The sequence below is a fragment of the Sceloporus occidentalis genome, unplaced genomic scaffold (assembly GCF_023333645.1).
Source record: "Sceloporus occidentalis isolate IW3139 unplaced genomic scaffold, rSceOcc1.0.p SCAF_86, whole genome shotgun sequence".
In the NCBI taxonomy this organism is placed as follows: Eukaryota; Metazoa; Chordata; class Lepidosauria; order Squamata; family Phrynosomatidae; genus Sceloporus; species Sceloporus occidentalis.
Genome location: NW_028317066.1, coordinates 1,659,402 through 1,780,745, shown reverse-complemented (window position 1 = coordinate 1,780,745; position 121,344 = coordinate 1,659,402). Strand labels below are relative to the sequence as shown.

The following is a 121,344-nucleotide window of genomic DNA, read 5'->3' as shown; positions in this document are numbered from 1 at the left end:
TAAGCAGCCATTTTGTGTTCTGGTGGCCATTTTGTCTTTAAGCAGCCAGTTTGTGTTCTGGCGACCATTTTGTCTTTAAGCAGCCATTTTGTGTTCTGGTGGCCATTTTGTCTTTAAGCAGCCATTTTGTGTTCTGGTGGCCATTTTGTCTTTAAGCAGCCATTTTGTGTTCTGGTGGCCATTTTGTCTTTAAGCAGCCATTTTGTGTTCTGGTGGCCATTTTGTTTTCCAGCGGCCATTTTGTTTTCCAGCAGCCATTTTGTGTTCTGGTGGCCATTTTGTTTCCCAGCAGCCATTTTGTGTTCGGGTGGCCATTTTGTTTTCCGGCAGCCATTTTGTGTTCCGGCAGCCATTTTGTGCTGCTTCTGACTGTGGGGAATGTTCCAGAACCTTCTCTGAGGCCTCCTCAGTTGAACTGAGAGGCTCCTCTTTCTCTCCTGAGACTTCAGAGCCAGAAGGAGGCCAGGCTCCTTTGGCCAAAAGGGAGTCAGTGTGTTTCTTGGTGTGTCTTTTGTGTCTCTTTCCTGAGAGGGTTTTCCTATACATAAATGGGGAGGATAGTTTTAATACAAGCCTTATTATTATTCTCCACAAATATCTGGCTTTGGCTTCTAATAGGAGGATTTCCCCCCAAAAAAAGGCCAAAAGTAGCTCCTTTTGGAGGTTTTAAAAGTCTCCCCAGTTTCCTTATTTAGAGACTTTCAGGGAAGAAGAAAGGAGGCAGACCAGAATAACTCATATTATTACCAAATAAACATAGAAACAAACAAGAACAACAAAAATAAGGATTAGACAGAAAAGCAAACTGCTTATTTCTTTTAAAGGAAAGCTATTATTAGGAAGTAAAAACAAGACTTTGGTGCTTCTGCCCTTTTACAACCAACTCAGGCTGTATCTGCACTGCACAAATAATCCACTTCAAAACCACTTTAACTCTCCTGGCTCCATCCTGTGGAATCCTGGGATTTGTAGTTTGTTGTGGCAGAGAAGGCAGAGAAGGCTAAGTGCTCAAAGGTAAAATCCCAGGATTCCATAGCACTGAGGGTTAAAGACAAACCTATTACTCACATTTACCATCCGCTGCTTCCAAACTACCAGACTAACTTTTATTTCTATCTGATTCATTTTTAATTATCTGTTAATAAGTAAAAAGTAAATATATATTGTTCTACTTAGACTTATCCTTACGAATCATTTATTTTCTCTTTCAGTCCTCATTTAAATTGTAAAACAGTTGATACAAAATCACTCTCATTAGATTAAAGTAAACATCATTGGGCTTTTAACCTCCCAACATACTTCTGTTTTACAGCTGTTATATTTCTTTGAATAAATTGAAACACTTCAACTTTAATTAGTTCTGTCTCTAAAGAAGCATTTTCCCTCCATGCTTCTGGAGATATTAAATTATATTATTCCTGTCTCCTTTATATAAATTTGACGCTCCTTTCTAATTCCTCTTGAGAGTTTGTCCATTTCCATCATGTCCAGAAGCTTAAATATCCAATCTTCTTTTGAAGGTATTTCTTTAGTTTTCCTTCTCTGAGCAAACACTATTCTTGCAGATGACAACATATAAAATAATATTTTACAATGTGTTTTGTCCTATGGATTGTTTTATTACATTAAGCAAAGAATTTCAGGTGAGGATTTAAAAGATATATTTACAATTTTCTTAATTTCAAATTAAATCAACTTCCAAAATTGTATTTCTTTCCTACAAGTCCAAAAACATTTGATAGATTGAGCCCTGCGCCTTTTTACACTTCAAACATGAATTACTGCAATTCTTATACATCTTGCTTATTCTCTCTGATGTTATTTTTTTTTCCTGAAGCACTTTTTGAGAAACACCAAAAGAGAGGGGCCTTGGGGATTGGGAGGCAGCCACGAACACAGATTTAATTATCTGTGTGCTATGACAGTGATGGTGAACCTATGCCACGTGTGCCAGAAGTGGCACTTTGCCCAGCCCCCTCATCCCCACTTGTCCTTCCTGTCCTCCAAGTATCCCAAATGAGGCACTTGGAGGGCCGGGAAAGGTCTGTGGGAGGGAGGCAGGGGGCCCCTGCTCCCTTCCTCTCCACTTACTCTTCCTGCCCTCCATGTGTCCCAATCGGGGCATTTGGTGGGCAGGGAAAGGTCCATGGGGAGGATGGCAGGGGGGCTGCCCAGCCACCTATCTCTCCAGGTACCCTTCCTGCCCTCCAGGTGTCGCAAATGGGGCACTTTGAGGGCAGGCAAAGGTCTGTGGAGAGGAAGAGAGGGGGCCTTCCCATTCCTCTTCTTCCCCTTTTGCCTTTCCTCACCCCCAAAGGGCTTCAGAGACCCCCTGGGGTGAAGAAAGGTCCAGGAAGAAGAGGACTGGGGCTGTGCTCATAGCTCCGCCCCCTCATGGGCCTTTGCTGACCCCAGCTGTCTCTGAGAGAGAGTTGGGGGCAGGGAAAAAGGTGGGGGAAGCCCCACCTAAAGGATGGAAGCTCTGCCCATGGAGGGTGGAAGCCACATCCCCTTGGACAGAAGCCCCGCCCCAACACGCAGCCCCATCCCGAGGGGCCAGAAGCCCCTCCCCCTGGCACATGAACATAAAAAGGTTTGCCATCATTGTGCTATGATTTTAGGGGAAATTCATACTTAGCTCAAAGGAGAGATTAGGGCAAGAGTGACCTCAGGATTCATCCCAACTATACCAGGCTGGGAAACACACAGAACTCCAGAGGCATTTCAAATAGGTTTTTGTGTTTTATTTAGAGGGAAAGTAAAACACACACACACATACATATATGTGTTCATGCACGCATACACACACACACACACACAAACTACGTAACAAAGGTAGGAGTGGTGAATAGTGTGAGGCTTTGCTAATGGTAATACATTACCTAGATCAGCGATGGTGAACCTTTTAGAGGCCGAGTGCCCAAACTTCAACCCAAAAGCCACTTATTTATTGCAAATTGCCGTGTCCCTCTGGCTTTCTAGTAACAAACTTTGGCAAAATCTGTGCTGGGGTGATGGCATACTTGCCCGCAGAGAGGGCTCTGAGTGCCACCTCTGGCATGTGTGCCATAGTTTCGCCATCACTGACCTAGATGGATAACGAATCCAATTGCTGCGGGTCCAGAATGGGGAGAGAAGACAGTAACTTCAATGGCAAGTGGGGCTGGCAAGTGTAGAGAGGTGTTTAGCAATGTAAATCAACAGAGGGTCTGTCTGCAACTGGACTGACGCTGAAGAACAGCCAGTTGGGGCTGATATTTATACTGAAATTGTTGCTTGGGGGCAGAAACTGAGCATTCACAAAGGTTTAAATTGCTTTAGAAAGTTTTTTGTGTGGAGAAAGAATTGTCTGAAACTGAATTAAATGAAATGGGTGTTTGGTGGAAATACTTCAGCCAAAATGGATTATCACACCGGTTCTCAGGTCCTTCTTGGCTCTGAATTCTGATCCCATTCAAAGCCAATGTATAGCACAGTCTGAAGGCGACAATCCCAGAGCTCAATAATAATCCAGCAAAAACAGAAGCAAATCTGCAGATTGGCAATGCAATAACCACTTTCCACACTTAAAGATAACTCACAGACACAGTTGATTTCTTCCAAGTCCTTGGAGGTTCTTTAGCTTGAGTTGCAATAGAAAACAAATATGTACCAGTTCTCCTCTCTGACTTCCATCAACTTCACAATCTCTTCTACACACAACTCCAACCCACATCAATCCGCATGTGAGCTGTATACTTTGTTGGTTGTGGAGCAGCCACTCCCGCCACAGACACAGGCGCCATTAACCATTATGGGGCACGTTGCCCCTTTTCCCAGTGTGGCTTTTAGTGTATGTTGAAATCCACGTAAGGCGTGCCCACGTATGAGACAGGTGCACTGTACACGCATGCACAGACATATAGGTGTTCACAAAAACACACAAGAACTAAGTAACAAAGGTAGGAGTGGTGAATAGATGTTAGGCTTTGCTAATGGTAATACATAACCTAGATGGAACTTGATTCGAATTGCTGAGGGTCCAGAATGGGGAGAGACGTCAGTAACTCCCATGGCAAGTGGAGATGGCGACTGTCTGTCTGCAACTGGACTGAAATGTTTATACTGAAATTGTTGCTAGTGGGCAGAACCTAAGTTTTCTATAAGGTTTATATCGTTTTAGAAAGTTTCCTTGGTGGGAAAAATATGGTCGAAAATCAAATTGAATGCAATAGGTGCTTGGTGCAAATACCTCAGACATAAGGGATTAGCACACCGGTCCTCAGGACCTTGTTGGCTATGAATTTCAGTTCCGTTCACAAACCAATGTACAGAGCAATGTGAACACGATGCTCCCAGATGCAGCTCAACAATAACATAGCACAGTATGGAAACAACTTTCCAGATACAGGTATTGGCAATGCACTGACCACTTTTCACACTTAAAAATAAGTCACAGACACAGTTGATTTCATCAGAATCTTTGGAGGTTCTCTATCTTGAGTTGCAATGTAATAAAAATATTTGCAAGCTCTCCTGTCTGACTTCCATCATGTTCACCATCTCTTCTATAAACAACTCCAATCCAATCCTATCCACAGCAATCCACATGTGACCTGTATACTATATTGGTTGTGAGTCATCTCCTGGTGCCACACAGCATGAAGCATCCTCTGCAGTTAGCTTGCATCATGCCATGTGCTCTGACTCAACACTCTATGGCAGTCTCACAGGAAATGATGCCACTTTTCAAGTATTTTTACATATATTTATTGGAATATTTTCCAACTGTCTGAGTATCTGCTTCCATTGATTTCCTTATGGCAGTTCACCTACAATCTCTTCTTTGCTAGCTCCTAGGAGTAAGGATACAATCATTATATGGATTTGAGGTATCCAGAACAGGGTTATGCTCGGGTCACTTGCACCAACTATGGCGCGTTACAGACCGCCTGAAAGCAGCGGTTTCCTGGCGCTGCCGGTTGCTGCGTCCGGGAACTACAGTGGCCAAACTGCGCGGTTCCTGGACGCAGCAAAAAAGAAGCTCGAAAATGGCGCTTCTTTTCTGAACCCTGGAAGTGGCACCACGAGGCGCTAGTCACACACTCACGTCGTCACTTCCGCCACGCGGCATCCGGACGCTATGCATCCGGTACAGCAAAATGGCGGCACCCGTGTGTACTAGGGTTCAAGGGCGTCTAGAATAGATGCCCTTTTCTAACCCTAGTATGCCCCTTCCTACACCTAGTACGTGCGGAGGGCGTACTTTCAGTGCGTGTGTAACGTGCCCAAATTAATTTACTTTCACATAGGGAAGGTTGAACATGGGGCTAAATCTTGGGGTAACACCTTCCTCTCTTAATGTTGAGATTCAGTCTTGTCTGTCATTATCCTTGTTTACAGAAGAATTTGTGAGCCATGAAAGAGTCCACACAAGAAAGAAGTCACAAAAATGTCAGCAATGTGGGAAACATTTTGCTTACAAGTCAATCCTTGTCAAATATCAGAGAGTCCACACAGGAGAGAAGCCACACAAATGCCAGCATTGTGGACAATGTTTTTCTCAGAAAACAAATCTAGTGAGACATCAGAGAGTCCACACAGGAGAGAAGCCATACAAATGCCAGCTTTGTGGGAAATGTTTTTATTGGAAGTCATACCTAGTGATACATCAGAGAGTCCACACAGGAGCGAAGCCACAGAAATGCCAGCATTGTGGACAATGTTTTGCTCAGAGGTCAGTCCTAGTGACACATCAGAGTGTCCACACAGGAGCGAAGCCATTCAAATGCCAGCATTGTGGGAAATGTTTTTCTTGGAAGTCATACCTAGTGACACATCAGAGAATCCACACGGGAGAGAAGCCATACAAATGCCAGCATTGTGGGAAATGTTTTTCAGTGAAGTCAGTCTTAGTGACACATCAGAGTGTCCACACAGGAGAGAAGCCATACAAATGCCAGCACTGTGGGAAATGTTTTTCTTTGAAGTCAAACCTAGTGACACATCATAGAATCCATACGGGAGAGAAGCCACACAAATGCCAGCATTGTGGACAATGTTTTGCTCAGAAGTCACACCTAGTAAGACATCAGAAAAGCCACACAGGAAAGAAGCCACAAAAATCCCAGAAATGAACTAACATTATTTTTGTGGAGAAGGAATACAAAGAATATATTTTTCTTCCTTTGGTGATAAGAAAATGCCCTTGTGATTTGTGTGTTAGGTTTGTCTGTCCTTATGTCTTTATGTTTTAAAGTTATATTTTCTTAATTTTAGCTTTTAATTGCTATTAGTGTAGATCATTGCTTTAGTTTATAAATTTGACTGGGGATGATGGGTTGTGGAGTGGGTTAGCTAGATAGAGGGTGGGATTTGTTGCAGCTGGCTAGAATAGTTATTTGATTGATAGCTTTTGGATTGTGTGGGATGTTAGCTGAAGAAAGTTGGGGGGAAGGTATTAACAGAAAGGGGACTAGTTTCTGGGAATGACAAAGGTAGCCTTGTTACCTGTGGGCCATTGTCTGTGGGAATTGGAGGTGGTGGCTAGGTTTGGAAGAGGGTGGCGTTTTAGGTTTTGGGGTTTTAATGTATTATTTGGCTTGGGGTGGGCAGTTCTGACTTAAATGCTGAATTTCTGACTCTGGCCTGATTTAAATGGGCCTTTGTGCAGCCCCCGTCATGTGCTAGGGGTTGGCCGAGAACGTAGCGTCCATACCAGCCTCACTCCTAGCACGTGATGGGGGCGTCAAAATGGCGGCGCCCTGTACACACGGGCGCTGCCATTTTGATGCGACGGGCGCGTAGCGTATGAATGTCCTGGCACCTTTGTGACACCACAAGTGCGCCATTGGCGCCTTGCGGCGTCACAAAGGCGCCACAAGAAGAAACTGGTTTCTGTGGGTTCTTTTTGTTCTGCAACAGAGCTGCGCGATTTGTTCACTTTAGCTCCCTTGCGGAGCAAACCGGAGTGGCGGGAGAGCGCCCTTTTTGGGCGGTCTGTATCCCGCCATTGTGTTCTTAATAAAGTTCTTTGTTATTTCAACACAATGGACTCATTGATGCATATAAGTTCCAAATTTGCAACGATTTGACCCTTTCTTCTCTTCTCAGTTCTCAGCTCCATTCCCAGCCATATGAGCAGCAGAGGCAAACACACACACACACATACACACACACACACACACATTCAGAGAGACAGATCTGTATGTACAAACCAGAGTTTTCACAGCCTTTCCCTCCTGAGTCCAGCTCCGCAGCTTGGGCTCCATTCTGGAAGGAAGGAAGGAAGGAAGGAAGGAAGGGTGTAGTCCTTCCCTTCTTCCAAATGCCGACAATGGAATAAGCAGCAGCAGCCAGGGCTTTGCGATCCCTGCGCATGCTCAAGAGGGGCCTTTGGTGGCAAATGTGCATGCACAGTCTCAGCCCCTGAATCTGCCGCCCTCACAGCCTGCTCTGAGGGAGGGAAGTGGGGAGAGCCCTCATTCATTCAGAATGGCTGGAGGATCTTCTGGGGGGGTGATGTATGAAGGACGGAAACCCCGATCTTCTCCCCCCCAAAGAAAGGCAGGGAGCCTGCCAGGCCTCCTCTCCCTTCTCTCCCTTCCCTGCCCCCTCCTCTGGGGATTCCTTGGGGCCGAGGTACTTGGGGGGTGATATTGAGAAAAGAGGAAAGGGGGGACCCTTGGAGAGAGGTGTGGCCATGGAGGGGAGGGGGATTCAAAGGTAAAAAGGACTTTGAGGAGCCCCCTCCCTCCTGGAAAGTGGGGCAGAGGAGAGACCCTTCCTTCTGATGACTCATTTGGGGAAGAGTTTTGTGCCAAATACAAAGCATCACACAGGATAGGGTTCAATAGCATTGGAAACAACATTTTTTTTGGGGGGGGGGAGGAGAGACATTTTCTCTGGGGGGAGGGGGCTTTGTCTAGGTGGGGGGAAAGAGCCAAAATCTAGGCCAAATCCAAGAGGAGGGAGATGGAGGGACCTCAAAGCCCCATCTGGGGAGACTGATACTTCCCTGGCAACCTCGGAACTAGGCTTAAAGGCCCACAGGATCCAAATTAGGCATCCCTCACACATACGTACTTTTCCCTTCACAACAACCCTGAGGAGGAGGACCAACAGAGAGACCCTCAGCCCCAAAAAGAACACCCTCCTTCCGGTTTTGGGAACATGCTGAACAGGCCTTGGACCCCCTTGAAAGGATGTAGGTAAAAGGAGTAGAAGGAAGGAATAAAGGAGTGAAAATGCCAAGGGAAGAGAAGCATGAAGTGACGGCTTAAGTGGGGGGGATCTGGAACCTGATCCTGGCACCTGCCCCCCAGAACCCATCATTAGAGCCTTCCACAGATCACTGTGATGCTTTAAATGACTATTTCACAGGTAATATCTCTCAGATAAGAGCTGACTTGGATGCCAGCATTATTGCAGAGGCTATAGGTGAGGTGTCCAGTGAGTCTGTGAATAAGATCATCCTGGATCAAATTGAATCTGTGAGTACTGAGGACGTAGGCAAGCTCCTTAGATGTGTAAAGATGACAACTTGCCCCCTCGACCCTTGCCCTTCATGGCTGGTCCTCCAAGGAGGAGATGCACTTAGGACTCACCTGAGCTTTATCATAGACGCATCTCTTAGGGAGGGCTATTTTCCATCTTGCTTAAAAGAAGCGGTGGTACGGCCGCTTCTGAAAAAGCCCTCCCTAGATCCCTTGGACATGAACAATTACAGACCGGTCCCCCGTCTTCCATTTCTAAGCAAGGTGATTGAGAGGGCAGTTGCTCTTCAAGTCCAAGTGGTCTTGGATGAAACAGATTATCTAGACCCTTTTCAAATTGGCTTCAGGACGGGATACAGAGTCAAGTTCGCTATGGTCTCCTTAGATGATCTCCACTTGAGCATCGACAGGGGAAGTATGACCCTGTTGGTGCTTTTGGACCTGTCAGTGGCTTTCGATACCGTCAACCATGGTATCCTTATGGAAAGCCTGAGGGAATTGGTGATTGGGGGCACTGCGTCGCGGTGGTTTTGGTCCTATCTCAGAAGCAGATTCCAGATGGTGATGCTTGGGGACAGTTGCTCCTCGAAAAGGGATCTTAAAATTGGCATCCTTCGTCGCATCATCCTGTTCTGAATGCTATTTAACATCTACATGAAACCGCCTGGAGAGATCATCCGGAGGTATGGGATGGGGTTTTATCAGTACGCTTATGACATCCAATATTTCTCCATGCCCCAGACTTCAGAATCAACTAAGGAAGGCATCTCCTCTCTGAATGAATGTCTTGAGGGAGTAATGGGCAAGATGAGGAAATCAGATTGAAAGTGAATCCATTTAAGACAGAAGTGCTTGTTGGAGCCTCTAACCCAGGTATGGAGGTTTGTCTACCGCTCCTGGACGGGGTCACAGTTCCCCTAAAGGACTCTGTTTGCAGTTTGGGGGTGCTCCTGGTTCCTTTGCTCCAGATGTCAGCTCAGATAGATGCGACGGCCAAGAGTGCCTGTTATCAGCTTCGGTTGATACGCCAGCTGCGCCCTTTCCTGGAACCTGAAGACCCAAAAACTATGGTTCATGCACTGGTAAGCTCACATCTTGACTTCTGCAATGCGCTCTACATAGGGCTACCCTTGCAGTAAGTCTGGAAACTTCAACTAATTTAAAATATGGCAGCTCACTGTGACAATTTATTTATTTACTTTTTTAGGTTCAGGTGAGCTTTAGTTATAAATTCACATACAGTTATACATTTGGCATTTTACTTTCCAGTTATTTATAACTTCTGTCAGCATCTTTTGAACATACACGATATTTACAGATTGATCATATTTACAACTTCCAATACCTTCCTATACATGTTCTATTTATTATCTTGGCATCACCTATATATTCTGTACTGATATTTTGCTCTTCCCTGTATTTTCCCCTTCCATAACACCTCCCTCCCTTCTCCCTTTTTAATTTTTTTTATTTTTTAAATCTGCACTATTTGTTTTTAAAAGACTAAATGTCCCAAATGCTATTATTAGTTTTGTAGCTATTATTACAGAAAGACGTAGAGTGCAAACTCCTCAAGTATCTCTGTTTTCTGGAGTGAGATGGGCTTTTCCAACTGACTCATGTATAATTACTATTAATTATTATGTTTATAGGGCGCTGCCATTTTGACGTCCCCAGTACATACTAGGGGTGAGGCCTGATTGGACGCTGTGTCCTTGGCCAACCCCTAGTATGTACTGGGGGCGGAGACAAGGTCCGTCTGGAACGGACCTTTGTTTCTTTCTGTTTTGGGAGAGGAGAGTGGAAAGAGCTTCAACACGAGAGATGGTCCTCTCTTTCCTGAAAAGAGGCAAATGTATATTCACACACAGAGACCCTTTGATTCCCCTCTGAAATATCATAGACCCACGGAGGCTCCCAAGAGAGAGAAGGAGGCCTGGCCGCCAGAGGAGCCTTTCTGCCTTGGCAGGGAAGGGAAGGGAAGGTGGGGGTCTCCATGGGGGACTCCCCATTTCGGTTCTTCTGTGAGAATAAGGACTGAAGGGGAAGAGGGAGGAGGAGGAGGAGGAGGAGGAGGAGGAGGAGGGGCAGCCAGAGGAGCCTTTCTGCCTTGGCAGGGAAGGGAAGGGAAGGTGGGGGCCTCCATGGGGGACTCCCCAATTGGGTTCTTCTGTGAGAAGAAGGACTGAAGGGGAAGAGGCCGGAGGAGGAGGAGGAGAAGGGCCTTACTTGCTCCAGCCCCCAAAGCTGCCTCCCTACAGGAGACCCTGCAGCCCCCATCATTGGCTCCAAAATGCCTTCATTGAATGCAAACTACATTGAACCTTAATAATACCAACATAATAATACAAACATATTTGTAATAAATTTATTTGTAATAAAATTTAATCGGTCATTGACCAGTATAAATACAAACATAATAACAATAATAATAACTAAAACCAGAATATTATTTATCAAGGATGTTTGAAGAAAATTTGGACAATAGATATGGGAAGGCGCTGTTTTATATGACAACCTTAGCTAGAATAACGTTTGCGCAAAACTGGAAGTCAAAATCTATCCCAGAAAAGGAGGTTGCCTGAAGGACTGAGACTGGTCCATTGCGACCTCCGACTGAGACTCCTTGCCTAAAGCATCCAGACTGCCCCATTGGGATCTCAGGCTGATGCTCCTTACCTGGAGCGTTGTGACTGGCCTATTGGGACTTTAGGCTGTGGCTTCTTTCCTGAAGTCTACAGACTGGCCCATTGTAACTTCTGGCTCATGCTCCTTACCTGAAGGATTGGGACGAGACTATTGTGACTCAAGTCCTGAGCTCCTTACCTTACCTGAAGGATTGACATTGGCCTCTTGCAACCTCAGGCTGATTCTCCTTGCCTGAAGGATTGAGACGGGACTATTACGAGTTCAGGCTGGTGCTCCTTACCTGAAGGATTGAGATGATACTGTTGTGACTTCAAGGTGGAGCTCTTTACCTGAACTATTTAAAGTGGCCCATTGCAACCTCAGGCTGATGCTCCTCACCTGAAGCATTGAGACTGTCTCATTGTGATCTCAGAATCATAGGCCTGTTACAGACTGCCAAAATAAAGCTGCTTCGGGTCTCTTTGGAGGTATGCTCTTTAAATGATGCATGGGTCCTAAGAGTCCGGAGGTCGTGCCAAAGCCACACTCTATTCCTAAGCACCGGAGTGCAGCTTTGGCACAGCTTCTGGATTCTTTGGATGCATGCATGCATGCAGCATATCTCCAAAGAGACACAAAGCAGCTTTATTTTGGCAGTCTGTAACAGGCCATAGACTCATAGAATCCTAGAGCTGGAAGAGACCACTAGGACCATCCAGTCCACCCCCTGCCATGCAGGAACTCTCAATCAAAGCATCGCTGACCAATGGCCATCCAGCTTCTGTTTAAAGTTGTCCAGGGAAGGAGAATCCTCCACACTCCTAGGAAGGAGTATGTTTCACTGTCCAACAGCTCTTATTGTCAGTTAATTCCTCCTAATGTTGAGGTGGAATCGCTTTTCCTGGAGCTTGCATCCATTGTTCCAGGTCCTATTCTCTGGAGCAGCAGGAAACAAGCTTGCTCCCTCCTCAATATGACATCCCTTCAAATATTTAAACAGGGCTGTCATATTACCTCTTAAATTTCTCTTTTCCAGGCTAAACATCCCCAGCTCCCTGAGTCTTTCCTCATAGCGCATGGTTTCCAGACCCTTCACCATTTCAGTCGGTCTCCTTTGGACATGCTCCAGTTTCTCAACATCCTTTTTGAACTGTGGGGCCCAGAACTGGCCACAATATTCCAGGTGGGGCCTGACCAGAGCAGAATAGAGTGGCACTATTACTTCCCTTGATCTAGACGCTATACCTCTACTGATGCAGCCAAAATTCGCATTGGCCTTTTTAGCTGCCGCATTGCACTGTTGTCTCATGTTCAGCTTGTGGTCTACTTGAACTCCTAGATCCATTTCATACGTATTTTCATTCAGCCAGGTGCCCCCCATCCTGTATCTGTGCATTTCATTTTTCTGCCCTTAATGCAGTGCCTTACATTTCTCCGTGTCGAATTTCATTTTGTTAGCTTTGGCCCAGTTTTCTAGTCTGTTTAGGTCATTTTGAATTTTGATCCTGTCCTCAGCAGTATTAGCTACTCCTTCTATTTTGGTCCCATCTGCAAATTTGATAAGTATGCCTCTATTTCTGTCAACCAAGTCCTTGATAAAGATGTTGAATAACACTGGGCCCAGCACAGAATCCCATTGAACACCCCACTGGTCACTTCTCTCCAGGATGAAAGGGAGCCACTGTTGAATATCCTTTGTGTTTGGCCAGTCAACCAATTACAAATCCATGTAACAGTTTCCTTGTCCAGCTTGTTTCATGTTTTTGTTTTATATACTCTTTATTTGGTTAACTGCTATTAAGGGACATAGCTATGAGATTCAATGATATAGGGTGCCCTATAAACCTTTTAATAAAGAAAAAGCAAAAAGGCTTCCAAAAGAAGTGAAGCCTTGGGCAAGTCACACTCTCTCAGCCTCAGAGGATGGCCATGGGAAACCCACTCTGAAGGAACCTGCCAAGAAAACCCCTTCAGAGACTCCCATAACGTCACCATAAGACCTGGAAACAACTGGAAGACAGACACCAAGAACAACATTGGGAAATAGGGGCAAGCCTTGCCTTGGGAAAGTGTAATGACTGGGCTCCAGTCAATGGAGGTCTCCTTCAGGCAGAAAAGGGAGATTTATGCAAATGCAGAATGACATCACTGCTACGGAAGGCTCTCTTGACCAATCAGAGAGCAAGATAAAGGTTCTTCTGGAAGCTTCCGTGAGAAGGAGATATAAGGCCTGAGAGACCAAGAGACAGTTGGGAGAATTGTGTCGGTTGGAGATCGAGAGAGAGAGTTAAAGAGCGGATCTTGGAAGTTAGTCTCAGAATTGGACGCTTAGGTCTATTTATTATTTTAATAGCTTTTATGAATTGAATATTATATACTTACAAATATTGTACCTGCAAGATTCTTAATATCTTGTAGGACTTACATTTTAGTTATATTTTGTTATTTATAATACATATCTCCTTGGAGTATCTACTACTCGACGCTCCTTTTACACGTCTTGGATGGGTTGATGCTTGGGAAGATCAGTAAAGAAGTAGAAATAAGGTTCCTTAACTGGTCCCAGTGTAGGTTAAGGGAAGTCCTTTTATAATTCACTGGATGATGGCAGCGAGATTTAAGGAATTCAAGGGTCTGCTGGGCTAAGAGCCATAATGTCTAAATGTCTCATTAACAATTTGTAAGACACTCTGATAGCCTTTTGGTTGAAGAGAGGGGTATAAAATTATTATTATTATTATTATTATTATTATTATTATTATTATTATTCCAGGGCCGCAGTTTGGCTGCTTGGACCACCGGAGATCATCACAGTGAGTCCGTTGGAAAATCACATCTCACTCCAGAAAATAAAGGTACTTGAGGAGTTTGCACTCTGCGTCTTTCTGTAATAATAGCTACAACACTGATAATAGCATTTGGGACATTTAGTCTTTTAAAAACAAATATGGCAGATTTAAATGCTGCTTTAAAACCTCTTTCCATCTGCCAGATTTGTGCTGGTTTTGGGGGGAAATGAGAAAGTGTTGGGAGGGAGGGACTGCCAACAGAATTAGGAGATGCATTGCAGGCTATGGACAGTTTGCGGCCAATTAAGGTCCAAAATACACTGCACCAATAGTCCAGTTTGAGAGCGCGTTAACTGCCCTGGCCCAGTACTAGGGAATCCTGGGAAATTGAGTTTATTGTGGCACCAGAGCTCTCTGACAGAGAACGCTCAATGTCTCGCAAAACTATATTTCCCAGAATTCCCTAGCACTGAGCCAGGGCAGTTAAAGCAGTCTCAGATTGGATTATTGCTGCAGTGTGTTTGGGACTTAGGTGACCCTTGGCAAGTCACACTCTCTCAGCCTCAGGGAAGGCAATGGCAAAGCTCCTCTGAACAACTCTTGCCAAGAAAACTCCAGGAGAGGCTCCCCAGAAGTCGGCAATGATTTGGAGCCACTCCAAAAAAACGACAAAGCCTCAAGAAAAAGACAGCGTGGTTTAGTGGATGGAGCATTGGACTATGACCCTGGAGCCCAGGGTTTAAATGCCCTCTTGGCCATGGAAACCCACTGAGTAACCTTAGGCAAGTCACCCTCTCTCAGCCTCAGAGGGAGGCACATGCAAAACCACTTCTGGACAAATCTTGCCAAGAAAAGCCTGCAAAGGGCTTCTCTTAGGGTTGCCATAAGTCAGAAACAACTTGGGAGGCACACAACATGACAACAAGAGGAGTAACACCACTAACAGGGCTTAATCACACCTCATAAGACAGCTAGGGAGAAAGAAAGAAAGAAAGAAAGAAAGAAAGAAAGAAAGAAAGACAGACAGACAGACAGACATGGGAGTTGTAGTCCTTGGTTCAGAGGGATTGGAGTAGCCTTACTGCAGGGCAGGACCCCTCCTCTTTCTGGCCATTTGGATGCTGGGAGATCAAGTCCATGAAAGGTACTTTAAATATCATTGACAAGAGAAAAGGCTTCTACTGTCTTTCAGATCCAGTTTGCCCCTTAATCATTTATGAGGCCAGAACCACTTTGTTGGGAAGCGAACCCAAATATCTCAGTAAGACTCTATGTCTCCCAAGGCCCCCTCCCTCTAGGACCTCCTTCCTCTCTTCCCCTCAGTCTCTCTCTCTCTCCCTGAAGGCCTCCAACTGACAACTGACAATCGCTGAGGAAGGGGCAGCCATTTTGCGTTGGGGTGGCCATTTTGTGCTGCTTGTGAGACTGTGGGGAATAATAATAATAATAATAATAATATGTTTTATTTATAGACCGCTATTCCGCGATGATCATAGCGGTGTACAGTAAAATCGTAATACAATGTTCTGGAACCTTCTCTGAGGCCTCCTCAGTTGAATTGAGAGGCTCCTGTTTCTCTCCCTGAGGCTCCAGAGTCAGGAGGAGGCCAGGTTCCTGGGGCCAAAAGGAAGGCAATGCCTCCCCTTGTGCCTCTGGCCCTCCATTTTGGGGCGAAGGAAGGAAGGAAGGAAGGAAGGAAGGAAGGAAGGAAGGAAGGAAGAAAATAAGGAAGGGGCCTGTGGGGGTTTGAGGAAGGGGAGACAGGGACTCAGGGCCAGTGGGGAGGCTGGGCTTTGGGGGCTGTGAGAGAGAGGTGGGAAAGAGACTCTACCTTTGGGCCCTAGATGGGGAGGGTCCATCAGTCCTTGTCTCCCCCTTTGGGAGAAGAGACCCCCCTCAGTCCCCTGGACTATTTACTACCAGGAGTTACTATGGCTGTGACTCAGAGGAGTTTCCTAGGTATCAACTTCTGCCCTCCATGGCCATTGGCACTGACCTTTCCCCATTGCCTTCCCTCCCTCAGCCCTTGGACCTCCTCCTCCTTCGCACTCAGAGCAACCCTTCTCTACGGCTGAGGAGACGGCCTCTGACCCAGGGAAGCTCCGGCCATAAAGGGCTGCAGAAGAGCCCTTTCTGGGGCCGCAGGAATCAGGGTCTTTGTACTGAAGGTAGACCTTTATTCCTGGAGATGGAAGAGGACCTTTGTTTAAATGTTTCAGTCCAGGATTGTGTGGAAGGGCTGCAGCTAAGAGACTGAGCCCATGCTTTGCAGGCATAAAGCCCCAAATTCAGTCTCTGGCAGCATTATCTTCCCAGAAGGTGGAAGTGAAATTTCCAGACCCCAAAGACACAGTACGCCAGTGAGTCCTTTGTGTGGGGACTGTATTTGTCTGTGTTGTTTACTAGAGCTTTGTGGGGTATTTGTTTCACTGGGTTTATAAAATAAATAATAATAATAATAATAATAATAATAACTTTATTTATATACCGCCCTTCGAAACATCAGGGCGGTTAACAACAATAACAACATACATCCAATATAGATTAAAAACAATGCAATTAAAACAATAAAAGAACTTGTGCCAAATCACAAACTACTAACAGAGGGGGAGAGAGGGGGCTCTCAGGGCAAAGAATCAGGGGTAAGCCTGCTTGAAGAAGAACGTTTTCAGCCCCTTCTTAAATTGGACCAGGGAGGTTGCTGAACGGAGCTCAATGGGCAGTGAGTTCCAGAGGTTGGGGGCCGAGGTGGAAAAGGCCCTTCTGGTAGTATTAACTAATCTAGCCTCCGGAACTCTTAACAAGTGCTGCCCGGTGGATCTGAGTGTGCGGGGCGGATTGTACGGAGAGAGGCGGTCCTTTAAGTACTCTGGGCCCAAGCCATTTAGGGCTTTATAGGTTATAACCAACACCTTGTATTGCGCCCGGAAGCGAATAGGCAGCCAATGTAGGTCTTTTAAGACCGGTGTTATATGACTGGTCCTAGATATGTTAGTGACCAGTCTTGCTGCCATATTTTGCACTAATTACAGCTTCCGGGTATGGTACAAGGGTTGCCCCATGTAGAGCGCATTGCAGAAATCCAACCGAGAGGTTACCAGAGCGTGTACCACTGTTTCTAGGTCCCCCCGGCTCAGGTAGGGACGCAGCTGGTGTATCAGCCGAAGCTGATAGCAGGTGCTCCTGACCGTCGCATCCACTTGAGATGTAAGGTGGAGCGACGAGTCAAGGAGCACCCCCAGACTGCGCACGGAGTCCTTCACAGGAAGCGTGATCCCGTTCAGGACAGGTGGAACCACCGCCATTCCCAGGCCAGGAGAACCTATCACAAGTACCTCCGTTTTTTCTGGATTCATGCTGAGTCTGTTTTCCCTCATCCAGCCCATTACCGACTCCAGACAGGCCACGAGAGGAGAGATGCCATCCCTGGTCACTGCATCAGTCGGAGACATAGAGAAAATTATTTGGGTGTCATCAGCGTACTGATAACCCCGCGCCCCATGACTCCGGATGATCTTTCTCAGCAGTTTCATGTAAATGTTAAAAAGCATGGGAGACAGAATGGCTCCTTGAGGGACCCCAGATGTTAGGGGTCTCTTGTCGGAGCACACGTCTCCCAGCTGAATTTCTATAGGTCTTCATATCCCAAAAATGAGCATAATCCAGGATGCAATCTTCGCTCATAAACCTATAAAGAAGAAGCAATGGAAATACAGAATAAACTTAGATATCTAAACAAAGGAATTTTGTACAACCTAACAAGCCAGGAAGATGGCTTGCCAATAAAATAAGAGAGTTAAAAGAAAAAAACATCATAATGGAAATTTAAAAAGATTCAACATTAACATCTGGCCAAAATAAAATTAAGAAGACCTTCCAAGAATTCTATGCTAAATTGTATAAAGGATCTCAAACGTCTAGAGCCAAAATAGAGGAGTTTTTGGAAATCAGTGGATTTATGAAAGAAAGTTAAATATCTAGGAATAAATTTAACAAATCAAACTCAGATCTGTTTCACAATAACTATGAGACACATGGAAGGAAATCACAAAAGACCTAGAAAAATGGGGGAAATTACACTTATTGCTATTAGGAAAAATATCACTGATCCAAATGAGTTTCCTTCCTGAAATGCTGTTTCTGTTCCAAGCGATACCCATCATCCAGAGTGAAAAACCCTTGAATCCATGGCAAAAGGAAATCTCAAAATTTATTTGGAATAAAAAAAGAGCCAGGATAAAAACGAAAATACTTTGTGATGACAAAAGTAGAGGAGGGCTGGGTTTACCAAACTTAAAACTTTATTATGCTTCTTGTTTGGATTAGAGAATGGGTTCTGTCAGAGAATGAACAGTTGTTATGTCTGGAGGGTGAACATTTAAGATTTGGGTGGAATGGATACCTAATTTACGGTAAAGAGAAAGGTCATAAATAAAGCTCAAATCATTTTGTAAGAAAAGCTCTATTGAAGATCTGGGGGAAAAACAAGTGTAGAATATGTCCAAAAATACCTTTCTGGTGTTTGCCGCATGAGGCTCTTTTCGGGAGGAACAGTATCCAGAAAACTAAATGGTTGAGATACAAGGATGTAATGAAAGAATCGCAAGGAAAACTAGAGATTAAAACACAAGAAGAACATAGATTGTCACTGGTATCTTTATCGTCAAATGAGGGAGAGGTTTAAAATAGATGTGAAATTAGAAGGAATACAAAATGCAAAATGGGAATTGTGGAAGCCATGCTCCATGTTCATTCCATGCCTGATGAGAGTCTTGGGTGCGAGGCATTGGAGAAGCATCCAGCTGTGTTTCTCTAGCCAGAAGCCAAAGGAAGGCATTCTCCTCTGAGGGCCACTGGGGAGGTCAGGAGGTTTCAGCAGATGATGCGCTCATTTCACATCTAGCTACAGGGACATAGCCAGGGTCCTCTCCAATTCCCCATCCCCTAACCCCCCTCCACTCTCACAAGGCATGGAGTGTCAGGACCATGGTGAACAGGTCTGAGGAAATGACAGGCATGTGGCCACTAGGGGGAGCTGTTGTGGAAGTCATTGACAGCTCTAGTGGCAGTTAGATGTGTCAGCATTTAAACAGTGCATCATTGGAATGTTGATGCAACTGTCAACTGTCATTCTCAGCTGTCACTGAGGAAGTGAGACAGTGTGTGCCTCAGAGTGGGTTGTTACTGGTGTGGATGGTGGATGGTATCGATGTATATTGTGTTGTACACAGTGGAACTTCTTATATGAATAAAAGCCTCATCTGAGAGAAGATTACAGTGTCTCTTTGCTCATTGAGAAAGCGAGAGGTGTTTCTTCAGCTCACAATCTACTGATTACAGTCAAGGTGGAGAATCTGATGCCATACGTTAACGTGTTGCCTCACGGGAGTTGCAGTGAATCTATGCTAGCTCCATGGGGCTTTCTTTGGTGCAAACAAACAAAGAGGGAGGAAAGAGATACACACCTCTGCATTGGCCCAAAGGAGGCATATGTCACCTGCGTATCTCACTAGCACCATGCTGTTCTCTGTGTCTTTGAGTGATGCAGGATTTCTTGACAAATCAAGCCTAACCCTAGTCTCTTTTCTCAGGAACTTCATCTTGGCCTCCTTCTACACAGTTTTGGGCCATATTTTGCTGGAAGTGACCCAAGTGCAAGACCACCAGGACCCCTTTCCACCTAATGGCCAACACAGAGGCCAAGCAGAGAAAATTGGGCTCCAAGAGAATGAGGCTGTCGAAGTACAACTCTTTGGTGAGTCGCCATCCTGACTATTAGTTTCATTTGTGTCACTGCTGGGGCAGCTCATGAAAGCAAGTGGAGAACATCTTGTCCCACTTTGGCAGAGAAAGTCCTGGTTAATCCTCTGTCACCCCACTTTTTCAGTGGCTTTCAAAAATGTCCCGGTTTCTCTCTCCTCCTCCCACTTTCCCCCTTCTCCTCATCTCTTTTGGGTTGCTGCAAAGTGACTTCCAAGGGGTTTGCACCCCATCAACTCAAAAAGGGGGAGAGGAGAGAAGTTGCCAGGGTCTTCCCTTGCCAGGAGGCTGAGGCAAAACCAAACTGCTGTGCCCTTCCTAGCTAGTGTGATCTTTCTCCTAAACAACCTTGGCCATACTCACCACCTTCTGGTGTTGCTTGTCCACATGTGCCTTGCTTTTCCATCTGTGAAATGTAGAGGATATGGGAGACCACTTCTGGATCTAAATTGGGGGTGGGCCCAGTGTCCCTCAAGTCCAGAGTGCTCCCCAGAACTGTATCCCAGCCATGGCCTAAATTATATTTTTTATTATATTGTATATTATATTGAAAGTATTCAAGACAATCTGATCTCAAAGGTAGTAGCTTTTTGTTTGCTAACAGAATTTAAAGTTTATTTCCTGGACTGAATTCTGAAATGATGAAATAATATTTGAAATGCAACATGTGTTTTCCTCCCCTTTTGTTTAGTCACTCTCTGGATGAGGGCTATTTTCTATTTCAGGTGACCTTTGCAGATGTGGCAGTATATTTCTCTGAGGATGAATGGAATCTGTTGACGAAGAAACAGAAACATTTGTACAATTATGTAATGATGGACAATTATGAGAATGTGGCTTCTGTAGGTAAGGAACCTGAATCCATTGCTCTTTCTACAAAGACTGAGGTCCCTTTCATACTATATTATCATGTCACTATGGCTCCACTAGAATTATAGAATCATAGAGTTGGAATAGACCACAAGGGCCATCTAGTTCAACCCCTACTGCCATGCAGGAATACACATTCAAATCACCCGCAAGAGATGGCCACCCAGCCTCTCTTTAAAGACCTCCACCAAAATCTAAGGGAGTATATTCCACTGTCAAAGAGCTCTCACTGTCATGAAGTTCCTCCTAATATTTAGGTGGAACCTCTTTCCCTGTGGATTGCATCCATTGTAGTGTCTCCTTTTCTCTGTAGCAGCAAAAAGCAAGGCTGCTCCTTGTACAACATGACAACCTTTCAAATATTTAAACATGGATATCATATCCACTCTTTATCTTCTTTTCTCCAGGCTAAACATAACCACCTCTCTAAGCTGCTCCTCATAGAGCTTGATGGTTTCCATACCCTTTACCACTTTGGTTGCCCTCCTTTGCACATGCTCCAATTTGTCAACATCCTTTTTGAATTGTGGGGCCCAGAACTGGACCCAGGATTATTCCAAGTGAGGCCTGACCAAAGCAGAATAGAGTGGCACTATTACTTCCCTTGATCTAGAAACTATTCTTGCATAGATGCAGCCTAGAATCACATTGGCCTGTGTAGCTGCTGCATCACACTGTTGGCCCATGTTCAACTTGCAGTCTACTAGGAGTCCTAGATCCCTTTCAAGCCTAGTTTAATTGTGATAGCAACATTCTGTAGAATATTTGAATCTGTAGTTCAGTGAAGCACTATTGCTCTCCAGTTTCTAAGGATTGTAAATACCCCATCTTAAACTGCCAATTCTAGGATTTTATGGGAAGTAGCCATGGAGATTAATGCATTTCACACCCAAATGGTACTCAGCACATTCCTGAGCAGGTTTCCTACCTTTTTTGGCCCCTCTTCAATCCTTTTAAGGGGGAAAGACCTCCCTTGGCCCTGCAATGGCACAGAGAGGGCCCAACAGTGGCAAAATGGCCTCCACTTCCCCAAAGGGATGCTGTTGGATGTTGGGGGCAAAATATTATTTCATTTCTCCCCCCCCCTTTCCAGGCAATACAATGGGGGGTTGCCCCTGAGATCTCCTCCAAACCCCATCAGTACTCCATGCCTGTCTTATAGATGTTTTAAGGTTGCTCCCTGGCACTTGACCCTCATCAAAATTGGAGTCCAGGTCCCAGCCCCATTATTCTGCCTTTGGCAATGAGTTATTGGGATCTGACTCCAACTTAATTTAATATCAAATAGGGGGGAATAAACATAGGGCTAAATCTTGGGCTAACACTTTTCTCTCTTTGATATTCAGTACTATCTGTCATTATCCTTCTTTACAGAAGAACTTGTCAGTCATGAGAGAGTCCATACAGGAGAGAAGCCATACAAATGCCAGCATTGTGGGAAAGGTTTTTCTTGGAAGTCAGACCTATTGAAACATCAGAGAATCCACACAGGAGAGAAGCCATACAAATGCCAGCATTGTGAGAAATGTTTTTCTTGGAAGTTAAGCCTAATGACACACCAGAGAATCCACACAGGAGAGAAGCCATACAAATGCCAGCATTGTGAGAAATGTTTTTCTTGGAAGTTAAGCCTAATGACACACCAGAGAATCCACACAGGAGAGAAGCCATACAAATGCCAGCATTGTGAGAAATGTTTTTCTTGGAAGTTAAGCCTAATGACACACCAGAGATTCCACACAGGAGAGAAGCCATATAAATGCCAGCATTGTGGGAAATGTTTTTCTCGGCAGTCAAACCTATTGAAACACCAGAGAACCCACACAGGAGAGAAGCCATACAAATGCCAGCATTGTGGGAAAGGTTTTTCTTGGAAGTCAGACCTATTGAAACATCAGAGTGTCCACACAGGAGAGAAGCCATACAAATGCCAGCATTGTGGGAAATGTTTTTCTCGGCAGTCAAGCCTAATGACACACCAGAGAATCCACACAGGAGAGAAGCCATACAAATGCCAGCATTGTGGGAAATGTTTTTCTCGGCAGTCAAGCCTAATGACACACCAGAGAATCCACACAGGAGAGAAGCCATACAAATGCCAGCATTGTGGGAAATGTTTTTCTTGGAGGTCAGGCCTATTCAGTCACCAGAGAGGCTACACAGGAGAGGAGCCACACACATCCAAGCAGTGAAGGAACATTATTTTTGTTTTTTAATAATCTTTATTAAATTTTACAATAAAAAGTACAGAAATCAAGAAGATTGACAAAATTTCAAATAAAGTTTTAAAGTTATGGTTTGTTAAGTTTAGGTTTTAATTGCTACTAGTACTGGTTTAAGTTAGTTAGAAGGGGGCTGGGATTTGTTGCAGCTATCTAGAATAGCAATGATAGCATTTGGAATTTGTGGGATTTTAGCCAAAGAAATTTGGGGACCGGTAGTAACAGAAAAGGAGCTAGTTTCTTCAAATGTCTGGGGCAGGGAGAGATTGTGTGTGTGAGAAGGATGGCAAAGTGGGGCTCATAGTGGGGGATAGATGATGGGAATTGTAGGTGGGGGCTAGGTTTGGTAGAAGGTGGAGTTTTAGGTTTTGAGGTTTCAATATATTCTGGCAGTTCTGGCTTAAACATATTTCTGATATGTGTTTTCAATAAAGGTCTTTGCTGTTTCAACACACTGGATTCTTTGATGCACAGAATTTGTGAATATGCACAAAACTGTCACTTTCTTCTCTCCTCAATCCTCAGCTCCATTCCCAGCTGTAAGAACAGCAGAGAGAAACACACATCTATCTATCTATCTATCTATCTATCTATCTATCTATCTATCTATGTGTGTATATACAGTATACACAGAGAGACTATTTCCAAAGCAAAGCCTTCCTTTCCTGGGCTCCATTGCAGCCTCTTCAAAATCTCCTCAAAAGAAGGGAGGGAGGGAGGGAGGGAGGGAGGGAGGGAGGGAGGGAGGGGAGGCTGCTGGACCCCAGTACACTCCTTCCTGTCACGGCAAGGAGACGCAGAGACAGGAATGGGGGTGCACAAGACTCCTCACAAGCTTGCCTCTCAGCCAGGCTTCTGGCTGGGCCTTTTATTGTCATCTTGCTTACTTCCGTCCATTGTCTTCCTTACAATCATTGATGATAGCCTTGCTCCTAGGTCATCTGACTGGCATGACAGGTGCGTGATCAGTGCATGCTTGGTGCGTGCTCTTGAGGCAAGGAAGCAGGATATGGAGACCAGCTAAGCCAGCCGAATCAACATGGGCTTATCTATCTAATGATGGATAAAGCATTGTCATCTTGAGAGAGGGTCGAAGTCGTATGGTTTGCCAGAAGAACTGCCACGTCTCAATCTTGATGAGCATTGCTATCCTGAGAGAGGGTCACGACCCCACGGTTTTACCCATGGGGTTGCCACATCTCCCTCTTTTTTGTTTTTTATGAGCTGGTATACATATCCTGCGAACCGCTGCTTTTCTGCTTTTACCTTTACGAAAACATAGCGCATAAGGCAGGGATACATTGGATGAGATGGCAAAATAGGATCATAATACAAAAGTGACAATGCCATATACAAGAAGTTGTTTCGGCCAATGAAAGTCTGGCAAACAGTAAATCAATCAGCTTCATAGTCCAGAATATCCAATGTTCTGGTGGACCTGAGTCAGGTAAATCATGTAGTTCTTCAATCAAATTATTAATGGAACAAGAGTTATCTGACAATTTGAGGCAACACATATTTTGACGTCTTCACACAGCAAAAGTATTCAGTTGGGCTATAGAGGTGTATTGTAGTGTCATAGTCAGAGGTGAGTGTTACTGCTCTTTGAACCCTGGAAACATCCAAGATAGAAGGGTGTTGGAGAACAGGAACAAGCCTACTCAGACAGCACTGTGTGCCATCAGACACATTGGCAGGTATAGAATTATAGGTTTGACAGTTACAGTTAAAAGACTACCCAGGTGGCAACAAAACATGGATATATATAAATGAAATCTCTTTTCCCAAACATTTTGATCTCCCATTTGATACCACTGGTCTGAAGGGGCTCCACTGGTCAAACATAATAAACCAAGTACAACAGTTAACATAGAATTATGGGTTAATGCAGCACATATTTTTGATTTCTTCACATAGCAAAAGTAAATAGTCTATGGCTGCTCCATTGTCCAGAGTGGCATTGCTAAGTTCATGTTGTTCATCGTTTAGCATCATGTGAAATTGTTGATTGGATTGAAATATTAGGTTCTGAAGGCCTCAATGCCGTGTGTAGGTTTAAGATACTTGGCTGATGTCCATACTGTGCCTATTGGGGTTGACACTGCTGCACAACCTCTTCCCCAAATGACGGGGGTTGCTGGTCCTTTCCGCTGTCTCTGGCAACTGTCAATATCACACCAAGGGCCACAGCAGCAGGGAAAATGAAGGAAAACGTTTCTGTGTTGGAAATAAATAATCAGACAATGCAATTAAATTATTCCAGGCAAATCAAATACAACAGATATGGCCCGGTTCACAACCTTTTTGTGTTGAGTGAGAGGTGCATTCCCCCTTTTTTGTTTTTATAGAAGAAGGCTATTGGGGTCATTAAAAAGGAGAAAGAGGGGATTTTATGTCCCTTTAACGTCTGGGCATAGGCAAAATTTAAGAAAGAAATTTGGGATATTTGCACCATTTTAATTGAGAAGGTGTATCACCTCTGAGATTGAAAGGAAAATGTAAGGCGTGTGCCTTTTACTTTGAGGACTGGAGAGCTCAGAAAAGACAGATGGCATTGCGAAAAAACTGAACTTGCATTGTTCTCTGAGCATGTGAAGAGTATGAAAAGACAGAAGCAGAGGAAGCAACACTTAGACGAGACAAAGGGCAATAGTGAGGCTGTATAGCCTTACCTTCTCACAGAAGAGAACAAAGAAAAATTCTTAGGAACATAGGAAAATAGTGGGTAGGAGAGAGCTTTAAACAGAACTTTAAACAGAGAGGGGTGTCCATAGGGAAGAACATAGAAGAATGGCAATAGCAGACTTTAGTAAAGAAGGTAGGATACCAATTTTAGCAAAAATGAGGAAATCTATTTTAGCAAATCCTTTTCTGCAAGCAGACCTATGGAGTACAGGATTAAACTCAACAACAAAAAGGACGAGGCAGAGGAGAAGGAGGGGTTCTCCCCCCCCCCCAGTAATCCCACTATAGCTAACCCAGATGAAGAGCAAGAGAGACAGAGAGACTGTGCTGGTAAAAGAAGTTCTCTCTCTAGGAAACGATGTATAAAAGAAGGAAGCAAAACAACACAAATGGAGGAAGAGTACAAGAAATTCAGACTTATGAGTTGCAAAAGTGTAGCACAAATCCAAACACATTAACAGACAGACAAATGAACAATTTCTAGGTGCAAGACGACTAGAATCTGTTTCTAAACATGTACCACAATTTAGGTAGATGGGATATGTAGTGCTTTAGCTATGAGAACACAAAGCAACCTAGACAAAACCTTTTTCCTACTTTAGCCAAGACAGTTTTTACAGATACACTATGCTGACCAAAGTGAGGCTTAACAGAAAGGAAAAAGACACTTGAGAACAGGAATTAATCCCTATCAAAAAACCAATGCAGCAAAGACCTTTGGACTAAAGGGAGGGAGCTGTCTTTAGATTTGCAATTCACAATCAGCCAAACAAACAAGGAAATTAACAAATACAAGCAACAATTGATAGGATCTATAACAACCATGCTGGCCTTTATCTGTTGCAATTCTCCAGCCGAGCCTGGGCAAATCAAACACATCAAGGAGAAAAAGGGCAGACTGAACTGACCACTAAAAGAATGAGACATAGAACTCTTGTTGACTGGGAAGTCTAGTTTTTCCAAGCACACTCTACTCTTTTATTCTACAAAATGTTATATTCTCTTTGTCTGCAAGACCTGTGTATCCATAGAGATTCCCAAAATATGGAAAGAGGAAGATAGATGGAATGGAGGATATTGAGTAACATCTATTTGTCACAAACTGTTGGTCTTAGTACCCCTTGAGCCACTTACAGCTTTGTTGAGATGTTTGTGGGCCAGCAATGGCACAGACTTGAGGCACAGAGTCAGCCTCCCAATTTATTGGCCACTTCTGTGTTCGCATCACAGTCACGTCCACTCCTGTGTGTAAAAGCCCTGTGAAACTTAAACCTGCAATCACAAGCGTACGGCTGAGCCGCTGATTAGCAACTGGCTGTTTTATCCACTGTACATCGACACCACCAGGTTCCATATCTGCTGGGTTTGGGGCTGCAGATGGTAACAAAACTAAGTGTGCCGCTGGCATATCTAAGAACAAAAATTGTGGCAGATTAACCCAAACCTGCATTTGAATTGTTCCTGCATAATCACTACCTATAGCACTAGGTATAACAAAAATTCCTCCTTTTGAACGAGATGATCTGGGTGAAACCAGTCCTATTAGTCCAGAATTAAAACATTTCACTTCCTTTTCATTACCCAATGACATGGCAGCTGCCGAGAGATTCATTTTATGTGATTGAGTGCCTATGTCCTGGCAAACTCTAAGCATATCTGCCAATGCAAGATTTCTAGATGCCATCAATGGTTGTAAAGCTTTCTGACAATCTTTGTTATCTTTTGCCAACTTGATCAACAAATCTTTGGCCATGTCAGGATTATCAGCCTGCTGTGCTAAGGCTGCTTGCAACTGATTAACAAAGTCACAGTTCGGTTCAACAGGCCCTTGTCTTAAGGTAGCAAAACCTTTTTTAGGCTGACCAGAGGGTGATATTTTCTGAAAGGCCAAGGATGCACAATCAGAAGATATTGCTAGGACCTCTCGAGGTAGCACTGTCTGTTGCTGAATTGTGTCAAAGTTATTTACTCCTGCCAGTTGTTCTGCAGTGTATTGTCCTTCACTATTGTTACCTTCTAACATACCCTTAACATCATTACTTTCTACTCCTGTATCCTTGATAGCTTGCTGTAGTTCTTTCGTTACTGCATATGGCAGTGGAGTCTTTTCATAAGCTGCTCCACTGTTGTGATCTTGTGTCTGAGAGATGGGATATGCAGTCGACAATTCTAGATCATCTAAATCAGTTGGGTCAGAGCTTCTACACTGCTGAACCATTTTTTGAAATGGAGACATAGCTGCCCCTGAAGGGCTTTGTAGGTTGTTGTTTGGCAATGGAGCTGAGGGATCTTTATCTATCTCCAGCTCCTTGGGAGGATGAATTACAGGAGCCACATATGAGGAAGGGGGTTCTGTATCTAATACTGCTTTTGCCTCAGCTATTCCTGCTTCTACCGCTCCCAGCCGGGGCTTTACAGGCGGCAAGGGTGGTGCAATCACTGGCATTGAATAACCTGGTGGATCTCCCGGAGGATGAACTAACGAGGCTAAAGGAGCGGAGGGTTGAAGGCAGGATTTGGGGATCTTGGATTGGCTTAACCGTCTCACGGCCGTGTTTACTACCTGCCAGGCAATCAGGTGGGGTGCCGCAGCACGAGGTTCAGCCTTTAAATGATTGCCTATCTTCTCCCATTCCTCTGCAGAGAGTCTTCCCTTCTCTGGGTACCAGGGACACTGGCATGAAATCTCTGCTATCAGATTTTCTATGTCTCTTTGGGTGATTTGCCTATCCCCTGACAGCCGCTTAACTATCTCATATAGCTCCCTAGCGTGAGACCTTTGTTTGGTGGACAATGTTCCTCCCATACTCACGGGATCCTGTAGAGGATGTGCGCGCAGACTGTTCCAGTCGAGTGAGCTGGGTCGTAGCCGCCTTCTCCGAATCACGTCAGGCCTTTTCTGGATCACGTCGGGGTCACCAGCTGTCGCGGCGAGGAGACGCAGAGACAGGAATGGGGGTGCACAAGACTCCTCACAAGCTTGCCTCTCAGCCAGGCTTCTGGCTGGGCCTTTTATTGTCATCTTGCTTACTTCCGTCCATTGTCTTCCTTACAATCATTGATGATAGCCTTGCTCCTAGGTCATCTGACTGGCATGACAGGTGCGTGATCAGTGCATGCTTGGTGCGTGCTCTTGAGGCAAGGAAGCAGGATATGGAGACCAGCTAAGCCAGCCGAATCAACATGGGCTTATCTATCTAATTATGGATAAAGCATTGTCATCTTGAGAGAGGGTCGAAGTCCTATGGTTTGCCAGTAGAACTGCCACGTCTCAATCTTGATGAGCATTGCTATCCTGAGAGAGGGTCACGACCCCACGGTTTTACCCATGGGGTTGCCACACCTTCCCTTCCCTCAAAGGCCGCCAGTGGAATAACAGCAGCAGCAGTAAGGCCCTGGTGATCCCTGCACGTGATCAGAAGGTCCTTTGGATGTATGTGCGCATGCGCAGTCTCAGACCTGAAGCCATTGCTGCCCTCACAGTCTGTTCTGAGGGATGGAAATGGGGGACAACCCTCGTTCCTTTAGAACAATGGCTTGAGGATCTTCGGGGGGGGGGGGGGTTGGGGATAACAAGAAGGAAGGAAGCCCCTTTTTCCTCAAAGAAAGGCAGGGGGGGTGCCAGGCCTCCTCGCTCTCTTTCCATCCCTGCCTCCTCGGAGGAGGACTCCTTGGTGCCCAGATACTTAGGGGGTTATTATGAGAAAAGAGGGCAGAGGTCCCTTAGAGAGAGACATGGCCATGGAGGGGATCATGATCCAAATATACAAAGGTCTTTGAGGAGCTCCCTCCCTCCTGGAAAGTGGAGCAGAGGAAAGACCCTGGAATAATGTGTCCAGTTCTGGGCACCATAATTTAAAAAGGATGTGGAGAAAGTGGAGCATGTCCAAAGGAGTGTAAATAAAATGATGAAGGGTCTGAAACCATGACCTATGAAGAACACCTTAGCAAACTGGGGGTGTTCAGCCTGGAGAAGAGACGGTTAAGAGGTGATATGATAGCCCTGTTTCTTGAAGGGATGTAATCTTGAGAAGGGAGGAAGCTTGTTTTCTAATGCTCCAGAGCCTTGGATCCGGAACAATGGATGCAAGCTCCAGGAAACGAGATTTCACCTCAACATTAGGAAGAAGGAACTGACAGTAAGAGCTGTTCAACACTGGAACGCACTCCTTCCTCAGAGTGCAGTCGAGTCTCCTTCCTCAGAGGTCTTTAAACAGAGGCTGGATGGCCATCTGTCGGGGATGCTTTGATTGAGATTTCCTGCATAGCATAATAGGGTTGGACTGGATGGCCGTTGTGGTCTCTTCCAACTCTATGATTCTATGATTCTATGAGTACATACATTATAGCCCCCAGAATTCCAAAGCATGGAGCCATCAATCTGCATTAATCCTACAGTGTAGGTGCCGCTTTATTATCTGTCTTTTATTGCCCTTTGTCCATATGAGTAAGAAGGGGAATGGCCTCTGCCTGCATTGAGATCCTTCACTATCATCTTAACTGAGAAGCTCTACAGACCACCCCTAAGGGACGGCCTGCAGTCGCCCCTTTTTGCGATGGATCAGGGCTGCGGCAGTCTCACCCTGTGGCCCTGATCTGGCCTTTCAAGGGTGCGAAAAGGAGCCGCAAAAAGCAGCTCCTTTTTGCGCCCTCAAAAGGGCACCATAGCCACATTGCCACAGCTATGCAGCACTTCTTTGGGGCTGCGTCATGTGGAGCAGCACATGGCATCAGAGCATCCTGGGAAGCAGAGTTGGGCATGCATCGTGAGGACACTATGCCCTGATACCGCCCCCATGCCGGCCTTAATGGCCGGTGTGTACAGGGCCTGAGTAGCATCAGAGGCAGCATGTAGGCCTGTGGCTCCATCACAGAGTGGTTTGAGCACTGGTTTATGACTCTGGGGACCAGGGTTCGAATTGTAGCCCAACCATGAAAGCCACTGAGTGGCCGTAGTCAGGCTACACTCTCTCAGCCTCAGAGGATGATCAAGGCAAAGCCCCTCTGAAGAAATGTGAAAAGAAACCCCCATGATAGGGTTGCCATAAGTCAGAAATGACTTGAAGGCACACAACAACTGTTATTTATTTGTTTATTGTAACCTAAAACATAACATAAACATGACATGACATACAAAATGACATAAAATATATAATAAGAATTCCTTTCATTCTTTCTCTCCTTCCTAAGATATCTATGCTTGGTGTTTATACATATTTTTGGTAATGTTCCTTCCTTATATACACATGATAATAGATAATAATAAAGGCTGCACCTACAATGTAGAATCAATGCTGTTACTTATATACAAATGATTTTTGGATCTATCTTAAATATATGGATCATCCCAAATTCTGAATAACTATACAAAACAGCTTCTCTTACTTAATCCTGAAAACCAAGAATTGACATTTCTCCCAACATGTTATTTAAATATTTTATTACCATTTCCCAAATACTGACAAGTTTTCCCAGGGTTTCGGGTTTCATGGCTTTTATATGGGGTAGATGTATTAGATAATGCGTTTTCACTTTTCTATGTTTTTAACCTTAATTTTATACTGTTTTAATGGTCTTATTTTAAATTGGTTTTTTAAAATTGTTTTAAAGGCGTTTTATCTTGAGAGCCGCCTTGGGAGAAAGGCGGTGTATAAATAAATAAACAAATGCATGAGACATATCCATTTGTCTCTTTCAGCCATTTCCAATAGTTTTAATGACCAATCTTGCACCAAAAGGATTGAACTCTCTTTCCAATTCGATGCTATTAAGATTCTGGCTACCAATGTCACATAATTCAATATCTTAGCATCTCTGCCGGACGAAGAAGCCAGTGAAGCTTTGAAAGTTTGCACGATGCAATTTTTTCCCCATTTTGGGTGGCCAATAAAGGTATACATTTTGTATTGTGGACAAGTCTTGGTTTCCAAATCTTTGATCATCTTCACTCATCCTTCCCTGGAGACATTATTCCAGCTTGCCCACATCCTCTTGAATCTTGGTGTCCAGAACTGGACACAGGATTCCAGGGGAGGCTTGACCAGAGCAGAATAAAATGGCGCTATTACTTCCTATGATCTAGAGTCCTGCTGATTCAGCCTGGAATCATTCTAGCTTTTCTGGCTGCTTCTCCACACTGTTGACACGTTTAGCTTGGTGTCTACTAAGACCCCAAGATCCGTTTCACATGTGCTCCTTTCAAGCGAGGTGTCACCCATCCTAAGCTGAGCGGGTCATAGTTTGGACATGCCACGAGAAGACCTGAATCACTAGAAAAAGACAATAAAGCTTGGCAAGGAAGACCACGGGAGCCAGGGTGCAGTAGTGGACTCCTCCTGCCCTTCCCCTGGCCTCCAGTTGTGGACGATGGATCTGGAGACCAGGGTTCAAATTCCCGCTTGGCCATGTAAACCCACTGGGTGATCTTGGGCAAGTCATACGCTCTCAGCCTCAAGGGAAAGCCATGGCAAACCTCCTCTAAACAAATCTCACAAGAAACCCCCATGATAGGTTCACCTTGGGGTCACCATAACATCCTGCATTTTGCATTGCCTAGGCCTCTTTTGCGGTGATGCTGAACATTTCTAGGTCCGCGTGCTGGGGGCGGGGCTTCTGCCCTCTGTGGGTGGGACTTCTGCCATCCATGGGCGGGGCTTCCACCATCGGAGGCGGGGCTTCCAGGGCAGGAAGAGACAGCTGGAAGCCGGGGGAAATTAGGGGGGTGATGGGCAGATGCTTTTGCTCCTGCTCCTCCTGCCCTTCCCCTGGCCTCCAGCTGTCTCTCAGCTGGGGGAGAGTAGGGGCCCGTGGTGGGGAGGAGCAATGGGCCCACGCCTCTGCTGCCCTCCGCGAGGCTTTGCCAGTCCTGAGGCGTCCTTCCAGGGACCATTGGATTTGATTCAAATTTCTGCATGTCTTTCGCTTCAAATTGCTTTAAAAGGCTGCTGGCTCTTCTCTTTTAATTTGCCATATTTTAAGATTGAGCCCACTTAAATCACTCTTGTCTTAAATTGCATTGCCATCTTGTGGCACCTGTGAGACTAACTGAGCAAAAGAAGCTGAAGCATAAACTTTTGTAGACTTGGTCTCCGTCCTCAGATGCATGGAGTCAACAGGTGCCCAGGAAAGACCTTAGATCCTTCCTGAGCACCCTCTCACTCCTTGCATCTGCCGAAGGAGATCAAGTCTACAAAAGCAGATGCTAAAACTTCTTTCCAAGGCAAAAGACCTGGTCCAGCTCCTCTTGGCTTCTCCACTGGGTTTTTGGCACAACTGGCCTCACTTTTATCTTTCACACAGTCCTTTCTCTTCTCCATTTCTGGACTAAATTTAGCAGGTAGTCAACTTGGGCTTGGAGCTGCTTCTCCTGTGGCCTTTTGTATCTCTCAACTAACATGACCTTTGGATGGGAAAATAAAGAACAAAAAGAAAATAAAATCTCACCTATTTTTTAATGAAAATTCCCTGCCGGAGCAGGAGAAGCAAGAGCTGGAATGTGAGATTCTGAACCTGATGTGAACATTGTTTTCCTGGGAGCAGGTTGTAGGTGGCATATCTGGTTCACATGGTCATCATGGTATTACTGGTTGCTCTTTTGTAATTGGAAAACAACAATGCATGCTCTTTGGTTGCAGTTTTTCTCCTTCTCATTCTGTATTAATAAACATAACACTGAGAAATAACAGACACGTAAAGCTAATGATGCAATAATCAAACAAATGAGTTTCGACAACAATTTCCAAATCATGTCAGATAGGAAAACCCAGCAAGACAAATCATTTGGACCTGTGTACCTTTCTACAAATAGATGCAGGAGGTTTAAAGGAAGATGTGTCTATTTTTGTTTTCATATGCAATGCAGATATCCCAAATCTCCAACAAAAATGTTGTATAGTGAAATATTCTCTTGTATCTGGGAAATGTCTAATTAACAATTTGTAAGCCACTCTGATAGCCTTGGTTGAAGAGCGGGGTATAAGTAAACTATTATTATTATTAGTTGTGTGTTTATTTTGGTAAGGAATTCACTTTATATACTTTTCCCCCCAGTAGTGATAGGCATTGATCTGCACCTTTTAATATATCTAAATGATAGGCTCTGACCTGCACCTTGATATCAAAAGTGCATCTTGATCTGAGTAGCTGTATGGCCTTAGCATGGGATCTAAATAACAGGTTCCCACTGAAACAAGGGGAAGCCATGGGTTTTGATATGTAAACGAATTTCCTTTCCCAGCTCTGAAGATGGGTGAGATCATGCCAGGAGCTGCTTAGCTGCTATCAGGCAGATGTCTTAAGGAAGTGTTTCTCTCTTGCGATTGAGGGGGAGCCATTTGAATCAAAGGAATGGCATTTGCATAGCCATTTGGGTCCCTACTCTAGCAGAAACATTTGGTAATATCAAAACATGGACCCAAGATGTGAAATACACTTCAAACAGTTTCAGACTGCTTGCCCTTTGTCTAGAGACCCTGTTAAACCCTTAAAAGGTCTCCTAAATTTAGGGATGTGCTGCTGCCAGCCACTCTCAGCTGCCTCCCTCACCCAGGTCAGTCACCGCCTGTCTCTGGTCATTTTGCAGCCAACATCTATGTCAGTTTGAAGTCAGAGTCACTCTGACCTGGTCTGCTAAGCCTTAAATATTAAGCAGACTTACAAACCCTCACACAAATTGGACTTCCCAAGAGAGAACCTCTACATCAGGTGAGTATTACCATGAGAAAAGCCTATTATCTATCCCACATCTACCAGGTTATTTCCTGAGCCTTGTATGAATGCATATGCGTATGTGCCTGTGCGTGTTTGAACTCCTGTTTCCAATAAAAGAGACATTGATTGTACTTAGAGCCTCTGCCTCATTTCTGGATTTCTAGTTCCTGGTATCCAGATCGAAGGGCCGATCCCTGAGGTGTAGCAACAGGCCTCCTCTTGTGACCCTGAGCTAATTAAATTCCCCATTGATAATATGGTCACTGTTCACTGTTACAGTAGAAAGGTGGTATGTAAATAAACCTGACTTGCCTCATAAAATTCATTGCATGGCTCTCACTAAAGACAAAGGTCTGTGTCCCATTATGTCTAAGCCCCTCAGTGGCTTCCATCTTAGTGGGACAGTGAATCCATGTTGGTTTTAATCTTGACTGTCCAAGACATTGAATTTATTGGGGGGAAGAGAGTTGAGTAAAAAGTTTGAGGCAGATTTAATGCCCTGACCTCCGTTACTTTAAGGATAAATTCTCAGTGGGGAGGAATAACTAACTCTCTTTGCAAGACAGCCAGATGCGAACCTGCTGCCCAACTCTAAAACACATGGAAAGTGCATAGGCTTCTTCTGCACCTTGTCAGCTAGTTCCAGGTCATCCTCTGATTCTATGAGATCCATGTTTCTGCAGCCATGCCAGTAAGATCCCAGCGGCAAATGTGAGTCATCCTCCAATTCGCATTCAACATCCAAATGGGCTGCTTTGACTCCGTAGGTCAGAGAAAACCTGTCCATTTGAACAAAGAGTAGAAAGATGAGCTGGTGCCCCTTTTCCATATTGCGGCTTTTCTCCTAAGGCCAAGAACCTATTGAATAAAAGTGTCCCAGACTCACTTGGCTCCCTTCCTCTGGGTCAGAAAGAATTGTCTAGTTCAGGATCGCCATCTCTTCTTCATTTCGCATGAGGCCTTTGTCATTCATCTTAAGGCCAGACAATTTTGTGGAGGGATCTTTCTTCTTTCCAAGTCCTTTGTCTGGAGAAGATTTTTTTAAAGTATAAGAACAGTCTAACAAATAAATACAATTTTACCTGAGCAAATTAAGTGAAACTCAGAAGAAGCATCATAGGATATATCAGGCAGAACTCTCTTCATCATGTAAACCTTTAACAGGTTCGCTAGTGGTCAAGTTGAAGGCAGTTCTTCATTTGTCTGTGTTCAAAGGAGGTTTGTCATAGGCCACCTCCACCATAAAACTGTGGATGAAAAAGCCCACCAGCCTATATGCCTAGAAAAGAAATTGAGGGCACCTTCCTGGTAGGATTTTTCTTGAACTGCCTCCCAAATAATATGTCTTCTGTGAAAGATTACAAGCCTTGTGTTTTTTAAGGAGCCAAACTGTCTCTAAGAATGGCCATGAAAGAGGTTCATACATTTCTAAATGGGGTTGAGAAAGTGGAAGGAGACACAGTTTTCTCCTTCTCTCTTCTTGCTTGATCTTGGGGTCATTTAGTGGAGATGGGAAATTCAGGACAGACAACAGCAAAACAAAAACCACATTTCACACAGTTCATGTAAACTTTGACAGACTGTGACTTCCATATTATTGGGGCATTGAATTTCAACAACAATTATGATAATTAGCTTCTTATTCCCCAAACCACAGAGTTTTCTGAAATCCGAAAGACTGTGTTTATCACACGGAGGTTTTTGCAGCTCTTTGCAGCTCAGATCCGAAGTCACTGCAGGTCAAACGATGCGAATCCACGCGAAAATGTGAGTGTCATCACACAGGATTCCTTTCTATGGGGGCTCCTTCCATGGGGCTTCCGCAGTGGTTCCAAAGTGAAAGGTTTGGTGAAATAGGTAACAAGCGAATGCTCAGAAATTGCTTCCAAGCACACTCCGATTCCACTCCGAATTGGTCTGGTGTGGAATGCAGCTCTGCTTCTGCTCTGTTTCAACACCGCAAACCCCCCAGTTGCAAATTTCCCATGATGCAGCGCTGCAATTCCCCCCACTTCCTTCCGGTGGTCCTTTCGCTTTCAGGGCAACCAAGGGGGGGGGGGGGAATAGGCAGCCAATGGGAGCAGAGGAAGGTCCAGGTAAAGGGAAGGAGGCCACGCCCCCTCAGGAATGGGGAGCCAATGGGAAAATCACATTAGTCCCCATAGACTTCGGTTTTATCAATAAAGAACATTTCTAATACAATGCCGCCCTCTTCTGGATACTCAGGGCACTGCAGCCTCCTTGGGCTTCTCACCAACTTCTATCCTGGAGCGCCATCTGGTGGCCACTCTGGGCAATTCACTAATAGCAATTAACCAAATTAAACGGTATATAAAACAAAAACATGAAACAAGCTAGACAAGGTAACTGTTACATGGAATTGTAATTGGTTGACCAGCCGAACCGAAAGGGTGCTCAACAATGACTCCTTTTCATCCTGGATAGAAGTGACCAGTGCTGTGTCCAGTGGGGTCCTTTCCTGGGCCCAGTGCTATTCAACATCTTTATCAATTATTTGGATGACAGAATTGGGGGCATACTTATCAAATTTGCAGATGACACCAAATTAGGAGGAGTAGCTAATACCCCAAAGGACAGGATCAAAATTCAAAAGGACCTGAATAGACTAGAAAGCTGGGTCAAAGCTAACAAAATGAAAATTAACATGGAGAAATTTAAGGTACTGCATTAAGGGCAGAAAAATGAAATGCACAGATATAGGATTATGGGGGACACCTTGATGAATGAAACTATGTGTGAAAGGGATCTAGGAGTCCAAGTAGACCACAAGTTGAACATGAGTCAACAGTGCGATGTGGCAACTAAGAAGGCCAATGCGATTTTAGGCTGCATCAATAGAAGTATAGAGCCTAGATCAAGGGAAGTAATAGTACTACTCTATTCTGCTCTGGTCAGGCCCCACATGGAATACTGTGTCCAGTTCTGGGCCCCACAATTCAAAAGGATGTTGAGAAACTGGAGGACACCCAAAGGAGGGCAACTAAAATGGTGAAGGATTTGGAAATCACAATGGGACATCCTCAGTGCTTCAGGCAATGAGCATCAGCTGCCCTCGGTTCGCCTCTGACATCTTCCTCCTCCATATCTTTAATTTCGACACCATCCACTTCATAAGGTCCTTTAATTCCTTTATGTCTTCCTCCATTCGATAAACGTCTACCTGGGGTTCTTCTGTCCTGGGACAGCTATCAAGGGACTCCCCCACTGCCAGGTCCCAGGCTGTCACTCTGCCCCTGACGGCCTTCCTTTCCCCATTCTGGTGCCGGAAACCCAAATCCTCCAGTGGTGGCCTGGATGGTGTGAGCTTCAGGAGGTTTCCCAGTCTTGGGCTTGGCCCTAGTTCCTCTGAAGAAGGCACCTGCTCCTCCACCACCGGGATCTCCAGAACCACTGGGTTCCCCAAGAACTCTTCTTGTTCCTGGGTCTCCATTGGAGGTAAAACTGTGAGACTTTGCAAACAGTGAGATCTGGAGTCAGTCCTGTGCTCAGAAAATAAAACTCATTTGAAACAAAAGAAGCTTTATTGATGAATCTAGGCAGAAACATCCATTAACACCTTTTTGCAAAGTCTGAAGTCCAAAGGTACTTGCTCAATCCCTCCCTAAGCCAGCCCCCAATTCCCAAGCTAAAGCAACACAAGCGGAGGTTGCATAGATACCAAGGTTGTGTATACTTCCCTTCCCTTCGCCCAGACAGCCTCACCTTGAAGAGCGATGTTCCCAAGCCAGCTTCACTCCGCCTTGATAGCCAGTCTACAGCTGCCACCCCAGCCCCTCTGCAAACGCCCTCCTTAATCTAAAAGCCACTCCATCTGCCCTTCTATCATTTTCCATTACGGGCTTTCTATAACCCATCACTCTACACTGCCTACTATGGACTGCAACTATAACTCCTACTTTAATAACCAAACCCTAATATTTTTACCCTTTATGACAGAACTCTGACACACAATGGGCCAGTCTCAATCCTTCAGGGACACAACACCAGTTTGAAGTGACAATTCTCCCATCTCAATCGTTCAGGCAAGGAGCATAAGCCTGAGGTTGCAATGGGTCAGTCTAAATCTTTCAGGTAAAGAGCACCACCCTGAAGTCACAATAGTACTCTCTCAATGCTTCAGCCAAGGAAACTCAGGCTGAGATCACAATGGGCCAGTCTGAGTGTTTCAGGCAAGCAGCATCAGCCTCAGGTTGCAATGGTCACATCTCAAACCTTCAGATAAGCAGTATTATCCTAAATTCACAATGGTCCCATCTCATTGCTGCAGGCAAGGAGCATCAGCCTGAGGTCGCAATGGGCCAGTCTCATTCAGGTAAGGAGCACCAGCCTGAGGTCACATTATCTCATTAATACCTTTATTTATGCATCTATTCATTTAGGGATTCATGTCATAAGGGTTATAGGTTTAGGTTTAGGTTAGAGTTAAGATAGATGGGATTTATGGTGGGTTAAAATAATATGTTTTAATATGTGCTTTAATAGAATATACTAGAAAGAGGTAGAGAGATCATGGCTAAAGAATGTGCTTCTTTGCTAGGATTGGAATGTGTGGGAATCACTCTTCTAACAGAGGCTTGAGTTTAAAAGACTGGTCTCTGGAAAAGGAGGGGAAACATAGAGAGTTATGGATATTTTTATATTATATTATGTTGCTATGGGTTTAGGCATATTATATTTTCATGTGGTATCATATTATGTGGAGATTGATAGGGTTTTATATTATAGATAGCTATATATGTTGCTAAGCCATAATGTAAATTAAAACCGTTGTGTGGCTGAGTTCTGTGGTCCAAGGCCACAGGTGCAGTGGTTGAGAAAAGGCACATGAGAGCTTCATTGCTTTTAGGAAAGCTGCCAGAATCCCGGATGGGAGGACACTGCACCTAAAAGGGCGGGAGAACGCTGTGCGGGAAAGGGCTACCCGATTAATTAGCTTCATTGGTAAATGGAGTGGGGTGGATTCATATGGTTATAAAAGGGATATGTTTATACCTTCTTTAATTCCTGACAAAAAAGTCACTTCCATTACTTCTTCTTCAATAAAAGCTATTCCTTTTTCAAAGTACTGCCTTTTGTGTTGCAAGATGGGCTGCAATTAGGACCCTGACAGATATCTCTCTCCCCTTCCATTCACCCTTCTATCCCAAAAGGGCTGGAGAGCATACCAAACCAACCATGTGTAATGCCAGGTCAGTCAAAAATACAACGCAGATAGTCTAGTATCTCCTACTGGACGAAGAGGCTGACCTGGCTTGTTTCATGGAGACCTGGCTGCGTGATGATAGCTCAGCCACCTGGGATCAGGCCTTACCAGCCGGGTTCTCCGTCAGTGAGCAGGTAAGGGGACATCATTTTGGTCCATAAAGACAATCTTGCCTTGAGCAGGATACCTATCCATATGATCGACCACATCAAATGTATTTGCCTCAGCTTAAAGACTAGGCGAAGTCTAGGGATTCTGTTGGTTTAATGTCCACCCCGTTCCTTAACAGACTCCCTAGCGGAGCTGACACAACTGGTCTCTGAGATGCTGCTGGAGTCACCTAGGCTTTTGGTCCTGGGCGACCTCAACATCCCCCTCGCCCTCCTCAACATGCGCAGGATTTGCAAGGGCCTCTCTGCTGCTGCTGCTTATTCCACTGGTGGCCTTTGCGGGAAAGGAAGGTATGCGCTGGGGATTCAGCAGTCTCCCCTTTCTTCCCTTCTTTCTTCCTTTGAGGAGACTCCAGGCGAGCCCAAGGTGCAGAGCTGGACTCAGGAGGAAAAGGCAGGAAAGGAAAGCTCTGCTTTGGAAATAAAGCTCTCTCTGTGTATCTTCTATGTTTGTGTTTGTGTGTGTTTGCCTCTGCTGTTCTTATGGCTGGGAATGGAACAGAAAACTGAGGAGGGAATAAAGGGTCAGTTTAGCACAAATTCACAACTTCTGTGCATTTAAGAGTCCAGTGTGTTGAAATAGTAAAGAACTTTATTGAGAACACAGAGTCAAAAATTCAGTGGTTAAGCCAGAACTGCCCATTCCAAGCAAACAATACATTAAAACCCCAAACACCTAAAACTGCTCCCTCTTCCAAGCCTAGCTCCCCCCTCCAATTCCTACAGTCTATGCCCCACAGGTAACAAGCCCCCCTTTGCCATCCCTAGAAACTAGCCCTTTCTGTTAATACCAGCCTCCGACTTTCTTCAGCCAACATCCCACACAATGCAAAAGCTATCATTCCCATAAATATTCTAGACAGCTGCAACAAATCCCAGCCCCTCATCTAGCTAACCTATACCATGACCCACAATCCCCAGCCAAATAGACAACCCATAGCAACTATCTATACTATTAGCAAATAAAACCTAAACTTAACAAAATACAACTTTAAAACAAACAGACATATGGACAGAGAAACCTTACAAACAAAATCACAAGGGCCTTTTCTTAGCACCATTGGATTGAAAATATTTTATATTCCTTACTGACAAAAATAATGTTAGTTTACTGCTGAGATTTGTGTGGCTTCGCTCCTGTGTGGACTCTCTGATGTGTCACTAGGTTTGACTTCAAAGAAAAACATTTCCCACAACGCTGGCATTTGTATGGCTTCTCTCCTGTGTGGACTCTCTGATGTGTCACTAGGTTTGACTTCGAAGTAAAACATTTCTCACAATGCTGGCATTTGTATGGCTTCTCTCCTGTGTGGACTCTCTGATGTCTCACTAGGTGTGACTTCATAGAAAAACATTTCCCACAATGCTGGCATTTGTATGGCTTCTCTCCTGTGTGAACTCTCTGATGTCTCACTAGGTGTGACTTCTCAGAAAAACATTTCCCACAATGCTGGCATTTGTATGGCTTCTCTCCTGTGTGAACTCTCTGATGTGTCACTAGGACTGACTTCTGAGAAAAACATTTGCCACAATGCTGGCATTTGTATGGCTTCTCTCCTGTGTGACCTCTCTGATGTATCACTAGGTGTGACTTCATAGAAAAACATTTCCCACAATGCTGGCATTTGTATGGCTTCTCTCCTGTGTGAACTCTCTGATGTGTCACTAGGTCTGACTTCTGAGAAAAACATTTCCCACAGTGCTGGCATTTGTATGGCTTCTCTCCTGTGTGGACTCTCTGATGTCTCACTAGGTCTGACTTCTGAGAAAAACATTTCCCACAATGCTGGCATTTGTATGGCTTCTCTCCTGTGTGGACTCTCTGATGTCTCACTAGGTGTGACCTCCGAGGAAAACATTTACCACAACGCTGGCATTTGTATGGCTTCTCTCCTGTGTGGAATGTCTGATGTGTCACTAGGTGTGACCTCCGAGGAAAACATTTACCACAACGCTGGCATTTGTATGGCTTCTCTCCTGTGTGGAATCTCTGATGTTTCACTAGGTCTGACTTCTGAGAAAAACATTTCCCACAATGCTGGCATTTGTATGGCTTCTCTCCTGTATGGACCCTTCGATGCATGACAAGGATTGACTTGTAAGCAAAATGTCTCCCACAATGCTGGCATTTATGTGACTTCTTTCCTATGTGGATTCTCTCATGACTCAAATATTTTTCTGTAAAGAAGCACAGTGACAGATAAGACTGAAAATCAATGTTAAGAGAGGAGGGTGTTACCCATGATTTAGCCCTCATTAACCCCTCCTTATTAGAGATTAAATTAAGAGAGTTTCTGTTAGTAACCCAAGGATGACTGTACTACTTATGCCCCTAAATCCATGGAACAATTGTATCCTTATTTATAGGAGTTAACAAAGAAGAGATTGGAGGGGGACTTAAGGGAATCACTGGAAGCAGATAGTCAGAAAAAGGAATGTTGCAAAAATATTCTATTAAACATGTGGAGAAATAGTTCGATTGGCAAGTGGCTTTATATCCTGTGAGACTGCCATAAAGTCCTGAGTCAGAGACCAAGGCATGATGGAAGCTAACTGCAGAGGTCCCTTCATGCTGTGTGGCACCAGGAGATGACTCACAACCAATACATTATGCAGCTCGCATGTGGATTGGTGTGGATTAGAGTTGTGTGTACAAGGGATGGTGAAGTTGATGGAAGTCGGAGAGGAGAGCTTGCAAATAAATGTATTATTAGGAGCAGGTAACTGTTAAAGTTGCCAGATATTGTGCATCTGCGATTATTTGTAGCAGATTTTTTTTTGGAACAGATGTAGAAACACCCATGTAATATCTTGAAATAATTATGACCCAGAGTCAGGCTATTACATTTTTATACAACTTCCATTTTGGAATTAATAGGATTGTATACGGTGTTTTCTGCACTATATCCATTTGACTGTTCTGTTTTATATGAATCATTTTAGAAGTTTGAAGTTAATGAGTGGGTTGCCACTATAAACACTATAAACACGCCATGTGCAGCTTGTATTCTGCTTGAAATGTTATATAACTCAGCTTGGGAGATACTCGATTAGGATACAACTTTCTAAGCAACCGTGCCAAAGCTACAATTTTAAGTCTATATTTCTCAAAGTTATTTGGGACAATTTTTACCTGCCAGGTTTAGGATTTCATTTTATGGATTGATGTTTACCCTTATTGCTACAATACAAATTACTTCTTGTGATGCTTTGTGTGTTTTTCAAGCTAGGCGATCCTGGCTTTGCTCCTGCCTTCCCCTCCTGGATCCCAGAGGCCTGATCCCCTTCCTTTTCTCCCTCCGCTCTCCAACCCTGCCTCTTGCCCATCTGCACTGCTTTACCATTTGACCTTCAGCATCTCTTCCCTGCCTTTCTGTTTTTCACATTGCCTCCATCTCTCTATCACAGACACCCACAGAGTGTGATGCACAGAAGGGACACTTTGAGGCTCATTTCTTGAGAAAGGCAAGACAATCATTATACAACTAATGCATTAGGAAAGGCAGAACAAGGAGTCTGGGATCTGGTTTCTGATATTAGTGAGGGTCAAGTGTGAGGGATGAGCCTTAAAACAACCTTAAGGCATCTCTAAGACAGAGATGGACTACTGTTCGGAAGTGGGGTGGTCACATTGGACCCCAGGGGATCTCAGGGGAAACCCCAAATTGTGTTGCCTAAAAATATGGTATAATGTTTTGCCCCTCAATATCCCACAGCATCCCTTTGTGGAAGTGGAGGCCATTTTGCCACTGTTGGGCCCTCTCTGATCCATTGAAGGGCCAAGGGAGGCCTTTTTTCCCATGAAGCCTCTCCAGAGCCTAAAAAGGCTGGAAGAGGGGCCACAAAAGCCAGGAAACCTGCTCAGGAAAGGGCTGAGGACCATTTAGGGGCAAAAAGCATTAATCTCCATGGCTCCTTACCACAAAATTCCAGAATTGGCAGTTTAGGATTGGATATTTAGAATCCTTACAAAGTGGAGAACAATAGTGCCTCACTAAAACTAGAAATTCCAAGATTCCACAGGAAGTTGATATGGCAATTAAATTACATGTGAAAGGGAACTAGGAATGGTAGTAGAGCACAAGTTGAACATGTGTCAACAGTGTGATGCAGCAGCTAAAAAGGCCAATGTGATCCTAGGCTGTATCAATAGGAATATAGTGTCAAGATCAAGGGAAGTAATAGTTCCACTCTATTCTGTTTTGGTCAGGGCTCACTTGCAATGATTCTGTGTCCAGTTCTGGGCACCACAATTCAAACAGATGTTGAGAAACTGGAGCATGTCCAGAGGAAGGAAACCCAAATGGTGAATGGTCTGGAAACCATGCTCTCTGAGGAATGACTTAGGGAGCTGGGTATGTTTAGCTTGGAGAAGAGAAGGTTAAGAGTGGATATGACAGCCCTGTTCAAGTATTTGAAGAGATACTGAGTATGGAGCAAGCTTGCTTTCTGCTGCTCTAGAACAAAGGACACAGAACAATGGACGCAAGTGTTAGGAAGGATCGAATCAGGGGAATTTAATTAGCTCAAATTTACAAGAGGTGTGTCCTAACAACGCACGCAGCGGATTGGGTCCCTATGTGTATACCAGAGGTCATATAGTCCAACCCCAAGAAACAGAGACTGCAATGTCAATGAGTTGCAAATAAAATATAAACATTTATTAAAGCCACACAACCAAAAAGGGATCACACACGCACACGCACATTCAATGCTAAAGCAAGGGAGGGGAAGAGTTGGGGGTAAAGGAGAAAGGATAGAGGCACCGTTGAAATATTTACCTTAGGAGTCTTCTCCAAGCGACAGATGTGAGGGATGTTGGTAAGTGAACACGGCAGCAGGGAACAGAAAGCAAGCGGCAACCGCGATGGCTAGGAGCTAAGTTCCAGCGGGCTAAGCTAACAAGAGGCTCGAAAGAGACAGTGGGCTTTGGCTTGCCCAAGTGATTTCAGCAGGGCACAGTGCCCAAGAGAGCTCCGGAGCGATTGCTCAACAGAGTTGAGGTTTGGAACTGTAGCTCAGAAAGCCCAAAGGAGGGCTGGAATCTGGGTCTTATTTATACTGCGAAATGTATCCTCAGGCTATAGCTACCTGCGGAACAAAGGTCTTCATGGCTTTCTACGTAGGGTCCCCGGGGCTAGGCTTGTCTCCACCACTAGGAAGACATTTTCCATCGCCGCCCCGACCCTTTGGAATACGCTGCCCATAGAGCTCCGCTCGGCCACCTCCCTGGCCCAATTTAGGAAGGAATTAAAGACCTTCCTTTTTAGTGTTGCATTCCCCGATTAAAATTCAATGGCCCTCCTTCCTCTTCACTGGCAAGGGGATAGGCTAACTCGGGGCTTTTCTGTTTGTTATTGGATGTGTATTGTTGTTTTATTGTATTGTTTTTAAACTGTGCTGTTAACCGCCCTGATCTGTTGGAAGGGTGGTATATAAATAAAAATTTTATTATTATTTATTATTATTTATCTATTGACTAAGACTAAAGTTAAACAATGGATACACAAAAGGGTCTGCCACTTCTTTGGGAGAAGACTACTATGTAGATGGCTGGGTACTTAATACCATCAATAGGTGAGGCAAACTTCCTTTGTCCTCATTCAGGTTGCCTGTGACAACGGCAACTCCCAGAACTGGTTTTAAAGGGTTAAATCTACCTTTCTGCTTTAGCCATGGCCTGCTAGGCTTGTCTGGCTACGTGGTCAGCTCGCTTTTGGGATAATGGCGGCTGTGATGGGGTCAGTCAGGGGTCATGATTTTTGATCGCTTGGTACCAAAAATTTATATAAATCCAAACTCGATCACACAAGCCACAGGAAAAAAGGTTCCACCAAAATATTAGGAGGAACTTCCTGACAATAAGAGCTATTCAACAGTGGAATATACTCCATCAGAGCATGGTGGCATCACATTATGGTTATTATTATTATTAATTTCAAATTAATGGACATGGAACAATGGATGCAAGCCACAGGGACAAGAGATTCCACTTAAGCTTTAGGAGGAACTTCCTGACAGTAAGAGCTCTTCAAAAGTGGAATATACTCCCTCAGAGTTTGGTGGAGTCTCTTTCTTTAGAGGTCTTTAAACAGAGGCTGGATGGCCATCCCTTGGGGGTGCTTTGAATGTCTATTCCTGCATGGCAGAAGATTGAACTGGATGCTCCTTGTGGTCTATTTCAACTCTTTGATTTTATAATTCTAAAGTGGAATCATAGCACTCTGCCAGTGAATTACGAAAGGGCCCTCAGTCTTCAAAGGAAGTGAAATGGATTCAGGTTCCTTACCCACAGAGGCTACATTTCCATAATTCTCCATCATCACATAACTGTACATCAGTCTCTGTTTCTTCGTTAACAGTTTCCATTCCTCCTCAGTGAAATATACAGCCACATCTGCAAAGGTCACCTGCAATAGAAAATAGCCCTGATCCAGAGAGTGACTAAACAAAAGGGGAGGAAAGCACATGGTGCATTGCAAATATTATTTCAACACTTCAGAATTCAGTCCAGGAAATAAACTTTAAATTCTGCAAGAAAGCAAAAAGCTACAGCCTTTGACATCCAGTTTGTCTCGAATCCTTTCAATATAATATACAATATGATAAACAATATAATTTCAGCCATTTCTGGAATATTATTGATTGATTAACATACTGGCTATTCCAACATGTATATTAGTTTTCATTTAGCCATATTTCACCTAATTTCAGAGGCAAATTTCATTTTTAATAAACAGTTCTGGGGAGTACTCTGAGCTTCAGGGCCACTGGGCCCACCCTCAATTTAAGTCCAGAGATATTCTTCCATATCATCCAGCATTTCACAGATGGGGAAAGCAACACACATGTGGACAAGCAACACCAGAAGTGGGTCAAGATGGCCAAAGTTGTTAATGATAAAGATCACACAAGCGAGAAAGGGTACAGCATTTTGCTTTTGGCTCAGACTCCTGGCAAGGGCAAGACCCTGCCCCCTTCTCTCCTCCCCTCTCCCCTCTTTTGCATTGATGGGCTGTATACTCTTTTGAACCTGGAATGCACTTTGCAGCAACTGAACTGACCTGAGGAGAAAGGAGGAAATGGGAGGAGGAGAGTGAAATAGGACATTTCCTAAGCCCCTGAAAAAATGAGGAGACAGAGGATTAACCAGGACTCTCTCTGCCAAACCGGGACAGTATCTTCTCCGCTTGCTTTCATGATCCAGCCCAGACACAGATGAAAATAACAGTCAGGATGGCAACTTACCAAAGAGCTGTTAACCCTCGGCAGCCTCTTTCTGTTGGAGCCCAGCTCCGTCTGCTTGGCCTTTGTGTTGGCCATCAGGTGGGCAGGGGGATCCTGGTGGTCCTGCACTTTGGTCACTTCCAGCAAACAATGTCCCAACGCTGTGTACAAGGGGATCGCGATGAAGTTCCTGAGAAAAGGGACCAGGGTAAGGCTTGGTTTAGCAAGAAACCCTGCAGCAGTCAAAGACACAGAGAACAGCATCCTGCTGATGTCATACGCAGGTAACATATGCCTCCTTTGGGCCGATGTAGAGGTGAGCATCCCCTTCCTCCCTCTGCACCAAACAAAACCCCCTGGACCTAGCACAGACTCACTGCAGCTCCCCTACACAACAGTTACTCCATGCCTCGTGAGAGTAGCTGGGGATCAGGGGATGGAGAATTGGAAAGGGTCCTGACTATGTCCTCATAGCTGGATGTGAAATGAGTGCATTATCTGCTGAAACCTGCAGAGGTCCACAATGCCCTCAGAGGAAGATTTCTTCATTTTGCTTCTGACTACAGAAACACAGCTGGATGCTTCTCTAATACCTCACACCAACACTCTCACCAGGCATGGAATGGCCATGCGGGATGCCTTCCACAACTGTATGGTAGGACCTGGGTCACTGAATGGCCAGTTGTAGTCTGATTCCACTCGGAGCAACACTGGAGCATAGAGGGTTTTGCTGGGTCAGGCTGTCTGGCCTGGTGGTGCCTCATTCTCCCAATGGCCAAACCGGCAGAACTCTCTATGCTCCAGTGTTGCTCTGGGTGGAAAGTGTCTACAAATGGTCCTTCCCCAGGGAGGCCCCCGGTCAAGAAGGGCAGGAAAGGAGCTCTCTCTTCTCAGGCTGCTCCCCTTCCATGGGATCCAGCCCTTCTCCCAGGATCAGGGGGCACCAGAGGATTGAGCTGATGGAAAGTGAGCACCCAATTCCCATGGCAGCCTTCTGCACGCAGAGAAGTCACAATTCTGATAGTGTCTTTGCCCATGTGGAGAGTGCCCATTTTCCACACTGTTGCCTGTCCATCTTGTCTTGGGAATATCCTGTTCCAGCCACATGCAGACCTAAATCCTAGCCTCTATCTTGTGCCTAGTCCTGATCAGAGTAGAATCACTGAATCATTTGGATTTATCTATATGTTAACTCACCAGTCACTTATGGTTTCAGTGGGTCTGCTCTCTAGGGTTAACCAACAGGATTCAGGACTCCTCAGATTTTTAAATGCAGGAATGCAAATTTTTCATGCTATGTCATCATGACTGATGAGAATTTGACTTCTCTTTCACACAGAGGAGGAGGGGAGGGCCTGCTTTATGTCCCAGGTGGAGAAGCTCTAGCTCTAGGGCTGGATGAGACATGAATTACTTTACAGATGTAATCCATGCCTTCCCATCATCATGGCCTCCTTCCCATTTAGACACTGGCCAAAATAATTATTTCATTTTTGCAGATGAGACTATTTCTCTAAGCTCAACTGCTGTGTTTGTCTATGTCAGTCATAGCAGGAGCATGAGGTATTTACCTCCTCCCTCTTCTTGCTGAAGCCACATAGAAATTGAGGCATGTACATTTGTGTGCATTGTTTCTGAATGGATCTATTGTTAAAATCACAATTTCTTCATTTTTCCTTGAATATTTTTAAAAAAGATGCACACTGCTGAATATGTTGCACTTGATATAACAAATATCTATAAATGTATAGGTTTATGACTTGAATATTGCACCCTGGATTATGCTCATTTGGGGTAAGTGAAGACGTATATAAATTCATTTTATAAACCCAGTGAAACTAATATCTCACAAAGTTCTAGTAAACAACACATACACACACAGTTCCCATAAAAAGGACTCACTTGCGCACTGTGTGTCTGAGGTCTGGAAATCTCCCTTCCACCTTCTGGGAAGACAATGCTGTTAGAGAGCGAATTTGGGGCTTTATGCCTGCAAAGCATGGGCTCAGTCTCTCAGCTGCAACCCTTCCACACAATCCTGGACTGAAACATTTAAACAAAGGTCCTCTTTCAGCTCCAGGAATAAAGGCCTACCTTCAGTTCAAAGACCCTGATTCCTGCAGCCCCAGAAAGGGCTCTTCTGTAGTCCTTTATGGCCGGAGCTTCCCTGGGTCAGAGGCCGTCTCCTCAGCCGTCGGGAAGGGCTGCTCTGAGTGCGAAGGAGGAGGAGGTCCAAGGGCTGAGGGAGGGAAGGCAATGGGAAAAGGTCAGTGCCAATGGCCATGGAGGGCAGAAGGTGACAATGCCTAGGAAACTCCTCTGAGTCCCAGCCCTAGGAATGAGTGGCAGGAGTGAGTCCACGGGGCTGAGGGGGTCCCCTTTCCCAAAGGGGGAGGCAAGGACCGGTGGGACCCCACCATCTAGGGCCCAAAGGGAGGGTCTCTGTCCCAACTCTCTCTCCCAGCCCCCAAAGCCCAGCCTCCCCACTGGCCCTGAGTCCCCAGAACATTATTCCCCAAAGTCACAAGCAGCACAAAATGGCCACCAGAACACAAAATGGCCGCCTCTGCCTCAGCGCTTGGCAGTTGGCAGTTTGAGGCCTTCTGGGAACCCAAAATGGAGGATGAAAGGGCCTCAAAGTTGGAAGGGCCCCAAACAGGATTTCTGATCCTAAAGAAAGGTTTTCCTGATCGCACCCGATGGCTGTGAGAACACAAAAGTCCCCAAACAGTCCCTTATCCTTGTTTGTTTGTTTATATGTTTGCTTGTTTGTTTCATTCTTGATAATATGAAATGGTCTGGTCTTCCTTCTTGCCTGAAAATCTATTAATAAGGAAACTGGGGAGACATTTAAAAACTCCCAAAGGAGCTCCTTTTGGCCTCTTTTGGGGAACAAGCCTCCTCTTAGAAGCCAAAGACCGATGTTTGTGAAGAAGAAGAATAAGGCTTGTATTAAAACTATCCTCCCCATTTCTCATCCCTTTTAAAACCCATGTTCCCCAGAAGGAGAAGAGCTCTGAAATAAGAAAACCCTCTCAGAAAAGAGACACACTTCCATCCTTTTGGCCCAAGGATCCTGGCCTCCTTCTGACTCTGGAGCCTCAGGAGAGAAAGAGAAGCCTCTGTTCAACTGAGGCCTCAGAGAAGGTTCTGGAACATTATTACCCACAGTCACAAGCAGCACAAAATGGCCGCCAGAACACAAAATGGCTGCCTCTGCCTCAGTGCTTGGCATTTGGCAGTTTGAGGCCTCCAGGGACCCCAAAATGGAGGGTGAAAGGGCCCCAAAGTCGGAAGGGATCCCAAACAGGATTTCCAAACCTTAACAATACCTAAAATGCCAAACAAAAAGAAGAGTCCCAGAGTTCCATGACACTGAGCCATGGCCATTACAGTGCTTCAGAGCAAGAAAGCCTAGCGACAGTGGCATTAATGATGATTAAGGTCTGGCGGCAGCTCCATCCCCCCCAGGCCTGATATCATCATCATCATCATCATCATCATCATCATCATCTTTGCTACAGCATGAGAGCAACCATTAAAATAATTGAAATCCCTTTTGGGGAGCCCCACTCTCCCACCTTCAGAGAGAGTGGGCCTTGCCTAGAAGGGCTGCTGGGCCTCCTTCCTCCCCTCCTTAATGGCAGTGGCCAAAGGAAAGCACCAGCAGCAGTAGGGCCAAGCCAGGCCCAGCCAGACCTCAGGGCAGCAGTGAAGCCTAGTGGTTCCAGGCCTTGTCTCTCTGCTGTCGCTTCACTCCACTCCCCCCTCTCTCTCCTTCCTTCCTCCCTTAATGTCTGTCTGTCTGTCTCTTTCTCCCTCTAAAACGCTGCTGCTCTCTCCTCATTCTCTCTTCCCCACCGAGAGCTAAATATAGAAGCTGAAGCTCCGCCTCTTCTTGAAGCTGGCCAATGGGGGCAGAGCAGCTGGAAGACCCCGCCCCCTGCCCCAGACTCACATTTTGCCTTCTGGCAGCCATTTTGTTTTCTGGCAGCCATTTTGTGTGCTGCTTGTGACTGTGGGGAATAATGTTCCAGAACCTTCTCTAAGGCCTCAGTTGAACTGACCATTGGCTTCTCTTTCTCTCCTGAGGCTCCAGAGAGAGAAGGAGGCCAGGCTCCTTGGGCCAAAAGGGAGGAAGTGTGTCTTTTGTGTCTCTTTTCTGAGAGTGTTTTCTTACACAGTTCTGCTCCCTCTGGGGAACGTGGGTTTTAAAAGGGATCAGAAATGGGGAAGATAGTTTTAATACACCTCACAAACAACTCTATGATATTGTGTAATAGAGCACCACATTCAAGACATATTAGTTCAAAACCACAATCATATCCCCTGTCCAAGCAAGAGGTAAACTACAAAGTGCCCTTCCATTACTCTTCCGAATAGATGGGAATTGAATCCAAGGCAAGTCACATGATGCGGATTCAGGCAAAGCGGAGCGAGTGCAAATTGTATCACCACACGGTGCATACCATTCAGATTCAATGATTTTAACTGGGACCCTTGCGCATGCTCAGTGGGGGTCTGAACGCATCCTGAACCTTTGCACTTCCGGGGTGAAGAAAGGAGCCTGGTTCCACTTTCACCTGAATGCTAGCCTCACCTGAATGACAGCTGCACCTTTCTTCCTCCCTTCCATTTCCCCATCCCTGGCAGCCAAATTCAGAGCCCCATCCATTTCAGCCACATCTACATCTATCCTCCTGTCATTCTCCTCATCTATTTCATCTACATCTCTCCTTCCCTTCGTAACAGTTGCCTTCTCTTAAATTGCATCCACACTGAGGAGATAATCTGGTTTAACTCCACTTTAACTGTCCTGGTTCAGTGCTATGGAATTCTGGGAACTGTAGTGTCCTGAGACATTGAGCCTTCTCTGCCAGAGAGCTCTGGTGCCTCAGCAAACTAATTTAATTAATGAATACAAATTAATCAGATGCAACTGATTGGGGTAACTTCATTAGACTTTATTCCCAAACTAGATTAGTTTCATGGTATGATAAAATACGGCCATACCTCCTCATTTACAAATTTTACGGTTAAATCAAGCCATCTATACAGATTTTGAGATTATATTATAAAATATTACATCTGTTTAACAAACTTTTTACAGTTAACTGCTATTAAGAGACAAAGCTATGAGAATCTAGGATATGGGGTGCACTATAAACCTTTTAATAAATGAACAGGAATTGCAATCCTATTTATACATATTATCAGACATAACTCCAGATAATGTTAGCCTTTTGGATGCCAGAAGGTTCCTCTCATTCTTCAGAGCAAGAAGCAACACTTCAGCTGCCTTCTAGAAGATAAAGCAAAAAGGCTTCCAAAAGAACTAAAGCCTTGGGCAAGTCACACTCTCTCAGCCTCAGAGGATGGCAATGGGAAACCCACTCTGAAGGAACCTGCCAAGAAAACCCCTTCAGAGACTCCCATAAGGTCACCATAAGACCTGGAAAGAACTGGGAGGCAGACACCAAGAACAACATTGGAAAATAGGTGCAAGCCTTGCCTTGGGAAAGTGTAATGACTGGGCTCCATTCAATGGAGGTCTTCTTCAGGCAGAAAAGGGAGGTTTATGCAAATGCAGAATGACATCACTGCTACGGAAGGCTCTCTTGACCAATCAGAGAGCAAGATAAAGGTCCTTCTGGAAGCTTCCGTGAGAAGGAGATATAAGGCCTGAGAGACCAAGAGACAGTTGGGGGAATTGTGTCGGTTGGAGATCGAGAGAGAGAGTTAAAGAGCGGATCTTGGAAGTTAGTCTCAGAATTGGACGCTTAGGTCTATTTATTATTTTAATAGCTTGTATGAATTGAATATTATATACTTACAAATATTGTTCCTGCAAGATTCTTAATATCTTGTAGGACTTATATTTCAGTTATATTTTGTTATTTATAGTAAATATCTCCTTGGAGTATCTACTGCTCATTGCTCCTTTTACACGTGTCTTGGATCAGTTGATGCTTGGAAAGATCAGTAAAGAAGTAGAAATAAGGTTCCTTAACTGGTCCCAGTGAAGGTTAAGGGAAACCCTTTTATAATTCACTGGATGATGGCAGCAAGATTTAAGGAAGTTAAGGGTCTCCTGGGCTAAGAGCCATAATGTCTAAATGTCTAATTAACAATTTGTAATCCACTCTGATAGCCTTTTGGCTGAAGAGAGGTTATAAAACTATTATTATTATTATTATTATTATTATTATTATTATTATTATTACAGGGCCGCAGTTTGGCTGCTTGGACCACCGGAGATCATCACAGTGAGTCAGTTGGAAAAGCCCATCTCACTCCAGAAAATAAAGGTACTTGAGGAGTTTGCGCTCTACGTCTTTCTGTAATAATAGCTACAAAACTGATAATAGCATTTGGGACATTTAGTCTTTTAATAACAAATATGGTAGATTTAAATGCTGCTTTAAAACCTCTTTCCATCTGCCAGCTTTGTGCTGGTTTTGGGGGGAAATGCGAAAGTGTTGGGAGGGAGGGACTTATTGTAGCACCAGAGCCCTCTGACAGAGAAGGATCAATGTCTCACAAAACTACAATTCCCAAAACTCCTTAGCACTGACCCAGGGCAGTTAAAGCAATCTCAGATTGGATTATTGCTGCAGTGTGTTTTGGACTTAGGTGACCCTTGGCAAGTCACACTCTCTCAGCCTCAATGGCATTGGAGACCCCTCTCTGAAGAAACATACCAAGGAAACCCCATGATAAGGTTGCCTTAGGGTCACCATAAGTTAGAAATGACTTGAAGACACACATGAAGAACAGAAATAAATCTGCAATTATTTCACAAGTTGTACATGGGAATGGGAGCCATTGTGGTGCAGTGGTTTGAGTGTTGGGTTTCAACTCTGGAGGCCAGAGTCTAGTGCCCCACTCCTCCATGAAACCATCTGGGTCCCTTGGGCAAGAAGCCACACTCTCTCAGCCTCAGGGAAGGCAATGGCAAATCTCCTTTGAACAACTCTTGCCAAGAAAACCCCAGGAGAGGCTCCCCAGAAGTCGGCAATGAATTCGGGCCACTCCACAAAAAATAACAAAGCCTGAAAAAAGAGACAGTGTGGATTAGTGGCTGGAGCATTGGACTGTGACTCTGGAGCCCAGGGTTCGAATGCCCTTTTGGCCATGGAAACTCACTGAGTGACCTTAGGCAGGTCACACTCTCTCAGCCTCAGAGGGAGGCACTTGCAAAACCACTTCTGAACAAATCTTGCCAAGAAAACCCTGCAACAGGCTTTCCTTAGGGTTGCCATACGTTAGAAACAACTTGGAGGCACACAACGACAACAAGAGCAGTAACACCACTAACACAAGGCAGCTAGGTAGAAAGAAAGAAAGAAAGAAAGAAAGAAAGAAAGAAAGAAAGAAAGAAGACATGGGAGTTGTAGTCCTCAGTTCAGAGGGATTGGAGGGACCTTACTGCAGGGCAGGGCCCCCTTTTCTTTCTGGCCATGTGGATGCTGGGGGATCCTGTCCAGGAAATACACTTTAAGTCCCATTGGCAAGAGAAAAGGCTACTACTGCCGTTCAGATCCAGTTTGCCCTAAATCCTTTATGAGGCCAGAAACCCCTTTGTTAGGAAGCGAACACTGAATATCTCAGGAAGGCCCTATATCTCCCAAGGCCTCCTCCCTCCAGGACCTCCTTCCACTCTTCCCCTCAGTCTCTCTCTCTCTCCCCTGAAGGCCTCAAATGTTAACTGCCAAGTGCTTAGGCGGAAGCAGCCATTTTGTGTTTCAGCTGCCATTTTGTGTTCTAGTGGCAATTTTGTGTTCTGGTAGCCATTTTGTGTTCTGGTGGCCATTTTGTGCTGTGGCAGCCATTTTGTGTTCTGGTGGAGATTTTGTGCTGCTTGTGACTGTGGGGAATAATGTTCCGGAACCTTCTCTGAGGTCTCAATTGAACAGAGGCCTCTTTTCCTCTCCTGAGGCTCCAGAGTCAGAAGGGGGCCAGGCTCTTTGCGCCAAAAGGAAGGAAGTGTGTCTCTTTTCTGAGAGAGTTTTCTTATTACACAGCTCTGCTCCTTCTGGGGAACATGGGTTTTAAAAGGGATCAGAAATGGGGAGGACAGTTTTAATACAAGCCTTATTATTATTCTTCACAAACATTGGGCCTCTATTCTCCAGTGTTGCTACAAGTGGGATCAGGCTAAAACTGGCCATTCACTGACACAGGTCCTACCATAGAATTGTGGAAGCAATCCCACATGGCCATTCCATGCCTAGTGAGAGTGTTGGGTGTGAGGTATTGAAGAAGCATGCAGCTGTGTTTATGTAGTGAGAAGCAAAATTGAAGGCATCTTCCTCTGAGAGTCACTAGGGAGGTCAGGAGGTTTCAACAAATGATGCAACCATTTCACATCTAGCTACAGGGACATAACCATGGCCCTCTCCAATTCCCCATCCCCTGATCCCCCACCACTCCAAGAAGGAATGGAGTATCTCTTGTGTAGGGGAGCTGCAGTGAATCTATGCTAGGTCCAGGGGGCTTTATTTGATGCAGAGGGAGGAAGGGGATGCCCCCCTCTGCATTGGCCCAAAGGAGGCATATGTCACCTGCGTATCTCACCAGCAGGATGATGTTCTTTGTGTCTTTGCGTGCTGCAGTGTTTCTTGCCAAGCCAATCCTAATCCTGGTCCCTTCTCTCAGGAACTTCATCTCAGCCTCCTTGTACACGGCTTTGGGCCTCTCTTTCTGGAATTGACCAAGTGCAGGGCCACAAGGACCCCCTGCCCACCTGATGGCTGACACAGAGGCCAAGCGGAGGGAGTTGTGCTCGAAGAGAAAGAGGCTGCCGAAGTACAACAGCTCTTTGGTGAGTTACTATCCTAATAGCTTCATCTGTGTCACTGCTGGGCCAATTTATGAAAGGAAGCAAATAAAATACTGTCGGAGTTTGGCAGAGAAAGTCCTGGTTAATCCTCTGACACCTCATTATTTCAGGGGCTTTTAAAAATGTCCTGGTTGCTCTCTCCTCCTCCCACTTCCCCCTTCTCAGCTCACTTCAGTTCCTGAGTGCAATGGAGTCTGCACCCCATCAACTCAAAAGTGGGGAGAGGAGACGAAAGAAGGAGACAGGATATGGCCCTTCCCAGGAGGCTGAAGCAAAAGCAAACTGCTGTGCCCTTCCTAGCTTATGTGTTCTTCTTCAGAAACAACTTTGGCCATCTTTACTGCCTTCTGGGTTGCTTGTCCACATGTGTCTTGCTTTTCCCATCTATGAAATGTTTGGGGCTATGGAAGAACATCTCTGGATCTAAATATGGGGTGAGCCCAGTGGCCCTCAAGCCCAGAGTGCTCCCCAGAAGCATTATTAAAAATGACGTTTGTCTCAGAAATGTGGCAAGAAATGTCTAAATGCACTATAATTCTTTGGTGGCTAAATGTACTGTATGTGTTTGGATAGTCAGTATCCTAATCCATCATCAATATCCCAGGCATGGCCTAAATTATATTATGTATTATATTGAAAAGATTCTAGACAAACTGGATCTCAAAGGCAGTAGCTTTTTTCTTGCTAACAGAATTTAAAGTTTATTTCCTGGACTGAATTCTAAAGTGATCAAATAATATTTGGATGAACCATGTGCTTTCTTCCCCTTTTGCTTAGTCATTCTCTGGATGAGGGCTATTTTCTGTTTCAGGTGACCTTTGCGGATGTGGCGATATATTTCACTGAGGAGGAATGGAAACTGTTGACGAAGAAGCAGAGACTTATGTACAATTATGTGATGATGGAGAATTACAAGAATGTGGCCTCTGTGGGTAAGGAAGGTGACTTCATTGCCTTTCCTATGAAGACTGAGGTCCCTTTTATACTACATAATCATGGCACTATGATTCCACTTTAGAATCATAGAATCATAGAGCTGGAATAGACCACAAGGACCATCTGGTTCAAGCCCTTACCATGCAGGAAACACATTGAAAGAATACCCAGTAGATGGCAACCCAGCCTTTGTTTAAAGTCCTTCAAAGACCTTTAAAACCCTTCAAAGAAGGAATAATAGTAATAACCAGAATGAGACGCTAATATGCTCTGAAGGAGTATATTCCACTGTTGAATAGCTCTTACTGTCAGGAAGTTCTTCCTAATGTTTACGCTGAACCTCTTTTCCTGTGCCTTGCTTCCATTGTTCTGTCCTTTTTGAATTGTGGTGTCTAGAACTGGACACAGTATTCCAGGTGGGCTCTGACCAAAGCAGAATAGAGTGGCACTATTACTTCCCTTGTTCTAGACACTATACTTTTATTGATGCAGCCAAAAACTGCATTGGCCTTTTTAGCTGCCGCATCACACTGTTGACTCATGTTCAACTTGTGGTCTACTTGGACTCCTAGATCCCTTTCAGATGTAGTTTCATTCAGCCAGGAGTCACGCATCCTATATCTGTGCATTTATTTTTCCGGCCTGAGTACAGTACCTTACATTTCCCTATGTTGAAATTCATTTTTTTAGCTTTGGCCCAGCTTTGTCTATTCAGGCCATACTGAAGTTTGATCCATTCCTCAGAGGTATTAGCTACTCCTCCTAATTTGGTGTCATCTGCAAATTTGATAAGTATACCCTCAATTCTGTCATCCAGGTCATTGATAAAAATTTTGAATAGCACTGGGCCCAGGACAGAACCCTGTGGGACCCCACTGGTCACTTCTCTCCAGGATGAAAAGGAGCCATCATTGGGTTCAGCCAGTCAACCAGTTACAAATCCATGTAACCGAGTGTTCAAAAAGGTTTAAATCACTTTAGAATGTTTCTGGCGGGGGGGGGATGGTCTGAAACCAAATTGAATGCAATGGGTCCTTGGTGCAAATATCTCAGACAAAAATCATTAGCACATAGAATCTCGAGTCCTTCTTGGCTCTGAATTTCGATTGTGTTCAAAATCCAGTGTACACTACAATCTGAGGGTGACACTTTGAGATGCAGCTCAGCAATAACATAGCAGAGTACGGAAGTAAATAGCCAGATATATAGAATGCACTGACCACTTTTCACACTTAAAAATAAGTCACAAACACAGTTGGCTTCATCTAAATCCTTAGAGGTTCTCTATCTTGAGTTCCAAATTAATACAAATATTTGCAAGCTCTCCTCTCTGAATTCCATCATCTTCAACATCCCTTGTACACACAACTCCTATCCAATCCGCATGAGAGCTGCATACTGTATTGGTTGTGAGTCATCTCCTGGTGCCAAACAGCATGAAGGGACCTCTGCATTTAGCTTCCATCATGCCTTGGGCTGTGACTTAGGACTCGATGGCAGTCTCACAGGATATGATGACACCTGTCAATCAAAGTATTTTTGCACATGTTTAATGGAATATTTTTTCAACAGTCCTTTGTCTGAATATCTCCTTCTAGTGATTCCCCTAAGGTAGACCCCCTCCAATCTCTTCTTTGTTGACTCTTATAAGTAAATATACAATCTTTCCATGGATTTAGGGCCATAAGCAGCAGGGTCATGCTTCAGTTACTCACAGAAACTTTCTTAATTTTATCTCTAATAAGGAGGGATGAATGAGGGCTAAACCATGGGTTAATACCCTCCTCTCTTAACTCTGATTTTCAGTCTCATCTGTGCTTGTCTTTCTTTACAGAAGAACACTTGAGTCATGAGAGAGTCCACAGAGGAAAGAAGTCACATAAATGCCAGCATTGTGGGAAACATTTTGCTTACAAGTCAATCCTTGTCATACATCAGAGAGTCCACACAGCAGTGAAGCCATACAAATGCCAGCATTGTGGGAAATGTTTTTCTTCAAAGTCAGTCCAAGTGATCCATCAGAGAGTCCACACAGGAGAGAAGCCATACAAATGCCAGCATTGTGGGAAATGTTTTTCTACAAAGTCAGTCCAAGTGATCCATCAGAGAGTCCACACAGGAGAGAAGCCATACAAATGCCAGTATTGTGGCAAATGTTTTTGTTTGAAGTCACACCTAGTGACCCATCAGAGAGTCCACACAGGAGCGAAGCCATACAAATGCCAGCATTGTGGGAAATGTTTTCCTCAGAAGTCAGACCTAGTGAAACATCAGAGAGTCCACACAGGAGAGAAGCCATACAAATGCCAGCATTGTGGGAAATGTTTTTCTCGAAAGTCAGACCTAGTGACACATCAGAGAGTCCACACAGGAGAGAAGCCATACAAATGCCAGCATTGTGGGAAAAGGTTTTCTTGGAAATCATACCTACTGACACATCAGAGAGTCCACACAGGAGAGAAGCCATACAAATGCCAGCCTTGTGGGAAATGTTTTGCCTACAAGTCAGTCCTTGTCAGGCATCAGAGAGTTCACACAGGAGAGAAGCTACACAAATGTCAGCAATGTGGGCAATGTTTTTCTCGAAAGTCAGACCTAGTGACACATCAGAGAGTCCACACAGGAGAGAAGCCACAGAAAACCCAGTAGTGAACTAATGTTATTTTTGTCATTAAGGAATACAAAAAATATATGTTCAATCCAGTGGTGCTAAGAATAGTCCCTTGTGATTTTGCTTGTACGGTTTGTCTATCTATATGTCTATGTTTTAAGGTTGTATTTTGTTAAGTTTGGGTTTTTACTGGTAATAGTATATGTAGATAATTACTTTGGCTTGTAATTGTGGGTTGTGGTATAGTTTAGGTAGCTGGGGGGGGGGGGGCTGGGATTTGTTATATATGAGTTATGGGAATGATAGCTTTTGGAATTTGTGGCATGTTGGCTGAAGAAAGTTGGAGGTCGGTATTCAAAGAAAGGGCTAGTTTGTGGGAATTGTGAAGGGGCCTTGTTACCTGTGGGGCATAGACTGTGGGAACTGGAGGTGGGGGCTAGGTTTGGAAGAGGGTGATATTTTAGGTTTTGGGGTTTTAATATATTGTTTGGATTGGAGTGGACAGTTCTGGCTTAAACACTGAATTTCTATGTCTTCTCGATAAAGTTCTTTGCTATTTCAACACACTGGACTCTTTGATGCACAGAAGTTCTGAATTTGCCCAAAATTGAACCTTTTTTTCTCTCCTCAGTCCTCAGCTCCATTCCCAGCCATAACAACAGCAGAGGCAAATACACACACACAGACACACACACACACACACACACACACACAGGATACACAGAGAGAGCTTTATTTCCAAATCAGAGCCTTCCTTTCCTGACTTCCCCTCCTGAGTCCAGCTCAGCACCTTGGCCTCCATTGCGATCTCCTCAAAGGAAGAAAGGAGGGAAGGAAGGGGAGGCTGCTGAATCCCTGGCACATACCTTCCTTTCCTGCAAAGACCGCCAGTAGAATAAGCAGCAGCATCTAGGCCTTGGCAATCCCTGCGCATGCTGAGGAGGGGTCTTTGGGGGCATCTGTGTATGCACAGTCTCAGCCCCTGAAGCCATTGCTGCCTTCACAGTCTGTTCTGAGGGAGGGAGAGAAGTGGGGAGAGCCCTCATTCATTCAGAGGAATTGCTGGAGGGTCTTCTGGGGGCCCTTGAGGGGTTATAAGAAGGAAGGAAGTCCCTCTTCTCCCCCAAAGAAAGGCAAGGGGCTTGTCAGACCTCCTCTCTCGTTCCTTCCCTACCCCCTCCTCGAGGGATTCCTTGGGGCCCAGGTGTTTGGGGGGTTATTATGATAAAAGGGGGCAGGGGGGACCCTTGGAGAGAGGCATGACCATGGAGGGGAGGGGGATCCAAAAGGTCTTTGAGGAGCTCCCTCCCTCCTGGAAAGTGGGGCAGAGGAGAGACCCTCCCTTCTGATGCCTCATTTGGAGAAGGGTTTTGTGCCAAATAGAAAGCTTCATACAGGATAGGGTTCAATAGCATTGGAAGCAACATGGGGGGTGGGGGGAGAGAAGTTTTCTCTGCAGTCCTGGGGGAGGGGTCTCTGTCTGGGGGGGGAGAGAAGAACCAAAATCTAAGCCAAAGCCAAGAGAAGGGAGACAGGGACCTCAAAGCTCTGGCAATCCCCTGGCAACGCGGGAACTAGGCTTAGACGCCCACAGGATCCGAATTGGGCAACCCTCACATACTTACCTTTTCCCTCACAACAACCCTGCAGAGGAGGACCAACAGAGAGACCCACAGCCCCAGAAACACCCCCCTTGGTTCTGGGAGCATTCTGAAAGGGCCTTGGATACCCCTGAAGGAATGTTGTTATTATTATTATTATTATTATTATTATTAATATTTCTTTATATTCCACCTTTTCTCAAAGGAATAAAAGTGGATTACAGTAATAAAATAACATAGCATTTTCAGAAATACAATTAAAATTCCAAACCCCCAACCCTCCTCCCAATTATAAATGGGTCATTTTCTGAAGGCAAGAGGGGAGGGCAGGAACGATACATCAGTAACAATTTCCATAACAGTAATATGGCAAGGGTAAGGGTCAGGGGGAGGGAGAGGCATTTGTATGTACAGCGCTGTGTAAATTTACAGCGCTTTATAAATAAAGGTTAATAATAATAATAATAATAATAATAATAATAATAGATCTAATCTAGTCTGGAAAGGCCTTCCAAAGAGATCCATCTTAATAGCCTTCCTAAAGGCTTCCAAGGTGGAAATATGACGGAGCTCATCCGGAGGTCGTTCCAGAGCCTGGGAGCAGCTGATGAGAAGGACCTCTGGGTCACTGCTGAAAGTCTGGTCTTGAGTTGTAGCAGGTTCTTCCCAGAGGACCTGAGTCTGCGGTGGATTGTATGGGAGGAGGTGCTCTCACAAGTAGTCAGGACCCAAGCCATGGAGAGCTTTACAGGTTAAAACCAATACTTTGTATCTTGTCAGGAAACTAATGGGCAGCCAGTGGAGGGATTTAAGAACCGTTGCAATGTGGGCAGTTCTAGAAGTGCCCATAACCAACTTGGCTGCCATATTCTGTACCAATTGAAGTCTCTGAACTTGGCACAAGGGTAACCCCACGTAGAGTGTGTTACAGAAGTCTAGCCGAGAGGTGACCAGCGCATGTACTACTGTTTCAAAGTCTCCCTGCTCCAGGAAGCGGCGCAGTTGGCATATCATCCAAAGCTGATAACAAGTGCTCTGGACCTTTGCATCCACCTGAGCTGTCAGATGAAGTGATGAACCCAGGAGCACTCCCAAACTGCAGACAGAGCCTTTCCAGTGTGACCCCATCCAGAACTGGCTGATATACCTCCATTCCCAGATTAAGGTCCCTCTTACAGGTACCTCCGTTTTACCTGGATTCCATTTGACTATGTTGGGATAGCAGGGTGAATGGAAGGGGAGATAGATATTTGTCAGGCTCCTCACTGCAGCCCCTCTTGCAACACAAAAGGCAGTACTTTGAAAAAGGAACAGCTTGTATTGAAGAAGATACATGCAATAGAAGTGACTTTTTGTCAGGAATGAAAGTATAAACATATCACTTTTATAACCATATCAATTAACCCCACCCCATTAACCAATAAAGCTAATTAACTGGATAGCCTGTTCCCACGCAGTGTTTTCCCATCCAGGATTCATGATTAACAATATATATATATATATATATATATATATAATATGAAACCCCATCAATCCCAATGTAATATGATACCATATGAAAATATAATAAGCACAAACCCATAACAACATAATACAATATAAAACTACCAATAACTCACTATGTTCCTCCTCCTTTTACAGAGACCAGTCTTTTAAAATCAAGCCTCTGTTATAAGGATGATTCCCACACATTCCAACCCTTGGAAAGAAGCACATTCTTTAGCCATGATCTCCCTACTTCTTTATAATATCTTCTATTAAAGCACATAATAAAACATATTATTTTAACCCACCATAAATACCATCTATCTTAACTCTAATTTAAACCTAAACCTATAACCCTTATGGCATGAATCCCTAAATGAATAAATGAATAAATGCTGGAATAAAGGGATTAATGACATATTGTGACTTCAGGCTGGGGCTCCTTGCCTCCAGCAATGAGACGGGACCATTGTGAATTTAGGCTAATGCTGCTTACCTGTAGGTTTGAGATGTGACCATTGCAACCTGAGGCTGATGCTTCTAGCCTGAAACATTGAGACTGGCCCATTGCGATCTCAGGCTGATTCTCGTTGCCTGAGAGACCGAGATTGGCCCATTGTGACTTCAGTCTGATGCTCCTTGGATAAAGGATTGAGACGGTACTATTGTGACTTCAGGATGGTGCTCCTTGGATAAAGGATTGAGATGGTAGTATTGTGATGTGAGGATGGTGCTCTTTACCTGAAGGATTGAGACTGGCCCTTTGCAACCTCAGGCTGATGCTCCTTGCCTGAAAGGTTGAGAAAGGAGAACTGTCACTTCAGACTGGTGCTATATACCTGAAGGATTGGGACTGGCCCATTGCGTGTCAGTGTATAAGTGTCCTGTCATAAACATTAAAAATATTAGGGTTTGATTATTAGAGTTAAAGTAGGAGTTATAGTTGTAGTTCATAGTAAGTAGTGTAGAGTGATGGGTTATAGAAAGCATGTAGTGGGAAATGTTAGAAAGACAGATGATTAAGGAGGGCGTTTGGAAAGACGGATGGGGTTGCAGCTGGAGACTGGTTATCAAGGAGGAGTGAAGCTGGCTTGGGACCACCGTTCTTCAAGGTGAGGCTGTCTGGGAGAAGGGAAGGGAAGTATAGACAACCTTGGTATCTATGCAACCTCCGCTTGTGTTGCTTTAGCTTGAGAACTGGGGGCTGGCTTAGGGAGGGGTTGAGCAAGTTCCTTTGGACTTCAGACTTTGCAAAAAGGTGTTAATGGATGTTTCTGCCTGGATTTATCAATAAAGCTTCTTTAGTTTCAAATGGGTTTTATTTTTTGAGCACAGGACTGACTCCAGATCTTACATTGCAACTTCAGGCTGATGCTCTTTGCCTGAGAGATAGAGACTGTCCATTGTGACCTCAGTCGGATGCTCCTTGCCTGAAGGATTGAGACAGGACTTTTGTGATCTCACCCTGAGGTTCCTTGCCTGAAAGACTTAGATGAGACTATTATGACTTCAGGCTGGTGCTCTTTACCCGAAGCATTGAGACTGTCCAAATTGTGATCTCAGGCTGATGCTCCTTGCATGAAGGATTGAGACAGGACTATTGTGACTTCGGAAAGATGCTTCTTTCCTGAAGCATTGAGACTGGCCCACTGTGACTTCAGTCTGATGCTGTTGCCTGAAAGATGGAGACGGGACTATTGTGACTTAAGGTTGGTGCCTCTTACCTGCAGGAATGAGATGGGACTATTGTCATTTGAGACTGGTGCTTCATACCTGGAAGATTGATACTGACCCATTATGACCTCAAGCTGACGCTCATTGCCTGAGAGACTGAGACTGGCGCAGTGTGAGTTAAGTCTGATGCTCCTTGCCTGAACAATAGAGACTATCATATTGTGACCTCAGGCTGATGCTCCTTTACTGATGGATTGAGACTAAACTATTGTTAGTTCAGGAAGATGTTCTTTCCTGAAGGATCGAGACTGTCCCATTGTGATCTCAGGCTAATGCTCCTTGCCTGAAGCATTGAGACTGTGCATTCAAGCTAATGCTCCTGGGTTGAAGGATTTAGACTATCCCATTGTGACTTCAGGCTGATGCTTCTTTCCCGAAAGACTGGGGATGGCTCATTGTGACCTCAGGCTGATTCTTGTTGCCTGAGAGGTTGTGACTTCAGGCTGCTCCTTCCTTACCTGAACACATGAGACTGGCCCATTGCTATCTCAGACTGATGCTCCTTTTCTGAAGGACTGACACTAACTCATTGTGACTTTGGGCTGATGTTCCTTCCCTGAAGGATTAAGATGGGCTTATTGACTTCAGGCAGGTGTTCCTTACCTGAAGGATTGAGCCTGGCCCTTAGCGACCAAAGGGTTATGATCCTCGTCTGAAGCATTGAGGTTGTACCATTGTGATCTCAGCCTGAGGCACCTTTCCTGAAAGATTGTGATGGGACTATTATGAGTTCAGACTGATGCTCCTTGCCTGAAGGATTGAGATTGGTCCACTGTGATCCTTACCTGAAGCATTGAGATTGTCCCATTGTGATCTCAAAGCCATCCAGTCCAACCTCCTTCTGCCATGAAGGAAATCTCAATCAAAGCATATCTGACAGATGGCCGTCCAGACTCTGTTTAAAGGCCTCCAAAGAAGGAGACTCCATCATTCTCCATTGAGGGAGTGTGTTCCACTGTCATACAGCCCTTTGTGTCAGGAAGTTCCTCCTAATGCTGACCTGGAATCTCATTTCCTAGAGCTTGCATCCATAGCTCCGGGTCCTAATCTCTGGAGCAGCAGAAAATAACCTTGCTCCTTCCTCAATATGACATCCCTTCAAATATTTAAACAGGGCTATCATGTTACCTCTTAACCTTCTCTTCCCCAGGCTAAACATCCCCAGCTCCCTAAGTCTCTCCATTGTGATGACTCTCCTCTGGACATACTCCAAACTTGTGAATGCTGATCCTGTCCTCTGGGGTATTAGCTACTCCTCCTAGTTTGGCATCATCTGCACATTTGATAAACATGTCCTCTATTAAAGCAGGGCTGCACAAGTTGTGTCCCACCAAAGGATCAAAAGCGAACGACTCGACAGAACGGAAATACAGAGTAATCATATTAATTCCCCAATAACTAAACAAGAGGTAGAAAGAGTAATACAAGATTTAAAAGGAATTAGATCTCCTGGCCCAGATGGATTCACATCCATATTTTATAAAACCTTTAAGAATGAACTGAGTGAGCATTTGACTAAAATTTCCAAAATATTGGATAATAAAATAATCCCAGAAACATGGAAACTATCTGAAATTATATCACTACTTAAACCCAATAAAGATCCAGCCAATTCCAAATCTTATCGTCCGATCACATTAAGCAATCATGATTATAACATTTTAATGAAAATCTAAGCCAATAGATTAAAAAGAATATTTACCTACTTTAATTAAAGAAGAACAATATGGATTTGTGGAAGGCAGATATATTTATGAACCGATAAAGAATATATTTAATATGCTACATCATGCCAAACAATACAAAAATAAATTAGCTTTGATGAAACTAGATGTTTACAAAGCATTCGATTCAATAAATCATGAATATCTATATAAAATTTGTAGGGATTTTGGATTAGGGAAAAGGTTTAGATAAACCATCAAAGAAATATATAATGATATAGAAGCACAAATCATGATAAATGGAGAGAAATCAAGAAAATCTAAAATGAAAAGTGGAGTAAGGCAAGGTTCCCACTTTCCCCTTTATTACTTATATTAGCAATGGAAGCGTTTGCAAATATGATTCGGGATCAGAAGAGATAAAGGGACATGAAATAGATAAAGAAGAGATGAAGTTGGATTCATTTGCAGATGATGATCCTCTGATAATGACACAGAAACCGAATGAAGCTGTAATCAAGTTATTGGAAATATTTCAGACATTTGAAAACATTTCTGGGCTTAATATTAATTAATATTTAATATGGATAAATCAGAGATAATGTTTAGGAATACGAATTGGCCGGAACAAAAAGAAATCCAAAATGTCTCAGGATTGAAATTGGGGATTAAAAATGTGAGATATTTAGGTGTAAATTTACCAATTGAGTTAGATAATATTGTACAAGGTAATTATAATCAATTAAGGGGAAAATTAATAATCAGATTTCTAAATGGACAAGTAAAAATGGGAAAATGTTAACAAAAATCAGAATGCTTAAAATGATGGTATTACCGAAGTTTTTATATTTATTTCAAAGGATCCCAGAAATAATTCCTAGTAAAGTTTTAAAGAAAAGGGAAAGGTCAATATTAAAATGGATATCAGGGAATAAAAAAGCCAGGTTATCTAAGGCATTATTATATGAGCATCAAAGTAATGGAGGATGGGGAGCCCCATCATTCGAATTATACTTTGAGGTGGTTCAATGGCTAAGAATGATAGAGGCAGAATAGAACCATGATATAAAGTGGGTTGAATTAGAAAGACAGAGCAATCAAATGGAGTATGTCTCCATCTTTAAGGGCAAAATATGGGGGAGATATCAATTTTAAACATGAGGAGACTCTGAGGGGCTGCCATTGGCTGGAATCCCTGTCCCTCCCACCATCCCTGGCCCTGATTGGCTAGAATCCCAGTCCCTCCCACCATCCCTGGCCCTGATTGGCTGGAATCCCCATCCCTCCCACCATCCCTGGCCCTGATTGGCTGGAATGCCTGTCCCTCCCGCCATCCCTGGCTCTGATTGGCTGGAATCCCCATCCCTCCCGCCATCCCTGGCCCTGATTGGCTGGAATGCCTGTCCCTCCCGCCATCCCTGGCTCTGATTGGCTGGAATCCCCATCCCTCCCGCCATCCCTGGCCCTGATTGGCTGGAATGCCTGTCCCTCCCGCCATCCCTGGCTCTGATTGGCTGGAATCCCCATCCCTCCCGCCATCCCTGGCCCTGATTGGTTGGAATGCCTGTCCCTCCCACCATCCCTGGCCCTGATTGGCTGGAATCCCAATCCCTCCAACTATCCCTGGCCCTGATTGGCTGGAATCCCTGTCCCTCCAACCATCCCTGGCTATCTTGTGTTCTGGCATCCATTTTGTTCCAGAACCTTCTCTGAGTCTCAGTTGAACAGAGGCCTCTCTTTCTCTCCTGAGGCTCCAGAGTCAGAAGGAGGCCAGGCTCCTTGGGCCAAAAGGAAGGAAGTGTGTCTCTTTGTGTGTCTTTTGTGTCTCTTTTCTGAGAGGGTTTTCTTATTACACAGCTCTGCTCCTTCTGGGGATCATAGGTTTTAAAAGGGATCAGAAATAGGAAGATAGTTTTCATACAATCCTTATTTTTCTTCTTCACAAACATTGGGCTTTGGCTTCTAAGAGGAGGCTTGTCCCCCAAACAAGGCCAAAAGTGGCTCCTTTGGGAGGTTTTAAAAGTCTCCCCAGTTTCCTTATTAAGAGATTTTCAGGTGAGAAGGGAGGAGACAGACCAGAATAACTCATATTACCAAGAATGAAACAAACAAACAACAACAACAACAAAAATAAGGATTAGACACTAAAACAAACTACTTATTTTTTTAAGGAAATCCATTATTAGGAGGGTAAAAACAAGAATTGGATGCTTCTACCATTATAAAACCAGCTCACGCTGTATCTGCACTGCAGAAATAATCCAATTCAAAACCGCATTAACTCTCCTGGCTCCATCCTGTGGAATCCTGGGATTTGTAGTTAGTTGTGGCATGAGAGCTCTTTGGCAGAGAAGGCTAAGTGTCCCAAATGTAAAATCCCAGGATTCCAAAGCACTGAGTATTTAAAGCGGTTAGAGAGTGCCTTGTTTCTATAGTGTGATGCAGCCTTCTTGGGAAAGGGGCTGATGCTGGAGAAAATCATTGGGGACTTCTGGAGGTTTCAGCAGATGATTTATTTGTTTGTTTGTTTGTTTATGATGCACTCATTTCACATCTAGCTACAGGGACATAACAAGGGCCCTCTCCAAGTCCTCATCCCCTATTCCCCCTTTACTCTAAGAAGGCATGGAGTATCTGTTGTGTAGGGGAGCTGCAGTGAATCTATGCTAGGTCCAGGGGGCTTTGGTTGGTACAGAGGGAGGAAGGGGATGCCCACCTCTGCATCGGCCCAAAGGAGGCATATGTCACCTGCGTGTGTCACCAGTAGGATGCTGTTCTCTGTGTCTTTGAATGCTGCAGGGTTTCTTGCCAAGCCAATCCTAACCCTGGTCTCTTTTCTCAGGAACATCATCTCGGCTTCCTTGTACACGGCTTTGAGGCCTTTCTTGCTGGAAGTGACCAAGTGCAGGGCCACCAGGACCCCTGCCCACATGATGGCCGACACAGAGGCCAAGCGGAGGGAGTTGGGCTCTAACAGAAAGAGGCTGCTGAGATACAACAGCTCTTTGGTAAGTTGCCATCCTGACTATTCGTTTCATCTGTGTCACTGCTGGGCTGGCTCATGAAAGCAAGCGGAGAACATACTGTCCCAGTTTAGCAGAGAGAGTCCGGGTCAATCCTCTGTCACCTTATTTTTTCAGGGGCTTTGAAAATGTCCTATTTCTCTCTCCTCCTCCCACTTTCCCCCTTGTCCTCAGGTCAAGTTCAAAAGATGTGTGCACTCCATCAACGCAAAAGAGGGGAGAGGGGAGGAGAGAAGGGAGCAGGGTCTTGCCCTTGCCAGGAGTCGGAGGCACAAGCAAACTGCTGGACTCTTCCTCGCTTATGTGATCTGTATCATTAAGAGCTTTGGTCATCTTGATCCTCTTCTGGGGTTGCTTGTCCACATGTGTCTTCCTTTCCCAATCTGTGAAATGCTGGGTGATACGGAAGAATATCTCTGGACTTAAATTGAGGGGTGGGTCCAGTGGCCCTCAAGCCCTGAGTACTCCCCAGAACTCCTTTTAAAAAATGAAATTTGCCTCTGAAATTAGGTGAGACATGGCTAAGTGCACTATAATTCATTGGTGACTAAATGTACTATACAATGTTGTGATACTCAGTATCTCAATCAATCAGTAATATCCCAGAAATGGCCTAAATTGTATTCTTCATTATATTGTATATTATATTGAAAGAATTCGAGACAAACTGGATCTCAAAGGCAGTAGCTTTTTGCTTGCTTGCAGAATTTAAAGTTTATTTCCTGGACTGAATTTTAAAGTGTTGAAATAATATTTGCAATGCACCATGTGCTTTCCTCCCCTTTTGTTTAGTCACTCTCTGGATGAGGGCTATTTTCTGTTGCAGGTGACCTTTGCGGATGTGGCAGTATATTTCACTGAGGAGGAATGGAAACTGTTGACGAAGAAGCAGAGACTGATGTACAGTTCTGTGATGATGAATTATGACAATGTGGCCTCTGTGGGTAAGGAACCTGAATCCATTGCCCTTCCTGTTAAGACTGAGGGTCCTTTCATAATTCACTGTCAGAGCGCTATGATTCCACTTTAGAATTATAGAATCAAAGAGTTGAAATAGACCACAAGGACCATCCGGTTCAATCTTCTGCCATGCAGGAATAGACATTCAAAGCATCCCCAAGAGATGGCTATCCAGCCTCTGTTTAAAGACCTCCAAAGAAAGAGACTCCACCAAACTCTGAGGGAGTATATTCCACTGTTGAAGAGCTCTTACTCTCAGGAAGTTCCTCCTAAAGTTTAAGTGGAATCTCTTGTCCCTGTGGCTTGCATCCATTGTTCCATGTCCTTTTCTCTGGAGTAGCAGAAAGCAAGCCTGCTCCATCCAGAATATGACATCTCTTCAAATATTTGAACAGGGCTGTCATATCCACTCTTAACCTTCTCTTCTCCAAGCTAAACATACCCAGCTCCCTAAGTCGTTCCTCAGAGAGCATGGTTTCCAGACCGTTGACCATTTTGGTTTCCCTCCTCTGGACATGCTCCAGCTTCTCAACATCTGTTTGAATTGTCGTCCCAGAACTGGACACAGGATTATTGCAAGTGAGCCTTGACCAAAACAGAATAGAGTGGCACTATTACTTCCCTTGATCTTGACACTATACTCCTATTGATACAGCCTAGGATCACATTGGCCTTTTTAGCTGCTGCATCACAATGTTGACACATGTACATCTTGTGCTCTACTACCATTCCTAGTTCCCTTTTACATGTAATTTAATTGTCATAACAACTTCCTGTGGAATCTTGGAATTTCTAGTTTTAGTGAGGCACTATTGTTCTCCACTTCGTAAGGATTCTAAATATCCAATTCTAAACTGCCAATTTTGGAATTCTGTGGGAAGGAGCCATGGAGATTAATGCTTTTTGCTCTAAATGGTCCTCAGCCTATTCCTGAGCAGGTATCCTGGCTTTTGTAGCCCCTCTTCCAGCCTTTTTTGGCTCTGGAGAGTCTGTTTTAATGCTCATCCCTGGCACCTGACCCTCACTAATATCAGAAACCAGGTCCCAGACCCCTTGTTCTGCCTTTCCTAATGCATTATTTGTATATTCATTGCCTTTCCTTTCTCATGAAATGAGCCTCAAAATGTCCCTTTTATGCATCACACTCTGTGGGTGTGTTTCTGTCTGTGATAGAGAGATGGAGGCAATATGAAAACAGAAAGGCGGGAAAGAGATGCTGAAGGTGAAATGGTAAAGCAGTGCAGATGGACAAGAGGGAAGGTTGGAGAGCAGAGGGAGAAAGGGAAGGGGATCAGGTATCTGGGATCCAGGAAGGGAAGGCAGGAGCAAAGCCAGGATCATCTAGCTCTGTGCGGAGAGGAAGGGACCTCTGGGAAGGGGCCTTGGAGATAAGAACTGGTTTGAGTGAACTTCTCAGAACCAGCTCAAATCCTTGTTTTCAGACATATTTAGGGGTTCCATTTAGCAATTATGAGTAATTACTATGAAGGGAAGAAAGGGACACAAAATCTGCTTTTGTCTAATGTTTCTTTTCTTACCTGAGCTTGCTTAGCTCCATGGTTGATTCAAGAGATCCTTTGTTATCCAATATGCTGGAGTCTGGGGAGGACATTCACAAGTACTATGCTTTTAGGGGAATTTGGTACTTAGCTCAATAGAACAAAATAGGTTTACTGGGACAATAGAGACCTCTGGACTCAGCCAAGATATAACAGGTCCTGAATCAAACAGATCTTCAGAGGCATTTGAAACAGGTTTTAGTATTTTATTTAAGGGGAACGCAAAACACACAGACACATACATATAAGTGTTCATGCACACACGCAAGAACTAGGTAACAAAGGTGGGAGTGGTGAATAGATGTAAGGCTTTGATAATGGTAATAGGCTACCTATCCAGATCTTTATTCCAATTGCTGAGGATTTGGAATGGGAAGAGGTCAGTAGTTCCCGTGAAAACTGAGGTTGGTGAGCGCATTGAGGTGCTTAGCCATGAAAAGAATGTCTGTCTGTAACTGGACTGACACCCAAGAACATCAAGTCGGGGCTGATATTTATATGGAAATTGGTGCTTGGGGGCAGAAACTGAAGGTTCAGAAAGGTTTATATCACTTTAGAATATTTCCTGTGTGGGGAAAGAATGGCATGAAACCAAATTGAATGCAGTGGGTGTTTGATGCAAATACCTCAGACAAAAGGTCACCTCTCAGATCCTTGTTGGCTCTGAATTTTGATCGTGTTCACAGACAATGTACACTAGAATCTGAGGGTCCCAGATACAGCTCAAAAATATCATAGCAGAGTACAGAAGCAAATATCCAGAGATAGGTTTTGGCAATACACTGACCAGTTTCCACACTTAAAAATAAGTCATGGACACAGTAGATTTCATTTGGTTCTTTATCTTGAGTTGCAAAATAATACAAATAAATGAATGAATAATTTATTACGGCTCATGGCCAGATTAAAACAAACAAACAAAATAAATACAAATATTACAAAGCATCACAATAATAAATTGTATTCTAGCAATAAGGGTAAACATCAGTTCATAAAATGAAATCCTAAACCTGGCAGGAAAAATTGTCCCAAATAACTTTGAGAAATATAGATTTAAAATAGTAGCTTTGGCACGATGGCTTAGAAACTTGTATCCTAATCGAGTATCTCCTAAGCTGAGTTATATAACATTTCGAGCAGAATACAAGCTACACATCATTTGTTTGTAGTGTTTATAGTGGCAACCCACTCATCCACTTCAAACTTCTAAAATGATTCATTAAAACATAACAGTCAACCGAATATAGTGCAGTAAACACCATATACAATCATATTAATTTCAAAAAGGAAGTGTATAAAAATGTAATCGCCTGACTCTGTGTCATAATTATTTCAAGATATTTCATGGGTGTTTCTGCATCTGTTTCAAAAAAATTCTGCAAAAAATGATCACAGCTGCACAACATCTGGCAACTTTAAAAGTCACCTGCTCCTAATAATACAATTATTTGCAAGCTATCTTCTCCGACTTCAATCAACTTCACCATCCCTTGTACACACAACTCCAATCCACACCAATCCGCATATGAGCTGCATACTGTATTGGTTGTGAGTCATCTCCTGGTGCCACACAGCATGAAGCATCCTCTGCACTTAGCTTCCATCATGCCTTGGGCTCTGACTCAGGACTCTATGGCAGTCTCACAGGATATGATGCCACCTGTCAATCAAAGTATTTCTTCATATGTTTAATAGAATATTATTTTAACAGTCCTTTCTCTGACTATCTGCTCCCACTGATTCCTTTAAGGCAGCCCCCCTCCAATCTCTTCTTTGCTAGCTCCTATTAGTAAGGATACAATTATTCCATAAATTAAGGGTATCTGCAAGAGGATCATGCTCAGGTCACTCACACCAACTTTATTAATTTAATCTCAAATTGGGAAGGGTGAACGGGGATTGGATCTTGGGGTAACACTCTCCACTCTTAACTCTGATATTCAGTCTTGACTGTCATTATCCTTCTTTCCAGAAGAACATTTGAGTCACGAGAGAGTCCACACTGGAGAAAAGCCACACAAATGCCAGCATTGTGGGAAATGTTTTTCTACGAAGTCATACCTAGTGACACATCAGAGAGTCCACACCGGACAAAAGCCATACAAATGCCAGCATTGTGGGAAATGTTTTTCTACGAAGTCATACCTAGTGAGACATCAGAGAGTCCACACCGGACAAAAGCCATACAATTGCCAGCATTGTGGGAAATGTTTTTCTCAGAAGTCAAACCTAGTGAAACATCAGAGAGTCCACACAAGAGCGAAGCCATATAAATCCCTGTAGTGAAGTAACATTATTTTTGTCAGTAATTAATATAAAAAATATATTTTCAATCCAGCAGTGCAAAGAAAAGGCCCTTGTGATCTTGTTTGTAAGATTCGTCTGTCATATGTCTGTTTATGCTTTAGGGTTATATTTTGTTAAGTTTAGGTTTTAATTGCTAATAGTATAGATAAATGCTTTGGGTTGTAAATTTAGCTGGGGATTGTGGGTCATGGTATAGTTTAGGTAGATAGGGGGCTGGGATTTGTTGCAGGTGGCTAGAATAGTTATGGGAATGATAGTTTTTGCAATGTGTGGGCTGTTGGCTGAAGAAATTGGTATTAACAGGAAGGTGGCTAGTTTCTGGTAATGTCCAAGGGGGCCTTGTTACCTGTGGGGCATGTGGGAATTGGAGGTGGGGGCTAGGTTTGGAAGAGGGTGGAGTTTTAGGTTTTGGGATTTTAATGTATTGCTTGGATTGGAGAGGGGAGTTCTTACTTAAATGCTGAATTTCTGATTATGTGTTCTTAATAAAGTTTTTTGTTGTTTCAACACACTGGACTCATTGGTGTACAGACGTTCTGCATTTGCACAAAATTGACCCTTTCTTCTCCCTTCAGCCCTCAGCTCCATTCGCAGTCATGAAAACAGAGGCAAACACACACACACACACACACACACACACTGAGAGAGACAGAGCTATATGTACAAAGCAGAGCCTTCCTGGCCTTTCCCTCCTGAGTCCAGCTGCATAAAGGGACTGCTGAAGCAGGGGGTGGGGGGATCTGGAACCTGACTCAGACACCTTCCTCCCAGAACCCATTATTAGAGCCTACCACAGCTCACTATGATGCTTTAAATGACTATTTCACAGATAAAATCTCTCAGATAAGACCTGAGTTGGATGCCAGCATTATTGCAGAGGCCATAGGTGAGGTGTCTAGTGACTCTGTGAATGAGATCATACTGGATCACTTTGAATCTGTGAGTACTAAGGATGTGGACAAGCTCCCTGGAAGTGTGAAAAAGACAACTTGCCCTCTTGACCCTTGCCCTTCATGGCTGGTCATCCAAGGAGGAGATGCACTGGAAGTGTGAAGAAGACAACTTGCCCTCTTGACCCTTGCCCTTCATGGCTGGTCCTCCAAGGAGGAGATGCACTGGAAGTGTGAAGAAGACAACTTGCCCTCTTGACCCTTGCCCTTCATGGCTGGTCCTCCAAGGAGGAGATGCACTGGAAGTGTGAAGAAGACAACTTGCCCTCTTGACCCTTGCCCTTCATGGCTGGTCATCCAAGGAGGAGATGCACTGGAAGTGTGAAGAAGACAACTTGCCCTCTTGACCCTTGCCCTTCATGGCTGGTCCTCCAAGGAGGAGATGCACTGGAAGTGTGAAGAAGACAACTTGCCCTCTTGACCCTTGCCCTTCATGGCTGGTCATCCAAGGAGGAGATGCACTGGAAGTGTGAAGAAGACAACTTGCCCTCTTGACCCTTGCCCTTCATGGCTGGTCCTCCAAGGAGGAGATGCACTGGAAGTGTGAAGAAGACAACTTGCCCTCTTGACCCTTGCCCTTCATGGCTGGTCATCCAAGGAGGAGATGCACTGGAAGTGTGAAGAAGACAACTTGCCCTCTTGACCCTTGCCCTTCATGGCTGGTCCTCCAAGGAGGAGATGCACTTAGGACTCACCTGAGATATATCATGGATGCATCTCTTAGGGAGGGCTATTTTCCATCTTGCTTAAAAGAAGCGGTGGTACGTCCGTTTATGGAAAAGCCTTCCCTAGATTCCTTGGAGATGAACAATTACAGACCGGTCTCCCATCTTCCATTTCTTTTCTTTTTTTTAAATTGATTTTTATTGGTTTAAAACCTCAACATAATAACATAACAAGATAATCATATACCAAAAGGAAAAAAAGAAATACAATTCATGTAAGGTGGAAAAGAAAACCAAAAAGTAATAATCTAAAGAAGCATCGAATATATTATCTGAACTGGAAATGATGTTCCCTCCGATCTGGACTTTTCTTCGTTCTTCTCAGTGTGTCTTCATCCGCTTATTTACATGTTTGCTCATCCACCGTGTCTTATACTTTCTATCAGATAAATTAATGTATTTGAGTCCGATGTCTCTTGTTCTATCTTGATCTTCTTTCCCTTATGTTTATCTAGTTCATAGTTTGATTTGATTTCTTTCTTCTTAATATCGCATATACAGATCATGTACAAAAATAAGACAGACATAGTACAAAAAAGGGAAATACTAAGAAAAGAAAATGAAATAATACCAAAGCAATATAAAAACGATACAGGAATAATGAGATAATGACTTCCGCCACAATTGTTCTGTAACACCAAATGCTCTCAATATCTTGTCACCTCATTTCATTCACTAGTCAGTCTATACCTTGATTAATTTCCTATACCACCTCTAGGAATAACAGCAAATTATACACACACACACACACACACACACACACACACAAAATCTAAAATGTCTATTATGGGAATATTCCTTAATTTCTTCTCTGGTCCAGTTTCTATAAGAGGGAAAGGAGATAAGAAGAGGGAGAGAAAAGAAAAAGAAAAACCAGATTAACATTATTGACAACATCAGCATACTATTAATAAATCTCCCCATTTCATTTTGAGACAATCCAAAACTTTATCCCAACCTTCGACTATTGTCTCTCCAGGACTATTTGTCATCATGGCTGTAAGCTTATCCATCTGCAATAGCTCATACAAATAGTTAACACATTCTTCCAATGAAGGTCCCTCCTTTGTTTTCCATTTTGTCGTGTAAAGGATTTTGGCAGCTAATGACATCTATCTCAGAACTTTGCCACATTTTTGCTCTATCTTATCTTCAAACATGTTAAATAAAACATTTTTGGGTGTTTTCTGTAAACTGATATCTAGAATTGTATTTATTTCCTTTACTATAGTTTCCCAGAATTTTTTAGTTACTACTTCGCATGACCACCAGCAATGAATATAATAAGATCCTGGGGCTGACCCACATTTACAACAGAGGTTATTTGTTTCTTTATCTTTGTATATTTTGGCCAGTCTTGTCGGTGTAATATACCATCTCAGATATATTTGAAGCCCATTTTCTTTTATGTTTTGTACTGCTGTGAATTTTAAATTGCGTTCCCACGCTTTCTTTCTCCCATTGATCCGTATTAATTGGATGCCCTATATCTCTAGCCCATCTAATCACGACATCTTTAACAACCTCTTGCTCTGTATCCCAAGTTAATATTATTTTGTATATTTTTCCCACCAATCCTTTTTACCCTCTTTATTATTTAATATTTCTTCTAATTCAGAATTTTTATCTGTTGTTCTCCATTCCTGAAAAGCTATGCCTGCTCTTTCTCGAATTTGCCAGTACTCAAACCAATTTAAATTAAGATTCTCTCGTATTAATTCTTTGTGTGTTTTAAGTTCCAGTTTGTTATTGCTAACTCTGAATAAATTTTCATATTTGGTCCAATTACCTTCTCTATACAGCTCTTTCTAAAAAGGGCTTCTGAGGGTGAGGCCCATCTAGGAACACTAACAATAATCCCATCTTTATATTTTTTCCAGATGATAAGGAAGGAGATTCTAATACAGTGGTCCTTAACAGCGCAGTTATCTTTTCCTTTATCGTATAACAAGAAGGCGTGCAAACCGAATGTAAGCCCCTCTCCTTCTAGTTCTAATAGGTTTTTATCCTCTAATAACATCCAATCCCTAATCCAATACAAGCAATTTGCTTCATAATATTATTGGGAACTGCTAATCCCCCCTTTCTTTTGCATCCTGCATAATCTTCATCTTGACTCTCGGCTTCCTACCTTCCCATATACATGTCATAATTCCTTTTTGCCATGTTAATAGGTTTTTCTCAGGGATTCTAATAGGTAATGTTTGAAATAGAAAAAGGATTTTCGGCAAAACATTCATTTTACATGCCGCGATTCTACCCAGTAATGAAAGATGAAGTTTTTGCCAATGTGTAAAGTCTCCTTTTATCATTTTCCATAATTCACATAATTATTTTCAAATAGCTCATTTGTTTTATTTGACATTACTGCACCTAAATACTTTACATGATTTTTGATTTCAATGCCTGAGTGCTTTGTAAACGGATTCTTTCCTCAGGATTCATATTTTTGGTAATGATCGCTGATTTTTTATAATTCACTTTACAGGCACTAATTTTAACAAAATCCTCTAATATCTTATATCCCACCTCCTTATCGTACTCTCCAGTGCCATTTCCGCGACCTTCAGTCTGTTAACTCTGACCATCTCAGTCAGACTTTGAATTCATCTCTCTCTTCTCTTGATCTTGGGACTCTGCTGATTCAGCAATGTCTTTATTTAATTCCACTCTTTCTTCAACTCTCGACAGCTTTGCTCCTGTATCTGTACGTGTGTCTTCCCCTATGACTAGGCCTCAGCCCTGGCTCACTCCCACTATCAGGTTCCTCCGGTCCTGCTCTCGAGCAGCCGAACGTCTTTGGAAAAAGTCTAGGGAACCGGCCGATTTCATTCATTATAAATTCATCCATTTATCTTTTTCACGCGCTCTGTCTATGGCAAAACAGAACTATTTTAAATCGCTGATCTGCGCTAATGAGAGGCGTCCGCAGCGTTTGTTCTCCTGCTTCAATACACTACTCAAACCTTCCTCTCCCCCTGTCTTCTCATCATTTTCCCCCACTGACTTCGCCAACTACTTCATCACAAAAGTCACTACTATTCGATCTGAAATAGTTCCTCCCGACTTGCCCCCTAACACTAACCTCCAGGTACCTTCTACTAATAAACTCTCTGTGTTTCCCTCTGTTTCTCTGGATGAACTCTCTACGCTGCTAAATTCTTCCAAACCTACTACCTGTTCTCTTGATCCTATTCCCTCCCGTCTCCTAATCTCTATAGCCTCTTCTCTTCTGCCCTTGCTCCTCTATATCTTTAATCTCTCTCTATGGGTTCCTTCCCTTCTGACTTCAAACTCTCGTTTCCCCAATTCTGAAGAAACCCTCTCTCGACCCCTCTTCTTTGTCTAGCTATCGTCCAATTTCTCTTCTTCCTTTTCTTTCTAAGGTCCTAGAACGGGTCGTTTATCCTCGCTGTATTAAGTTTCTTGAAGCCAACTCCATCCTGGACGAGGTCCACACAGAAGAAGAAAATGGAAAGTATGATAAATACGGTTACAGATAAATCTGGTAAAATATGTAGACTGATGAAAGAAAAATTAAAAAAATTTGAAGAATTTTATAAGGAATTATACCAGGCAGGAGAATATTATTTGGACAAAATAGAGAAATATGTGGAGGAAAACTGGGGGCAGAAATTAGAAGAAGAAGATAAAGAGTTACTGGAACAACCCATTGAGAAGGCAGAGATAGTGGAGGTAATAAAGAAATTGAAAAATGGGAAAGCTCCCGGGATGGATGGATTGGGACCAGAATATTATAAAGTGTTTGAAAAGATGTTAATCCCAAAACTGTTAGAATTATATAATGGAATAATGAATGGGGAGAAGATACCAGCATCATGGCACCAGTCATTAGTAATCTTAATACCAAAGGCAGATAAAGACTTAACTGACCCAGGGTCATATAGACCTATATCATTAATAAATCAAGATGCAAAGATTCTATCAGCAATAATAGCAAATAGATTGAATAAATATATGTATAAATATATAGGAAAGGACCAATGTGGATTTGTAAAAGGAACACAAATGTCCAATTTAGTAGGTAGAATCTTGAATAAAATACATGTAACAGGGGAGAAAAAAAATAAAGGCAGGGATTTTGGCATTAGACATATTTAAAGCATTTGATTGTGTGGAATGGCCAACATTAAAAATAATTATGAAAACATTTGGAATAGAGGACAGAATAAGAGAATTAATAGATCAATTCTATCTTGATAATTCAGTAAAAGTAATGGTAAATGATGGGATAACAAGCGAAATAAGAGTGACAAGAAGTACAAGGCAAGGATGCCCACTATCACCAATCTTATTTGCAGTGGTCATAGAGTTATTAGCAAATGTTATAAGAAATGATGATAGTTTAGAAGGGATAGGATTTAAACAGAAACATAAAATTAGTTTATTTGCTGATGACACTCTATGAACTATTAAAAATTTAGTGGATAGATTGGGAAAAATAAAAGAGCATTTAAAGATATTTGGAGAAATGACAGGGTTACAGATTAATTGGAATAAATCAGAAATGATGATATTTAATTATAAAAAAAGAGGAATTTGAGCTTCTAAAACAAAAAAGTTTAGAGATAAGATTAAGAAGCAATATAAAATATTTAGGAATAAATATAACGAAAGATTTAAAGGAAATGGAAGATAAAAATTTGGTAGTGTTAAGGAAAGGAGTGTAGAAAAAATTGGAAGAATATTAAAAAATCCAGTTATCCTGGTTTGGAAGAATTGCATTAATTAAGATGAAAATATTGCCAAAATTAATTTTTTTATTTAGAATGATACCATTAAAAGTGTCGGAAACTGAACTGAATAAATGGCAACAGCTAATAAATACATTCTGTAATGGAGGGAAAAGAACAAGATTAAACAAACAATTTTGGTATAAAACACAAAGAGAGGGAGGTTAGGCCTTCCCAATATAAGAGGATATTACGAGGCTAATCAATTGAGATACGTGATAGAAGGCATGGTGGGTGGGATAGATTTAGAATGGTTAGAAGTAGATACAGAGGAAGTAGATATGAGAATATGGAATATCTTTTTTAAGGACTTTATAAAGAAATAAATAAAAATGATTGGAAACCCACTTATGAAAAATATAATAGAAATATGGTATAAACATAAAAAAGAATTAATGAGTGAAGAGTCAATAATAACACCAATAATAATGGAAAAGGAATTTCCAAAGAATTTGAAAGGATTGTTAGATAAAGAGCTAAAGGAAAGGAAAATAGATAGAATAGAAGATTGGATAGATGTAAGAATAGAGAAAGGAAACATAAAAGAAAAACTTTTGGGAATAAAAGTTTCATGGTTTCACTATATACAAATAGAACAATGGATTAAAAATTGGAGGAAAAGGAATGTAGAAAAGAAAAGGTATATGCAATTTGAACAAATAGTTCAGAAAGGAAGAGAAATGGAAGAAAATGAGAATGTAAAAGGAATTACTAGTAAAATTTACAAAATGTTGATGGAGAATAAAGGAGGAAAAATAAAAGGAAATACTTTACAGGGATTATGGGAAGAAGAATTAGGATGTAAAATAAAAGGAATGGAATGGAATTTGGGAACAAAGACACTTGAAAAAATTATCGGTTCGGATAAAAGAAAATTATAAGTTGATTTGGAAATGGTACCTGACTCCAGTGAGACTACATAATATTAATAAGAATAGTTCGAAAAACTGTTGGAGAGGCTGTCAAGAAGTAGGGTCAATATATGCATATAATGTGGTGGCAATGTAAATATGTACAAAGGTTTTGAGAAAAAGTGCTATTAGAAATAGAAAATGTTATGAATATAAAAATAGATAGAAGACCGAATATAGTTTTGTTATCATTATATAACTCAGAGAAATGGAAAAAAGAAGAAAAAGGTTTGGTAACAAATTTGCTTACAGCAGCGAGATTAATAATAGCAAGGTGTTGGGAAAAGAAAATGGATGTAGAAGTGGAGGATTGGTACAAAGAGGTATGGAGATTAGCTATTAATGATAAATGGACATGTAAACTGAAAGTAAAGAAAGGATTATGGAAAAGAAATGACTTTGGGGGGATTTGGAAAGAATTTGTCGAGAAAGTGTTGAGAAAAGAAGATGGAAGATTACCACCAGAAGACGAGCTGAAATTTTGGATGGAATATAAGGATGGAAATGGCTCCGGGGAACTAGCGGGGCACTGAGGGGTATATAAAATTATGTGTAAAAAAGGTAATAGAATGTAATAGAATGTAGAGATGTATTTGTTTATGGAAATAAAATTTAAAAAATAATAAAAAAAAGAATTTAACAAAAGAACGATCAGGAAAATCTACAAGAGGAGACTGGCTTTAAAGTAGAAAAAAGGTCAAATATCTAGGTGTTGAGTTTACCTCTAAAAACCGAGAGCTCTTTAAAAACAACTACAAGAAAATATGGGTTGATATCAACCAAGATCCCAATAGATGGCCTAAACTCAACCTATCCCTCTTGGGAAGGATCAGGGCAGTTAAAACGAACGTACCGCCTAAATTACTATTTTCATTTCAGACTATACTATCCTTCTTAATGACAAACCATTTTTAGAACGGCAGAAGGACCTGAAAAAATTCATCTGGGCAGGGAAAAAACCTAGAATCAGATTTAAATCTCTAATAGATGATAACACGCAAAGAGGAGGTTTGGGTTTACCATCTTTACAAAGCTACTTTTATGCAGCTAGTCTACAATGGCTTAAGGAATGGATTACTCTAAGAAACAGAAAACTTTTACAATCGGAAGGAGTGGATAATTGCTTTGGGTGGCATGCATATATGTTTTACAACAAGGTGAAAGCCAACAAAGAATTTTTGAACCACTTTGTCAGAAGAACATTGTTTAGGGTCTGGCAGAAACGTAAAAACCATATTAATAGGAAGATCCCATTATGGGTCTCTACCAATGAGGCGTTTTATCAAAGAGAAGAGGTTACGAAAGGAAGATGGGTAACGTATAAGGAATTACTAAGAGAAGAGGAATTAGGTGACCTTATTATGAAATCCCCTGAATGATGGGTATCACAAGGTCTCAGGTACCAGCGGCATATTTATAGACAACCTTCTGAAAAGTTAAGATTAGAGAAGAAGACAGAAGGCCTATCTGGGTTAGAGTCAGAAACAGAATCAGAAAAGATATTACTGGGAAATGGAGATAAAATTGTTTCCAGGTTATATAAAGAACTACTTAAATTAGACACAAAATCAGAGACTGTTAAAGACTCTTTGGTAAAGGACTGCAGGGAAAACATTTTACTAGAGGAATGGGAGGAAAATTGGCCCCAAAGGCTCAAACATAGGCTCCCTATGGATCTGAAGGAACAATATTTTAAGATGCCGTTCAGGTGGTACCTGACCCCCATCAGACTGGCCCATATGTATAAGGACACAAGCGACAGACGCTGGAAATGTGGGGAAGGAAGAGGGTCCATGAGACACATCTGGTGGAAATGCTGGAAGGCCACACAATTCTGGGGGAAATACAGGCAACTATGTCAGAGATCCTTCAAATAAAAACACTAAAACATCCTAAGATAGTCCTACTTGGAATACTTAGTAAAGAAATGGAAAATGAATTTGGAAGGATTTTGTTTTATTGGATCTCTGCTGCCAGACTGTTATACGCGAGAAGATGGAAAGAGGCAGAGATACCGGGGATTTCAGATTGGGAAGAGAAACCTTACGATTGAATGGAGAATGATAAACTTACTTGTCTGATCAGATCTGGTTCACTAGATAAATCCAGGGAGGATTGGTATCCGGTGCAGGCTTATTTGGAAAAACAAACTTGTGAAAGGAACTAGAGAAAATACTACGCAGTTACTGGTCAAGCGAGTAAATAGACGAGGGACTTAAGATTACAGAGATAACTGATAAGCGTTAAAGTTATCTGCGTAGATATAAGAGGATACTGTTGAAAGCATTAGGCGTTTATTTTTTAAATTTTGTTTTATTTTTTTTATACTTAAGAATACTTATGATCTCAAAATAATGAAGAGTGCAGGACAACGGCTAGAATGCCGCTGGCAGAAATATTGACTAATACCTGATAAAATGCAGCTAAGAAGTCCTTCTGCTCTGCATCTCTTGCGTCTGCAAAGTCATGTCCATCAGAGCTATTCAGGGTGGAAAGGGACTTGACTCAATGCCCCCCTTTATTAGAACTCTTTATTGGAACCTACAAAATCCTGCTGTGATGCTTTTAATAATCTCTCAGATAAGAGCCGATTTGGATGATGGCCTTATGACAGAGGCGACAGGAGAGGTATCCAGAGCCTCCGCCTATACTGTTCTTCTCTATCAATTTGAGTCAGTTAGTTCAGAGGATGTGGAGAAGCTCCTTCGGAGTATGAAAAAGACGACTTGCTCTCTCGATCCTTGCCCATCTTGGCTGGCCGTCCAGGGGGAGATACCATCAAGATGCTGCTAAAAACATAACTAATGCATCTTTCAGGGAAGGCTGTTTTCCATCTTGCTTCAAAGAGGCGGTGGTTAAACCACTTCTAAAAAAGCCTCCCCTTGACCCCCTGGACAGAAACAATTACAGGCCAGTTTGGCTCTTACCATTCTTAGGCAAGGTAATCGAGAGGGCAGTTGCCATTCAACTTAAAGCAGTCTTGGAAGTAGGGATGTAAAGAATATTCTCCAAAATTCGAAAATTAGTAGAAATATGTCTAATTCGAAAATTTCAAAAGCATTTTATAGAGAAGAAATTCTGATCACTTCTCGATCATGAGTAAGAATTTTGATTTTTAATCATTTCCAAATGAAGAGAAGAGGAGAAACTTTCAGCTGCCAAATTCGACCTACAGGATTTGGGTATTTTGCATAAGAAAAGCTACCATTCATCCTGGGTTTTACCAGAGGCTATTTCCTTTCTTAGGGTGATTCCCCCCCATCTTTGCTCACTCACAGCTTTACTTTGAAAAACAAAAGAGAACAAAAGGGGAGGCATTTTGTGTGTTGGTGGTAGATAAGACATTCTGCCCTTTATGCCATGCTCTTTTTGGATGCATCACACACTCTTATTCGTGGATATTTTGAACTCCCTTTGCCAAATGCAAAATATAAAGTATATAAAATGCAAAATAAAAGTAGGTTTGCCTTAGCATCACCTTGAGAGAGCTGGAGAGAGGTTTGTCATGCCTTGCCTCTGAGGCTGAGAGAATGTGCACTCTCCTTGCCAATTATTATTATTATTATTATTATTGCATGACCTTAGCATCACCATGGGAGAAGTGCAGAGTTAGTCATGCCCTGCTTCTGAGGCTGAGAGAGTGTGACCATCACAAAAGAGAAGAAGGGGCAGGGTGGGGTGCAATGGCAGGAATATATGCCATGATGGATAAAACCTTGCATTCGAAGGGATTCCAAGAGGTCATCCAACCCCCCCCCCCCTTCTACCATGATGGAATACCCAGGAGTTGGAGTTGAAGCTGAGAGCATGTGACTTGCCCAAGGTCAGCCAGTGAATTTCTATGGTTGAACTGGGAGGCTAGAGTCCTGATCCCAGCTCAGCCATGTAAATCCACAGGGTGACATTGGGTAAGTCACACTCTCTCATTCATGGATATTCTGCACTCTTCTTGCCTATTATTATTATTATTATTGCATGACCTTAGCATCACCATGGGAGAGGTGCAGAGTTGGAGTTGAAGCTGAGAGCATGTGACTTGCCCAAGGTCAGCCAGTGAATTTCTATGGTGAACTGGGAGAATGAAGATCTACTGAACTTTTCCCCTTCCCCACTGCCATTCCCTTCTCCTTTTGTCTCTTGTCTCTTTAGATTGGAAGCCTGAGGGCAGGGAAATGTCGAACGATTTGTAAGCTGCTCTGATAGCCCTTTGGCTGAAGAGCTGGGCATAAATTATTATTATTATTATTATTATTATTATTATTATTATTATTAGAGTGCTAATCACAGCTCAGCCAGGTAAATGCAGAGGTGTCCCTGGGTAAGTCATATTGTCTCAGCCTCAGGGACATTCTGAACCATCCTTGCCCAAAAGCAAACCAATCATAGAATAAATAAATAAATAAATAAAATGTAACTTTATTATTTAAAGAGGCTTTCTTGAAATGAAACAAAACCAAAGGCCAGAACCATCAGCATTCATTCATGAAGGAGACAAAAGGAGAAGGGAATGGCAGTGGGGAAGGGGAAAAGTTCAGTAGATCTTCCTTCTCCCAGTTCACCATAGAAATTCACTGGCTGACCTTGGGCAAGTCACTTGCTCTCAACTCCAACTCCTAGGTCCCCTCAACTCTACTATTTCTTGTTGGGGCTTCAATCACAGTTTATTTATTGAGACTGGGCTTTTTTCCCCCTTTTGTGTGTGTGCCTTCAGGTTTTTTTAAGCATAGGAATGTTCTTTAAACATCTGCCAAACTTCCTTTTGACATGGTGTGATGACTGGTCCTCCAGTCATCTGGGAACTTCTTCTGAACCATAAGGGGTTAATCTGGGAGGAGGAACATGCTAATGAGATATGACATCACATGCTAATGAGCTGTGGCATCATAGCTGATGTAAGGTCTACCTGACCAATCAGAGAGTAGGACCGCGAGATTCAAGAACTTTCTATGGGAAATCTTTAAAAGGCCCTTTGAGGCCATGCGCTCCTTTGTCTCTCCCTTGATCCTCTCCTGAGGGGGAACCAGATGATGTCTCTTGGAGTCTGGGGGACACAGGCTCAGGAATGCAGGTAGAGTTGGCAAGGAGCCAGCTCCCTGATTCCAAGAACTCCACAAGGACTACAAATCCCATCATTGTGTGAGTAGCTCAGGAACAGTGTTAGTCAGTACGTCTAGGTCTTTTTGGTTATGTTTATCTAATAGCTTGCCTGAAATGAATATCTTTGTAACTGTGTTTTCTGACCTGCAAGGCAAGGAGGCCTGGCATGAGTGATACCTTCCTATTCTATATTATTTCTTTAAAATAAACTCTTTCTTTTAAAAGCATCTGCTATCTCTTTGCTCCTATACACGTGCCTTGACTCGGCTACTGATTGCTCTGGGTTAGCAAGAAAGGAAACTAGATCTCTCTCCCAAGCAAGTCTCAGTGTGTGCTTGGGAAATATAGTTCATTGACAATTCACTGAGTGGTGGCAGCGGAAAGATAGTTCTTTTAAGGGACTCCCTGAGAGTAAGGGCCCCACACAGGGCATTGCTCCCAAGGAGCCATCACACATGGCAATTGAGTTTGTAATGCAAAGTAATTAGCATAATTATTCGAGTTGTCTTTTATTGTCATTCGAGAAATCTGTGAAAAATATTTTGCTAGCTGCTGGAAGGGAGAGAAGAAATCACCTTTTGGAAGGGGGACTTGTGGAACGAATATTTTTTAAAGAAATTCTCTTCAAGTTCTCAATGAACGAGAAGAAAAACATGGGTTTCTCCAATCACTACTTGGAAGAAACAGATTTTCTAGATCCATTTCAAACTGGATTTAAGGCAGGTTGTGGAATTGAGACAGCCATGGTCGCCTTAGTCGATGATCTCCATCTGGGCGTCAAAAGCTCTTTGAAAAGCGGAAGTGGGACCTGCTGCTGCTCTTGGACCTCTCAGCGGTCTTCAATACCATTGACCACGGTATCCTTCTGGAACGCCTGGGAGAGTTGGGAATTGGGGGCACTGCTTTCCAGTGGCTCTAGACCTACATCTGTCACTTCAGGACAGCTGTTTGTCCAAGAAGGAGCTCAAGTTAAGCATCCCTGAAGGCGTGATTCTGTCCCCAATGCTATTCAACATTTACATGAAGCTGTTAGGTGAGATCATCCGGAGACATGGGGCGGGGAGCAGGGAGACCTTGAAACAGTTGCACATGTGCTGGTCACCTCTCGGCTCGACTTCTGTAACGCACTCTACATGGGGCTACCCTTGTGACAATTTTGGAAACTTCAGTTGGTACAGAATATGGCAGACAGGTTGGTTACGGCCACTTCTAGAACTGCCCACATTAGACCGGTTCTTAAATCTCTCCATTGGCTGCCCATCAATTTCCGGGCAAGATACAAGGTGTTGGTTCAATCTGGAACAACCTGCCGGATGAGATCCGTCCTATTAACACCTTGGAAGTCTTTAAGAAGGCTATTAAGATGGATCTCTTTTCAGACTAGATTAGATCTATTCACTTGCCTCTCCCTCCCCATGACCCTTACCTTTGCCATCGTTAGTGTGATGGAAATTGTTATCTATCGTTCCTGCCCTCCCCTCTCACCTTCAGAAAATGACCCATTTCTTGCCTGAAAAACCTTTTTTATTGTATTGTGTTTGGAATGTTTTAAATTTTATTGCAGTTTAATAGCTTTTTAATGTTTTTATAACTATGAGGAGTTTTGGGAGTTGGGGTTTGTAATAGTATTTCTTAAATTGTATGTTATTTTATTACTGTAATATGCTTTGATCCATTTGAGAAAAGGCAGAATATAAATTATTATTATTATTATTATTATTATTATTATTACATCCCTTCAAGGGGGTCCAAGACCATTTCAGTATGCTCCCAGAACCAGGATGGGGGGACATTATTTCTGTGGCTGTGGTTCTCTCTGTTGGTCCTCCTCTGCAGGGTTGTTGTGAAGGAAAAGGTAAGTATGTGAGGGAGGTTGCCCAATCCAGATCCTGTGGGCCTCTAAGCCTAGTTCCCAGGTTTCCAGGGGATTACCAGAGTTTTGAGGTCCTTCCGTCTCCCTCCGCTTGGCTTTGGCCTAGATTTTGGCCCTTCCCTCCCCCTCAGATCCCCCTCCCCCTAGGACTCCAGAAGACCCCCCCCCCCGAAAAATGTTGTTTCCAATCCTATTGAACCCTATCCTGTGTGATACTTTCTATTTGGCACAATACTCTTCTCCAAATGAGGCATCAGAAGGGAGGGTCTCTTCTCTGCCCCACTTTCCAGGAGGGAAGGGGCTCCTCCAAGCCCTTTTTACCTTTGGATTTTGCTGGTCAATGACCGAATAAACTTTATTACATTACGTTACCTTTGGATCCCCCTCCCCTCCATGACCATGCCTCTTTCCAAGGGTCCCCCCTGCCCTCTCTTCTCATAATAACCCCCCAAGTTCCTGGGACCCAAGGAATCCCCCGAGGAGGAGGCAGGGAAGGAAAGAGGGACAGGAGGCCTGGCAGGACCTCTGCCTTACTTTGGGGGGAGAAGAGGGGCTTCCTTTCTTTCTATAAGCCCCCAAAGGCCCCCCAGAAGACTCTCCAGCCATTCCTCTGAATGAACCAGGGCTCTCCCCACTTCCCTCCTTCCCCCAGAACATACTATGATGCCAGCAATGGCTTCAGGGGCTGAGACAGTGCATACGTAGATGCCCCCAAAGAAGACAGCATGCGCAGGGATTGCCAGGGCCTAGATGCTGCTGCTGCTGATACTGCTGTTTATTCTGCTGGAAGCCTTTGCAGGAAAGGAAGGTATGTGCCGGGGGTTCAGCGGCCTCACCTTCCTTCCCTCATTTCTTCCTTTAAGGAAACCCCAATGGAGCCCAAGATGAAGAGCTGGACTCAGGAGGGAAAGGCAGGAAAGGAAGGCTCTAGTTTAGAAATAAAGCTCTCTCTGTGTATCCTGTATATTTGTCTCTGTGTGTGTGTGTTTGCCTCTGCTGTTCTTATGGCTGAGGACTGAGGAGAGAAGAAAGGGTCAGTTTTGGGCAAATTCAGAACTTCTGTGCATGAAAGAGTCCAGTGTGTTGAAACAGCAAAGAACTTTATTGAGAACACATAGAAATTCAGTGTTTAAGCCAGAACTGCTCACTCCAATCCAAACAATATTTTAAAACCCCCAAACCTTAAATATCACCCTCCTCCAAATATAGCCCCACCTCCAACTCCCACAGTCTATGCTCCACAGGTAACAAGGCCCCTTTGCCATTACCACAAACTAACCCTTTCTGTTAATACCTGCCCCCAACTTTCTTCAGCCAACACCCCACAATTTCCAAAAACCTACCATTCCCAAAACTATTCTAACCAGCTGCAACAAATCCCAGTCTCCCATCTACCTAACTTATACCATGACCCACAATCCACAGCCAAATTTACAACACAAAGTAATTATCTACATATACTATCAGCAGTGAAAACCTAAACTTAACAAAATACAACCTTAAAACATAAACAATCATATGGACAGACAAACTGTATAAGCAAAATCACAAGGGCCTTTTCTTAGCACCACTGGATTGAAAATATAATTTTTGTATTCCTTATTGACAAAAATAATATTAGTTCAGTACTGGGATTTGTGTGGCTTCTCTCCTGTGTGGACTGCATTATGTGTCAATAGATATGACTTCGTAGAAAAGCATTTCCCACAATGCTGGCATTTGTATGGCTTCTCTCCTTTTTTCTCTCAAATGTCTTGTTTTTACCCTCCTAATAATGGTTTTCCTTTAAAAAAATAAGTCTTTTGTTTTAGTCTCTAATCATTATTTTTGTTGTTCTTGTCTGTTTCTATGTTTGTTTGTTTGTTTCATTCTTAGTAAAATGATTTATTCTGGTCTGTCTCCTTCCTTCTTGCATGAAAATCTATTAATAAGGAAACTGGGGAGACTTTTAAAACCTCCCAAAGGAGCCACTTTTGGCCTTTTTGGGGGGTCAATCCTCCTCTTAGAAGCCAAAGACCGATGTTTGTGAAGAATAGTAATAAGGCTTGTATGAAAACTATCCTCCCCATTTCCGATCCCTTTAAAACCCATGTTCCCCAGAAGGAGCAGAGCTGTGTAATAAGGAAACCCTCTCAGAAAAGAGACACAAAAGACACACTTCCTTCCTTTTGGCCCAAGGAGCCTGGCCTCCTTCTCGCTCTGGAGCCTCAGAAGAGAAAGAGAAGCCTCTGTTCAACTGAGGCTCAGAGAAGGTTCTGGAACATTATTCCCCACAGTCACAAGAAGCACAAAATGGCTGCCAGAACTCAAAATTGCCAAGGATGGTGGGAGGGACAGGGATGCCAGCGAATCAGGGCCTGATTTACACACACACACACACACACACACACGTGTGCGCACACGTTCAGACAGGTATCTATGGGTATGTAGAGATGTATCTATGGGTATTGTATGCAAGATTTATAGACTTTAAACATTCCCTTTATGTGTGTGTGTCGTGTGTGTGTGTGTGTGTAGGCTCTTAAAAGTAAAAGTCTGAGTACACTTAGATAGAGATGCCTCCACACACACATATATATACACATATATCCATATATGTATATGCGCAAACACACATGCCACATCCATCTGTTGTTGTCCATTGTTCTGGTCCGTTGTTCCAGGTGATGCTGGAGAAGAGGCCCTGCCTCCAACGGAACCAGAGGCTGCAGGAGATGACCCAGCCCCCATATTTTAAACCAAACCTTGCGGTTAGCAGTGGCCCAGAACTCCAAAGCCTGTCTCTTATAGTGGAATTGTATTGGGTTAACAAAGGAAGTGTGTCCCCACTGCTTGGTTAGTTCTCTTTCCGCTTTCAGGAATCAGTGCAGAAGCTCCAGAAGGTGAAATGAGAGATCACACACCTGTCACCGATCTAGGTGTTCTTCTTTACATCTAGAGTGGTGAGTAAATACAGAATTGGACTATAAAACCTTTAATCAGACACATAAGAGACCAGATCTGGGTTCAAACACTTTGTATGTAACATTTATTCTAACATTAGGGACATTCATTCTAATATATTACATGTCAAGAGGCCTCAAATCATGCACACATTCACTTGTGGTGCCATACAAAGCCAGAATCCTATAAATCCATGCTTTGTCATCCTGTGTGTCGGGGGTTGGACTGCATGGGTCTTGTGGTCCATTCTTATTCTAGAATTCTATAAAAAAAATAAAAACAACTACAACAACAACCCAACCCAACACAACAACATACAAAAATCAATAACTTTATGAACAGACAACCCTTAAAAACAAAATCACAAGGGCTTTCTCTTATCACCAATGCATTGAAAATATTTTTCTTGTAATACTTCTTAACAAAAACAGTGTTAGTTCACTGCTGGCATTTATGTGGTTTCTCTCCTGCATGGACTCTCTGATGTATCACTAAGTTTGACTTCGAAGAGAAACATTTCCCACAATGCTGGCATTTGAATGGCTTCTCTCCTGTGTGGACTCTCTGATGTTTCACTAGGTCTGACTTCTGAGAGAAACCTTTCCCACAATGCTGGCATTTGTATGGCTTCTCTCCTGTGTGGACTCTCTGATGTATCACTAGGTTTGACTTTAAAGGAAAACCTTTCCCACAATGCTGGCATTTGTATGGCTTCTCTCCTGTGTGGACTCTCTGATGTGTCACTAGGCTTGACTTCTGAGAGAAATATTTCCCACAATGCTGGCATTTGAATGGCTTCTCTCCTGTGTGGACTCTCTGATGTATCACTAGGTTTGACTTTAAAGGAAAACCTTTCCCACAATGCTGGCATTTGTATGGCTTCTCTCCTGTGTGGACTCTCTGATGTGTCACTAGGCTTGACTTCTGAGAGAAATATTTCCCACAATGCTGGCATTTGAATGGCTTCTCTCCTGTGTGGCCTCTCTGATGTATCACTAGGTCTGACTTCGAAGAAAAACATTTCCCACAATGCTGGCATTTGTATGGCTTCTCTCCTGTGTGGACTCTCTGATGTGTCACTAGGCTTGATTTCTGAGGAAAACATTTCCCACAATGCTGGCATTTGTGTGGCTTCTCTCCTGTGTGGACTCTCTGATGTGTCACTAGGCTTGATTTCTGAGGAAAACATTTCCCACAATGCTGGCATTTGTGTGGCTTCTCTCCTGTGTGGACTCTCTGATGTGTCACTAGGTGTGCCTGCTGAGAAAAACCTTTCCTACAATGCTGGCATTTGAATGGCTTCTCTCCTGTGTGGACTCTCTGATGTATCAGGAGGTTTGACTTCTGAGAGAAACCTTTCCTACAATGCTGGCATTTGAATGGCTTCTCTCCTGTGTGGATTCTCAGATGAATCAGGAGGCTTGATGTCTGAGAAAAACCTTTCCCACAACGCTGGCATTTGTATGGCTTCTCTCCTGTGTGGACTCTCTGATGTCTCACAAGGTCTGACTTTGAAGGAAAACATTTCCCACAGTGCTGGCATTTATGTGGCCTCTCACATGTATGGACTCTCTCAAGACTGACATGTTCTTCTGAAGAAAAAAAAAGAACAATGACAGACAAGACTGACTCTCTGAATCAAGAGAGGAATGTGTTACCCCAAGATTTAGCCACCTGTTAACCCTTCCCTATTTGATATAAAATTAATAAAGTTGGAGTGGGTGCCCTGAATTTAGCATTTTTGCAGGTATGGATCCCTACTCAAAGGAGGTAGCAAAGAAGAGATTGTAGGAGAACCTGCCTTGAGAAAATGAGTAGATTTAGCTGCATGATCCATTTATGTCTGTAGAGGTTGAAGGGATTATGGCTAAGGAATGGGACTGGAAGGAAATAGTCAGAAAAAGGCTCTGAGAATCAGTGTGCTAATCCCTTTTGTCTGAGGTACTTGCACCAATAATAATAATGATGCTGATGATTTATTTATAGCCTGCCCAATCACAAGGAATCCAGGTGGGTTACAACAATAAAAATAAAGAGAATAAAATAAAATACAAAAATAAATACAATACAGTAAAATAAAACAGAGCGATGTGAGTTACAGTAAAATTCACAGTTAGGCCTGATGGAAATTGGGCCTGTCTTTTTCACTCCCTCCCAGGTCTGATGATGACAGTTGGGGCGGAGGGAGGGCTCTTCTTTTTGAGGCCAGAATATAATTTTAATTTAATTTAATTCTCCTCATTAATTTAAGAGAAGAAGTGATGGACAGAGTGAAGGAAGTCACAGTAAATGGGGAGAGCTTAAACCAAGCCCTCATTGCATTAAATTTGGTTTCAGACCATTCTTTCCTCACCCAGGAAACATTCTAAAGCAATTTAAACCTTTCGTACCCTCAGTTTCTGCCACTAAGCAACAATTACAGCATAAATATCTGCTCCTAGTGGCTGTTCTTCAGCCTCAGTCCAGTTGCAGGCAGACACTCTGCTCCCTATTGCATGGGGTAAGAAAGCCAGGGTACCTTTCCCAAACAGAATTTTAATTCGGGCTATGTCCGGGTCCAATCTTATGTAAATCACTGCCAAATCTATTGGCCAAATCCATCCCAGAAGTAGCCTGGGTCCGAGGCATGCTCAGGCATCCCCCCTCTTTTTTAAGTGGAAGCTTCCAACACTAAAAAAATGGCCGCTGAAGTGCTGTGGGGATTCGGGCTGAATCCAGGATGGATTTGGCTGGTGGATTCAGCGGAGATTCACATATGATAGGAACCGGATGCAGCCCGAATGAGAATTCAATTCAGAAAAGTTAAGCTGGCTTTTTTTATCCCATGCGATAGGGTCCTCTCTCGGTTTACATGGCTAAGCACCTCAATACACTCTCCAACCCCACTTGCCATGGGAGCTACTGACTTCTCTCCCCATTCCGGATTCTCAGCAACTGGGATTGAGATCCATCCAGGCAACATATTACCATTAGCAAAGGCTTACATTTATTCACCACTCCCACCTTTGTTACCTAATTCTCTCTGTGCATGTGTGTTCATTTTGCCTTTCAAATGCCTTTGGAGTTCTGTGTGATTGCAGACCTGCTATAGCTTTGCTGGATCCTGAGGTCACTGTCGCCTCAATCAAACTATATCTCCCCTTTGAGCTAAGTATCTAATTCCCCTAAAAGCATAGCACTTGCAGGTGTCTTCCCCAAACTCCAGCATTTCAGGTAAAAGACCCTAAGCAAGCTCAGGTAGGAAAAAGAAACATTAGAGAAAAAGGAATTTTTGTGTTGCCTTTCCTTTCTTCATAGACATTGTTCATAATTGCTAAATGGAAGCCCTTAATATGTCTGAAAACCAGGGTCTGAGCCGGTTCTCACCAGTTCAGTTCTTAAAACCTGTCAGGTTGGTGGCTGCCTCCCAATCCCCAAGGCCCCTCTCTTGACCCTTCCCAGAGGTCATTTCCTGTCCACATACCTCACCTTATTTCCCCTCACCTTCCCACTAGGGCCCTCCGTTCTGGTAGTCAAGCCTGCTGTCCCAGCCCAGGATTTCCTCTGCCCCATCTAGGATTCACCCCTTCTCACTCGCTGCCCCTCACTCCTGGAACCTTCTTCCCCCGCGAGCAAGAGCCATCACTTCATTAACCAGCTTCAAAACGGAGCTGAAGACCATCCTGTTCAGAGAAGCGTTCCCAGGCATTGCATAATTGTCACTTGCTATTTGATGTTCTTTTCTTGTCTGTTTTATTGAATCATTTCCGGTATTGCTATGTATTTTATATGTATTATCTTAGTAGACAGGCCCCTTAGCCACCACCACTCCCTTCTCCTTCTGTGTCATGTCTTTTTAGATTGTAAGACAGAGGGCAGGGAACCGTCCAATTAAAAAGATTGTATGTACAGCGCTGTGTAAATTTACAGCGCTTTATAAATAAAGGTTAATAATAATAATAACAACAACAACAACACAGAGCTAGGCAATCCTGGCTTTGCTCCTGCTTTCCTTTCCTGGCTCCCAGAGACCTGATCCCCTTCCCTTTCTCCCTCCACTCTCCAACCTTCCCTCTTGCCTATCCGCACTGCTTCAGCTTTCACCTTCAGCATCTCTTTCCTGCCTTTCTGTTTTTCCCATTCCCTCCATCTCTCTATCACAGACACATATCCACAGCATGTGATGCACAAAAGGGACATTCTGAGTCCCATTTGTTGAGAAAGGCAGGATAATCAATATACAAATAAGTCATTGGGAAAGCAAGAGCAAGGAGGCTGGGACCTGGACTCCAATTTTGGTGAGGGTCAAGTGCCAGCCTTAAGGCATCTATAAGACAGGGATGGCCTAATGTTGGGGATGGGGGGTCACACTGGCCCACAGGGGATCTCAGGACAACCTAACATTGTATTGTCTGGGGGTGAAATGAAATACTATTTTCTCCTCAGTATCCCACAGCATCCCTTTGGGGAACCAGAGGCCATTTTGCCACTATTGGGCTCTCTCTGAGCCATTGTAGGGCCAAGGGAGGCCTTTTCCCCAAGAAGACTCTCCTGAGCCTGAAAAGCCTGGAAGAAGGGCCAAAAAAGCCAGGAAACTTAGGACCTTTCCAGAAGGGCACCCTAGTACGTACTGTGTACGTACTAGGGTTGCCCGGGGGCATCTTTTTCAGACGCCCCCAACCCTAGTACGCACACAGTACGTACAAAATGGTGGCGCCCATTCTACATGCAGATGGTGATGCCCATTAGGATGTCACGACTGCGCCGCATTCAAACGGAGCGGCATGGACGTGACGTCCTGGTGTCATGAAAGGGCGCTTGTGGCGCCCTTTCCACGGTGCAGGAAGGAACTCCATTTTGGAGCTCCTTCGTTCATTTGTGTCGCTGGTGCAGCCTTTAGAGAGCTGTGCCAGCGATACAAAAGAGAAAGGTGCAGAGTGGCCCCTTTCTCCTTTCCACGCCCCAAGGACACTTTTTCCAGGCCACGGCGTGGAAAAGCGGTGGATTGGGGACTCAGGGCTGCCGCTGTGGCAGCTGAGGCCCCGATCCGTTGATGAAAGGGGCAGGTACAGGCCACCCCAAAGGGGCAGTCTGTAAACCGCCCTACTGAGGGATGTGCTGAGGAGCATTTGGGGGTGAAAAGCATTTATCTCCATAGAATTGGCAGTTTAGAATGGGATATTTAGAATCCTTAGAAAGTGGAGAGCAATAGTGCCTCACCAAACTACAAATTCCAAGATTACACAGGATATTGTTATGACAATTAAACTACGTGTGAAAGTAGCTTAGGGCTCATAGTAGACCACAAGTTGAACATGAGGCAGCTAAAAAGGTCAATATGATCCTAGGCTTTATCAATAAAAGTATAGTGTCTAGATCAAGAGAAGTAATAGTGCCACTCTATTCTGCTTTGGTCAGGCCTCAGTTGAAATAACCCTGTGTCTAGTTCTTGGCACCACAATTCAAAAAGGATGTTGAGAATCTGGAGAGTATCCAAAGGAGGGCAACCAAAAAGGTGAAGGAACTGAAAACCATCAAGCCCTATGAGAAGTGGCTTAGGAGCTGGCTATATTTATCCAGGAGAAGAGAAGGTTAAGAGTGGATATAATAGCCCTGTTCAAATATTTGAAGAGATGTCACCTTGATGGATCAAGCTTGCTTTCTCCTATTCCAGAGAAAAGGAGAGGAACAGTGGATGCAAGCCACAGGAAAAGAGATGCCACCTAAAGATTAGGAGGAACTTGCTGACAGTAAGGCCTGTTCGAGAGTGCAATATACTTCCTCTGAACGTGGTGGAGTATCATTATTGTTATTATTGGCCTGGTACAAATGGGCACTTTGTGGCATGCCGGCGGTGATTTTAGGGTTTGGGAGCATGCAGTAACTGCACACTCCCAAAGCCTAATACTTATGGGCAGCACAATCTTGACGCAGCGCCATCCATACGGCGCATGCATCCATGACGTGTCTTGTGTGACGCGTCCAAACAGCACAGCGCATAAGACATATCACCGTGACGCTCCAAGGTGCAAATGGCGCCTTGGTGGCATCACATGAAGGAGTTCCATTTCTGAGCTCCTTTTGGCTGCAGATCGTTCTTGCAGCCATGAGGTTGCTGCGGCAATGATCCGGAGGAGAAAGGGACAGCCTCTGGACACCCCTTTCTTCTAATCTGTACTGAGCCATTGTTATTATTATTAAGATTTATTTCTAAAGTGTTCCTTCTTTGGAGATCTTTAAACAAAGGCTGGATGACTATCTGTTGGGGGTGCTTTGAATGTGTATTCCTGCATGGCCAGGGGTTTAACTGGATGGCCCTTGTTGCCCATTCCAACTCTATGATTCCATAATTCTAAAGTAGAAACATAACACCATAACAATGTAGTATGAAAGGACCTTCAGTCTTCACAGGAAGGGCAGTGGAGTCAAGTTCCTTACCCACAGAGGCCACATTCTCATAATTCGCCATCATAACATCGCTGTACAGAAGTCTCTGCTTCTTTGTCAAGAGTTTCCATTCATCCTCGGTGAAATATATCGCCACATCCGCAAAAGTCACCTGCAATAGAAAATAGCCCTGATCCAGAGAGTGACTAATAAAAGGGAAGGAAAGCACATGGTGCATCCCAAATATTATTTCATTACTTCAGAATTTATCCCAGGAAACAAACTTTAAATAATGTTAGCAAGCAAAAAGCTACTGCCTTTGAAATCCAGTTTGTCTCGAATCCTTTGTGAGGCTACAAGCCCCTCTGTTTGGAAGAGAAAACTGAATTTCTCAGGCAGGCTCCATGCTTTTACACAGGAAAACTTGTAGGTGTTGATAAGGTAAAACATGCCAATGCTGTCCCAATTTAAAAGATATTTTAAAACCTTTGTTGGAGGTAGCAACCTCCAATAGTACAGGTCCCATCCATTGGCCTTCTCTTTATCATTCTCCCGTGAAGCCTAAAATGTGGTATATTCACATCCATATAACATATCCGATATCCTAGATTTGTGGATTTGGGATGCTACTGCTATATGGCCAACATGGCTCCCGCTGGATATGTCAATTGTGTGTGTGTTTGTGTAGGATAAAATCTGGGAAGCAAAGCTCTGAGTTTCTGACATTCTCTGGGTGTCAATAGGAAGGTCTTTTCACATCATCCTGTTTCCCATCCATTTCCTCCTGGGTTCACCCCACTCCATTTTCTTCCAGAGCCCCCCAGCTCTCTCTCCCCTCCAAGGGACTGACCGGGTCTGTGGCCTTCAAGTATGGCCTCCTTTGGAGGAAATGGTGAGCTAACAGGGAGGGCTGAAGGACAAACTCTGCCAGAGCTGGAGAACCATGGTGGCTGCATTACTGGCTCTGGTCGAAGGTGGGGCAGCCCTTGAGGAGGGTGAGGAATGCCTGGAAAAGACACCCCAGCCCCACCATCACCAGACACATTGAGGTTAGAAGTCAGGTGCTCTGCCTTCCCTGAGGCCATCTCAGTAGCAAGAGCCCCACAGAGTGAGAGTCCAAAAGGACAGGGTGCTATCTGGGTCTCGGACATTTCCTATCCCTTCTTGTTCCTCCCAGGAATGGTCTATTGCAGTTGCTTGCATGGCCAGAGGAATGTAGCCCATAGCAATGTGTTGTGGCTGGGAAGACCCGTTTCCGTCCCACTGACCACTGGGGCTGAGCTCTGAGGGGGTGAGAGGAGAGGGTCAGGGGGCTGTTGCCAGAGGAAGGGGCACAGACCAGGTTCAATGCTGCAATATCTTTCACACAGTTGGTCTCAAGGGTGCTGCAAAATCCCTCTGCACACAATCACTACATCTTATAAGTATAACCCACCCAATCATATTTGATTCACTATTATTTAGTCTGAACCATCAAATGATTTTCATTACCATGATAAGGGCCTGAATCATACTGTTAGTTTTAGCGCAAGAAGACCTATTGATCCCATAGGATTTACAACCATGTGTGAAATAAGTGGAGTTTCACAAGTATTGTGATTTCACATAAGCAAAACTGTCTCTGGTCCTCACCAGAGTAGACCCACTGAATCAGCTGAATTTACCTATCTGTTGAAGAATCGTTTAGTAGTTGATTGAAAGGGTCTATTCTAGCTCGAGATACACAATATATAATATATAAACCAAAGATAAGATGTAAACAAAATAATTTAGGCTATGGCTGGGATATTGAGGATAGATTAAGATATTGACTATAACAAAACATATACTACATTTAGCCACCAAAGAATTATAGTGCATTTATCCATTTGTTGCCAAATTTCAGTGGCAAATGTCATATTTAAAAAACAGTTCTGGAGAACGCTGTGGGCTTGAGGGCCACAGTTCAGATCCAGAGACGTTCCATCATATCCCCCAACATTTCACAGATGGAAAAAGAAAGACACACGTGGACAAACAACACCAGAAGGTGGTCAAGATGGCCAAAGATGTTTATGAGGAAGGTCACAAAAGCGGGGAAGGGCACAGCAGTTTGCTTTTGCCTCAGACTCCTAGCAAGGACTCCCTGCTCCCTTCTTTCTTCTTCTCTCCCCACTTTTGAGTTGATGGGGTTCAAAATTCTTGGTACTCATTTTGTAGGAACTGAAGTGAGCTGAGGACAAAGGGGAAAGTGGGAGGAGGAGAACAAAACCAGGACATTTTTGAAAGCCCCTGAAAAAGTGGGATGACAGAGGATTTACCAGGACTGTCTCTGCCAAATTGGGAGAATATGTTCTCCACTTGCTTTCATGAGCTGGCCCAGCAGTGAAACACATGACACTATTAACCAGGATGGGGACTCACCAAAGAGTTGTTGTACCTCCGCAGCCCCTTTGTGTTGGAGCGCAACTCCCTCCGCTTGGCCTCTGTGTCGGCCATCAGGTGGGCAGGGGTCCTGGTTGCCCTACTCTTGGGTCACTTCCAAAAAGAGAGGCCCCAAAGCCGTGTACAAGGAGACTGAGATGAAGTTCCTGAGAAAAGGGACCAGGGTTAGGATCCGCTTGGCAAGAACCCCTGCAGCACTCAAAGACACAGAGAACAGCATCCTGCTGGTGACATACACAGGTGACATAAGCCTCTTTTGGGCCGATGCAGAGGTGGGCATCCCAGTGTTCACCAGTGCTTTTCCCCAGCATCAGCCCCTTTCCCAAGAAGGTTGCATCCGCACTATAGAAATAAGGCACATTGACACTGCTTTAACCGCTATGGAATATTGGGATTTTACCTTTGGACACTTAGCCTTCTCTGCCAGAGAGCTCTCATGCCACAACAAACTACAAATCCCAGGATTCCATAGGATGGAGCCAGGAGAGTTAACACACTTTAGAACTAGATTATTTCTGCAGTGCAGATACAACTTGAGTCGGTTTTAAAAGGGTAGAAGCACCCATGTCTTGTTTTTACCCTCCTAATAATAGTTTTCCTTTTTTAAAAAAAGTAGTTTGTATTTCAGTATAATCCATATTCTTCTTGTTGTTGTTTGTATGTTTGTTTGTTTCATTCTTGGTAATATGAGTTATTCTGGTCTGCCTCCTTCCTTCTTGCCTGAAAGTCTCATAATAAGAAAACTGGGGAGACTTTTAAAACCTCCCAAAGGAGCCACTTTTGGCCTTTTTTGGGGGACTAGCCTCCTCTTAGAAGCCAAAGCCCAATGTTTGTGAAGAAGAAGAATAAGGCTTGTATTAAAACTATGCTCCCCATTTCTGATCCCTTTTAAAACCCATGTTCCCCAGAAGGAGCAGAGCTTTGTAATAAGAAAACTCTCTCAGAAAAGACACACAAATGGCACACAAAGGGACACACTTCCTTCCTTTTGGCCCAAGGATCCTGGCCTCCTTCTGACTCTGGAGCCTCAGGAGAGAAAGAGAAGCCTCTGTTCAACTGAGGCCTCAGAGAAGGTTCCGGAACATCATTCCCCACAGTCACAAGCAGCACAAAATGGCCACCAGAACACAAAATGGCTGCTGGAACACAGAATGGCCACCTCCACCTCAGCGCTTGGCAGTTGGAGGCCTCAGCACAGCAGTGAAGCCTACCCTTCCAAGCCTTGTCCCTCTCCTTCCTCCTTGTCACTCTCTACTCCTCACTCACTCTTCCACGCAGAGAGCTAAATAGAGAGGCAGAAGCTCCTCCCCTTCTTCAGTCTGGCCAATGGGGGAAGAGGAGCTGGAAGGTCCCGCCCCCTGCCCCACCCTCACAGGCTCCTCCTGCAGTTAATATGGAACAAGGCAGGAGGGACCCTGGAGCCCCAGCCACACAGACACTGGCCAAAGGCACACGTTCCCAAAGCCTGAGACCCATGAAATGCAGGGCAGGACCCCTCCTCCTTCTGGGCATGTGGATGCTGGGAGATCCAGTCAAGCAAATACACTGTAAATCCCATTGGAAAGATAAAAGGTTACTACTGCCTTTCAGATCCAGTTTGCCCCAAATTCTTTATGGGGCCAGAAACCTCTTTGTTAGGAAGCGAACCCCGAATATCTTAGGAAGGCCCTATATCTCCCAAGGCCCCTTCCCTCAGTCTCTCTCTCCCCTGCAGGCCTCAAATGTCAACTGCCAAGCACTCAGGCAGAGACAGCCATTTTGTGTTCTGGCAGCCATTTTGTTTTCCAGTGGCCATTTTGTGTTTTGGAAGCCATTTTGTGTTCCAGTGGCCATTTTGTTTTCTGGCAGCCATTTTGTTTTCCGGTGGCCATTTTTTGTTCTGGAGGCCATTTTGTGTTCCAATGGCCATTTTGTGTGCTGTTTGTGAGTGTGGAGAATGTTCCAAAACCTTCTCTGAAGCCTCAGTTGAACAGAGGTACACTGTTGCCAATTTCGTGACTTTCACACGGAAATTGGGATTTTTCAGTGCTTTCCGTGTGATTTCTGTGCCTGGCTCTATTCTGTGGAGATTCAGGCACTTTTGCACATTTCAGCTCCAGCCCTGAAAAAAAACAACCCAATTTCCAGGACAAACCCCCGAAATTGGCACCAGTGGCCCTGACTCTGAGAGCGAGGCTAAAGAGCAACCAGTCCTGTTGGGAGTCACACTGAGAGTTTTCAGGCAATCAGAGAGAGGAGAGTGGTCGTCCGCCCCCCCCCCCCCCGCCCTCAGGAAAAGCTCAGCCAGGGCAGACGTGCGGGAGACAAGGCTCTTATACACACACAAATATATATACACAACACACACACATATATATACACATACATGTCACAACAAACTACAATTCCCAGGATCCCCTGGTTTGACAAGGGAATTGCCTCCACGCTTACAGATCACAGCCCCAGAGAAAGAGTCTACAGTACATCAGTGTTGCCAGTTTAAGTCCACTTCTTCAGCTGCATTAGGATTTAATAATGATAATAATAATGGTGATGATGATAGAGAGATAGATCTTGTAGAAAAGTTGCCAGCATGAGCTTTCCTAGACTTAAGCGTACTTCCTCATATGCATGGGAATTGTAGTTTGTTGTGGCACCAGACCTCTTTCTGATAGAGAAGGCTCAATGTCTCACAAAACTACAATTCCCAGGGCTCCCTAGCACTGAGCCAGGGCAGCTAAAGGGGTGTCAAACTGGATTATTTATGCAGTGTGGTTGCAGCCGAACACGTTTCTATTTGGCACAAAGCTTCCTGGCCCCCCTTCATGTCAAAATAAATATCTTAAAGGTATTAGAAGGACTGAAAGATTCTTTGTTTGGTCCAATGGTAATTTTGAGAGTTGAAATAAGTTACAATTATTTTTATTCAATTAGGGTTACATTTATTTGCAAAAGATCCGCCACATTAATAAATATATAAATACATCCTATTATTATTATGATTATTATTATTAACATTACGGGAACATTACAGGGATTTTGACTGAATATTCCGTGTAATATTTGGGGGGGGGGGGGGATTCCGTGGATTTTGGTAAAACATGCCGGGAAATATTTTCGAGGATTGTTAGCAACACTAGTCCTGCCCTGCAGTAAGGCCCCTCCAATCCCTCTGAACCAAGGACTACAACTCCCACATCTTCTTTTTTTCTTTCTTTGTTATTTTCCTTCTTCCTTCCTTCTTTTCTCCCTAGCTGCCTTGTGTTAGTGGTGTTACTGCTCTTGTTGTCATTGTGTGCCTCCAAGTTGTTTCTAACGTATGGCGACCCTAAGGGAAGCCCTTCTCAGGCTTTTCTTGGCAAGATTTGTCCAGAAGAGGTTTTGCAAGTGCCTCCCTCTGAGGCTGAGAGAGTGCTACTTCTTGCCTAAGCTCACTCAGTGGGTTTCCGTGGCCAAGAGGGCATTCGAACCCTGGTCTCCAGGGTCATAGTCCAGTGCTCCAGCCACTGAACCACGCTGGCTCTTTCTTGAGGCTTTGTAGTGTTTTGTGGAGTGCTCCAAGTCATTGCCGACTTCTGGGGAGCCTCTCCTGGGCAAGAGTTGTTCAGAGGAGGTTTGCCATTGCCTTCCCTGAGGCTGAGAGAGTGTGACTTCTTGTCCAAGGGACCCAGCTGGTTTCATGGAGGAGTGGGGCACTGGACCCTGGCCTCCAGAGTTGTAACCCAACACTCAAACCACTGCACCAGACTGCCTCCCATTCCCATGTACAACCTGAGAAATAAGTGCACACTTTTTTCTGTTCTTCATGTGTGACTTCAAGTCGTTTCCAACTTATGGCAACACTAAGGCAACTTTATTATGGGGTTTCCTTGGCAGTTTTCTTCAGAGATGGGTTGCCATTGCCATCCTTTGAGGCTGAGAGAGTGTGACTTGCCAAGGATCACCTAAGTCCAAAACACACTGCAGTAATAAACCAATCTGAGACCCCTTTAACTGCGCTGGCTCAGTGCTAAGGAATTCTGGGAAATGTAGTTTTGTGAGACATCGAGCCTTCTCTGTCAGAGAGCTCTGGTGCCACAATAAACTCCATTTTCCAGGATTCCCTAGCACTGGGTCAGGGCAGTTAAAGCGCTCTCAAAATGGACTATTGCTGCTGTGTGTTTTGGACCTTTCTTGGCCGCAAACTGTCCATAGCCTGCAATGCATCTCCTAATTCTGTTGGCAGTCCCTCCCTCCCAACACTTTCTCATTTCCCCCCAAAACCAGCGCAAAGCTGGCAGATGGAAAGAGGTTTTAAAGCAGCATTTAAATCCGCCATATTTGTTTTTAAGAGACTAAATGTCCCAAATGCTATTATCAGTTTTGTAGCTATTATTACAGAAAGACGTAAAGTGCAAACTCCTCAAGTACCTTTATTTTCTGGAGAGAGATGGGCTTTTCCAACTGACTCACTTTGATGATCTCCGGTGGTCTAAGAAGCAAAAATGCGGCCCTGTAATAATAATAATAACAATAATAATAATAATAATAATGTTTTTATACGCCTCTCTTCAGCCAAAAGGCTATCAGAGTGGATTACAAATTGTTAATTAGATATTTAGACATTTTGGCTCTTAGCCCAGCAGACGCTTAAATTCCTTAAATCTCGCTGCCATCATCCAGTGAATTATAAAAGGGTTTCCCTTAACCTACACTGGGATCAGTTAAGGAACCTTATTTCTCCTTCTTTACTGATCTTCCTAAGCATCAACCGATCCAAGACACGTGTAAAAGGAGCGTTGAGTAGAAGATACTCCAAGGAGATATTTACTATTAATAACAAAATATAACTGAAATATAAGTCATACAAGATATTAAATTTACAGTGCTATATAAATAAAGGTTAATAATAATAATAAGAAGAATAAGAATAAGAATCTTGCAGGTACAAAATTTGTAAGTATTTAATGTTCAATTCATATAAGCTATTAAATAATAAACCTAAACATCCAATTCTGAGAGTAACTTTCAAGATCCGCCCTTTAACTCTCTCTCTCTCGATCTCCAACCGACACAATTCCCCCAACTGTCTCTTGGTCTCTCAGGCCTTATATCTCCTTCTGACGGAAGCTTCCAGAAGAACCTTCATCTTGCTCTCTGATTGGTCAAGAGAGCCTTCCATAGCAGTGATGTCATTCTGCATTTGCATAAATCTCCCTTTTCTGCCTGAAGGAGACCTCCATTGACTGGAGCCCAGTCATTACACTTTCCCAAGGCAAGGCTTGCCCCTATTTCCCAATGTTGTTCTTGGGGTCTGCCTCCCAGTTGTTTCCAGGTCTTATGGTGACCTTATGGGAGTCTCTGAAGGGGTTTTCTTGGCAGGTTCCTTCAGAGTGGGTTTCCCATGGCCATCCTCTGAGGCTGAGAGAGTGAGACTTGCCCAAGGCTTCAGTTCTTTTGGAAGCCTTTTTGCTTTATCTTCTAGAAGGAAGCTGAGGAGTTGCTTCTTGAAGAATGAGAGGAACCTTATGGCATCCAAAAGGCTAACATTCCCTGGAGTTATGTCTGATGTTATGTATATATAGGATTGAAATACCTGTTCTTTTATTAAAAGGTTTATAGTGCACCCCATATCATAGAATCTCATAGCTATGTCCCTTAATAGCAGTTAACAAAATTAAACAGTATATAAAACAAAAACATGAAAACAAGCTGGACAAGGAAACTGTTACATGGATTTGTAATTGGTTGACCGGACGAACCCAAAGGATGCTCAGTAATGGCTCCTTTTCATCCTGGAGAGAAGTGACCAGTGGAGTGTCCAGTGGGGCTCTGTCCTGGGCCCAGTGCTATTCAACATCTTTATCAATGACTTGGATGACAGAAATGGATGAATACTTATCAAATTTGCAGATGGCACCTAATTAGGAGGAGTAGATAATACCCCAGAGGACAGGATCAAAATTCAAAATGACCTGAACAGACAAGAAAGCTGGGTCCAAGCAAACAAAAAGAAATTCGACAAAGAGAAATGTAAGGTACTGCACTTAGGGCGGAAAAATGAAGTGCACAGATATAGGATGGGTGACAAATGGCTGAATGGGATCTAGGAGTCCAGGTAGAACACAAGTTGAACATGAGTCCACAATGTGATGCGTCAGCTAACAAGGCCAATGCGATTTTTGGCTGCATCAATAGAAGTATAGTGTCTAGAACAAGGGAAGTAATAGTGCCACTCTATTCTGCTCTGGTCAGGCCCCACCTGGAATATTGTGTCCAGTTCTGGGCCCTACAATTCAAAAAAGACATTGAGAAATTGGAGTGTGTCCAAAGGAGGGTGACTAAAATGGTGAAGGATCTGGAAACCCTGCCCTACGAGGAACGACTCAGGGAGCTGGGGATGTTTAGCCTGGAGAAAAGAAGGTTAAGAGGTGATATGATAGCCCTGTTTAAATACTTAGAGGGGTGTCATATTAAGGAGGGAGCAAGCTTGTTTTCTGCTGCTCCAGAGACTTGAACCTGGAGCAATGGATACAAGCTCCAGGAAAAGAGATTCCAGCTGAACATTAGGAGGAACTTCCTGACAGAAAGGGCTGGGTTTTGTTGTTGTTGTTTTTTACATTACAGTGGTACCCCGGGATACGAATTGATCGCGTTACGAAATTTCCGGGGTACGAAAAAGTTAGATTGGAAAAAACTGTTCCGGGTAACGAAAGATTTTTCGGGTTACGAAAATCATTTCGGCGCGTTTCGGCGCGAAATTCAAATCCGAAGCGCGGCTAGCAGCTTTCCAGCGCTAACAGAAAGCCTTTTCGGGTTGCGAAATGTATCGGGTTACGAACGGCGCCGTGGAACGAATTAATTTCGTAACCCGAGGTAGCACTGTATATCTTTATTAAATTTTCCAATAATATGTTCATCAATGCAAGTCACATAAATGCAAACTTCAATAACACAGAAGACATTTGATCTTCTTTCTCTTCTTTTTCTTCACTTCTTGCTTTAAAAGAGCTTATCTGTGTTGCCTATCACACTTCCTTTTGTTTCTTGCAATGAAGTTATACAATCCCCCCATTGAATTATCACATTTCCCCCTTTGTTTTCATATACAAAGGGTTGTATATCCAAACGTATTCTCCTAATTTTATCCAATAATCCTTATAACTTTGATTTCCTTGAAAAATATTTCTTCTCTGGCTCTCTTCACATATTTTATTTTGCTCATATTTATGCATAATATCAGATCATGTTTTTATCCTCAGCCCATCTTTTCTCCCAATATGTCACTATCTGCATCCAATCCTTTTCTATTCTGTCTCTCTTCTTATCCTCCAGAGTACATGAAAGTCTATACAACTCTCTAATCTCATTAAGTTTTAACAGCCACTCATCTACCTGTAACTTCTCCTTTGATTTCCAGTATTTTGCTATCAATATCCTGGCCAGTGTTATCATGTATAGTATAATTCGCCATAGCTTGTTCTCATCCTCTGCCTTCATGAAATGTGTCATATTCAGAAGGTACAATTCCGGTCTTTTCTTGTACTTTATACCATAAATTTGCTGTATTATTCTGTGTATATCTTCCCAAAACCCTTTTACCTTTTCGCATTTCCACCAGATGTGGATCATCATTCCTTTTTCTTTTTGGCAGTTCCAATAACTATCTGTTTCTATTTTAAACATCTTTTTCATTCTGGCCGGGGTATAATATCACCTATTGCTGATTATTAAAAATGTTTCCCTTAAATCCTGACATTTGGTGAAAGAGTTTGTTTTCCCCCAAGCTTTCTCCCATGCTTCTAATGGGATTTCATGTCCAATATCCTTTGCCCAGTCTATCATATATTGCTTTATTGGTTCTTTTTCTAACTCTCTATCTCTGAATAATTTATAATATTTATCTATTTTTTTAATATTTTTCTTTCGTTATTAATTCGTCAAATTCTGTTGTATCTCAATTTCCACCGTCTTCATGTCCTCATTAAATCTATATTTCATTTGATAGTAACTATACCAATTTATTTCTTTTTTCCCAGAATCAATTCCTCCCTAGATTTCATACAAATTTCTTGTTTTTCATTTATTTTTATTATATCATTATATCTTAACCAAGCTTTTTTTGAGTCCCATCTAATAGCGAAAGGCTCCGGTGTTGATCCCCAACCCGGTATTTTGTAATAAAATTTTGCTTTTACCAATTTCCATGTTTCCAGCAGTGCTCTTCGAATTGGGTTGTTATTGAAGTCTCTATTCACCAAAGCTTTATTGCACCATAGCAACGTGTACCACCCAAATCTTATGTCTGGTCTTTCCACATTTAATGTTGTTTTATCATTTAATTTAATCCACTCCTGTAGCCATATCATCTTACATGCCCATCTAAAGATGTTTATATCTGGCATGGCACATCCTCTTTCTTCTCTTTTAAATTGTTCCACTTAATTCTTGCTTTACCCCCTTTCCAAATAATTTGTTTAAGTTCTTTATTCCATTGATCTATGATTCTTGGGGTTATACTAATTGGTAAATTCATAAAAAGGAATAGAAACTTAGGGAGTGTGGCCATTTCTATTGCATTTATTCTGCCAAGGAAAGATAAATTTAGGTTTGACCATCTATACAATTATTTACATATCTTATTCCACATTGTTTTATAATTATTATCAAAAAGATTCATGTTGTTATTGGATAACCAGACTCCTAAATATTTTACTTTATTTTTGACTTGAAATCCCGTTTTTTGTTTCAATAATTCTTTTTCTTGCTTATTCAATTTTTTTGGTATTATCATAGATTTTCCCTTGTTGATCTTAAATCTTCCGAACCAATTTATTTCACACATTAAATGTTCGGTATTATTTATCGGGTCTTCAAGAATCACAACTAGGTCATCCGCAAAGGCTCTCACCTTTGTTTCTTCTCCCTTTATTTTAAGTCCTTTTATCCTTGAATTATTTCTAATCTTATTTAACAAAAATTCCAATACAATTATGAACAATAATGGCGAGAGCGGACATCCTTGTCTCCTTCCTCTTCTTATATTAAATTCTTTTGTTAGTTCTCCATTAACTTTTAGACAAGCTGGCTGGTTTTTATAAATTTCTCTCACTCTATCTTGATCATCTTCTTTCTCTTTCTTTTTTCTTTAACCTCTCATTCTTTAATTAACCTGAACCTTTGCTTTCCTTGATTCTTCTTGTTGTATTCTTGTTTGTAAGTCAGTTGCTTGCTTTTTCTTTCGCCCCTTTCTTCTTAAACACTAACACTTTCTCTCTTACATTCATAACACACACTTTCCTACTTATCTGTGACTTCCTCCACTTTGTGAAAATGATCCAACTAAATACTCTCTTAAACCTTGCTCTCTTGCTTATAGCCTCCTCCTTCAATGTCTTAACAATGCTATACTTTCCAAATGTCCCAACTACTATATTGCCTCTGATACAAATATCTTTGACACAGATAATAACCACTAGGTTTTCCAGTCTTCTTTTTCTTTCTCTATAATCATTATCGTCGAGATTCTATAATACGCTATATTGCTTTTTTATTATTTATTTGTTTGTTTCTATACTCCTTCCTTAGTTTATCTCTTTCTCCCTCTAACAAAATACAAATTATTTTCTTATATCATAAAATTAAAAATACACAGAAGAATAACACAGTTACGAAATTAAAGTGCAACAAGAAGGATCATCAATAGATAATCAAATTATTTACCTATTTCTTCCTAATAAAACCTAATACTTTCCCCCAGTCTTCTGATATAGTTTCTCCTGAATTTTCTCTCAATATGCGTGACAGTTTGTCCATTTGCAATAAATCATAGAGAGAGTTAACCCATCCTTCTGTTTCTGGTATTCCTTTTGTCTCCCATTTCCTGGCGTATAAACTCTGGCGCTAGCTAACATAGACATCCATATCCTCCCATACTTCTTACCTGTATTGTGCTCCAACATCCTTAATAACATTCATCCTGGGGTTTCTTCTGATGTAATTTCTAGCATCGTATTTATTGCATCTATTATCTGCCTCCAGTATTCTTTCGCTTTTCTGCATTTCCACCAACAATGAAAATAGGAGCCTGCTGCTTTTTCACATTTCCACCATAAATTATTCATTTTCTTATATATTTTGGCTATTTTTATTGCTGTTAGATGCCATCTCAAGTACATTTTCAACCAGTTTTATCTCAACCTTTGTGCCAATGTAAATTTGATATCTTTCTTCCATATATTTTCCCATTTATCATAATCAGTCATGTCTCCTATGTCCTTCGCCCAACTGAGCATTACCTCTTTCACTGTTTCTTGCTCCGTGTCCCACAATAATAATACTTTACAAATTTTGCCTATCATACCATTTTTGTTTTCTCTAATTTCTAATATTTTTTCTCATTCATATTATTTTTAATCCTTCCCCATTCTTTTAAATCACATCGTGTTCCCTCTTGAGTTTGTCAATATTCAAACCAATTTAAATCAATTCCTTCAGCTTTTAACTCGTCTTGAGATTCTTCCCTTCTCCCAGACAGCCTCACCTTGAAGAGCAGTCTTCCCAAGCCAAGTGTAAAGTCCAAAGGAACTTGCTCAACCCCTCCCTAAACCAGCCCCCAATTCCCAAGCTAAAGCAACACAAGCGGAGGTTGCATAGATACCAAGGTTGTGTAGACTCCCCCTTACCTTCTCCCAGGCAGCCTCCCCTTGAAGAGCGGTGTTCCAAGCCAGCTTCACTCCTCCTTGATAACCAGTCTACAGCTGCAACCCCATCCCTCTCTCCAAACGCTCTCCTTCATCTAAAAGCCACTCCATCTGTCCTTCTATAATTTTCCATGACGTGCTTTCTATAACCCATCATTCTACACTACCTACTATGAACTATGACTATAACTCCTACTTTAACTCTAATAACCAAACCCTAATATTTTTACTCTTTATGACAGAATCCTTATACACTGTTTCTGACATGCAATGGACCAGTCCCAATCCTTCAGGTGTACAGCACCAGTCTGAAGTGACAATTCTCCCATCTCAATCTTTCAGGCAAAGAGCATCAGACTGAAGTCACATTGGGCCAGTCTGAATGTTTCAGGCAAGAAGCATCAGCCTCAGGTTGCAATGGTCACATCTCAAACCTTCAGGTAAGCAGCATTAGCCTAAATTGATAATGGTCCCATCTCATTGGGGCAGGCAAAGAGCATCAGCGTGAAGTCAAAATATCTCATGAATCCCTTTATTCATGCATTTATTCATTTAGGGATTCATGCCATAAGGGTTATAGGTTTAGGTTTAGATTAGAGTTAAAATAGATGGGATTTACAGTGGGTTAATATAATATGTTTTAATATGTGCTTTAATAGAAGATACTAGAAAGAGGGAGGGAGATCATGGCTAAAGAATGTGATTGTTTGCTAGGATTGGAATGTGTGGGAATCATCCTTCTAACAGAGGCTTGAGTTTAAAGAATGGTCTCTGTAAAAGGAGGAGGAACATAGAGAGTTATTGGTATCTTTATATTATATTATGTTGTTATGGGTTTGGGCTTATTATATTTTCATATGGTATCATATTAGATTGGGATTGATAGGGAGATAGATAGATAGATAGATAGATAGATAGATAGATAGAGATATAGATATATAGTTAAGCCATAATGTTAATTAAAACTGAGTTCTGTGGTCCAAGGCCACAGGTGCAGTGATTGAGATAAGGCACATGAGAGTTTAATTGTTTTTAGAAACGCTGCCAGAATCCCGGATGGGAGGACACTGTGCAGGAAAGGGCTATCCAATTAATTAGCTTTATTGGTTAATGGGGTGGGGTTAATTGATATGGTTATAAAAGTGATATGTTTACACTTTTTTTCATCCCTGACCAAAAAGTCAATTCTATTGCATGTATCTTCTTCATTACAAGCTCTTCCTTTTTCAAAGGACTATCTTTTGTGTTGCAAGAGGGGCTGCAATTAGGACTCTGACAGATATCTATCTCCCCTTCCATTCACCCTGCTATCCCAAAAGGGCTGAAGAACATATTAAACCACAGAACCTATCCCTGCTCTTGTGTAATGCCAGGTCAGTCAAAAATACAACACAGATAGTTCATGATCTCCTTCTGGATGAAGAGGCTGACCTGGCTAGTTTCACGGAGACCTGGCTGGGTGATGATAGCTCAGCCACCTGGGATCAGGCCTTACGAGCTAGGTTCTCCATCAGTGAGCAGGTAAGGGGATTGCCTTTGGTCCATGAAGACAATCGTGCCTTGAGCAGGATACCTATCTGTAAGATAGGCCACATCGAATATATTTGCCTCAGCTTAAAGACTAGGGAAAGTCTGGGGATTCTGTTGGTTTAATGTCCACCCCATTACTTAACATAAATACTCTCTGGAAAAGATAACATCAGAATTAACACAAACCAGGGAAAGAGTGACATTCCTGGAGGAAGAAAATAAAAAATTGGGGAAAGAGATAGAGAGATTATCAAAAGAACATACTGAAGATACAGCAGAAAGAATTAAATTAGAGCAAAGATTTAGAGAGAGATGTCTTAGAATAAGAGGTCTTCCTGAACAGAAGGACGAAGATCTATATAAAAGGCTAATACCGGCCTTGGCTGAATTTATGGACATAGATAATGAAACGTTTCTCCTTGAGGTGGACAAGATGTTTAGAGTAAGCTCCTGGGTCGCAAAACAGAAGAGACTGCCCAGAGATATCGTGATTTATTTTGTTAGGACTCAAATGAAAGAAGCAGTTCTACAACAACATTTTCATACAAGATTCAAAAGTGAACTTTTATTGTTTAAAGCTATCTCTGGGAAACTGTTAAGGAAGAGGAAGGAATATGGACCACTGACTAAGGTTTTGCGCAGCAATGGAATCTGCTACAAATGGGAACTAAGGGCCTATCTTTACAATTCAAGCAAAAAAGATACCAAATCAACTCGGTACAAAAAGCAAGAAATGTTCTACATGAGAATGAAAAAGAACTTAATAAAGGGGGCAGTCAGAAAGAAGAAAGAAACAACCCTGGAATAGGAGAAGAGGATAAGGAGGAAGAGAGCTTAGAAGAAGAAACAGAAGGAGGAGCATTGATTAGGAAACCAGATGCAAACACCAGAGAGGACGATATAGATGGAGAATATGACGATGAAACGGGAAAAGATGGACATCCTATCATCGAATGTTAAAGGAATTAACAGCCCAAAAAGATGAGGTAAACATTTTCATTATTGAGGGAAACAGAGACTTGATGTCATTTGCCTTCAGGAAACCCATATAAAGGAAGAGGATATAAGATTGTTGGAAAACGCCAAATTGGGGAAAGAATACATAGCAGCCTTAAAAGAGAGGGAAAAAGGTGTAGTGATATATGTAAAGGATAAATGAGAAACTAAAGAGGTATTCTCAGACCCCAATGGATACTTACTTGGTGTAGAAGTTACTTTACAAGACCAAAAGGTCCTAATGGTGGGAGTTTATGTACCCTTAGAAAATAAAGGCCTGTTTTTTGGAAAATGGAAAAAACAAATGCCAGACCATATGTGCGATAGGACCTTAATGATGGGAGATTGGAATAGACTGATAGACCCCCAGATAGATAGAAAAGCAGACAACAAAATATACTTAAAGCAAGGGAAATTGCTGAAATCTTTCTTTGACTTAAAAGAAGCCTTCACATTAGGAAATCCTTCTTTGAAGAAAATCTGAATGGAGAAGTCAGCCCAGAGATCGTCTGGGACACAAGGAAAGCGGTAATGAGGGGTTTCTCTGTGAAACAGTCTTACGAAAGGGAAAAATAGAGAAAAGAATTGGAAAGAACTACAGGAAAAGTTAAAGGATAAGGAAGAATTCCTTAAAGAAAAACCCCAAAACAAAATGATTCAACAACAGATTAAGAAGATTCAAAAGGAAATATCCAGATGGCTAATAGAAGACCAGGAGAAAAAATTAAGATACATCAAACAGAAACACTTTGAGAATGCTAATAAACCTGGCAAATGCTTAGCATGGAAACTGAAAAAGGAAAAGGAGAAACGGATCTTTTCAAGGGTTAAAGAAGGGGATGAGATTTATTCCAACCAAAAACATAAGAAAGAATATTTATATAAATATTTCACAAGTCTACACAAAGAAGAATGTATTTCCCAGGAGAGGATACAAGAATCTTTGGACAGAAAAGATATAGTAAAGATTGATGAAGAACAGAGAATCGAACTTAATAAACCAATAATGGCTCCTGAGGTGCTAGAAGCAATCAGTAAAACCAAGGCACCAAAAGCGCCAGGGACAGATGGTCTAAGCGCAATGTATTACAAGAGCTCACAGAAAGAGATAATTAAACCCTTGTATATATCATTAATAGACTCTCACAAAGAAGAACGCCTGACTCTTGGAAGATAGATGATACTGTACTGATTCCTGAAGAAAGTAAGGAGCTGCTGGAGGTGAAACATTTCAGACCCATTTCTCTCCTTAACAACGATTATAAAATCTTTGCAATGGTCTTAGCAGAAAGATTTTTAAAAACCCTACAAAATATCATAAACGAAGACCAAACGGGCTTCCTCCCAAAAAGGCACCTTAGAAACAACACGAGAAATTTAATAGATATTATAGACTTCTATGAGAAGAAAATAGATTAAAAAGCAGCTATGATTTTTCTTGAGGCCAAAAAGGCATTTGATGAAGTTACTTGGAACTTGATGCTGGAAACCTTAAGAAAAATGGTTCTAGGAGATAACTTTATCAGCTGGATAGATGCAATCTATAGAAAACAAACAGCAAGACTTATTATTAATGGGGGGAAAGCGAAGGCGTTACCTGTAATGAGAGATACTCCTCTCACCTTTGTTATTTATGGCCACTTTAGAGACTCTGAGTACTAGCATTAAAGAAGATAAGAAGACCAAAGGCCTGGAAATGAAGCAGGAAGAGTACAAACTTAAAGTATACGCGGGCGATGTGGTGATATACTTATCTGACAAAGTAGAAAGTATTAATCCCCTGCTTTATAAATTAGAGGAATACGGACAGCATTCAGGTTTCCAGATTAAAAGGGATAAGACAAAAAAGTTACCCATGAATTTAACAAAAGAACGATCAGGAAAATCTACAAGAGGTGACTGGCTTTAAAGTAGGAAAAAGGGTCAAATATCTAGGTGTTGAGTTCACCTCTAAAAACCAAGACCTCTTTAAAAACAATGACAAGAAAATACAGGGTGATATCAACCAAGATCTCAATAGATGGGCTAAACTCAACCTATCCCTCTTGGGTAGGATCAGGGCAGTTAAAATGAACGTACTGCCTAAATTACTGTTTTCATTTCAGACTATATTATCCTTCTTAATGACAAACCATTTTTAGAATGGCAGAAGGACCTGCAAAAATCCATCTGGGCAGGAAAAAACCTAGAATCAGTTTTAAATGGCTAATAGATGATGTAACGATTCACAATCCTCTCTTCTATTTTGACCCGACGCTTCTTTGGGTGTTTGAAGGACAGTCGTGTGGATGGATTGTAAAATACAGACCAAGCGGCTGGTTAAACAAGAATATAAGTTTATTTTTAACACAGAATAGGCAAAGGTATCTTTGAGATGGAGTTGTTACTCTGTCTTCTTTTCTTACATATATACAGGTCTGGGTTTAACTCTATAATAATAATAATAATAATAACAACAACAACAACAACAACAACAACAACAAGAACAACAACTCTGCCACGCAGGCTATACTATCACTCAAGAAATGATTTAAGCCAAAGCCCTCTTCCTGAGTCTGGTTCCACTGAGTCTCTCTTCTAGACTCTCCAGAACTAATCCTGTCCCTCTCTGGACAAAGCAGTTCCTTAAGTAACCATCCCTCAGGAACTATGGGAACCCAGTCCTCTCTTGGACTCTATTGTTCCCATCCTCTCTATAACTATCTCCCACTGAACTCCCGCTTCATCCCTCAGGATTGCAAACCCTAACTGACTCCACCCAACTGCCAAGCGGAAGCTTCAAACTCCTCAGCCAGCACCTGATTGGCTTAGAGTCTCTGGCTTCTGATTGGCTGGTTTGTAAGTCAGTCCGTCACACGCCTCCCCCCTTTAATAGGTTCATTGAGACACAGAACCAAACGGTTCTATGGTCCAAGGAACTCCCAGTTATCAATTATACTTACCCATTATATATAACATTATACACACATCAGGTGACACATGTGATATATTTCATATACTTGTTTTATCAATAACCATTATCAACTTAAATATCTTTGGTATTTTCCTGTATGTTCCCCCTTTTAAACATATGTCTAATATCAGTTCTACTTGTTATAACAACTTACCATCATTTTCTGATAAGTTTAGCAAATTATATCCATACCCCACATCACTTGTTGAGTTTTAATATTTTAATAACACTTAAATAACCTTTTTTCCCACCTTTAGATCTTTATATGTTCCATTTAAATGTTTTTATCAAACATACTTAATCTTTTAACCCTTTTATCTTATTGGATTAAAGACTGATGGAGCATCCTCTCCAACTACTTTGTCCCGTTCCCAGTATGGTTTTGAAAACATTTCATCTTCCATTATACTAATGGCAAACTACAATATATTGGTTTTCTAGTCTATCAACTCAATTATATCCTTGTCCTTTTTAGGAGTCTTCTCTGGATCAGTCCTTGTAACTGACTGCGTGTTTCTTTTTACCGGCTGTGGACTTAACACCTCATCTAGTAAAAAGTCTTTGCTTCCTCCTGTTTCACTGGACCACATTCATTGAGTGCACTGAGCAATCTTTACATCTTCTTCTGTAGACCGTAAAGTGTCCCTTATCAAAATCATCCCATTCTCTAGATAGTTCATCACAATCTTTGGTCTTTTTCCCTCTGTTGAATCTCCTTTTCCAGTTGGTTGATGGCTTTTGGGGTCCCAGCGACGCTTGTCTGTCATCTTGTCGCCACCAGTATGTTTGACAGCGAAGTTTATAGACGTGAACATGTTCTGCATTTACACATCTATTCTTTCAACTTTTTCTTTAAGATTCTTCCAATCTCTGTGAACTAAACCTTTTTCTTGGGTTATATCACCTATTTGCCAAACTACATATTTTTTCATTACTGTCCCATTTAATATATAGCTTCCAGAACCTTGAACTCTTTATTAGAACCTACAAAAGCCTGTTGTGATGCTTTGAATAACTAGTTGGCAGACAAAATCTCTCAGATAAGAGCCGATTTGGATACTGGTCTTACGACAGAGGCAACAGGAGAGGTGTCCAGAGCCTCCACCTGTACTGTTATTCTGGATGAATTTGAGTCAGTTACTACAGAGGATGTGGACAAGTGCCTTGGGAGTATGAAAAATAGGACTTGCTCTCTCGATCCTTGCCCGTCTTGGCTGGGCATCCAGGGGAAGATAACATCAAGATGCTGCTAAAAATATAACTAATGCATCTTTCAGGGAAGGCTGTCTTCCATCTTGCCTCAAAGCGGCGGTGGTTAAACCACTTCTACAAAAAAAGCCTTCCCCTTGACCCTCTGGACAGAAACAATTACAGGACTGTTTGGCTCTTACCATTCTTAGGCAAGGTAATCGAGAGGGCAGTCGCTATTCAACTCCAAGCAGTCTTGGAAGAAACTGATTTTTCTACATCCATTTCAAACTGGATGTAGGACGGGTTACAGAGTTGAGATGGCCATTGTCACCTTAGTCGGTGATCTCCATTTGAGCATCGACAGCTCTTTGAAAAGGGGAAGTGTGACCATGCTGGTGCAACTGAAGGCCTCTCAGCGGCCTTCCATACCATTGACCACAATATCCTTCTGGAACATATGGGAGAGTTGGGAATTGGGGCACTGCTTTCCAGTGGTTCAGGTCCTACATCTCGGGCAGATTCCTGTCACTTGGGGACAGTTCTTCATCCAAGAGGGAGCTCAAGTCAGGCATCCCTCAAAGCGTGATTCTGTCCCCAATGCTATTCAACATTTACATGAAGCTGCTGGGTGAGATCATTCGGAGACATGGGGCGGGGAGCAGGGAGACCTTGAAACAGTATTATATGCGCTAGTCACCTCTTGGTTTGACTTCTGTAACGCATTCTACATGGGGCTACCCTTGTGCCAAGTTCAGAGACTTCAATTGGAACAGAATATGGCAGCCAGGTTGGTTACGGGCACTTCTAGAACTGCCCACATTACACGGGTTCTTAAATCCCTCCACTGGCTGCCCATTAGGATCCGGGCAAGATACAAGGTGTTGGTTCACTCTGGAACGACCTCCGGATGAGATCCGTCCTATTAACACCTTGGAAGCCTTTAGGAAGGCTATTAAGACGGACCTCTTTCCAGACTAGATGAGATCTATTGACTTGCCTCACCCTCCTCCTGACCCTTACCCTTGCCATCGTTAGTGTGATGGAAATTGCTATTGATGTATATCGTTCCTGCCCTCCCACTTCTCCTTCAGAAAACGACCCATTTCTTGCCTGAAAAGCTTTTTTTACTGTATTGTGTTATGAAAGTTTTAAATTTTCTTGCTGTTTAATAGGATTTTTAAGGGTTGATTAATGTTTTTATAATTGGGAGAAGGGTGGGGGTTTGGAATTTTAATTGTATTTCTTAAATTGTATGTTATTTTATTACTGTAATCCTCTTTGATTCCACTGAGGAAAAAGTAGAATAATAATAATAATAATAATAATAACAACAACAACTTCTCTTCAAGGGAGTCAAAAGCCCTTTCAGTATGCTTCCAGAACTGGGGGGGGGGGGGTGTTTCTGGGGCTGTGGGTCTCTCTGTTGGTCCTCCTCTGCAGGGTTGTTGTGTAGGAAAAGGTAAGTATGTGAGGGGGTGCCCAATCTGGTTCCTGTGGGTCTCTAAGCCTAGTTCCCAGGTTGACAGGGGATTGCCAGAGTTTTGAGGTCCCTCCGTCTCCCTCCTCTTGGCTTTGGCTAAGAGGATTTTGGCTCTTCTCTCCCCCCCAGAGCCTCCTCCCCTTGGACTCCAGAGAAAACTCCCCTCCCCCAAGAAAAATGCTATTGAATCCTATCCTGTGCGATGCTTTCTATTTGGCACAAAACTCTTCCCCAAATGAAGCATCAGAAGAAAGGGTCTCTCCTCGGCCCCACTTTCCACAAGGGAGGGGGCTCCTCAAAGACCTTTTTACCTTTGGATCCCCCTCCCCTCCATGGCCATGCCTCTCTCCAAGGGTCCCACCGGCCTTCATTTCTCATAATAACTCCCCAAGTACCCTGGACCCAAGGAATCCCCCAAGGAGGGGGCAGGGAAGGAAAGAGGGAGAGGAGGCCTTGCAGGACCCCTGCCTTTCTTTGGGGGGAGAAGAGGGGCTTCTCCCCTCCAGCCATTCTTCTGAATGAACAAGGGCTCTCCCCACTTCCCTCCCTCCCTCAGAACAGACTGTGAGGGCAGCAATGGCTTCTGGGGCTGAGACTGTGCAGGCGCATATAGTCCCAAAGGCCCCTCCTCAGCATGCACAGGAATTGCCAGGTCCTAGATGCTGCTGCTTATTTCGCTGGCGGCCTTTGTGGGAAAGAAGGTATGCGCCGGGGTTCAGTGGCCTCCCCTTCCTTCCCTCCTTTCTTCCTTTGAGGAGACCGCAATGGAGGCCAAGGTGCAGTGCTGGACTCAGGAGGGAAAGGCAGGAAAGGAAGGCTCTGCTTTGGAAATATAGCTCTCTCTGTGTATCCTGTATGTTTGTGTCTGTGTGTCTGTGCTGTTCTTATGGCTGGGAATGGAGATGAGAACTGAGGAGAGAAGAAAGGGTCAGTTTTGGGCAAATTCAGAAATTCTGTGCATCAAAGTCCAGTGTGTTGAAACAGTAAAGAACTTTATTGAGAACACATAGAAATTCAGTGATTAAGCCAGAACTGACCACTCCAATCCAAACAATACATTAAAACCCCTAAAACCAAAAACATGACCCTCTTCCAAACCGAGCCCCCACCTCCAATTCCCACAGTCTCTGCCCCACAGGTAACAAGGCCCCCTTTTGCCATTCCCAAAAACTAGCCCTTTCTCTTAATGCCGGCCTCCAACTTTCTTAAGCCAAAATCCCACACATTGCAAAAGCTATAATTCCCATAACTATTCTAACCAGCTGCAACAAATCCCAACCTCCCATCTACCTAACCTATACCACAACCCACAATCCCCAGCCAAATTGACAACCCAAAGCAATTATCTATACTATTGGCAATTAAAACCTAAACATAACAAAATCCAACTTGAAAACATAGAGACATATTGACAGACAAATTTTACAAATAAGATCACAAGGGCCTTTTCTTTGCACTGCTGGATTGAAAATATATTTTTTGTATTCATTATTGACAAATATAATGTTAGGATTTGTGTGGCTTCTCTCCTCTGTGGACTCTCTTATGTCTCACTAGGCTTGACTTCTGAGAAAAACCTTTCCCACAATGCTGGCATTTGTATGGCTTCTCTCCTGTGTGGACTCTATGATGTTTCACTAGGTCTGACTTTGAAGAAAAACATTTCACACAATGCTGGCATTTGTATGGCTTCTCCGCTGTGTGGACTCTCTGATGTTTCACTAGGTTTGACTTCTCAGAAAAACATTTCCCACAACCCTGGCATTTGTATGGCTTCTCTCCTGTGTGGACTCTCTGATGTTTCACTAGGACTGACTTCTCAGAAAAACATTTCCCACAACGCTGGCATTTGTATGGCTTCTCTCCTGTGTGGACTCTCTGATGTATCATTAGGATTGACTTCTGAGAAAAACATTTCCCACAACGCTGGCATTTGTATGGCTTCTCTCCTGTGTGGACTCTCTGATGTTTCACTAGGACTGACTTCTGAGAAAAACATTTCCCACAACGCTGGCATTTGTATGGCTTCTCTCCTGTGTGGATTCTCTGATGTGACACTACATGTGACTTGCAAGAAAAACATTTCCCACAACGCTGGCATTTGTATGGCTTCTCTCCTGTGTGGACTCTCTGATGTATCATTAGGATTGACTTCTGAGAAAAACATTTCCCACAATGCTGGCATTGGTATGGCTTCTCTCCTGTGTGGACTCTCTGATGTATCATTAGGATTGACTTCCGAGAAAAACATTTCCCACAACACTGGCATTTGTATGGCTTCTCTCCTGTGTGGATTCTCTGATGTATCATTAGGATTGACTTCCGAGAAAAATATTTCCCACAATGCTGGCATTTGTATGGCTTCTCTCCTGTGTGGACTCTCTGATGCATGACTAGGATTGACTTGTAAGCAAAATGTTTCCCACAATGCTGGCATTTATGTGACCTCTTTCCTGTGTGGACTCTCTCATGACTCAAATGTTTTTCTGTAAAGAAGGACAATTACAGATGAGACTGAAAATCAGACTTAACAGAGGAGGGTGTTACTGCATGATTTAGCCCTCATTAATCCCTCCTTCTTAGAGATTAAATTAATAAAGTTGCTGTGAGTAACCTAATCATGACCCTGATGCTTATGCCCCTAAATCCATTGAACAGTTGCATTCTTACTCCTAGGAGCTAGCAAAGAAGAGACCATATGGGAACTGCCTTGAGGGAATCAGTAGAAGAAGATAGTCAAAGGACTGTTGAAAAAAAATATTCAATTAAACATGTGCAAAAATACTTTGATTGACAGGTGGCATCATATCCTGTGAGATGGCCACTGAATGCTGAGTCAGAGCCCAAGGCATGATGCAAGCTAACTGCAGAGGATGCTTCATGCTGTTTGGCACCAGGAGAGGACTCACAACCAATACAGTATACAGCTCACATGAGGATTGGAGTGGATTGGATCGGAGTTGTGTGTACAAGGGATGGTGAAGTTGATGGAAGTCGGAGAGGAGAGCTT

The 121,344-nt window shown here is 43.1% G+C and overlaps 1 protein-coding gene across 1 annotated transcript; it reads right to left on the bottom strand.

Moving 5' to 3' along the window:
• Positions 1-40,105: 40,105 nt before the first annotated feature.
• On the bottom strand, positions 40,106-120,776 carry LOC149284988 (uncharacterized). The gene is made up of 4 exons (XM_089495956.1): positions 119,857-120,776; positions 91,249-92,285; positions 44,232-44,245; positions 40,106-41,626 (listed from the first exon to the last, which is right to left on the bottom strand). The coding sequence occupies exons 1-4, from the start codon at positions 120,723-120,725 to the stop codon at positions 40,640-40,642; spliced, it is 2,907 nt and encodes a 968-aa protein (XP_089352082.1). The 5' UTR covers positions 120,726-120,776; the 3' UTR covers positions 40,106-40,639.
• Positions 120,777-121,344: the final 568 nt, after the last annotated feature.

Excerpts from the sequence above, each read along its gene's own strand:
- LOC149284988 (XM_089495956.1), bottom strand. The coding sequence starts at position 120,725 with ATGCATCAGAGAGTCCACACAGGAGAGAAGCCATACAAATGCCAGCAT. Across the intron at positions 92,286-119,856 it reads AGAGTCCACAGAGGAGAGAA|GCCACATAAATGCCAGCACT; the intron begins GCCACACAAATC and ends TACATGTGAGAG.